The sequence below is a fragment of the Equus przewalskii genome, chromosome 2 (genome assembly GCF_037783145.1).
Source record: "Equus przewalskii isolate Varuska chromosome 2, EquPr2, whole genome shotgun sequence".
Taxonomy (NCBI): domain Eukaryota; kingdom Metazoa; phylum Chordata; class Mammalia; order Perissodactyla; family Equidae; genus Equus; species Equus przewalskii.
Genome location: NC_091832.1, coordinates 30229254 through 30361650, shown reverse-complemented (window position 1 = coordinate 30361650; position 132397 = coordinate 30229254). Strand labels below are relative to the sequence as shown.

The 132397-nt window shown below is 43.5% G+C and overlaps 2 protein-coding genes and 1 long non-coding RNA gene across 53 annotated transcripts in view; 2 read left to right on the top strand and 1 right to left on the bottom strand.

The window, feature by feature from the left end:
• The window catches only part of SRRM1 (serine and arginine repetitive matrix 1), a 30472-nt gene extending 7562 nt beyond the window's left edge, over positions 1–22910 (top strand). For 4 of the 50 annotated variants that reach the window (XM_008532781.2, XM_070610712.1, XM_070610714.1 and 1 more), the window contains 13 exons: positions 550–753; positions 1481–1675; positions 1950–2069; positions 3905–4179; positions 9479–9559; positions 10073–10159; positions 11849–11993; positions 12381–12422; positions 16550–16660; positions 18461–18922; positions 19486–19681; positions 21275–21478; positions 21871–22910. In XM_008532781.2, coding sequence (XP_008531003.1) covers positions 550–753; positions 1481–1675; positions 1950–2069; positions 3905–4179; positions 9479–9559; positions 10073–10159; positions 11849–11993; positions 12381–12422; positions 16550–16660; positions 18461–18922; positions 19486–19681; positions 21275–21478; positions 21871–21975 — 2227 coding nt within the window. In that variant the 3' untranslated portion in view covers positions 21976–22910. The remainder of the gene's footprint in view (positions 1–549; positions 754–1480; positions 1676–1949; positions 2070–3904; positions 4180–9478; positions 9560–10072; positions 10160–11848; positions 11994–12380; positions 12423–16549; positions 16661–18460; positions 18923–19485; positions 19682–21274; positions 21479–21870) is intronic. The other 46 variants (XM_008532784.2, XM_070610719.1, XM_070610718.1 and 43 more) reach the window with 29 other exon arrangements.
• A 16288-nt stretch (positions 22911–39198) lies between these two features.
• Positions 39199–42623, bottom strand: LOC139081975 (uncharacterized). Of its 2 annotated transcripts, XR_011537557.1 has the most exons (3): positions 42557–42623; positions 41807–42028; positions 39199–41715 (listed from the first exon to the last, which is right to left on the bottom strand). It is a non-coding gene; the product is annotated as an uncharacterized lncRNA (long non-coding RNA). The 2 variants fall into 2 exon arrangements; XR_011537556.1 differs by lacking the exon at positions 42557–42623 and having other exon boundaries at positions 41807–42043.
• A 24176-nt stretch (positions 42624–66799) lies between these two features.
• CLIC4 (chloride intracellular channel 4) lies at positions 66800–131586 on the top strand. The gene is made up of 6 exons (XM_070610685.1): positions 66800–67217; positions 101047–101156; positions 111176–111301; positions 118678–118784; positions 126221–126402; positions 127137–131586. The coding sequence occupies exons 1-6, from the start codon at positions 67146–67148 to the stop codon at positions 127299–127301; spliced, it is 762 nt and encodes a 253-aa protein (XP_070466786.1). The 5' UTR covers positions 66800–67145; the 3' UTR covers positions 127302–131586.
• Positions 131587–132397: the final 811 nt, after the last annotated feature.

The following is a 132397-nucleotide window of genomic DNA, read 5'->3' as shown; positions in this document are numbered from 1 at the left end:
TTCTTTCAAGTTAGAGAAACTCCTATTGAAAAGGAAAAGGGCTTCTCTCCCAAAAAAGCTATCTTAATGTGAGTGTGATATGTTTGTTTTATCTTCTGAAGAGCATATTGCTTTAACTACATTAGTCATTTTTCTGGAATGACTGAACTGTGGTGGGGTCTGTCTGCATCTATACTCTCTTTTGTTCGGTTTGACTTATTAGAGCATATCACTTTACTTTTATGTGTCCTCTTCCTCTGCAAAGTTGGTCTTTGGTCTCCTCTCTGGGATTGATTGAGAGAACCTGAATCAAGAGTCCTGGGTCAGTGCTTTCCTCTGTTCTAACTGGTACACCAGAGAATGTTGTTATCCTTCATTTGCTTGCCTTTCTCATTTTCTCTTGCCCTTTCCTTATTAAGTAAATCTGATAGGATATCTTATTTCTGTAGGAAAGTTCTCAGATAGAAACAATAATGGTGTAATTAAGATGATCAATCCTCGAATCTCCCTTTGACCTTCTCCCCCAATTCACATTTTTCAAAAACCTGAAAAGAATTGCTTTCATCCTAGACGCAAATCCAGATCTCCTTCCCCTAGAAGACGGTCTTCCCCTGTCAGGAGAGAGAGAAAGCGCAGTCATTCTCGATCTCCCCGCCACAGAACCAAGAGCCGGAGTCCTTCCCCTGCTCCAGAAAAGAAGGAGAAAACTCCAGAGCTCCCAGAACCATCAGTGAAAGTAAAAGAACCTTCAGTACAAGAGGCCACGTCTACTAGGCAAGCACATAAAAACTCATTTATAAGTATCGCAGGTTTAGGCTGTTATTAAGTGACTATAAATATGATAGCTCTGAGTTTAGAACATCAAACTACTTGATTATTTTCCTTTTAGATTTTGTAAATTATAAAGTTAGCTTGTTGAAAAGAAAATCAAATTGTATACGAGAGTATGACTAAAATGCCCCAAAGGTGACCACTGCTATCTGTTGGTTACATTATTTCAGATAGCTCAGATAACTGTAACTTGCTTTTTTATCAATATTGTGGACAACTCTACACTTTCAAAAAAAAAAAAAATGTATGTGTGGGGGCCAGCCCCATGGCCAAGTGGTTAAGTTTGCACGCTCTGCTGCGGTGGCCCAGTGTTTCGTTGGTTCAGATCCTGGGCACGGACATGGCACTGCTCATCAGGCCACGCTGAGGCGGCGTCCCACATGCCACAACTAGAAGGACGCACAACTAAGAATATACAACTATGTACTGGGGGCTTTGGGGAGAAAAAGGAAAAAATAAAATCTTAAAAAAAAATAAAAAAATGTGTGTGGTTAGAATTGTTAGTTGCTCATTGGATTGCGCTCAAGTGTGTATATCTCTTGGAGGTGGGGAGAAGGCTCCACGGATTTTGAAAACTTTCTAAAAAGAGAAATAAATCTATTCCATCATTGTAATATGACTTAGGAGTCTGAGTAGAAGAGGGGAAAAAATAAGTTTTTTGTTACCACAGTGACATCCTGAAAGTTCCCAAGCCTGAACCTGTACCAGAGCCTAAGGAACCTTCTCCGGAGAAAAATTCCAAAAAAGAGAAGGAAAAGGAAAAGACCCGACCAAGATCGCGGTCTCGTTCCAAATCAAGATCCCGGACACGTTCTCGCTCTCCTTCTCATACTCGACCTAGGCGGCGCCACAGGTCCCGATCACGGTGAGTTGTGGCTTTGCGATCTGCACAGATCTTGTTTTATGTGCTACTCTTCTAGGTGGAATTAGGTAAATGATTTCAAAGCAGTGGAAAACATGTAGTACAAATGTTATTTGGATTTACAGAGAGAATTTGAGGATACTTTCTGTGTACCGTAAAAATCTTTACCTTGATGTAAAATTCTCTCTCTTGAAATCCTTTTTTAACTGTAGCTGTGTCAAGGAATTCATTCCTTGCTCCTGATTTATTCAGGTCCTAATTCTGTTTGTTATGGCAGATCATACTCACCTAGAAGGCGGCCAAGCCCAAGAAGGCGGCCATCTCCTCGAAGAAGAACTCCACCAAGACGAATGCCTCCTCCACCAAGGCATAGGAGGAGCAGATCGCCAGTGAGACGGTGAGAGTTTTCTTTTTCTTTTAAATTTGGAAGTGTCAGGTGTATTAAAGTGCACCATATATTGTTTTAGGCTAGTGTTTGAATTAGTGTTCCTGGAAGAAAGAACTCGTGAGTTGTAGTAGATAATGTCTTGTAAAGAGCCTGTCTCCTTTGAGGTCTAACACTGTTATTTGTGCAATGAAAAGCAACGATAATCAGGTGTTGGAAGATAAAGAACAAAAAATTTACCATCTTATTGGTAACTTTTTGTTAACTTTTACCCTTTCAGACCCCACGAAGAAATTCTACTAAGTAAGGGAATTGCCCACTTTCCGTCTTCCTTTGGGTTTTCATTACCACTGGCTTTTGAAAAGTAGATGACTACAGAGCCAGTAAGCTGCTTTTACCAGTATTAGAATAATTCATTTGCACTATGCTTTTTCTTTAATATATTTTTTCTCATAGAAGTAATGAATGCATAGTATAAGCAATTCAAACAAATAATAAACTGAAAATTACCTGTAATCCTATTCCATAGATATAGCCATTGTTAGCAGTTGGGTATCTAGTTATCTTTTAGGAGACTAGGCTTAAAAGTAACCCTGTCAATACCAATATTTTTTAAAAATCATTTTTAAAATTAGCATGAGGTGAAATGTTTGGATCTAACACTTTGAACAAAAAGATTGTTGCTACATCTGCCCAGAGTCGAGTCCTGGTGCCCCTGGAGCACTTTCGTGCCTTCTCGACAGTGTGTTGCACCTGTGTTGAGGAGTAACCGTGATGATGGTGCTTCAGAGTCTGCTTAGGACAGAATTGTTTGTGTTCGAGTCTTTAAAGGTTTTTTTCAGGGAACTAAGTCAACTTGGGAATAAAGAGGGGGAACAATAAGCTCCATAATTCTTTTTGTTTGTTTCAGCAGTCTGAGGTTTTTCAGAGTCCTGTACTTTTTAAAAGATAATGTTTTCCTTTGGGGAGGGGTTCTCAAGGTATATTGAACCATTTTGATTACTACTGAAAATTATAAAATTGATGCTGCTGCTGATAAACAAGACTAATGATAGAAATGGTCAGTCAATTTGTCATCATACTTTTCTTAAATTGATTATTCCTCCTTAGGAGAAAAGTAATGCTGGTGCTTTCTAATACAAGATTAGTGGAAACAGCTATTTCTTATATTGGAGTTTTGCAAACAGTGTGTTTTAATTGTGCTTACTGAGCCATTTAGCAGTCAAAATATTTTGCAGATTTTGTAAAATTCCCTTTCAGCCAGTTTTTATCTCACACTTAAGGTAGGGTTTCTTTTTTTCAGGTTCTCAGGAATTCTTCTGCCAAAGGTGAATTCTGCAGGTACACATAATTGCAACAGAACTTACCACAAATTTTGCCGCAGAATTCGAGAGGCCCCTGCTTCTAAGTTTATGTAGCTAAATGAATTCCTAATCTTGCACATCTTTTTTTAAAAATGGCAACCTAAAGGTTGCTTGACATTGTGTTGTTAAATGGGATACTTTGCCACCCAACTTTTGTATGCAAACTCCAAACGTTGATAGCATTCCTGAGGAAGAAAGAGAGTGGTTAGTTTTTGTTATCATATCACTCAACTTGACATGTTTTCTAACTGGAAAGACAACCTAGACAAAGCATTTATCACAATAAGTTGTTTTTTGTATTTAGTCTCAGAACTAGCTGTTTCCTGTCCTAGGTTATGGTTTTGTTTCCCTTTTTTTTTTTTTAACTCATTTACGTGCTTAGCTACATAAACTCAAAAATTGGATAAAAATAGCTGTATTTTTCTGTAAATTGCACGTACTTTGAAGTATGCGGTTAATGAGGAGGAATACTTTATTCCACAGAAGGCGGCGCTCGTCAGCATCCTTGTCTGGGAGCAGCTCGTCATCCTCTTCGTCTCGTTCCCGGTCACCGCCAAAGAAGCCTCCTAAGAGGACATCCAGCCCCCCTCGAAAAACTCGCAGGTTATCTCCTTCAGCGAGCCCTCCGAGGCGAAGGCACAGGCCGTCACCTCCAGCGAGTCCACCGCCAAAAGCTCGTCACTCCCCAACACCCCAGCAGTCAAACCGTACAAGGAAAAGTCGAGTTTCTGTCTCTCCAGGGAGAACTTCAGGTAAAGGTAAAAATCAAACACACAAAACCAATATGTTGTCTCTCTCTTTTGGCTACAAAGTGCCTAATCAGTTGTTACTGCTGCCTCCCGCCCTTCTGAGTATGAAGTAGGTGGGTAATGTTTGTATGTGGTGGTCTTTGTAAATTTGCATAGAGGCTCAGCTTTTCTTTCTTGCTTTAAGTTCTTGAGGTTTGTTGAAATAGTTTACATGTAAAATGTTTTGTTTTTAGTAGTGCCCTCTGGCACTGCGTAGGTGGAGAAATATCGCTCGCTGTACGCTGTTGGAGGTGGGGTGGCTGTGTTTGATGTCTTATTTGAGAACTTCATATTCTGTTTTAGTTCTTTCTTGACTACATTGTGCTCTCTAGGGAAGGACATGGTGTCCTTAAAAGCTGATTTGTTTTTTTAATTTAGGCTTTAGGCAGGGTTCTTCTGAGTGTTTGCTTTATTCTGCAGATTGATTTCTGAGGAATTTATGATCTGATCCTGCCAGGCAAGTAGAATGCTGTGTTAGTCTGAGTGTAGGTTGTGGTCTGTTGAGATTTGTTTCTTTAGCATTAGATAGACATGGAGAAAAACTGTAGGATCTATTTGCATCGGGCCTCTGGTGCTTAGGGCTGGAATGATAAAGACAGCCTGAAAGGTGAGTAGTGTGGAGGGGGAGGTTCTTAAAAGCTGCTATAGTAATTGGATTTTAAGGAACAATCTATAAGTTAGTATATACTGGGCTTGCTCTCATCACATTTAAATATTTAGGTTAGAAACAAAGAAAATGGGGATAGGCAAAATTTTGGCTATATATTTTAATGAACTTGAAATCAGGATTTTTATTCAGCACTCTGCTGCTTTGTCTCTCGTCCACCTCTACAACCCTGCAATGTGGTGATGTCTAGAAAGGCAGATTTTGCTTTACTTTTTTTGAAGTCTGTTGCAGTGAGGTATGAGAAGCTATCAGAGTGAAAGGGAGGCTGACAGATGATAATAATGTGTGAAGAGTAAGATATAGATTATTTTCTGAATTTTAGCAGGTTGGTGATACATAATTAGAAATTGTGTGGTTATTTTTGCTGCGTTGGCTTTTTAGCCCTAGACAGGCAGCTGGATAAGAAGGGGAAACCTTTAGGTCGTTCAGGTTCAGACTTAATTTAAGCATGGAAGGGGGCCTTAGGATCGCTTGTTTTCATAACCTCATGTCCCCTATTACTTTTCATTCAAAATCGGGGAAGATTCACTTCAACCATAGTTTCCAGTCACCGTGTCCAAATCTGATGCCCTTTGTCCTGACGTATTTTTCCTTTTCCTGTGTCTGTACTTCCCACTATTTCTTTCCTTTGTCTGGAGCTGGAAAACTTTCTAGTGAAAAAATGTTGTAAGTGTTCCCACCTGTTGCTTTCCAAAAACACATCAAGTTAGGAGTTTTCTATTTACATCCTATGTCCGAAGGGTAATAAAAGCACCTGAACAGAAGGACTGAATCCTTGTTAAAAGAGGTTAGGTTGATAATTCAAAATTACTTGTTACCTTTTTAAGAGTCTGCACAGGTACCAACCTCTTGTGTTTTGATACATTGTCAGGGGAGGAGGCCTGCTTTTCGGGAAACAAGTCGCCGTGGATATGTACATAGGAGAGAAATAAATCATGGTTGAAGATAAAGGACTAGTTACGTTCTTATGGATTCTGGGGCAGGTCTTCCGTGTTTAACCAGAGACGCACTGAGGGCACTGTGGTTGGAGGCTGCCTCATGTCCACCAAAGCTGAACCGTTCTAACTACTTGGAAATAACTTCCTATGGTAACGTGGTCCCGGCCCTCTGTGATGAAATTTCAGAGCTAGGAAAGACTTCAGAGATTGTCTCGAAAAACAGATTCTCAGGTTAAGTGGTTTGGTCAAGGTCAGCCAGCCAGGACTTTAATCTGGGTTCTTATTCCCTGTTGAAAAATGTATACTTTGTCCAACTTTCCTATCCCCAAATGCCTCTTTTGATTGCTGGAAGAAAGAGATGGAGGGTGGGATGAAGTTCTTTAGTTTCTGTACCTGGTAGTATGATTTCAGAAATTCCTTTTTTGTAGTCTCCATGGCTAATAAGAGCAGTGACATCATTGGAAGGTCATAGATTTGACTTTTGCATTGCATGTGGTGGTCACCACTCAGGGCTTTCAGGTTCTGCTCTTGATAGTGGGCAAATGGAGTGGGAGGGAAGCAGGAAAAGTATTTTGGAGAATTTAGAGGTCAGTTATTTGTAGTACAGTGTATATTCTCATCTGAAAGGGTCTTTGGGAAACACTTTGTAATCGGTGCACATCAGTTAAATTGCCCTTAGTCCATAACATAGTGCTTTGAAATCATTAGGGTATTTAGTGAATTATCTTCGCAGCGGATCTACACCTGTGGTGGTGATTTTGAGTTTAGGTCAGCTTAGCCGTATACATTGTGCTCTGTAGACATTTAATGATTATTTTACTAATTCTGGTCACAGAGTGACTTATCTTTACAAGCAATCTTTTGGGCAAGTCTGGGAGATTAATAATTAATAGAATTGTTGAAGTACATTTAAAATTCTGGTTTTTCAGTTGACTTAGAAGATTTCTAGCTTTATGCTAGAATGATTTTGCCCTTTGAATACTAAAAATGACATTAACCTAACAAAGTAAACTGTATAAACTCTTATCTAGACAGACAAACCTGGGTGAAACGTTAACATTATTCATAATATTAATAATGCTGTGATCCATTCAGTCATGTTAAACCAGAGAAAGGCTATAAAATGGGTCCTTGTCTAATGGTATGAATACATTGGCAGTAAATACTATTTTAACTAAGCCGTTAATGACAGATTGAAACAGGATAAAACTCCAAATGTGTATTTCCATGGGGAAAAGTGTAAATAATGTTATAGTTTAATTGTATTATTTACTAAGAGGCATTTGCCAACTATCTGGCAAATAAACCACATTTTTAACGTTTCCTGGGGGAAAATACATGCTGACATCCGAACAGCCAGCTTCCAAACACATTTTGGAACCCAGTTCTCTAAGGTGGTAACTTGGACATATGGGTTTATAGATAACTGGATACCTATAGTATCTTTTCAAGAATTGAAGATTAACTGACACTTAAAAATGGAGAATACTGGGGCAGGCCCAGTGGCATAGTGGTTAAGTTCATGTGCTCTGCTTCGGTGGCCGAGGGTTCACAGTTTCGGATCCCAGTTGTGGACCTACCTACGCACTACTCATCGAGCCATGCTGTGGTGGCATCCCATATCCCATATACAAAATAGAAGAAGATTGGCACAGATATTAGCTCAGGGACAGTCTTCCTCATCAAAAAAAAAAAAAAAAAAGAATACTGATCAGAAAAATAGCCTCAAGTCCTTAAAGGCCTTTCTATTTCATTTCTTTGTATTTGTTAAAGTACAAGTTTTAAATACGCTTTTGCTACCATGTTTCATGATAACTAATTAGGTGTTAACCATTCTCTATCCAATCCAGTGATTTGTCCAAAAGGCTTTTTAGGTAGAATCATTAATAAAATGCTGGTTATTTTAAAAGTATAGTGGTGAATTCTTCAGTTTGACTACTTTAGCAAAGATGAGATTGCTGTTTTAGATGGCTAGCCCCTTAGAGTAAGCCTTTACAGAATTCTGAATGTGGACGTCTGCTAAATAAAATGTATCAGCATGCTGGGTCGGACATCCCCTGGTAAGTGCTTTAATCAGACAGAACAGGTGTAAGGCTCCTGAGGGGATCATATTGTTTAGTTCTTAGAGGGGTTTTCTCAAATGATGTTTCAGGTTAATCTATACTAAGATGAATCACTGTATCTGTAAATACTTCTGATTTTAGTTGAAGCAATGGGTAAAGTTATTAACTGTTGAAAATTAAGACCTGTGCCCTAGAAAAAGTGTCTTGGGTTCAGATCCTAGTTCACTTAAATTGTCTATGTGACTTTGGTTGAAGTTACTTCTTTTTAAGCCTCAGATATTTCCTCTTGTAAAATGGGGGATGGAGAGTGATGCTAGCGATGGTGCTTAATAATACCCCCAGCGCACAGAAGGGAGTTGCCATAATAATTTCCATGCAATTGGCAAAAAATAAGTTGGATAATTCATAAGGGACCCACAGTTCTCCTACCACCTTAGGTTTATCTCAGAGCTGCTGCTTTTTTTTCCTTTTTTAAAGCTTTGGAAGAATCATCCAGCCTTAGTATTTAATGATTTTGACCATTGTGAAGGTCATCCTTTTCTAGGCAGTGTAAACCCCTCCTGGCTGTCGTGAAGGTTCTGCTCCACATGACCAGCCTGCAGCTTCTTGGGGCCTCTTCTCCAGACCAGGCAGCTTTCTCTGTGGAAGTTTCATCAGATCTTATTTCTTAATCATTTATCATCTTGATTACTTTTCTGAACCCACCTATAGTGGGTGCTTGGAAGCTCTTATGCTGCTGAGGCCTCTGTGGTTGTGTGTGTTGTGGGGTAGCACACGGAGGTTTGCTTTATTGAGCTCATTGTTTACATAGCATAAATCCTGGTCTACTCAGAAACAGCAGCTCCCCAGTTTTTCGTAACTGTCGTTTCTCTTGGGAGAGTCTTAGGATTTGAAAATCAGATAGAGGGGCCAGCCCGGTGGCGCAGTGGTTAAGTGCGCATGTTCCGCTTCAGCAGCCTGGGATTCACTAGTTCGGATCCCAGGTGTGGACATGGCACCGCTTGGCACACCATGCTGTGGTAGGCGTCCCCCATAGAAAGTAGAGGAAGTTGGGCATGGATGTTAGCTCAGGGCCAGTCTTCCTCAGCAAAAAGAGGAGGATTGGTAGCAGATGTTAGCTCAGGGCTAATCTTCCTCAAAAAAAAAAAAAAGAAAAGAAAAGAAAATCAAATAGAGGTTTTTAAGGTTTTCACCAATTGTTTAAAAATTCTTGCTTATGCTTTCAGGTAATGTTCAGATAATGACAACAAAGTCTTATACGCATTTTTAAATTTTCAATAAATCCTTTATTTTTTTCTCTCTGAAGAGAGTCACATAGTTGTATCTCTCCCGGTACATAGTTGTTATCCTAGTTACAGGTCCTTCCAGTTCTTCTGTGTGGGACGCGGCAGCAGCATGGCTTAGTGAGCGATGCTGAGTCTGTGCCCAGGATCTGAACCAGTGAACCCTGGGCTGCCAAAGCGGAGCGTGTGGACGTAACTGCTATGCCACTGGGCCGGCCCCTCAGTAAATTCTTAATGCGAATAGTCACATCTATTTCTGTGCTCTTAAGAAAATGTCTCGTTGTGTAGCTTTGGTGGTTTTTTCCTTACTCTTTTTAGTGACGAAACATAAAGGTACTGAGAAAAGAGAGTCCCCTTCACCAGCACCCAAGCCTAGAAAAGTAGAATTATCTGAATCGGGTAAGTTGTTTTTGTTTTTTGTTTGTTTTTTAAGCTGCATTAGATTTGTTGCACATTTGGTCATCCCTTATTGGTTAAAGATTAATTATGGGACGTGGCTTAGTGGTTAAAAGCGAGGACTCTGAAGTCAGACCAACCTGTTTGAAACCCCAGCTTCACTACTTAACTGCTTTTTGTTTAATTACTTAATTTATGTGAGCCTTGTTTCTGTGATCTCTGAAATGTGGATAACAGTACCATTCTTTAGGTTTTTGAGGATGAAGTGCTTGGCATCTAGCCTGACCTATAGCAAATGCCTAAATCAGTTTATTTTGATGACATTGGATGAAGATAGTCTAAGTCAGCATTTAAATTGGCATTTTCAGCTCTTCCTTCTTTGTAAAAAGTGTACTAGTAGTTGTATTGCTTGACCCAACCAGATAAAGGTTTAAGAAACCATTTTTCAATTCAGATCTGTTACATTTTTTGTATGTGTAACTAAAGGAACACTTTCTAAATGCATCCGTCTTTCAGAAGAAGATAAAGGGGGCAAAATGGCTGCAGCCGACTCGGTGCAGCAGAGACGCCAGTACAGACGCCAGAACCAGCAGTCGTCGTCAGGTATGGGCGCTCAGGAACCTGTTTCTCTCTGCATTTCCTCATAAACAGTACTTAAGATAATAAATGTCCATCAGAGTAGTGAGTGCACTTAGGAGAAATATGTTTGTGCCTACACAGAAATCCGTTGAGGAGGGAGTGTTAACTTTTGGGTTTTGGTTTTAAGTCCTTTCTTAAAACTTCATTTTCTTTTAAATTGTTATAACAGTAATACATCTTTAGAGTACAACAGTAAAACAAAATGAGGTATAAATTGGAAAAGTATAGTTCTTTTCCCAACCCCAGTCTTAACTCCCCAAAGCGTTTATTCAGAAATTTTCTGTGCACGTGTAAGCATTTGATTTAAAAAGAAAAATAACAACCATGAGGACAAGCTCAAACTGTAGATGATGTTGCCTGCCTTCTAGCTTACTGTAGCTAGACATCTTCCCTGTTAATTCTTAGGAGAGGATCTACCTCATTTTTTTTACTAACTGCAGCTATTTTATTATAATAATACAGTAATTTATGGAGCCAGTCACCTACTTGAACATTTAGGTTGTTTCTAGTTTTTTTGTGTACTTGTGTAAGTGTATCTGTAAAATATTCATCAGAAGTGGAATTTCTGGATTAGAGTATGTGCGCAGAAACCTGGTTTTTAAACCAGATGTTGTGATGTTATTAGCTCACTTGATATTTGTGACTGATCTAGGCACTGCCTTTCCTTTTCATTGATAAGCTGGAAACCGCAGCATCGCGCAGTGGCATTAAGTCAATTAAAAGCTGTACAGCTTTGCAGCTCATTGAGGATGAAGTTAATCATGGAAAGTTTAAAAATGCATAAAGGTCTTGGGCATCTTTTGGTGCTTGGGAGTTTGTTTTAAATTTAAGTTTGGATATTTGGGAACAGTTAGTTATTTTAAGTTAAAGAAACCATGTTCAAACAATTGAAGTTTTTCTCTTTGCAGCCCTGGACATTGTTACCAGGCCTGTAGGAAATGTCGTTTGTTTGTTTGATAAATGTTAGTGATATAGGATTGAGTTACTCACACCCTAAGAAGACTTTCAGTAGCTTTAAAAGTGCTTAGAGTAGCAAGAATCAAGTAATTACTTGAGATGCTTTTTAAGCTTTACTTAGTTTTTTGGAAAATGACTAGATTCTTTTTTTTTTCTTTTTTAAGATTGGTACCTGGGCTAACAACTGTTGCCAATCTTTTTTTTGTGTTTGTTTTCCCCTGCTTTATCTCCCCAAACCCCCCCTGTACGTAGTTTTATATCTTAGTTGTGGGTCCTTCTAGTTGTGGGGGGACACAACCTCAACGTGGCCTGATGAGTGGTGCCATGTCCGCGCCCAGGATCCGAACCCTGGGCCGCTGCAGCGGAGCGTGCAAACTTAACCACTTGGCCACAGAGCCGGCCCCTGACTAGATTCTTAAGGGACACTTGTGTCTTGTTGGGATTGTGCCGTGGAAATGATTTAGAAAACGTAACCGTACAGTAATGATGATGTGTATTTATGCTTGGATTTCAGGTCACTGAGTATATATTGATATTGCCTTTGTTCAGAACTGATGGCTTGTTTGTGTGCTTGCTTATGTTAGTGAATTTGACTTGCTAATTTGGATACTGCATCTGCTTAGATTGAGAAAATATGGACAGACTTTTAAGATAAGCACAGACCTAATGTAACTTTTTGTAATTGTGTAATTACAGATTCTGGCTCCTCCTCCTCTTCGGAAGATGAGCGACCCAAGAGGTCCCATGTGAAGAACGGGGAGGTAGGCAGGCGGCGGAGACATTCCCCTTCCCGGAGTGCCTCTCCCTCACCTCGAAAGCGCCAGAAAGAGACTTCCCCTCGGTAATGTTTTCTCTTAAGTAGTCTTCTCTGATGTTCTGTAGTTGTGATGAAACTTCATAACTTAAAAAGGATGGGCAGTCAGCTCACTTTAGAATTTGGTTAACTCCGTTTCAAAAACGTGCAGAAGGGGAGGGTCAGATTTTGTTTTTGGGGGGTTTGCTTTGCTTTGTTTGGTGGTTATTACTACTTAATGAGAACTTAGTAAGTTTTGTACCACCATGTCTTATGTGTGTGTGACTAGAATAGACCAGTTAAATCATAGCATTAACTCCTGAACATCTTTGAACCTTTAAAAATAAGTATCTCCATCAGTGATACTTGACTCCAATGAAGTAAATAATTTGGTGAATGGAATTCTTGACATTTGTTTTTCTCCACTGCTCTCAGGATGCAGATGGGAAAGCGATGGCAATCGCCAATGACTAAAAGGTTGGTTAGACACTACTTTATAAATTAGGGTTATGTGTCAAAGTTTTAGCAACTTAATATACTGTTTAGGTAACCTTATCCCATTCCTAAATGTACAGTGGGTATGGCTGTGGAGAAGTTCCTCAGTTGTTTTGGTTTGATTATATTTATTTACACATCAAATTTATGATAGAATTGTGTACAGTGTTAATTTTAGAACTCATTTGAACTCAGTTTTTTTGTGTTGTTAAAGTATCTGGATATTTTCCAAGAGACGGGCTAATAATAGCTCCTTAGAATTAGTGGGGCGGGACTTTGTGGTGACTTTAGGGAAGGCAAGAAAAACTGGAGGGACTTGAAGAAGATTAGAAATGAATGTAAGGCTTTGGCCCTGTGGAGTGTTTCCTGTAGTAGGAGGGGAGGTTGCATATCTGTTGAACCTTTGTGATCATCAGTGTCTATGTGACCATAAAATGTAACATTTTAGAGCCAAATCATACATAGAAATCTCTAATTCTGGCCTGTCTCATAAGAGAGAGAAAACAGAGGCCCAAAAGTAGTAGAGTGAGTTTCTTAGGTTGTGAAGTGACAAAGCCAGGTCGTAGACATGTGCCATTGGCATTACACCATCTTTGCTCGTCTTCTGCTTTTTGAGGTCTTAGCTGCCACTGAATTTCTAAGTATTTATGTTTCCTGAAACTGTCGCGCTGTCCTCTTTCTAGCTCAGTCTTTGAAGTTGTGTTGTTGGAGGCAGTCTCGTTGATGAGTGTTGCCTTGGAAGGGCTTTCTGGGAGTGGTCAGCAGTGTTTGTGGGGGAGCAAAGCAGTGTACTTGCACTGTGGTAGTAACTGCTACTTGACAGTGAAAAATAAAAACTTAGAGTAAATTTAGATGCTAAAATATTCTGTTCACTGCTCTTAATTACCTGTCTTGTGTAAAACTCCTAGTACAGCAGCTAAAAAATTGCTTTACAAAATCAGCTTTGTGATAAGATTTCTTCTCTTTTTCCCCCCATTATGGAATGACTTTCTCTATTGGAAAGAGAGTCTCACAACAGTGAAATCGGCACTAATGTTCCTCACCCTGCTCAGGGTGTTTTTGTTTTGTTTCCCCTCATTAAAAAGGTACTTTAAGTTGTAGCCTCAACTTTAATGATGTTAAAAATTGCCATTGAGTATCTAGGGTTTAGAAATAAAGAAATAATTATTTAGAATCATGCTTCAGTGTGGTATTCTTTGTGGGTTTTTTTTGAGGAAGATTAGCCCTGAGCTAACATCTGTCGCCAATCCTTCTCTTTCTGCTGAGGAAGACTGGCCCTGAGCTCACATCCATGCCCATCTTCCTCTACTTTATATGTGGGACGCCTGCCACAGCATGGCTTGACAAGCAGTGCGTAGGTCCACACCCAGGATCTGAACTGGCGAACCCCGGGCCGCTGAAGCGGAACGTGCAAACTTAACCATTGCGCCACCGGGCCGGCCCCCAGTTCAGTATTTATTGTATTTCCTGGTTCAGTATTGTATTTGAAGAAGGGAAATACAGGCTGGTGTTGAATATTTTGTATGTAGAGTTTAAATATTGAAAAATGCAACGTTTTCCATGTTCATAAACATTTGTTTTTGGATCTTGAACACTCCTTAATTTAAAAGATACAAGGTATTTTGATCACACTTAGTGTAAAAAGATGGTCGTCACATCTGTGACTTCTTATCTTCACTCCCGGGTGGCTGGTGGAGTGAGGTTCTGAAGAGGCCCCTGCAGAGATGGGGGCTGGCTCCTCCGATAAGGCTTGTCTCCCGCACATACTGGAGGGGCGAGAGCTGCAGTGAGGCGTAGTGAGACTGGCTTTCACGCAGTGTAGGTGTAAAGCTTCCTGTTCAACAATTTCTACGCACTTTGGAAGGCTTGGCTTGGCATTGGCATTGGCATTTAGAGTAACTAGAAAACGCTGAGCTTTTTTTTAACTCCTGAAATGTGTGCCTTATGAGCTCAGGTAAGAAACTCTGTAGCCTTTAGGGCATAGTTTGGTTATGGTTTTATTTATTCTTAGTCTCTTTTTGGTTATTTTCTCACAGAGAAACACAGGACTTTGAGGGTCATCACTGAAAGGAGCCTTTTAGTCACTCTAAGCCTTTCATTTTACAGATGAAACTGAGGCACAAAAGATATATCTCAGGTCATTAGTGTATCATAATAGATTCTAATCTGAGTCCACTGTTTTAATGACAGTTTCTGATTAAGTTTTGCAAACTGAAATTGGGAGAACATTTTTAAAGAGAAGCCACATAATCAGCAGTAATATACTCTTATACTGTGATACCTACTGAAAACATATTGGGAGTTCGGTTTTTTTATCACCTCATCCTCAAAGGTTGCAAGTATAGATGTTTGCTTTTCTTCTTTTTAAGTCAAAACTCAAATATCTTTTCACATTTGAAATCTTTGTCAACCTGTTGAAACAACATTTTAGTCATCCTGTTTCTCCAGGTCCTGTACTTCTGCGATTAACTTTGCTAGTAAAGTGGCTTCTCTTTCACTGTCCTTTCTTGTAGTTGATAGTTCAATGTCTATATTTCATTCAAAGCTTTTCTTTTTCGTGGTTTTTTTTTTTTTTTTTTTTTTTTTGGTGAGGAAGATTGGCCCTGAGCTAACATCTGTGCCAGTCTTTCTCTATTTTCTATGTGGGAGACGACCACAACATGGTTTGATGAGCAGTGTGTAGGTCCACGCCCAAGATCTGAACCCACGAACCCCGGACCACCGAAGCAGAGCATGCAAACTTAACCACTACACCACCAGGCCAGCCCCAGAAGCTTAGCTTGATATACTGCCTCTAGTAGTTTATATTTTAAATCTGTTAAAGTGAAGTCTTATTCTCTACAAGGCATAAACAAATTTAAATTGAAAATTAAATAATGTTTCAGAATTTTCTGATCTGTGACAGAGCTCTCCTTAGTTTTAAAGGAGAACCAAGACCAGTAAACCTTAGAAAATATTTCCACATTCATAGGAAACATTAATCCTGTACTGGGCAAGAAATTAAGAACTAATTACATTATTTGACTACTTTGTATTTGCAAACTTACCCAAAAGGTAGCAAACTGGGTTGGTGTGTGTTTAACCTGTGTGCTAGGAGATTGCCGTGGGTTAGTGCAGTCGGTGTGCGGCCGTGTTCTGCATAACGAGCTTTTGGTCAGTGCTGGACCGCGCGCACGACGGGGGTCCTGTAGGATTAGTACCGAGGAGGCCTGTGTGTAGCAGGCTGTACCATTTAGGTTTGTGTAAGGACTCTCTGTGATGTTCACACAGCAGCAAAATGGCCTAAAGGTGTGTCCCCATGGTTAAGCAACACAGGACTGTAATCGTATTTTTCAGTTGTGCTTTTTGAGGTGGTTAAGTGTATTGCTGAGCTCAGAGGTTTATATGATTCTTAACTATATTTTAAACCACATTACTCCCAGTGATAGCATCAGTGCTCAGACAACTTTGGTCGTTTGTCTTTGGGATAGTGTTCTAGTTAATAGTTTGCAACTCTTTCACAGTGGAAATACATGAGAAAAATCAAGAATTTGGAGCACTGACACCCAGATTTTGGGCCTGAAGCCACTGGTGACTATTAACATTTACAATTTCTGTATTATAATATTGAAAGTTTGCCCAGGCTTTAAAGCAGTTGTTTCTAATAAGGAATCAGAATCACCTGGAGAGGCTTTTCAGCAGACACACGCTAGATCAGGGCCCTGACCTGGTGAGCACAGAGCTCAGAGAAGCTTCCCAGGTGATTCTGATATTCCAATTAAAAAGTGGTGCTCTGAGGCAGGATTTTCACCCTTTTTTCTTGTATCCTGTTACGAATGTTTTATATCGTGACCCAGACTACACATTTATATACTGAAACAGAAATTTCACCAAACCGTATTTACCTTTACTGCAAGTAAAACACTCTGATTTTATATTTTTGTTTAAATGCTGATTCTTAACATGGGGTTTTGACTAATAGTATTCAGCTATAGTTTGAAAAACACTGCTGTGAGGGATAGAGTAACAGTTGGTGCACTTTGGGTTAATAATTATTGAATCCATGTCTTCTGGATCACTTCATTATAAATGCTCCGGCTCAGAGCAACTGTCGTTTTCTTTTGGTGCAGCGGCAGACGGAGGAGGAGCCCCTCCCCACCACCCGCCAGAAGGCGACGCTCTCCTTCTCCTGCCCCTCCTCCTCGACGGCGCAGGTCTCCCACGCCACCACCGCGCCGAAGGTACTTCATCACGTACGCTCACTGGAGCAACATTGAGTCTGGGTGATTGAGATATTAGAGTGGCCTTGCTCAGCCCTTCACAAAATGCCACATGTTATGAGATTCCATTTACATGAAAAGTCCAGAACACAAATCTACAGAGACAGGAAGTTGGTTAGTTGTGCCGAGGGAGGGTGGGTAGGGTAGTGTTGCTCATCCGTGTGTAGACTGGAACCATGGTGATGCGCCCTTTACATGCGTAGACTCTATGGTGTGTGAGTCGCATGTCACTGCAGCGATTACAGAGGCGAAAATGTTAACTCTACGGTGAAGAATTCCTGGCAGACGCCTCCTTAACTGAGGAATCAGAGTTAACATCCCCGGTAATATATTGACATCACATAGTTCCTGGGTGCCTTTGTAGTATCCTTACCAGTTATGCAGAACCTCAGTCTCATTGTTAGGAAACATCAGACAAACCCACATCGAAGGTCATTCTCCAAAGTAGTTGACCAGTACTTTTCAGAAATGTCAATCATGAAAGACAGACTGAAGAGCAGTTACGAATAGGCAGAAACTTAAGGACACGTGATCCTAGTGTTTGGAAGCTGGAACGGAAAGAGGACCTTTGTGGAAAACTGGGGTGGTATTGGTATGTTAGTTGATACCAAGTTAGTACTGAGGTTAATTTCATAGTTTTGATAACTTTCCTATAGTTTTATAAGATGTTAAGTGACCAGTCACCTTTATTGCAGCTCTTCTGTAAATCTAAGGTGATTTCACAAGGAAAGTTAGGGAAACAGTTTGTAACGGCATTGCTCAGATACGTCACCGAGTGGCATGATGGCTGCTGCCGCTCGAGTGCCTATTATGTGCCAGGGCAAGTGCTGGGTGCTTTATGTGATTTCACCTCTAGTCCTCAAGATGGTCGTGCTTGGTAGGTGGTATCGTTCCCATTTTTCAGGTGAGGAAATAGAGGTTCAGAGTTACTAAATAATTGCCCGTCGGCAAAAATGGAAGTGCGCTCTACCCTGCTACCCAAAAGGTAGCCTGTGCCCAACTGCTTCTAGGCAGGGAAGTGGTTGGAGCTCAAGGTCTGAACGTTTCAGGAAGAGAAATTAGGCCGTTGGAACTGAAGGCTATCTGCAGCTCTAACTCCTAAGAGGTGATGAGGGTTGTGTAGGAATTAAACGTGAAGAGGAGGGCCAGGCTGGCTTTCCAGAGGGATGCAGTCTGCTCAGCAGTGGACTTCCACTGAAGCCGTCTTAGGAGACAGAAAATGCAGGTCTCTTTGAGGAGGGTAGAGGTGCTGTTGAAAGTCGGGCCGTGAACTCTGCTTACTAACAGAGTCCAGAGGACGGCGGAGAGAGGGCGCCGCAGGGAGAGCTCTTTGAGGCACAGACTTCCTGAGTAAGTTGACCTCAGTCAGTGTGAGTCCTACTGATGTAGTGACCTAGTTATTACATAATGACAGTGGATGTTCACAGTTTCCTCAGAGCAATGCCAGATTCTCTTCTCAAAAACCTTATATTGATTCAATGAGGATTGTGTTAAATGACTTGACAAATTGGAATTCATTCTGAAAACTGAAATTTCTCTGTTAACCAATAGTGTCCTATTTTGTAGTCATCCAGAATAAACGGGAATTCACTAAGTGGTTTTTTTTACTTTAAATAAGGATAAACACATAGTATTTCCACTTAGAAATATGCTCTCTACCCGGTGCTAACTACAGTGTGGCCATAACTGCTGGTTAGTTTTCTTTGCGTTCTGTTTCCTTATTCTGTTGGATCTTTCAACTTCGTGATGTGTTTTTCCTAGGACTCCTTCTCCTCCGCCACGTCGGCGCTCCCCTTCCCCGAGAAGATACTCTCCTCCCATACAGAGGAGATACTCTCCTTCTCCACCTCCAAAGAGAAGGACGGCCTCCCCTCCTCCCCCTCCTAAGCGAAGGGCGTCACCATCCCCGCCACCAAAGCGCCGGGTCTCCCACTCCCCGCCGCCCAAACAGAGAAGCCCCCCGGCCTCCAAGAGACGCTCGCCTTCGTTGTCATCAAAGCATAGGAAGGGGGCCTCCCCGAGCCGATCCACCCGGGAGGCCCGGTCACCACAGCCAAATAAACGACATTCGCCCTCACCGCGGCCTCGAGCTCCTCAGACCTCAAGTCCTCCACCTGTTCGAAGAGGAGCGTCATCATCACCCCAAAGAAGGCAGTCCCCATCTCCAAGTACGAGGCCCATTAGGAGAGTTTCCAGGACTCCGGAACCCAAAAAGACAAAAAAGTAAAAACATTCTCTGCTTTTTGGTTAGGAACACTAACTTGCATAGCTCTGTGTTTGGAAGCTTTTTCTTTCCTTTACCGAGAGATTACAGAAAATAAGCCATGAATACAAACTTGTAAGGCAAATTCTAGGTCCTATTCACAGATTCCTTTCTGTTTTCAGGATAATTCCTTATGGCATAAACTAAATGCCGTAAGATTTTACTTGGTTTTTAGGAGGATGGGGTTTTGGAGGGGTGTGCTTCCAAAGCTAAGTTCTGAACTGACATACAGCACGTCTCTTACGTGTCTATGTAAGACTGATAGAAGCAGTCTGAAAGAAAATAGGGGGAACGGGTGTTACTAATTTCATACAGAAAAATCATGGACAGAATGGTGGGGCTTGAACTACTCTCCAGGAGACTTGGATGATATAAATTTGATATGTGTTAGTAGAACCAACCAACAAACTAAATGCTGTAAAACATGTAAAGTTTGTGACCTGTTAATGGTGGTTGGTTATTTTCTCTTAGGAAAGATCTGTTCTTAGATACTAAATGTTTTGTTTTGTCCCTCTGTTTCTAGGGCTGCCTCTCCAAGCCCTCAGTCTGTAAGGAGGGTCTCATCCTCCAGATCTGTCTCAGGATCTCCTGAGCCAGCCACTAAAAAACCCCCCGCACCTCCATCCCCCGTCCAGTCTCAGTCGCCCTCTACCAACTGGTCACCAGCGGTACCCATCAAAAAGGCTAAAAGCCCAACGCCAAGCCCGTCACCGGCAAGGGTATGTGTCTCTTGTATTTGGGACATTTTTTTATAATTGCATGTGCTCACTTAGAAGCAGAGAAAATGTTTTTGACTTTTGTAGCTCAGAAGAGTATTATTTTCTATGTTTCAGAGACTTCAGGGAGGCACAAATTAAGTGGTAGTGGTTTCATTAGCAGTCCATGCTTAGTACTCTGGCCACCCACTAATTTGTGATAAATCTAATATTGTTAAATTCTAGAATCTTGGTGGTTGAGATTGGGCTGTATCGAAAATCTAGAGAAACGAAAAATTACCCATGATTCTATTATCTAGGGGAGAAATAGGTTAGTATTTCTGATGTTTTTCTCTATTGTTTGTTTGACACTTTTTGAGATAACCTAGTTAAGGCCACACAAATCAATAAAACTTACCATCTTAGATCCTGTCTTTTAGTATGATTTAAACTTTATAAAGGAAAAAACTATCACAAAATGTGGACAGTGGTTATGTGTTAGAAGAGAAACTATGAGTTATTTTAATTTTTTTTTTATATTTGTAATGCTCTTATTTTCCATATAATGGAAATATATCATTTCTATAACAAAGAAATGAACTTTGCAAGCTGTGAACTATTAGGTGGAATGGGAAGTATTTTCTTGGCCCATACAGTCTTATCTTCGGCAAGCTACGTAAGAACAGCACTCTTTTTTTTACATTGTTGAGTTTGAATATCACTGGGGTATCAAAATATCAAATATCAAAATATTGGAGTTTAAATTTTTTCCCCCTTTATGAGTCACTGATCTGATCTTGGACAGGTTTCTGTATTTTATAAAATCAGTGGTCAGATGTCCATCTTAATAGGTTTGACTGGATTATTGTGCAAATTAACCGAATGGTCTGAGGAATTTCAAGTAATTGCTTAGAAGTGTGAAATCTAAGAATTACAGACTGGATTCAGTTATAGCAGAGCCCGCCCTTTGCATAAGTTTGGTATATATGCAGTGAAGAACAAACTGTCTCCAGTTTAAAGATGGGGGGTCAGATGGTGAGTAGAGACATGGCATTCACTCAGGCATGTATTTAGAATAAGAGCTGTATTTTTTGACAGCCTGTTAGGCTAGTATTGTGGGTGACTTGCGATACACCCATTTAATCCTCACAGCAGCTTTGTCAGGGATTATTGTACCCAATTTAGGTCGACAGAAAGGGCTCAGAAAAAGTCGAGGTCAAGTAGTTACAGGTTCAGAAAACCAGAATTCAACTTAAGCCTAGTTGACTTCAGAGACTTCTGTTTCTTTGTCCCGTCTGCTTTTCCTTAGCTCTGGAGGCGGACCCTGACTTGCAGTTTGTGTTTGGGAAAGCTGGTTTAATGTGAAATTAGTTGGGGAAAGTTATAAAAATCAGTTACCTTCAAGGTCCGTTCTGACTCCTAAAATCTGAGAAGAATGTCTGCCTTCAGTGCAGTTCCCGTCTCTAGTGATTGGCCTGGGGCCTTTTTTTTTTTTTACCTGAAGCCTTGTGAATCCTGTGATTTGTCCATTTCATTATTTTCTTGAGGAAAAATGTTGGGTTGGACGGAATTTTACTCAGGTTGATTTTTATTGCTGTTATTTTTCTGGATTTCTAGAATTCGGACCAAGAAGGAGGTGGAAAGAAGAAGAAGAAAAAGAAGGACAAGAAACACAAAAAGGATAAGAAGCACAAGAAGCACAAAAAACACAAGAAGGAAAAGGCTGCGGCTGCGGCTGCTGCTGTAACGCCTGTGGCCGCCGCTGCCCCCACAACCACGTCAGCACAGGAGGAGCCGGAGGCGGAGCCCGAGCCCCGGAAGGTGAGGACGCGCGCTGTCTTGTGACTATGCGAGTAGCCAGATCGCTTGATTTTGAGAATTAGCTAAATAATTTTTTCTAATAATTGGCTACTTGGCTGTTAACTCTCTTCTGATCTCTTTCTTGATGACCTACCAAAAACAAGAATTTGCCAAGACTGAGGATAAGGATGCAAATGGCTGCCCAAAAGCTTAATGTATATTTTTTAAAATAACTTTTGTGAGATATGATTAACATACTGTGTATATAATTCACCCACTTAAAGTGTATGATTCGTTGGTTTTTAGTATATTGCTAGAGTTGTGCAGCCGTCACCACAGTTTGCTTCTGCTCTGTAGTTGACTTCTCCCATTAGTGTCTCAAGACTTAACGAGATGACCATTCTGGTTTTTAGGAGACTGAGAGTGAAGCCGAAGATAACCTTGATGACTTAGAAAAGCACCTGCGTGAAAAGGCCCTGAGGTCAATGCGGAAGGCTCAAGTGTCCCCACAGTCTTAGGTGGAAATGTTTGTTATGATGTAAATTTTATTTGGTTTGTACGCAATTCGATTTCAAAATTGCTAAAATGTGTTTGAGCTTTAGACTATAACATTTGTTGTAATAATTGCTAGGTTGAAGTTCACCATGTAAAAACAGGGCATGGATTTACATTGCAAAAGGTGTCCACAGTGTGTTAGTGACATTCTTTCATTGACAGCTGACATAAATTCATTTAGAGTGAAATATTTTAAGCCAAAAAAAAAAAAATCCCTTTTTTAAAAAAGGGGGTTTAAATATTGTTGGCATTCTATGGTTCCTTTAAATACCCCTGGCTATTCCCAGAGGTTTTTCTTTTTTTTTTTTTCCTTCTCTTTTTGTCTTTTGCGTCTTAGCACCCATTTAAGTTATGATGCTTCCAACCTTGTATGGTTTGCAAACTTGCCCAAAAATAAGACCACTGTTGAACTACCACAAAAGTATAAATGAATATTTTAATGCCACCATCTTTCCTGTTGCCTGTGGAGTCTCTGCTGAAGTGAATCAGGATTCGAGCTCAAGGAGGAGACAGAAGACAAAAGCATGCTGTTGCCAGGGAGGGCGCCGTGGGTTTCTCTTGATGGGTAACAAGTCGATTTGGAACACTGGAATTTCATTCTATTCTGTTGTGTTTTTCTTTCTTTTTTTTGTAAAGGCAATTAACTAGACCCAGGAAGGATCCTTCAGTTATATAAAATTTTGTTTTATGAAATGTCATGGCTCCATTCATAATTTTGTCTTGTTCTTCTAATTGGTATATACAACTTTCAGAGCTCTTGTATTTGGAAGGCTGGAAGGGCCCAGACTTTGAAATAGTGTCTTGTTTTCACTGTTTTTGTTTTTTTGTTTTGTTTTTTTTTAAACTAAAGCTATATAAAGCTTGTGGATTAAACAGAATAAATTTCTAAATTTAAAAATGTTGGCCATTCACTTTCACTTACCCGTCTCAATCAGTACTGTAGGAAGCCTAACTTGCTTAGAAATCTTAAAGTGCCTGTGTTTTTACCGCTGTGGCACCTCTGGCAGAGTGAGGATTGGGCGAGGGAAATAAAAGGTGATGAAATTAAAGTTTTGCCATCTTTGTTTTAACAGTTAACGTGGTAAGTGCTGGAAGGAAAGTGCACAGTGCATTCGGAACACGTGTAATGGGGCAGGGCAAGGCAGCCAGGCACAGCGAAGGGGAGAGTGTCAGGCAGGCAGACAGCATCTGCGCACTGAGGCCAGCAGCCTGGCACGTCCAGGAAGGAGTGAAGGCTGAGGCGCCACTGGAGCACCCTCCTGTTGTCAGTTGTGTGCGCTCGTATGTTTTTAATGTTTGGCTGTCCACAGTCAAGTCATTTTCACATTTAAGATTAGCAGAGCAAAATAATTTGAGGAAACTTGGAGTTGATAACGTTGTGTAAGGTAAAACAGCAACATTCATGTGAAAGAAGTAAAAGGGAATTTTTGGCACCTTGAATCTCAGCTGCTCAAGTTAACACATGGACAGTTCATTTGATTATAGTTTCTGGCAGTTGATGCAAAAAAGAGAAAGAAAATGCCTGCGAGTCTTAATTTTAGGAAAACTTACCTAGAATTTTTTTATCTAAAGGACATGGACATGGAGGGGCTGTTTTACAGGTGGGTTTTAAAAGTGACTTGACAAGACAAGCTTAATGCAGCTGCTTGTGTAGGGACTGAGCTAAGGTAGTCCGGAGTGGCTGTCGCAGTCGATGATAGAGTCTTCCATGTGCATGAGGGTCTGCCACACGACTGCCTTTTCGCTTTCTAATTCTGTGACGTAGGACAGGCAGGACACACCCAGTTTCTAAGATGGTTGTTGCTGATTGTCCTTCCACTATGAGCAAACCAGTGAACGTCACTGGGGTGCTTGCATCTATCCAGCCAGTCGTTCATTCACTCACTCCATTTATCCACCTGCCCCGTTCAGGGGGCCTTTGTTCCTCCACCTCACTCAACTGCCCTGGTTGGGCTGGGCAGTCATCTACATTTTGCCAAAGTGTGAATGTTCCGTTCTCGATCCTTACTTCACTCGCGCTCTCAGCAGGATTTGGCTCAGTCCTTGGAAACACTTCTTCACTTGGGTTCTAGGAGGCAACGCTGACTTTCCTCCTGCCTCGTTAGCTGTTCCTTTTCTCTCTCGTGCATCCTTTCAAACATGAAGTGATGGAGTTCGTCTGTCTCTGTCCTTAGTGGCCTTCCCTACGTTTAAACCCCAGTCCCTTGACTTCAAATGTCATCTTTTTGTTGATGTGTCGAATTTCTTTTCAGTCTAGACTTCCTCCTCAGCTAGACCCCTATCCAGCTACCTACGTGGTAACTCCATGTGGGCGCCTCAAAGGCATACCGAATTGAAGATGTCTAAAATAGAATTTTTTTAATACCATCCTCTGATCTTACACTCGTTTCGTTTTAGCACTTGTCACCCTCATTTACTCAAAATCAAGTCAGTACTGTCAGTGGCAGTGTTGTCTGCCCTCCACCCTCAAGCACGCAAAGGCCATTCCGTTCCCCACAGCCTAAGTCAGATCGTAGTACGGCTCAAAACTCGCAGAGGGCTTTCTGCCTCAGAGTAAAACCCAGATTTCTTACTCACATGCAAGACCCAATGGCGCTGGGTCAAATGTGTTTTAGCTCCTTGATGCCCCTCCATCTGCTGAAGCCGTGCCTGCCGCCTTGCTCTTCCTGGAACGCTTCAAAGTTGCTTTCTCTTTCACGGCCTTTGTTTCCACTGTTCCCTCATCCTGGATGGCACTGCCTCCCAGTCCTTCCGACTTGGTTTCCCTCAGACAGGCTTCCATGACTCCTCCTTTGTTTTCATGTATAGCAATTATTACTGCCTAAAATGATACATTTTGCTCCCTAGGAACTTTAGTCTTGTTCATAAGTGTCCCCAGTGCCTGGTACATAGTAGTAGCACAAATATTTGATGAGCAGATGAATAGGTAAGTTTAATTGACTATTACTGCCTCTGTATTTGCCAGGAGGTACTCGAGTTTGAGGTAAAGAAAATTATCTTCTTTTTTTAGATTGGCACCTGGGCTAACAACTGTTGCCAATGTTTTTTTTTTTTTCTGCTTTATTTCTGAAACGCCCCTGGTACATAGTTGTATATCTTAGTTGTAGGTCCTTCTAGTTGTGGGATGCGGGACGCCGCCTCACTGTGGACAAGCGGTGCCGCATCTGCTCCCAGGATCCGAACCCTGGGCCGCCACAGCGGAGCACGTGAACTTAACCACTCGGCCACGGAGCCGGCCCCAGACCATGGGTTTCTACCATAGCTTCCTACCATGTAACATTGGTCAAGTTACTCGACCTCTAAATGCTACCCTTTCCTCGTCTATATGATGGAAATGTTAGTGGAATCTACCTCAGAGTTGTTTTTGAAGACTTAAATTTGTCAGTTAATACATACAAACCAATGATAACACAAAGAGAGGTTTCCATTTTCTTTATATGACATTCTAGTAATTATGGCAAATTTGAGTTTAGATGTCTAAAAAGGATTTTAGATCATAGCCCTATTCAATGCAATTTTATTCTTTTTCTCTTTTAGATATAATTTGCGTAGCATAAAACTCACCATTTTAAAATGTGCAATTCACTGGTATTCAGTATATTCACAAGGTTATCCAGCCATCACTTCATCAAAAAGAAACTCCATCAGCAGTCACTTCCCATTCTCCTGACAGCCACCCCAGTCCCAGACCTTGGCACTTACTTTCTATAGATTTGGCCTCTTCCGGACATTTCATTGGAATCATACAATATGTGGCCTTTTGTGTCGCTTCTTTCATTTAGCATAATGTGTTCAAGGTACAGCCACGGCACTCCATCTCTCTTTATTGCTGAACAGTATTCCCTTGTATGAATATAGCACATTTTGTTGATCCATTCATCTGTTGGCCATTTGGGCTGTTTCTGCTTTCCCGCTCTGAGGAATAAAGCTGCTGTGAACATCTGCATACAAGTTTTTGTGTGGACATGTGTTCTCTTAGGTATATATACCTGGGAGTGGAATTGCTCGTCATACGGTAACTCAACTTTTTAAGAAACTGCTAGACCATTTTCCAAAGCAGTCACACCATCTTAAATTCCCACCAGCAGTATATGAGGGTTCCAATCTCTCCACATCCTTGCCAACACTCGTAACCAGTCATTTTGATGATAACTGTCTAGTGGGTGTGACATACCTCATTGTGGTTGGATTTGCATTTCCCTGCTGACTAATGGTGTTGAGCATCTCCTCATGTGCTGATAGACCACAATGCCGTTTTAAGCTGATTTGTCTCTGCTTGAAAATATTTCTGAAACTGTGGCTGCAGGTCTCTTGGGGTCTGTAGGATAGAGCTGATAATGCGTTTGTAAAGTACTTTGTAGCGCTCTCATACCCATTGTGGAGGTTGGGGCTGGGGGCCTAGGGCCAAACAAAAATTTGTTCCCGTTTTGTAAAGAGGATCCAGGAGGCTCAGAGAGTGAGTGACTTCAGGTAATGGGTGGACGCAGGTCTAGTTAACACTGTCCCTCCCACCATCTCATAACCCTATTTTTCTCACTAGACCTGTCTAGTAGTATAACAATCACATAAGATGATGAAGGTAGAAACACTGCCCAAATATGTGTGGTTATTAGAAGAGCATTGGGATTTAGGATGCAGCTTATTACCCTGAGAAATCCAAGTTTAGAACTGGAAAATTGCATGGCATCAATATTCTGAGGACCCAACTCTGCTCAGGCCCTGAAATACCAGCTCCAGGAATCTGCAAGAGCTTTTTGCCCTTCGGAAGCTTATTTGCAGTATTTTTCGTTTGAAAGACCCATCTTAGCTCATCCCAAACTGCCTTTTGACTCTTAGGAACTCAATTATTGCTGTCTTCCTAATTGGTCTTCCGTGTAAATCTGTTTTCAAAGGAAAGATGAATTGATAGGATCCGAAATACAAGTTTTCCTAAAGCTCTTTGCAAAACCCTTACACCTCGTCCGTATGCAGTAAGTTGGCAGGTTCTCATAAGGGGTTTACCAAGAGGCCCTTTTATTTCAGGTGTGTCAGGGGGAGGAGTGGACACCCTGATTCCCAAGAGTGGCTTCATGTTTGCAGAGAGCTGTGGATGCCTGTCACTGATGGTGCAGTCATAAACTCTTCAGCTGAAAACTACCTTAAGGAAGTGTTTTGCAGAATGCAGGCTGAGACCCAGCAGTGAACTGTAAAATTTAGCGGATCACAACCAGCATTAAAAGAAAAAAATGAAACTAAATTTCAGTGTGAATTGCATATGTACATTAAGTATTGTTTCATGAAGAGTGTGTGTCTGTGCAGGCGTGCATGTGTGTGTGTGTGTACTGGGTTGCAGTGTACTCTGTGTTCTGATGTGACTCATAGCCAACAAAATAGAAAGCCACTACCTTACAGATCATCACTGGCTCTTGTTTTTTTTTTTTGGCTGAGGAAGGTTTGCCCTGAGCTAACATCCACTGCCAATCTTTCTCTTTTTGTATGTGAGCTGCCGCCACAGCATGGCCACTGACAGACAAGTGGTGTAGGTCTGCACCCAGGAATGGAACCTGGGCTGCTGAAGTGGAGCGTGCCAAACTTAAGCACCAGGCCCCTGGGTCTGGCCCACGTCCCTCAGTTTTTAAACTGCCCTCCAGAGCCCTATGTAGGGGGAGTTATGGTTTGGCTTTTCTCCGTAGATGGGGCTACGAGTAGTATCCATCGTTGTTGAAGGACTGAGAGATGATACTGGTAAGCCTTGCAGACGCCTCGCTCTGCTTCGATTTTTTTTTTCACTTTGACCTTCCAAGTGGAATTCTGTTTGAATAAAGGGATCTACAACCAAAAACCACATAAAAAGAACAGACCTAGGCCTCGCCCTGGTCTTCTACAGATCAAGTCTAAAGAGGGGATCTGGCCGCCCTAAGGTGCTGCACACCTCTTAAAGCCATGGCTCCCAGGTCCTTTCCCGCTCCATGCTGCCTCAGCCAGGAGGCTCAGTCACCCAACTTTAGTTCTGTTGTAGGGGAAGGAAACAGAGCGCGAGTCACCGGTGCCTCTGAAGCAGGGGTAGGTTTCAGTGGATGTCAGCGATGTGGAAGGAAGGACCCCATCCAGGAAAAGGACATGGAAGAATGACCCGTGTGAACCCGAAGTCCAACATGTGCTATTTCAAGAACCTCCCTGGGGCTGACCCCGTGGCCAAGTGGTTGGGTTCGTGTACTCTGCTTCGGTGGCCCAGGGTTTCGCCGGTTTGGATCCTGGGTGTGGACCTAGCCCGGCTCATCAAGCCACGCTGAGGCAGTGTCCCACATTGCAGAGCCAGAAGGACCTACAACCAGACTACACAACTATGTACTGGGTGGCTTTGGGGAGAAGAAGAAGAAAAAGTTTAGCAACAGATGTTAGCTCAGGTGCCAATCTTTAAGAAAAAATACCAAAACATTCTAATTACCATTTTAAACAAAAGAACCTCCCTGGGACAAGCAGCCAGGGACCCTTCGGGCATTTTAAACAGGGAGGCTTCGGCTCACACAGCCCGCGTGACCAGTGGGAGGTGGTAAGCCTGAGCGGCCTCAGCCCCGCCTGGAGGGAGAAGCCCACCCCGACCAGCGGGACCCAGCCAAGCAGCCAGGATTGCCAAGCGGCTGCCAGGCGCTCCAGGCCTGTGATTTCCCACTTCCGTTCCTTGGCACTTTCTCTTGCTGCTCTCTGCCTGGAATGTCCTTTCTTGTCTCCTAATGTCCAAATCCGTTTTGGACTTATAAATGTTTTTAAGATAATGTTTTCTAATTATAAAAGAAAATACATGCTCACTTTTAGAGAATTTGGAAAACAAAAATATAGAGGAAAAGAAACGGCAAACCCATCATCCAAATATAACCAGGGACACCTGTCTGAGGCCAAGTGCTCTTCCTGACTACACCCAGCCCACGCGGAGCTCCGCTGCCCGAACACAGGGAACGAATCAGGCTTTTCCCTATATAGTTATAAGGACATATGTGGCCACAAATATCAGAATCATGCCACGTATGCATAACATTTAATGTTCTTTTTTTTTTGAGGAAGATCAGCCCTGGCTAACATCTGCTGCCAATCCTCCTCTTTTCGCTGAGGAAGACTGGCCCTGAGCTAACATCCATGCCCATCTTCCTCTACTTTACATGTGGGACGCCTACCACAGCATGGCTTGCCAAGCAGTGCCATGTCCGCACCCGGGATCTGAACTGGCAAACCCAGAGCTGCCAAAGCAGAACGTGCGAACTTAACCACTGCGCCACGTGGCTGGCCTCTTAATGTTCTTTTTTCCGTTGGGCGTGTCATGAACTAAAGTTGCAGACTACATTTTAAATGTTTTCTGTAACCAGGAGATTTGGAAAATAATTTTTAAAAAGTAAATTACCCCATGCCAACATCAAAACACAGCTACAGTTCTCCCTTTTGTATATTTCCTACCTAGTTATTTAAAAAAAATTTTAGATGCCTCTATTTATGTAGATACCTCTAGGTAAAATGGTCATAATGGCACTCTCCTCATAGGCTTTTGGGGAGGAGTAAATGCGATGACCAAAATGCCTCAGCGGAGCTCATGGTGTATGGCAGGGGAGGGGGGTGGGAGCCGAGGGGCAGGTGGGTAGTGACGAAACCCTACGATTGGGGACATAAGAGAGGGGAGCAGTGCGGTGTGGCAATGGGCAAGAACAAGGCTCCGCAGCCAGCTTCTCAGCTACAGACGTTCTGTGAGACCCGGCCGTGGCTTCCCCTCCCTCAGCCTCAGTTTCCTCTTCTGTAAAATGGGCATGGATTCAATAAGGTAATGCATGCAGAGGGCTCAGCCTGTGTCCGGCACATCATGAGGGCTCCATCGATGGGAGTTATGACAATGTTTTATCAAATCTTGGATGCCGGCAACTGGAGAACGCGCTGCCATCTATTAAACTTGTCATCTGTTCATTGTAAAGATACTTTGTGATTTCAGAGAGGTCGAGATGTAGGGGGGGAAGGTGTCTTAGATGTCATTATATACAGTGTTATTATGCGCTGAAGGATCTGGAACACTGAGGAAGAGGTCCTGACCGAGCCCAGAGACGCACTCATGTGTCACTCGATTTCTCAGTCCCTCTCTGAGCTTCTAGCTCCATTTTGTGTCTCTGCCCGCGGTCAGCGGTTGTCTCGGATTCCTCCACCAGGGGGCGCGCGGGCCCGGCGCCTGGCGCGGCGCTCACGGCCTGGAAGAGCATCCTCCCTCCCCTCCCGCCCTCTCCGTCTGCCGCTTTCCCCTTCCCTCCATCCAGAGGCCCTGATTCCGGGCTCAGAGGCTCCCTGGAGGTGCCAGCGCTGGAGGAACAGCCACGGGGCCTCGCGGTGCCCTGGCCCCACTGCATCCCAAGTTGGAATTCCTCCCGGAGGCCCTCAGCTCTCCCCAGCTCTCACACACCTTTGGTTACAGGAAACTCACTACTTTATGAGGATCCTGTTGTGGAAGGAAGTCATGTCGTGGTCGCGCACTTGGGCTCTGAAGACAAACCCAGCTGGGTTCGGACGGCCCAGCCTTGCCCCTCGCTCGGCCGGTGCCTCAGACCCCGTCTGCTCTGTTTATGGGCGAATCCCCGGGCCGGCGCGGAACAGACACTCATTTGCTGAGTAAATGAACAAACCCAGTCGTTCTGCGCACCTGCGCACCGCTCTCCTCCCCCGTGGAACGGGCTTCAGAATAGTACTTACCTCGTCAGGTTGTGAGGATTAACCCAGGCAGGACCTGGAAACAGGCGCAGTCCCATGCCTGCACGTAGTAAGTCTTCAATAAACATTTCTTTCATTTTCCTTTCTTTTTTTTTTTTAAGGTTGGCACCTGAGGGGCCGGCCCCGTGGCTGAGTGGTTGAGTTCACACACTCCACTTCAGTGGCCCAGGGTTTCACTGGTTCGGATCCTGGGCGCGGACATGGCACCACTCATCAGGCCATGCTGAGGCGGCATGTCATATGCCACAACTGGAAGGACCCACAACTAAAATATACAACTACGTACCAGGGGGCTCTGGGGAGAAAAAGCAGAAAAAAAAAAAAAAAAAGATGGGCAACAGTTGTTAGCTCAGGTGCCAATCTTTTTTTTTTAAACAATTTTATTTTTCCTTATTTCCTTTATTTTCCCTTCATGGCCTTTGGTCCTTCACCTACAATGAAGAATATGCCATGATTCCATGACCAGTGGTGGAGATGGCTGTGGGAAAACCACACTGTTCTGTTGACTCATGACCCATCATGTTCATCTTTCCACTGGCTGCTCCTGTTAAGACATGACTTTTCCATCCTGGACTTGCCCTTAAAAATTTGGCAAAAATTGCCAGGGCTCTCTGAGTCAGTGCACTTTGTGGGGAGGGGGACAGAGGAGTCACATGGCCAAGTGGAAGGGTTCTGATCAGCCTCCACACTGCCGTGCTGTTTGACCTTGAGCGAGTCCCTTCTCCTCTCTGGGCCTCTGTGTCCTCCCTTATGAAAGCAGAAGTTTGGACTAACACGTCTGTGGATGCTTTAGGATTTTCTTAGCTCCCTTCTGTCCAGAGGAGACATGAAACTTAAGGAATAGCTTTACTTCAGACAAGCCGGGTCTTGTGCGATCATTCATATCTTAGCAGAGATAAGAGCATACGCTTCATACCCTTTGCCTCTGCCATCTCATTGGATCCTCCCAGCAGCCTATGAGGAGACAGGACAAGGCAGAGCTACAGGACAGACAAGGTCTCACCTCCAGGACCTGTCACAAAACAGCCACTGTCGTTTCCTGAGTGATGTCTGCTCCCTGTTGGCCAAGTTCTTTGTGCGTAATCATCTTGTTTCATTCTCCTGTCAACCCCAATGAGTGGTTGCTATTATTACCCTCTTTCACAGATAAGGTAACTGAAACCCATGGGCTGAAGTAACTGGTCCGTGGAAAATGCAGCCAGAGTAACAGTGGCGCTGAGATTCCAAGCCAGCCTGACTGTCTCAGAGCCTGTCCATGTTTTCCATCACACAACACGCCCTCGTGGTATTAACAGGAGCGCGAGGGAGGAAGGCCGGGCGGGGAAAAGCTAGGATGCCCGAGACTTCGGTTCTTGAACCAACTTGGCACATTTGCTTCTTCTGTAGCCAGGGTGAATCATGGGTCTCTCTGAGCCTCAGTTTCTTTCTCTGTAAAATGGGGATAAGGACTCTCCCCTGAATTGTGAGGACTGGGGAAAAACATTTTCAGCGAGGGCACGAATGTGAGCCTTCCTTGTGTCCTGCAAAGAGCTGTCTAAACATAAGAGCTGGTTGTTTTCCTTAATCCCAGAGCAGGAGTGGGGCGGGAAGGGGCAGTCTGACGGGGGGCCAAGTGCCCTGGAGTGGCTGTTTCTACCCTTGGCACAGATGAAGTCCCCAGGAAAGGAGGGGGCAGGGTGGGAGGAAAGGCCAAAACCCTGAGTTCTTATCTAGAACTTTCCCTCCACTCCTGAGCCCCCCAGGAGAAGAGAAACTTCTGGACTGTCACCACTGAGTTCCAAGCATTCCAGAGGGCTCAGTGGGGAGACAGTCTGTCATCGCCTGACACAGCATCAACCATAGAGAGGCCCGGATGGGCTGGCTGTATTCCTCCCCTCTCAGCCCCTGGCCCTGCCCTGCCCTGGTCCAACTGTTGAGAGCCCGGCCGGCCGCCCAGCCCCCGTGGCCTGTCCTACTAAGGGGAGTGCCCGGCTCCAGCAGTGATGACCAACGGCCCAAGCCCACGGAGGGGCAGCTTTGGAGGGCAGCTGGAATTTGAAGTCAGAGGCCTGGGCTGTGGTCCTGGGTTACTCCCTTCCCCTCTCTGGGCCTCAGTGTCTCCACTGTGAAATAGGAACATTCGCTCGGGGGTACTGGCGCCCCGCGGTTCTGGTGCTTGAGTCTGGTCCTCAGTTTAAGCAACGGCCGCCTGCTACACCTGTCACGAGGGCTGCTCCTCGATCCTGCCCCTGGGCTGCTGGAAGGACAGCTTCCTCTGCATGCGCCACCCTCAACAGGACTCCAGCCCAGGGATTTCACACCCCAGCCATCTTCATACTTTCGTGTCTCTTATTCTTCCTTAATTCCAGGTCTTTCTTGCTCCCAAGTAGACTGAGAGACTGAGGACGAGAGACTGGGCCTGCTTACCCCTGTGCTCCCCTCAGAGCCCAGAACAGCACCGAGCACAGACCAGAACCTCACACCCGTGGCTGACTGTGCTGTCCGGCCGTCCTTGAGGCCCTTGATGAACAATTGCTGGATCCTTGTGCCTTTGGGATAGAGCTCTGGCCACACGGGGAGGAAACCCGGCTTCTGCCCGGCTCCATCCCAGTGAGACCGTACGACCTCAGGCAGGGTCCTTCCCCTCTCTCAGAAGCACCTGCGGTTTTCAAGATGCGCTCAGTGGAGATCAAGTGGACACTGCGGCTCTGAGTGGAGCCTGCGGCAGCTACTCCTCGGGAGCGGGAGAGGCCAAGGGCAAGAGCTGGCCCACCAATCCTTACCCCACCGCCCAGCACTGCTCCATCCTTCACCTTCAACTTTTCCACATGGGGCTTTCACATGAGATGTTTTATTTTCTTCTGTTTTTACTGAGGAAAACCAATACACTATTAACTGACATATTTAAAGTGTATGATGTGATAAGTTCTGACATATAGATATAGTCGTGAAACCACCAAGACTGTGAACATATCCCTCACCCTCGAGATTCCTTGTGTCCCTTTTTAACCCCCCGCCCCATTACCCAGAGATCACTGAGCTGCTTTCTGTCACTGCACACCACTCGGCATCTTCCAGAATTTTATGTAAATGGATCATACAGTATGGACTCTTTTTTGTCTGGCTTTTTTCACTCAGCAGAATTATTTTGAGATTCACCCATGTTGGCACGTGTACCAATAGTTTGTTCCTTTTTAATGGTGAGTGGTAATCTGTTGTATGGAGACAACACAGTTTGTTTGTCCATTGACCTGTTGGTGGGCATTGGGGTCATTTCCAGTCCTTAGCCATACAAACGGGCTGCCATGAAGGTTCCTTCCACAAGATTTGAATGGAAGAAGTTGCACTATGAAAAAAAAAGGTAGGCGGGATGGTCCCCAAAGTCACAGGCTTTCAAGGACCTGGAAGCTGTGATGGGCCACGCCGGGGAGTCCAGGACCAAGGGAGCTGACTTTCTGAGCTCCTCCTGGTGCCGAGCTCCTGGCCGCATTGGCTTGTTTACTCACAGTGTGTCTGTGAAACAAGTGCCATTGCTATTCCCAGTTTACAGACAAAACGGCTGAGACACAGAGATGAGGACGTGGCTGTCCCATGACACACGTCAGGGTGTGGCAGCACGGTGACTCAGACCCCAGGTCTGGCTGCCTCTGAGCCCAGGCTGGTAGCCACCGCAGGCCTGAAGAGAACCAGCTCTGGTGCCTGGCCTCCTGCGCATCACTGTGGGGTTGGGGTTGATATCTGCGATGGATCTCACCGTGCGGGGCCCACTGGAGACACCGGGTCAAGCCTGGGATGGTGGGAGGCCCGGTGGGGAGCTGGGGCAGGAGCGGAGGCAGGAAGTGAGTCGGCCACGTTACCGAGGGGCCCCCGGTCCTGGCCCTTGTTGTGCAGAGGCCACTGGACTTCCCATCTCTGTCCTCCCCTATGATGTTCAGACTCTCTGTGAGGTAGGATCTACCGTCTCCATTTCACAGATGAGAAAACTGAGGCTCAGGAGAATGCATCAGTTAGGATTCTGTCAGCTTCAAGCAACAGAAAAGCCAGCTGAGAGTGGCTTAAACAATTGAGACGCCTATCTGATCAAAAACTTAAAGTTCTAGGTTCGGCAAGCTCCAGCTGGGTAACCCAGGGCCTCCCAGGCCTTCCGGACCCAGGCCCTTCCACTAGTCTCTGGCTCCAGCCTCTCCTCCTGCTCATCCCTCCCTCACGGCCCCAAAATGGCTGCAATGTTTCCGAGGCCACAAGCCACAGAGGCCCCAGAGGCAAACAGAGAACTCTCTCCTCCCTTGTCACCCCTTCGAAGAGGGAGGCGACCCTCCCAGCAGCTCCCAGCAGACTTCCCCACACTTCTCATTGGCCAGAATTGCCTAAAGCAATCACGGGGTAGGGGAATGACACCTTCTGTCAGGAGTCCCCTCCCAGCAGGAGGCCAGGGGCGCTGAGATGGGGGCCAACAGCATCGGGGTTTTGCTTGTGCGGAGAAGCGGCCTGCCTCAGAGAAGAGACTTGCTCAAGGTCGCACAGCTGGTCAGAGGCGGAGCAGAGCCCTGAAGCACCCAGAGGTGTAGGGCCCTGCCTGTTATCCTCTGACATCTTTACTGTCCTCATTCCATAGAGGGGAAAATGGAGGCTCCTATTGGTGGAACCCACGAGCCTCCTTCGGCCGCCCCGTGGCTCCATTAGGACCCTCTGCGTAATAATAACATTAATACTTTATGTGTCAACCATATATTATCTTGTCATCTACAAGGTAAGATGCTATCATTTTTCTCATTTTACAGAGGGAGACACAGAGCCACAGAGAGAATAAGAAACTTGCCTGAGGTCACAAAGCCAGAAAGTGCTATTTGAACCCTGTCTGGTATTTCAGGAGCCCACATACCAAAAGGTTAAGGGTAGACCCTGGGGGAGGCCCAAGGCAGTGAGTCGGGGGGGAGGGGGGGTGAGGCAGCCCCCAGGCCAAATAGAGAGAGCCAAGCGGTAACTAACAGGTGAAAGCCAGCTACTTGGGAAGCCCTGTGGCTGAGGAATGGGGCCGGGACCAGGCCAGCTGGCAGGCCCAGCCGAGCCTGCAACACGATCCCAGGAGCAGTCAGCCCCGACCCGCCTCCCCTCTCCGGTTCCAGGTCTCCCACCCAGGCCCCTGCAGGAGCCTGAAGGAGAGATTCCGGTTTGATGGGCAACAAGTGCTCACAGGACAACCCAGCAAACCACAGACGCCCGACAGCCCAGAAGAAGCTCACGGAGGTTTTGGTTCAGTGCCCCATTTTCCAGACAGGGAAACGCCGGCCAGTCTCGCATAAAGGGCTTCGTTTGTTTTTGTCTGTTTAATTCACTGCCTCATCCCTGTTGCCTAGAACAATGCTTGGCACATAGTAGGCATTCAATAAACATTGGTAGGATGAATGACTGACTCATCAAATGAACGTAGGTTTTCCGAGGCACTTAGCATTGCAACAGAAAGCTGGCTGTCAGAACAGAGCCTCTCCTCCAACCCCTCACGGCCTCATGGCTGGGAAGACGGGGGGTCAGACTTGAGGGTACGGGCTCTCACACACACACAGGCTCCCAGGGGCACAACATTTGATGCATTTCCCCCAACACCAGACACACAGCCTCTCTTTAGTTACAAGGACAGAACTCACTCTGCCCGCTGAGGCGTAAATCAGAAGCAGGGATCCTGGCAGGTCACGGTGCCACGCAAGGGCAGGAAAGGCAGCTGGAGCTCCGAGCCAGAAACAAACCAGAAAATAAAAAATGACGTTACTCGCCACCACCTTGCCCCTCTGGTCTGCCCACCCGCTTTTTTCTTCCCTCCCCTGATCATCAGCTCTCGCCGGGCTCCTGGCTGCCTCAGGCTGGGCTTTCTGGGTCCTCTCAGTTCAAAGAACCAGCAGAGACTGGGCATCAAGGTCTCCATCTCAAATTCTAGGAGCCTGAACTTGACTGGCCAGCTGTGGCTGGGAGCCGCCTGGGTCCCGGGGCCACAGGCCACAACCCGAGAGGAGCAGCCCCTGAGGAGGAGGATGTGGGCGGCCTCTTTAAAAGGAATGTGGAGGGTGGAAGAAGGATGCCTTCCCATCCAGCCAGCTGGAATCCCTTCCCAGCCCCCATCCTTCAGACACGAAGCCTTGACCATCTCCCGTGATGGAGCTCTTCCTACCCACACAGCACAATGTCACCCATTGTCCCTTATTACTCATTATTGGTTGAGGGCGCTTAAGTCATCCTTTCTTTCGAGCTAGCCATTGATCATTTGCTCACGTCTGTGGGGAAGTATTTGCGCAAGATTAAGTCAAGGCCACCCGACTGTTGCCTCATTCTGCTTCCTCGGTTGCTATAAACAATTTTTACACCTTGCAAGTCCAAACCCCATATAAGAGAGGATCTGATTGGTTCTTCCACTTGCCAACTTGTCATGGCCGCCCCTATTGGCCAGAGCATTCACACTAGCCCCCTCCCCCGTGGGTGGCCGGCCAAGCCTAGAATGGCTGCCTGACGACAGCGGCCCGCCCCTCCCGGGTCACTGGTGGTTGGGGTCATTCTTAGCTTTGGTTTCTGCAAACGTTTTCTCTGCGGATCCTGATTTTCCTGTGAGCGCTTCCCTGCGCTGCTACCCCCGCCCCAATTCTTTGTTCATTGTTTACAGATTCTTATTCTTCGCCTTCCGGGCGTTTCCCCACCGTTTTCCTGCTGATTGCACATTAGGACACAGCTCTGCTGCGTACATCCTTTGGGCAAGTCCCTTCCCCTCTTTGACCCTCAGTTTCCCCATGTGGATATTGGGGTTGGTAATTCCCACCTCACAGGGTTGTTGAGAGGGTGAAAGGAGTCCGTGTATGTGGGAGCTCCTGCCATGGAGCTGAACACCCAGCAAACTCTGTGTCTGTCCTTCCTTTTGGCTTCAGCCCTCACTTAAAGCTGTCAAAGACCCAGGGAGTCAGAGCTGGACTAGGAGAGAGAAGAGGCCTGAGTTCAAACCTCCGCTGGGCATCTAACTTGCTGTGAAAGTCCCTTGCCCTCTCTGGGATCAGTTTCTTCATCTGTCCAGTAAGGATTGGACCACAGGAGCATTTCCCAAACTGCGAAACAGGGGTTAACAGCACACCATCAGCAAAGAGAGAGAGAGAGATTGAATCTTTGAGCGAACATGTTGGGGAAAGCCACTTAACACCTATTAGAATAATGAAGGCTCTGAGGCTGTGCTATCCAATGTGGTGGCCACCAGCCACATGTGGTTATGGAAACTGAAATTTGAAATTCAGTTCCTCAGTCTCAGCAGTCACATTTCAAGTGCCCAGGAGACCCGATGGCCAGCGGCACCGTATTGCCCAGAAGGGACCAGAGCATTCCCTTGATGGCAGAAGGTGCTGTTTGGTGCTGCAGGTGGAGGGGCCTGCTTCTCTTTAATCCAGAACTTCCCACGCACATTTGACCGCACAACCTCTGTGGAGCATCTATGGCGGACCATAAGAACTAAGGCTGTTCCCAGGAACATGGTCTGGAAGATGTTGGGTTAAAGGATTGCTCAGGGCCCTTCCAACGCCAAGAGTGGAGGAGGGGAAATGTTCTGGCAACCGAATTCCTCTTAGGGGAGGGAGCTGCCTGTGCTCAGCAGTCCTCTTGGCTCAGAAGACATTGTAACTGTGGGGAGAGAGCCCTTGATGCGCTGGGACACGCTGGGGAGGAGGGGAGGCAGAGAACTTAACTGGTCAGGGTGATAAAGGAAGTGGAATTTGGAGGGGAGATGAGAGAGCACATGAGAGTGGTTGGAAGGTGGGAGAGGTTCTGGCAACCTGGTGGGAAGATGGAGCCAAGGCAGGAGAGGGGCCAGGGTGGCTGAAGGCTCTGAGAAGAGAGAGCACTGATGCTCCATTTTAAATCATCTGTACAAGCTGCATTGCAATGCCAGTGCCCTCGGCCCTCACCCGTGAGTCAGCAAATGTCTCCCGTGACTTCACACATGACCCTGGGGAAAGTTAAGAAAAAAGGGCTGCGTTCTACCAGAGGGCTGCCAGGGTTGTAGAAAGGGCCTTCAAGGGAGTTGAGAGCTGGAGGAGACGGAGAATTCAGCAGAAGCAGGTGCCAGGGAAGGAGGACTAGAAGAGGTTGACTAGCAGAAATGAAGCCCCTCCCTAGGAGGCCCCAGGCACACTGGGAGGTGAAGTGGTTCTAAAAACATGGCCCCCAAATTCTTTGACACTCCTCCCATTGAGAGGTGGCGTTCTGGGTGCCCCCCCCCCTTGAATATGAGCTTTGTGACTGCTCAACCAATGGAATATGGTGGAAGTGACTCAAATCTTAAGAGTCTGGTAGGTTCCACTTTCTATTTCTGGGGCTAGTTATTCTTGAAATCCAGCTGCCATGCTGTGCCCAGGGTACATGAAGAGGCCGTGCGTGGATGTTCTGGCCAACAGTCCCAGCTGCCATCCCGGTTGACAACCAGTGTCAACTGCCAGACACGGGGGTGAGGAAGCCTGTGGTCACTCCAATGCCATTCACCTTTTATTTGCGACCACATGAGCAAGAACCCCTCTTTGAGCCCAGTCGGCCCCTAGAACTCTGAGAAAGAATAACAACATGGCATTGTTTTACACTACGAAGTTTTGGTTGATTCATTTTGCAGTGATAGTTTAACTGGAACAGGAGACAAGCCATAAATCTCATCACAGGGGGACAGCCCATGAGAGCCAATTTTTCCTGAAATCTTAAAGCATAGGGGAGCCCTCCACAAGCTGTTATACCTGGAAGATGACAGGGGTGACAGCTGGACGAACTTGCTGTGAGACAGTTTCTGCTGTGACCTTGAGGAGACTGTCCAGGGGAGAGAGGGAAGGGTGTCAAAAATGACTCCAAGTTTCTGTCTGGGGCACCCGTCCTCAGTGACAGCACGAGCTGCCACCGGGAGGAGGGGAAGAGGATGCCAGGTTTGGAGACAGATGATGAGGCCAGTTTTGTTGTTGCATTTGCGAAGTGTTTTCTGTAAATACCAGAAGCTGCTGACAGATGAGTGAAAAACAGGAATCCTTGCCGGAAGCTTCAGACCCTCTTCCCAAAGCAAAGAGACGAGGAATCCCAAACCTCATTCATAAATACCCACACGAGCTTCTTCCTTCGCTCATGCGTAAGCAAAGCATCCAGACAGGAGCATCCAGACAGGAACATCCAGACAGGAGCACTCAGACAGGAGCATCCAGACAGGAGCACTCATACAGGAGCACTCAGACAGGAGCATCCAGACAGGAACATCCAGACAGGAGCACTCAGACAGGAGCATCCAGACAGGAGCACTCATACAGGAGCACTCAGACAGGAGCATCTAGACAGGAGCACTGAGACAGGAGCATCCAGACAGGAGCACTCAAACAGGAGCACTCAGACAGGAGCACTCTGTGTGACAGCACAGACCTGGAGCCGGCCTGCGGGAGGTGGAAGCCAGCCCTGCTCTTACGAGCCGCCTGGCCTTGGGCAGGTGACATAATCCCTCTGTCTCTCAGTTGCCTTATCTCTAAATGGGGACGACAGTACCTGTATTATTGTCAGGATGAAGCGTGCGTGCATGGAAAACTCTCAGAACAGGGCTTGCTGCACAAGTCCGTATTGCGTGTCAGCTATTCATCCTCAACAGACAATTTTCGAGCGTCTGCTGTGTGCCGGAGCCCGCGTTGCACGGAGGACGCAGCAGTGCACGGACAGACTCAGGCCCCGCCCTGTGGAGCACATGTTCTAGCCCTTCTTCGGCCCCTGGCCCTCTGTGTCCTCAGGTTTTCTTTCAGCTCTATTGTCCCAGGGGGTCCTCAGAAAGGCCCCATGAGGTTGGCACAATGACCTTATCCCCATCTGACAGATGCAGACACTGAGGCCGGGAGAGAACTGATGTTCTCTTTGCACAGAGCCTCGATCTGCTGTCACAAATCTGTGTGTTCCTTCAACAAAGGCACTGTGACACACGTGGTCCAGAGGCCCGTGTCTCCTGAGGGCCAGCTGTGTTTCCTCTGCCTGGAAGCCCTCCAGCAAATGAAATCTCAACTGGGACCAACCTCTCGCCCCAGAGCAGGGACTCTCTGCAGCCCCTCACGGCAGATGTTCTGGAGCCCCAGGTGGGGGCGCTGTGCCCGCGCTGCCCGTCTTCCTGCGTGGGTTCCTGGGGGAGGGGGGTGTTTTTCCACTTGATGTCACCTGATATCTTCTTCACAGCAGCCTGAAGTGCCATCATTTATGATTCATTCCCTCAGGTGAAGTGGTTGCTGCCAGGAACATCTTTTAATTTCTCAAATTCCCCTGGGATGGGCTGCGAACACCTTAGTGAGCTGAGGACTGGTCTTAGAGATGATCACTGTCTTCGAGAGATGACAAAACTCTGGTCCGGGAGGAAGAGTGACTTGCCCAAGGACACATAACCAGTCAGTGGCAAAGCCAGGACGAGAAGCTGGCGTGCTCCCCCTGCGTCCCTGCCCTGGATGGGAGGGACAGACGGACACACGATGCTCCCGTGCGTCTCGGGCTGCTTGGCAGCCTGCACGGAGCTTCCCCATCAGAGCTCACTCGATTCAGGCGCCCCGGTGGGCCCGCCTCCTCACTGATGTGGGACGTGGACAGGAGCTGTCTGGGGCTGCCGCAGCCATGCTCTCTTCTTCCGACAACAGGGCCTGGGTTATTATTTAGGGAACTAGCCTTAGATGTGGTTCACGGGTCCCTGCTCCCGGATCCCTGGAGTGGCCCCGGGTTCTGGCCTTTCTGAGGCCTAGTTTAGCGCCTCCTCCCATTCTGTGGGCAGCCCCAGATCCTCCCGATGCAGCCCCTTTTTTCTTGTTTCGCTTCACTAAGCCAAAGCAGGTCTCTGTCACTTGCTTTTAAAGAGCTTTAATTGACACACCCGCTCCCGGATGAGGAGACGAGGTGAGGCCAGGAGAGGTGAGTAAGATGGAGGGCTGGGACCGCAGCCCCGTCTCCTGCCTCCCAGCCCTGCCTCTGCCTTGCACCACACTGCTGACCTGAGAGGCTGGGTCCTGAGGAAACAGGAAGGTAGAGAGGGTGAGTGAACAGGCCTGAACAGAGAGAGCAAAGCGGTTAACTGAGAGGTTTTGGAGTCAGACAGACCTGAGTTTGAATCCCAGCTGTGTCACTTCCTAGTTGTGGGGTCTTGGACAAGCCATTTCATCTCCTCAGAGCCCACCTTCCCTCAGCTGTACCTTTTTATAGACACAGATCTACAGGAATACAGCTGGTGAGCAGAGCAGCAGGTAGATTTTAGCCTTCACATGCCTCTCTTGGTTGGGTCCCTTGTGCAGTGAACAACCTGGACAGCTGTACCAGAAAGCCCTACAGATAGATAATACTTACCTTATATGGATGCTGTGAGAACTAAATGAGATAATGGATGTAAAATTTTTGGCACTGTGCCCAACACTTACTAAGTGCTCAATAAATAGTAACTAAGTATTGTGACTCAGTCTGGCAGGTCTCTGGTAGTCTGTGACATAACTGCAAGTCCTCAGCTCCTCCCTTTCTCACCACCCACCCCCAAACCTGCTAACCTTTCCTGAATGGCCTCAGTGACCTGCCTCTCCCTCCAGGGCTCTGCAGGTTTGGCCGGCCCACCAGGGAACAGGGTTCTGGCCGGGTTTAGGACACCGTGGCTTTCAGTTTGGCGAGGGCCCCAGATATGCCAGGGCCCAGCTGGCAAGTCCTTCCTGCTCCAAGGTTCTGAAGGTCCCAGCGGCCGGCCCTGCCCTCCAGTCTCCTCCCTCGGACCCGAGGCAGATGGAAATCAGAATGCAGTGGATCTTCAGGGTCCAGCCGCAGCAGGCCCAGAAGCCCCCATGATAGCCCAGGCCCCTCTGACCTCACCCCTTCTCTCTGGGCAGGTCCCAGCAGCAGAGACAGGAATCGCCGGACCCCGGGGCCTCCGGGAGCCACGTGTGCCAGCGCAGCGCCTGCCAGCTCCCAGGCTGACCTCACAATGGCTCCTTTCACCAGGAGAGGAGCTGGCCCGGCCCGGAGCCTGCGGGGGGATGTCCCAGGCCCCAGGGCGTGGGGTGGGAGGTTGGAAACTGGGGAATGGGCTGCTGAGGCTGGGAGAGCTGAAGGATCTCAGCGCCGCATCCACCACCCGATGTCAAGGTGACCGCCCCACAACCGGGGCCACAGGAGATCAGATTCCCTGGGACCCCAGGGCGGGAGGGGTGCAAGTCAGTGTGGGAACAGATGGAGGGAAAGAGTTAGTCATGGGGCTCTGGGGGGAGGGGAGGCTGGGCCCTCAGCCCACGCTCTCACTGGCATCTGCAGGCCCATAGCAAGAGGGTGACGTGGTCTTGGTCCTTGGAACAGCCGTTCCAGTAACAACAGGGGCATCCCAGCCAGGCTTCTTCTGCATCTTCCCCTCCTCTCCGTGCCATCTGCCTCAGGCCTCCAGGATCTCTTAAAGGGTCTTGCACCTTCCTACAAGTATCTCTGCCCCCATCCGCTCCCCCTTCTCGACTCCTAAAGCCCAAATCTGATCTAGGCTGCTCAGTCCCCAAATTAAAGCCTTCACTGGCTCCCCACTGTCCAAAGGACCAGGAGCTCAAGGTCCAGACGGTCATCTTTGCTCACCCAGCACCTGTTCCTTTTCCTTCTGATCTCTAAATGCCTTTATTCCTGGGAAGCCATCCCTGCCCCACTCTCAGTCCATGTGGTTTGGGTGGGGCTCATGTCTCAGGCATGTGACCCCAACCTAGTCAATCAGAGTCTTCTACTCCACCTCCGCACAGGGACTGCTTCAGGCGTAGTCTTATGACCCAAACCAGTCCAGGGAGTTCCATTTCCAGATCCTGTGTTTAAACATTTGGAGAAATGAATGTTTCCTCCTACTGGGCTTGGAACTGGGAGAGTGTCAGCCTGGAGCTGCCCGAATTTGGAAAGGGCCTGCTCCAGAGTGAAGCCAACACAGGGAAAAGCAGAGAGATGGAGGACCAAATCCTGATGGCATCATTTGAAATCCTAGATCCAGCTGTACCTGAAGCAGATAAACTAAATTTTGCAGTTTCTTGAGTCAATCAATTTGCTTTTCATTTAAGCCTCTCGAGATTGTGTTTTCTGTCTCTTGAACCCAGGAGTTCTGACCACTACAGAGGTCCTCCCTCCTCTGGCCTCAAACCACCTCTGCGGTCCCACCTGCCTTGCTCTGCCTTGCCACTCCCCCAAACGCCTGTCCTCAGCCTGAAACGTCTGTCTCCCTTCGCTCTAAAACCCCACCCATCCGTCCGGGAGCTCACGGCCCTTCACATGGGACAAGAGGCCGCTTCGGAGTTGGACAGACTCGAGTGCAAGTCCTGGCTGTTCCGTGCGGCACTTGAGTCACGTGCAGCAGGTCACAGAACTTCCTTGAGCCTCAGTTTCCTTAAAATGGCAAACGCACGGTGCTTACTATGTGCTAGGTATTGTTCTAAGTGCTTTACGAGTCCCGGCAGTCTAGTTCTTTCATCTCCCCCGGGGGACGGAGGCCCTGCTGTTACCCTCATTCCAGCAAGGGGGAAACTGAGGCCTGGAGAGGAGGCGCTGGGGTGGGACTCAGACGCCGGCTCCAGTGTCAGGGCTCTCAACACCCGACGGTCTTGCCCCTCGCAAAATGGGGGTGATACTAGGACCTTCTTCGTAAGGTGGTTGTGAAGTTCCACCTTCACCTGATGTGCGTGGAGGGTCTGGCAGAGCTTGAGCACTGCTGTGACCCCTGGGGTGTCCTCAGCCTGAGTCACCCAGTCTTCCCAGAGAATCCTGGATCTCGGGGTCAGGCTGGAGGGAGGGGCTGCGGCTGATCCAGGACGGTGTCCCCTTGGCTCTGGCTGCTTCACGGGGCTCTCTCTGCTTGGCAGAAGGACTCCGCTCACAATGCTCGTTTGTTCAGACTGGTTCGCTGGCTTCTGCATTCTCTGCATGCACTCTCCTGGGCCCAGAAGTGACGGAGGGGGACGGCACAGGCTCCAGCCAGGCCAGGGTCGGGGGTGGCAGGATAATCTAGTTTCTGGAAAGCCCAGCTCGGCCGCTGTGAGAACTTTCCCTGGGCCTCCCATCCCCTCACCTGTGAAATGGGGACGGTGATGGTACCTGCTTTGTCTGGTGGCGTGAGGATGAAAGAAAATGATGTACTTTGCAGTACGTGTTGTGGGTGCCCAATAGAGGACGCTTATTAGTTAATTGTGTCATTCTGCTTTTTGCTCTGCCAGGCTGCCTGGGGTTCAGTCCCGGCTCTACCGTTTCCTGGCAGTGTGACCTTGAGCAAGGTACTTAACCTCTCTGTGCTCAGTTCCTCACTTGTAAATCGGGGACTTGACTGTAGGTGTCCCTTGCCAACAGACTCCCAGGCTCCGCGCCCCTCTCCTGATCAGGCCCCCTGGCAGGGAGGCCACATGGCCTTTCTTTAAGGCCAGCCGCTGTGTCCTTGTTCGTTTTCACTGCTGTGTCCGCAGAACCTGGCTTGGACCTGGCACACGGTGGGCCCTCACTAAATGTGTACTGAATTTGTGTTTTTCGTGAAACAGACCCTGACTGGGTGCCTCTTGTGTGCCGGGCGCTCTTCTGAGTGCTTTACAGATGTGAAGACGTTTGCCCCTCACAGCCTCGGAGGAGGGACTATTATTACCCACATTTGTTAACAAATGAGGCAAAGAGTTAAAGTAAGGTGCTCGGAGATTCAAACCCAGGCCTCCAGCTGCAGGTTCATCCTCTGAGCTTCTCCGGCCCCGCCCCCTCTGTTCAGGGGTTGGGGTGCACTGGGTACCCACCCATCCACGGGCATCCATTCCTCATCTCTTGGGATGGGATTCTCCCATCCCCGGGGTGAGAAGCGGGGGCTGGCTGTGGGATGTGGGGAGCTGAGCAACGGGCCCAGCCTCCAAGGGACAGCCTGCCAACAGCTGCCACGCCGCCAAGGCCAAGAAAGGCCTGGGCGCAGCTCACATCCTGCTGTTCTTCCAGAGCCCGAGAGAAGAACAGGAAAGGCAGAGAGGACTGGCGACAGCGCTGACTCACCGGGAGGTGGGGCGGGCAGCCGGATCCGGAAGGGCAAGGAGTGCGGCCAATTCATCCTTCTTTCCTTGGACATTCACTGGAATAAGGCTGGGCCCTGAGTCAGAGGCCTGAATCCACCCAGCCCAGAGCCTTGAGAGGCTCACAGGCCAGTGAGGCAGGAAAACGTGTTCAACTGAAACCTGGTCCCCGCGTTCCTCTAGGAAGATGAGGGTCTTTGCACGGCCAAGTGCATCGATGGCCAGCTTGGGTATGGAAGCCACAGCCCCTCCCTGCCATGGCCTGGAGGCCTGGAGGGCGGCTGGGAGGCCTTGGGTAAGGAAATAAGAGGAGACTTGAGACCTGCCAGCAAGAGGAGTGGATGAGAGCAGAGAAATGGAACCAGAGGAAAGAAGCAAACTGTCTAGATTCCAGAACTTCCTGGGGTGGAAAGTTTGCTGGACACGTAAGAAGAAGGATATTTCAGACTCAGATTTCTGTCGCTCAGTGGTGGCTTCCCTCCACTGTCAACACCAGCCTTCCAGACCACGCGCCACGCCCCAGCCTGGTCAACGCTGAGGGTGGGAAGGGTGGGGTGGTGTTCCAGGAGTGTGAGGGGGTGTGGACAGCACACATGGGAGACTCCAGGCATCTGGAGAATTTGGTGGATGCAGCTCTGGAATGAGACGGCTGCCTGTGAGCTGTGCTTCTCGCCAGGCTGGCACTGGGGGTTTGAGTCCTGTGGCGAAGACCGCAGACTTTACAGCCAGATTATGTGGGTCTGACACACTTATTAATACGTGTGTAATCGTAGGTCCTGTGTAGACTCTCTGAGCTTTGTTTCATTTCCCTATTGTAAAATGGGCCTAATAACATAAAGAATAATGTGTGTTTTCAGCACCTACAATTTGCTAGGCACTGATATAAGTACCTTCTGTGGATTATCCTACCTAAATCCTTACTAGGATTAAAACCCTAGGAAATAGGTGCAATTTTCAGATGAGGGAACTGAGGCATAGGAGGGTTAAGTGGCTGGTCAAGTTTATGCAGTAGTAGAGTTGGGGAAGCCCAGCAGGTCTCTCTCATCCAGAAAATGTGGTTAACCATGACCCAGATCACATCTACCTCTGAAGGTAGCTGCGAGTGTTAAATGAATTTATGCATGTAAAGCTCTCAGAATAGCATCATGGCGCGTAGTAAGTGCTCAGTAAATTAAATGTGAGCTCTTGTGCTGTGATCAGTGAAGATGTGAACACCCGACTCAATTGGCTTAAATGTTAAGGGAATTTATTTCACCAACAGGAAATTCTGAGGCCTTCCTGGCCTCAGGATTGATTGAGTCAGTGGTTCAATGATGGCATAAGGACCCAAGAGCTTTCTGTTTCCTGCTCTTCTTGTTGGCTTCAGTCCAAGGGTAGCTGCCCTCTTGGTGGCAAGATGGCTGCCAGCAACACCTGGAGCATCATACATCCTTACTCTTCCCCAGCAAGAGAAAGAAGCCTTCCCTTCCGTCTGATTGGGCGAGCTGTGTCACATGGGTCATCCCTGGCACCAAGACAATGCCAGGAGCGGATTGCCTTCACTTTCTTTGGCTCTACCCCTGGGGCTGAGATGGGGGCGAGCTCTCCCAGACTAGGGGTCTGTCCCGAGGAGGGCTCTGTTGGGAAGGTGCAAGGGGTTTGTGGATGCAACTTTAAAGAACTGGTGACCCTTGTCTCTTGGGGGTTTGGGGGGACCCCTGGGTTACACAAATAATTTCAGCATAGTGTGCTCATCCAGTGTCTGGTGGTGCCCGCGCACAGGAGGAAGAGGTTTGTTTGGATAGAGGGTGGAGGCGTGTCCGTGGGAGGATCCCTGGAGGCTTCCCTCTGAATCCTGAAATATGAGAAAGACTTCCTCAGCTGGGAAGGCTGGGAAAAGGGTCAGAGGTCGAGGCATGAGCAAAGACTGTGGGCTTTGGGGAAGCTGGGGCTGGAGGGCAGAGGAGCCTGGGAGGCGGGGAAGGTGGGGCCAGGGCCCTGGAACACAGAACTCCCTCCTCCCTGCCTCACTCTGGGCCGAGAGGATCAGAAGAATAACGGCTCACATCACTGAGCGCCGACTGTGTGCTTGCACTTCATGGGCACTGAATCCTCACGACAGCTCCACGAGGAAGTCCTGCCACTGTCCCATTTTACAGAGGGGGAAAGTCAGACGCAGAGAGATTAAGTAACTTGCCTAAGGTCACACAGCTGGTAAGGGCGAAGCTGGGCTACAAATCCAGACAGTTGGACCCCAAAGCCAGGACTTTCAGCACGCTCTGTACCTCCCTCTCCAAGCCCCCATCCCAGGAGGGGGAGAGCAGCAGGGAGGAGGGAGAGAAGCCCCATCAGGTCAGCTCCTCATTCTATGAGTCCCTGCAGCGGGTGGCGGCTGCAGCAGGGGGACCTGCAGCGGCAGACAAAGGCGGGAAGCCGGGTTTTGTCTCTTGTGGGCAGCGGGGTGGCGCCCCTCCCGAGGCCTGAGAGATGGCGCAGGGGGGCGGGATGGGGGCGAGGAGCACGGGGACTGATGGGCCTAAGCTGGGAGACCTCGCGTCAGAGGACTTGAGCTCTCCAAGTCTCCGTTCCCTCGTCTGAAGTAATGGTAATTCTCATTATTTCAAATATCTCGCCATTAGGAGGGGGCAGATGAAACGGGGCAAAGAATGCAAAGCTGCTTTTTGCCATGTCATTCAAAGGTTATTTGTTTTTCTTGTTAAAGCACAAACCCTGGGTTGAAAACGTTAGCAGTGATTGCCTTTGCAGCCTAGCTTTTTGTTCTGCTTTTCAGCTCCGCCCCCCCCCCCCCCCCCAATATTCTCTACAATGAACATATTCTACTTTTTAATGCATTCCCCCCGGAAAAGAGAAGAATATTAAAATTCATTATTAAACTTCTTCCATGGGATATAGCTACATAAACCTATGCATATATGCATAGAACGTCTTTTGAAGGCAACCCAGGAAAATGATCCAGCGCGCAGCCTGGGAGAGGGACGATGAGAGCCCGGGGTGGGGGAGGGGGTGCCTCATGCGGCCGGCTCCATGGCTCTTCTAGAATTATTGTTTGTTTATCTTGCCATATGCTTGCACAACCTCGCAAAAACAGTTTCTTTCTTTCTTTCTTTTTAAGTCAAGAAGAACAAGCAGACTCAAGCCCCAAATCCCCACTGGTCCACGGTTGCCATCCTTGGGACCCATCTCTGGGCTCCCTGCTCCCGTTCTCTGTTCTGGCTCTTTAAGAGACATCCTTTTGGGGAGCCCCCGGCCTGACTGGAAGGCTGACTTCCCCAGGGAGTCTCCTGGCCAAGTGGCTGTTCCCACCAACGTGGGCACCCGGCAGCTCAGGGAGCCAAACTGCGAAGATGCCCCTCTGTGCACCTTTGCACTCCATCCCCGCAAAGCATTCACATTAGTGAGGTTTCTTCCCACTCAACCTGGAGGACCCAGGCCGGAGGTGGGCAGCTGCTCCTCACCGGCGCCTCACTGTGCCTCCGGGCCCCAGAGAAAGGCCACGTCTCTCAGGCGGCACAAAGCCCTCCCTGCTGGCCCGGCCCTGCAGTCCAGCTGCCTCCTCATCACTCTCCAATCTCGGAATAATGGCTGGGCACCAAAAAGGCCTGCTTTCTCTCACTTCAGGCCCATGCACAAGCTATTGCCTCTGCCTGAACAGTCCTTCTCCCGCCTCTGCCCAGCTAATATCTACTTATCACCCAAACCTCATCTTAGATGGGCCCTCCTCCAGGAAGCCCTCCTTGACCAGTCCTGGCAGGAGCCCTCCTCTAGGCTCCCATAACACACTAGGATTCCCTAGTGCAGAATTCTAGCCGTGTCACTTTTACACCGACTGTGTAACTCTGGGCTAATTACCTAATCTCTCTGTACCTCAGTTTCCTCATTTGTAAAACAGTGCTTAGCTCAGAGTTGTTGTAAAGGTTACATGACTTAATTCAGATAAAATGCTCAAGACAGTGCCTGGTACCTAGTAAACGTTTGATAACTCTTGGTTCTTATCACACATTTGGAATTGCCTGTATATCTGTCTCCCCACCAGACTGCTATGAGCTTCTTAAATACCGCGGCTGGGTCGTGTCATCCTGATGTTCACCCAGGGCCTGGTACGTATTTAAAACTTCTCAAAAAAATTCTTCTTAAATAAATGAAATAATCCATTCAAATCAGTGAACATTTCTTGAGCTCTGGCAAAGCGTATGAAGTATCTAACACCCCGTGTCAGACACTGGGCTGCGGAGTACTTTCTACACGGTATTTCCTGTCATCCTTGTGATGAGGGTTTGAGCTAGGGACTTGCGGCCTCCCCATTTCACAGATGGGCTCAATTTCCATCCCCTTAGCCTGTTTTACTTTTTCATCATGGCACATCACCTCCTGACATATTACGCATTTATTTGTCTGACTCTCCACTGGAATGGAAGTCCTGTGAGAGCAGACACTCTGTTTTGTGTTCTATCTATGGTGTTCATGGGGTCCAGAGCCGTGTCTGGCACTGTCTATATCTGTGTTAGACACCCTCGCCTCTCCTCCACCCCAGGCTGAGATGCCCCCAGTGTGCTTTCATAGCACCTGGGAATGATACGTACTTCCCCTAATCCAACAGCCAACAGGCTTTGTTGATATTGCTTCTTAAATTTTCTTGGCCAGTCGGCACACTCTGGGAGGGCAGGGTCTGTGGTTAATAATGAGAATAACAATGAACAGTTGTTGCCTGTTAACATGGGCCAGCTCTTTACTGGAGGTTTCCCATTCAGTAGTTCCCAGGAGCCTGGGAGGTAGCATGTTGTCCCCACTTCATGGAGGAGGAAAATGAGGCATGTGGAGGTGAAGAGGCTTGCTCCAGGTAAGGTGACTAGCAAGTCACTTGCTGGCAGTGCCTGACCCAGGCAGTATGAATTTAGCATTGGGGTCCTTAACCACGGCACATGCTGCCTCTTCAGAAAAGACAAGGGTCGACTGGCCCCACCCAACAGCAAGCCCTCGGGCAACTTGTGGGTCTTCATAGACTGGGTGCCTGGATCCTCTGTAGTCAGGCAAGTGGGTCCGCATCTGTGGGGCAGGGCATGTGCAAGGAGCAGGTAGAGTGTGTGGGGCATTGGTGGAGGGTGACAGGCCTCTGTAGTGGAGTGACTGGGTCTGCTTTAGGTGATTGGCATATGCACACAGGGCAGGACTGTGTTGATGGTGTGTGTGGCCCTGTGGGAAGTGGGACTTGTCAGTTGCAGAAGACTTGTGCTTCTCAAACAGCCACTTAGGGGATTGGCCCTGCCTTTCAAAGCTTGAAACAATTGGGTGCTCCTGTGCCTGGGGCCAGCCCCACTCAGCTGCAATCCTGAGAGAGCTGACAACAGCCTTGCAGACTGGAGGCCTATAGCAATTGTAAGCCCCTGAGCCTAGCAACCAGCTAAGCTGGGGGCTACTCACTTAACAGAAAAACTGCAACAGGAATGTGCTATTAGACCTTGCTGCCAACTGTGCTGGGGCTCCCCATGCCCAATAAAGTGACTGAAGGGTCCATAGCAGCCACTCACAGCTGAGCATTACAATCAGCTGGCCAGAGGGACAGCCTAGTCTCCCTGGGCACCTGCAGCAAGAGCAGCCCTGCCACAATAAAAGGACACACATAGCCCACACAGGGGTCACTCCTGGAACATTTGGAACTGATGATGAGAGGAAAGCACACTCCTGGGCCTCATAAGGCATCTCTTACATAAGGCCACTTCTCCAAGATCAGAAGACATAGCTGACCCACCTAATACATAGATATGAGCACAGAGAAAGAGGCAAAATGAGGAGGCACAGGAACACATTCTGAGCAAGGGAACAGGACAAAACCCCAGAAAAAGAACTAAATTAAACAGAAGTAAACAATCTACCTGACAGAAAGTTCAAACAAAAAGTCATAAGGATGCTCACTGATCTTGGGTGGAGAATGGATGAACTCAGTGAGAACATCAACAAAGAATTGGAAAATATAGAAAAGAACCAATCAGAAATGAAGACTACAATAGAGTAAATGCAAAATTCACTAGAGGGATTCAATAGTAGAGTAGATGACATAGAAGAACGGATCAGCGAGCTGGACAAAAGACTAGGAGAAGTCACCCAAGCTGACCAGATAAAAGAAAAAAGATTAAAAAGGATGAGGACAGTCTAAGGGACCTCTGGGACCATATCAAGTGCACTAACATTCATATTATGGGTGTCCCAGAAGGAGAAGAGAGAGACAAAGGGGCAGAGAATCTATTTGAAGAAATAATAGCTGAAAACTTTCTTAACCTAAGGAAGGAAACAGACATCCAGGTACAGGAAGCACAGAGAGCACCAAATAAGATAAACTCAAAGAGGCCCACACTAAGACACATTATAAATAAAAAATGTCAAAAACAAAAGATGGAGAGAGAGTCCTAAAAGCTGCTAGAGAAGGGCAACAAGTTACATAAAAGGAAACCCCATAAGGCTATCAGCTGACTTCTCAGCAGAAACCTCACAGGCTAGAAGGGAATGGCATGATATATTTAAAGTCCTGAAAGGAAAAAACCTACAGACAAAAATACTCTACTTGGCAAGGTTATCATTCAGCATGAAAGGAGAGATAAAGAGTTTCCCAGACAAGCAAAAATCAAAGGAGTTTATCACCAAGAAACTAGTTTTACAAGAAATGTTAAAGGGACTTATTTAAGTGGGAATGAGAAGACCACAAATAGGAATAAGAAAAGTATTTTTTTTTTTTTAAAAAAGGCAATAAAATCACTGGTAAAGGCAAAAAATACAGTAAAGGTAGCAGATCAACCACCTATGAAGATAATATGAAAGTCAAAATAAAAAGTATTAAAATTACCTATTCTGATGATAAGAGGGTAATGGATACACATACAAACACAAAAGGGGTTAGATATGATATCAAAAACATAAAATATGGGACAAGCAGAGTAAAAGAATAGAACTTTTAGAAAGAGGTCAAACTAAAGAGATTATCAACTTAATATAGATTGCTATATACGTAGGTTACTATATATGAGCCTCATCATAATCACAAATCAGAAACCTATAATAAATACACAAAAAAATTAAGAGAAGGGAACTCAAACATAATACTAAAGAAAGCCATCAAACTACAAGGGAAGAGAGCATGAGAAGAAGATAGGAACAGAGAACTACTAAAACACCCAGAAAAAAAGGAACAAAATGGCAATAAGTACATACTTATCAATAGCTACTTCACGTGTCAATGGACCAAATGTTCTAATCAAAAGTCACAGGGTGGCCCATTGGATAAAATAACAAGACCCATTAAAATACTACATACAAGAGACATACTTCAGACCTAAAGACACTCACAATCTGAAAGTGAAGGGATGGAAAAAGATACCCCATGGAAATGGCAATGAAAAGAAAGCTGGGGTAGCAATACTTATATCAGGCAGAATAGACTTTGAAACAAAAACTGTAACAAGAGACAAAGAAGGGCACCACACAATGATAAAGGAAACAATCCAACAAGAGGATATACGTATCCTTGTAAATATCTATGCACCCAACATAGGGGCACCTAAATATATAAAGCAGTTATTAACAGACATAAAGGAGAAATTGACAGTAACACAATAACAGTAGGAGACTTCAACACTCCATTTACACCAATGGATAGATCATCCAAACAGAAGATCAAAAAGGAAACATTGGCCTTAAATGACACATTAGACTAGATGGACTTAGGAGATACATACAGAACGTTTGATCTAAAAACCACAGAATACACATTCTTTTCAAAAGCACTTGGAACATTCTCCAGGATAGATCACATATTAGGCCACAAAACAAGTCTCAATGAATTTAAGAAGCTTGAAATAATACCAAGCATCTTTTCTGACCACAAAGGTATGAAACTAGAAATCAACGACAGGAAGAAAATCAGAAAAGCCACAAATATATGGAGATTACACAAAATGCTACCAGACAATGATTGGGTCAATGAAGAAATCAAAGAAGAAATCAAAAAATACCTGGAGACAAATGAAAATGAAAATACAACACGTCAAAATTTATGAGATACAGCAAAAGTTGTTCTAAGACGGAAGTTTATGGATATCCAGGCCTACCTCAACAAACAAGAAAAACCTCAAATAAACAACCTAACAGTGCACCTAAAGGAACTGAAAAAGAAGACCAAATAAAATCCAAAATCAGTAGAAGGAAGAAAATAATAAAAACCAGAGCAGAAATAAATTAAATAGAGACTGAAAAAACAGTAGAAAAAAAATCAGTGAAACCAAGAGCTGGTTCTTTGAAAAGATAAACAAAATTGACAAACCTTCAGCTAGACTCACCAAGAAAAAAAGAGAGAAGGCGTTTGTGTTTCTGTACACTAACGATGAAGTAGCAGAAAGAGAAATTACAAATACAATCTCATTTACAATCGCAGCAAAAAGAATAAAATACCTAGGAATAAACTTAACCAAAGAGGTGAAAGATCTGTACACTGAAAACTAAAAAACATTGTTAAAAGAAACAGAAGAAGACACAAATAAATGGAGAGATATTCTGTGCTCTTGGATTGGAAGAATTAACATAGTTAAAATGTCCATACTTCCTAAAGCAATCTACAGATTCAATGCAATCCCTATCAAAGTTCCAATGACATTTTTCATAGAAACAGAACAAAGAATCCTAAAATTTGTATGGAACAACAAAAGACCCTGAATAGCCAAAGGAACCCTGAGAAAAAAGAACAACACTGGAGGTATCACACTCCCTGATTTCAAAATATACTACAAAGCTATAGTAACTGAAACGGCATGGTACTGGCACAAAAACAGACACACAGATCAATGGAACAGAATTGAGAGCCCAGAAATAAACCCACACACCTATGGACAGTTAATTTTCGACAAAGGAGCCAAGAACATACAATGGAGAAAGCAACATCTCTTCAATAAATAGTGTTGGGGAAACTGGACAGCCACATGCAAAAGAATGAAAGTAGACCATTATCTTACACCATACACAAAAATTAACTCAAAATGTATTAAAGACTTGAATGTAAGACCTGAAACCATGAACCTTCTAGAAGAAAACATAGGCAGTACACTCTTCGACATCAGTCTTAGCAGCATATTTTCAAGTACCGTGTCTGACTAGGCAAGGGAAACGATAGAAAAAATAAGCAAATGGGCTTATAGCAAAGTATCAAATAAAATATTTGATTAAAATTATATCAAAATGAAAGTCTTCTGCACAGCAAAGGAAACCATCAACAAAATGAAAAGACAACCTAACACTTGAGAGAAGATATTCGCAAACCCTATATCTGATAAGGGGTTAATATACAAAATATATAAAGAACTCATACATCTCAACAACAAAAAAACTAACAACCCAATTAAGATCCGAACAGACATTACTCCAGAGAAGATATACAGATGGCCAACAGGCACACAAAAGGATGTTCAACGTCATTAACTATCAGGGAAATGCAAATCAAAACTACAATGAGGTACCACCTCACTCTGGTCAGAATGGCTATAATTAACAAGACAGGAAACAAGTGTCAGAGAGGATGTGGAGAGAAGGGAACTCTCATACACTGCCAATGGGAATGTAAACTGGTGCAGCCACTACCGAAAACAGTACGGAGATTCCTCAAAAATTAAGAATAGAACTACCATATGACCCAGCTATTCCACTGCTGGGTATTTATCCAAAGAACTTGAAAACAAAAATGCATAAAGATGCATGCAGCTCTATGTTCATTGCAGCATTATTCACAACAGCTAAGACTCGTAACCTAGGTGTCCATCAAGGAACGAATGGATAAAGAAGATGTGCCATATATATATACACAGTGGAATACCACTCAGCCATACGAAACGATGAGATCTTGCCATTTGTGACAACATGGATGGACCTTGAGGGTATTACGCTAAGTGAAGTAAGTCAGAGGGAGAAAGTCAAATACAGTATGATCTCACTCATAAGTAGAAGGTAAAAACAACAACAGACAATAACACAGAGACAGAGATTGGACTGGTGGTTACCAGAGGGGAAGCGGGTATGGGGGAGGGCAAAAGGGATGATTAGGCCCATGTGTGTGGTGACGGAATGTAATTAGTCTTTGGGTCATGAACATGATGTAATCTACACAGGAATTGAAATATAAGGATGAATATCTGAAATTTATATAATGGTATAAACCAACGTTACCACAATAAAAATAAATAAATTTAAAAAAGAAAATAAAAGACAACAGTCATTTTCACCACAATCTGAGTGAGGTGCACTTGACAAGTGTCTTCTGAACGCCCTCTGACAAGCAAGAAACAAAAAAGGTGGTTTCCGGTTCCAGTGATTGCCAGAGACAACAGGGGTGGACCAAAGTCTCTGTGGAGGGAGGAATCACGTGGGGCTTTTTGGGAAGAGCATAAGAGCACTTCTTCCCCTTGACTCTCCAACATGGGTCCCAGCGGCTCAGAGTCCCTTGCCTTGCCACTTTGGAAAGACCACTGGGTGAACCAGTACCGGCCATGTTTCTGAGCTGACGCACCTGGGAGGCCCAGCCCCGATGGCCACCCTCGCAGCCCCAGTGATGATCATCTAAGATGGCTGGAGTGTCTTCCTGGCTATTAGCAAACTGGAAACCAACCAACCCACAAAAAAGTCCTTCAAAAGAGAAAAGTCATAGAAGGAGTTGTGCCAACCCCGGTCACTCAATGAGGAGGGAAAAAAATTCCCTGGGTGTCGCTTGGATCCAGCTTTTCCTCCCTCTGGACTGCTATGATGTTTATTTTCATTTAAAATAATTTCAAACTAACAGAAAAGTTGCATGAATGATATAAAGAGCTCTTAAATGCCGTTTACTTAGAGTCACCAATTTTTTGTATTTTGCCCGATTTATTTTCTCTCTCAGATAGGTAGATAGATGAATAGATAGATAGATACACACAGATAATTATGGGATATATATTATGGTTTCTGGACCATTTGAGAGAAGATCAGCAGACCCTTTACCCCTCCACACTTTAGTGTGTATTTCTGAAGAACAAGGATATCATTTTCCATAATCACATGTACAGCTGTGAAATTCAGGGAATTTAACATTGATCCAATACCTTAATCTACTATCCATATTCCAGCGCTGTCAGTTGACCCAGTGAGTTTCTTTATATTATTCTTTCCCCTCTAGTACTAGATTCAATCCAAGATCATTCATTGCATTTAACTGTCTTCTCTCTTTACTCTCCTCTAACCTGGAACAGCCAACTGCCTTTCATGACATTGACATTTTGAAGAATAGAGACCAATTACTTTATAGAATGTTGCTTGATTTGGGTGTGTCTGATGTCGCCTCGTGATTAGATTCAGGTCATGCATTCTCAGCCGGAATATTAGAAAACTGATATTGTGTGCTTCTCGGGGGATCGCTTGCCGAAGCCCCTGATGTCCGTCTGCCCAGAGAGGGTGACCTTCATCTTCAGCACCCAGTTAAGAGATGGTCTGGTTTCTCCTGTGTACAAGTTACAATTTTCTCCCTTGCAAGTAATAAGCAATCTGTGGGGACACTTTAAGGTCATGTAAATATCCTGTTCCTGCTGATTCTTGTAGAGTTTATTTCTGGTCAGCAGGAAGAGGTGCCGGCCCCCTTTCACCTTCTTTGTTCTTGTCATCCTCCCCCTGCCCCCGGGGCCGGGGATGGGGCCCCTCTTAGAGTGCTATGTCAGCATTATGTGGGGCTTGGACATGCTCGTCTCCCTTGGGAGCCCTGCTGAGTGAATGCAGGGAATCTGGTCCTTGCCTCGGCAGGGTGTGTCCAACAGCTGAAGGGTATGGGCAAGTTCAGGGGAAGAAAGGACTCCCTTCCAGAGCCTCACCAGAAAACTAAGAGGCGGACCAGATGGGAAAAGAAAGTAAGTGTTGAGCTCAACCCTCAGGACCCTGGCCATGTCTGTGATCAGCTCAGGCAAGGCTGTTTTCCTTCTGTTAGGGACTGTTCGCCATGTTCACACAGCGTCCACACAAAGACTGGCGGTCCTGGTCCAAATATGGACATTGCAGTAAGAAGCGTAGCTCTCATTGTGAGCAGATTAACAAGTGTTTCATACAGGAAACAAACAGACAAACAAACCACGCCTGTGCCGCCAAGCATCTCCAAGCCACCAACAAGTGAGGGAGGGGGACGGCCAGGGCGTGGGATGCAGCTGGGAAAACATCGGCCCGCTGCTTTTTCCTTTCCCCTGCTTGCGGGGTCTCCTCTGGCCGCTGAGACTTGGCAAGCTCAGAGCTGGGGAACTCAATTATTCTTTTGAAGCCTGAAGGACACTTCTCAGCTTTGAAAAAATACAATTGCTTGCTTGAATTTCAAATAGTTTAACGCCCCCTCCGCTACCTAGCTGTGATCTAAAGGACTGATTGTTCAGACCTCAAAGTACCAAATAAATGAACTGTGAAAGCCAAAGGATGAAGAAATGTCTTTATTCAAATCAAACTTTATGGTTGGGAAGGATTGGGGATCTTTGCTCCCGTGTTGCAAGGAAGCAGCTGGGCAGTGGACAACCCACCCCTGGGATTCTCCTGGGGCAACAGCTGGCTGTCCCTGCACCTTTAGGCAGTAGGAGATGGGGACCTCATCTGGATTAGGGCCACCAGCTCTGGTGGGGACCCTCTATGTTGAAGGTCATATCCATAGTCTTAGATCAAAGGGCAAAGGGCAGAGCTGCCATCTGGGGGAAGACTGCTGAACGCAGGGCACTGCCCACAGGCTGGTTATGGGTGATGGGAGGGGAGCGGGACGTGTAGTAAAGTGCACCCTCTGAAGTCACAATAGACTTGGGTTCAAATCCCAGCTCCACCACTTGCTTACCGGCTCTTTGACTTGGGCGAGTGATTTAGTCTCTCTAAGCCTCAGTTTCCTCCCCTGCAAAATGGTGTACAATAACAATACTCAGCTTGGGCTGTAGATATTAAATGAGATTGTGTGTGCAATGTACTCAGTCAGGCACATATTAAGTGCTCAATACAGCTCTAATAACAGTGTGAGCAATAACAATAATAAGAGCGATGATGATGATGGTCATTATTATAATTTCTGAGCCTCCAGGCTGCTCTTTTAGGTTTGGCTAGAAAGTTGGAGCTGAGATGGGGGTAGAAGTAGGGATGTGGGCCAAGGGAACAGTGAGTGGCACTGAGCTGCGGCCATGAGGCACAGAATGCCCTCATCCTGGTGAGCAAGTCCACTAGTTCCTACTCCCATCAGTAGCTCCATTCTCAGAAAACTTTAACATCATTTTGAATAACTGTGTAATATTCCATTATATAGATGACCTACGTTTTAGTTAAGTAAACTATCATTTCTAACAGCTGCAGAAGATTCCAATGACTGGATAGATCGTGTTTGGACAGAGAAGCAAAGTGGAGTATTAGAATCAGAACAGGCTTTGAAGATAGAGCTCTTCAGTCATTTAGTCAATATTTTTTGAGCATCAACTTTCGGCCAGGCCCTGTGCCATGTGCTGGTAACACAAGGGTAAAGAAGACAGAAGTGGACCTGCCCCGCGATGCTTATGGTCCAGAGGGGAGACAGGCACGTAGCTGGACCTGGGTTTAAACCTCCGGCGGTGTGATCTTAAACAAGTCACCTATCTTCCCCGAGCCATAGTTTCCTCATGTATGGAAGCTCGACAGGGACTGTTGCAAGCACAGTGTTCAGCCAACCAACACTGGTTCTCCCTTCTAATGATTACTACTTTTAAATCTATATATTTTTGTTCTTTTTCCTTAATGGATAATATAGACATGGAAATCCTCCTAAATGTCACCTTTGTCTTTGGGGAATGGGTTATTTTCTATCATCATGGAATGATTTCTGTTATCCAGCTAAGAAGTTTTTCTAAACCCTCTGCTACTCTTCAGTGTTCACTGGCAGAGAAGCGGACAAGAGCCACTGAATTGGTGGCAGGAGGTCTCAGCAAACACGTCACCAGAACTTTGTCTGGATCTTTGCTTTCTGATCTGCCTCTACTGCTCCTCCAACATACCAATGCTGCCTCAGTGCCTTTGCACTTGCTGCTCTCTCTGCCTAGAGCACTGTTTGCCCAGGTATCGTTCTCACTTCCTTCAGGTCTTTACTCAAATGTCATCTTATTAAAGAGGCTGTTCCTACTCCCTGCGCCCAACACCCTTCTCCTTCCCCTTACTCTGCTTTATTCTACTTCTTCGTAGCTCTTATTACTTCCTGACATAGGCATATTGGCCTGGGTGTTGGTTTATTGTCTGTCTTCCCAAATAGAATGTAATCTTTGTGAAAGCCAAGATGCTGTTTGTCCTGGGCTTGGAACAGTGCCTAGCACATAGTAGGCCCTCAATAAAAATTTGTGGCATGAGGGAACAACGAGATCAAATGAGACTGCTCACAATACTTAAGGGTATTTGCTAGTGTCAGGAACAGTAAAAAACTGTTCAAATGGAAGGCAGAATAATAATAGTTGGAAACTTAACACAGTGCCTTATTTGGGTGGCAGGCCTTTGAAGACGTTGGCTGGAGTGTCTGTGCGTGGGGACTGGGGTGGTGGAGGAAGCATTTCCTCCCTGCCAAGCTGCAGCAAGAAGCTAATGGCCTTCACTGGGGATCCAATCCAATTATGTCCCTGGCTCCAAGTCAACTCGGGTTCCCATCGCGGCTGCAGCAGCTTCCAAGTGACAAAATGAAACCTGTAACTTTCCCAAGACAAGACAGTCTCCAGGCGAGCAGGGCAGAAAGGGGCTGCGGGCAGGGTTTCTGCTCCCAGGGGAACAGATCTGCATAGCGCCCAAATGGTTTTAATACAGTGTGTGTGCGCGTGTGCGCATGTGTGTGTGTGTGTGCGCGTGCGTGAAAGAGAGAGCCAGAGAGAAGCCAGCCAGAGGCCAGGTCACCATTGTCAAGACCAGTCCTTGCAAGGAGATAGCTGGGTGCAGCGGAAAGGAGTCAGACGCAAAGGCAGAAGACATGAATTCTTAGTTCTGCTCCCACCCAGCTGTGTGATGGGGCAGGAAACTAAGAGGGCAGGGAGAGTGAGCCCTGCTAGGAGGCACGTGGCTCCCCACTGCAGAAACGGAAAGGCAGCTGTCCACAAGTTTAGGCTTAATTGCGCTCAAAATGCTCTTTCAAGGGTTTTTTCTTTTTTAAGCCAACTTTTGGATAGGTAATACATACCCACAGGATAACATTTTAAAGTTACAAAAGAAACAGTATATGGTAAACAAATGCACACTTTTGTCCCCAGTGACCCAGGTCCCCTCCCTGGGGGTAAACACTGTTCCCAGTTTCTTGTCTTTCCTTTCAAAGAGAAATGCACATGTGATATACAGCTATGAAAAGATGCTTACAGGCATGCAAATACGGTACACAGGCATGCAAAGATGATATACGAGTATCACATTAAATTTTAGACTAATACAGAAACACCTAATATCAGTGATTTTGAGTCTCCCTGTCTAAGAACTCCATTTATCCAAGCATTTTCAAAGTTTTTTTGTGACTATATATAGGCTCTCACATATATGTGTTTCTGAGAAGCATTGACATTTTTTCAAATGGAACTTGCACATACGATTAAGATGGTTTCCTATTTCTCAGATATTTTTATATTTTTGGTTGCTTCTAGCAAGTGAGATATTTTCTTCTATTACAATTTCCAGCTGCTGGGGCTTTGAATATAGGAAGGCACTGCTTTCCAAAAAAATATTGACTTTGTATCTAGTCATTTTCACGAGGTTTCTTATCTTTGGTAATAGATTTCCAGTTGTTTTTCTTTTGGAACTAAAACTGAAGACAGCCAATCCAGTAGATCCTGTGCCCATGGATGCTTTGTTAATAAACTCTTTTCGACGGGAATAATGACCTCTCACATCTGTGTAAACTTTCTCTTTTCTCCCTCTCTCAACGTAAGCCTCTGATACAGACGTTATTCCCACACTTGACAGAAGAAGAAACTGAGGCTCAGTAAAGGGAAACGATTTGTCTAAACTAGTGAGCGGCAGAGTTGGAATTTGAACCAAGGCCTGTTATGCAAAATCTTTTGACCTCAGGGCCCTGAGGCAAAGGGAGGGGTTTGTGCAGAAGCAGCAGAAGGTGACATTTTTTGAATACCTACACTGTGCCAAAAATTTTATGTACCATCTTTTTTTAACCCTTATAAGAACTCTTCAAGGCCAGCATTATGAGCCGATAGCTGGCCAGGGCATGGGCAACAGGGACAAAGAGAGCTGAGTTTGATTATTGGTTCTGCCACTTACCAGCTGTGTGACCCTAGGCAAACAGCTTAAGTTCTCTGAGTCTCAGTTTTCTCCGCCGTATCCTTGTTACAAATGGTACCTGGAAGTTCCTCCTCTCAATGAAGGCCCATCTGCTGGGGCTTGTGGTCAGGGAGAACATCTCAGTCCCTGAACCCACACAGTAGTAGAACTCTAGGGCAGAGAAAAGCTGAATTGAAGTGTGTCTCCAGCTCCTGTGTTTGTTGAGTGGCTTTGCTTCCTCCAGGGGAGCTGGATCTACAGGGAGGCTGGAAAAGTCGGTGCTCGTGCAGACACAGCATTCAGGTTAAAGTTTAGCCAAAGGCTAAGTCACAATTAGTAGGATTTTTTTTTTTTTTGAGGAAGATTAGCCCTGAGCTAACCTCTGCTGCCAATCCTCCTCTTTTCGCTGAGGAAGACTGGCCCTGAGCTAACATCCGTGCCCATCTTCCTCAACTTTATATGTGGGATGCAGACCACAGCATGGTTGCTGAGCAGTGCCATGTCCGCACCCAGGATCCGAACCAGCGAACCCTGGGCCACCAAAGCGGAACGTGTGTGCTTAACCACTGCACCACCAGACTGGCCCAAATTAGTAGGATTTTATAGGACCTAATGCAAAGCTGTGTTGGGATTTTCTGTAGCTGGGTTGACTGATGTCATCAAAGATTAAGTGAGCCCCTATTATATGTGCAGTGAGAGAAATGATGATACGAAACTTAGGAGATGGGAGGTTAAAAGGCAGTGTTTGAGATTTATTTATTCTTTCTCTCAATCTTTATTGACTGAATTATTGAATTATTATATCTTATATGTGCCAGACACTGAGTCAGGCACAGGAGAGCAGAAATAATAAGTAACGTTTATTGAGCATTCACTGTATGCAGGGCAGTGTAAGCGCTTTCTATTTATTAACCTGTTTAATTCCATAATGACCCTATGAGGCAGGTATTGTAATGAACACCTTTTACACGAGGAAACCAAGGTAGAGAGAGGGTGCCTTGCTCAAAATCACACAGCTGGGAAGTGAAATATTTTGCTCAAGTAAAGATGGATGTGACAAGTTTCCATGAGCTCTAAGAACTGCACAGTCTACTGAGGAAGAAGACACTGAAATGGACAGGAATGATAGCTAACATCCATTAAATGCTTTCCATGGATTATCCCGGTTAATCTTCAGAGGGACTGTATGAGTTAGGTTCTGTTATATTCTCTTGTAGCAATGAGGAAACTTCTGGAGTTCAGTAACTTTCCCACCTGGGATGTGAAATCAGGCAGTTGCTAGGGAGGCCCACACCGGTAACTGTGGTACCACCCGGACCTCCCTGATGGGTGACGTGGAATCCAGACCAATGCACCGGCACAGGGAAGCTCCTTGGAGCAGGAGGATGTTTGTACTGGGCCTTGAAGGATGGGTAGGAGCCTACCTTTTCCCACACCCGCTTAGTACACAGTGTAGTGAAGAGACAGCAGTGGGTTCCAATCCACCACCTTCCCAGCTGAATGACTGGTGTTTATTTTCTCTGACCTTCACCTTTCCTTAATTGTTAAATGGGGACAATGAAAACTATTCCTCTGAAACGCCAGAGGAATCAATGTGACTGGATGTGAAAACACCCAGCTAGGTGTCTGGCACGCAGTGTGGGCGCGCAGTGGTTGAGATTATGGACACATGGGTGGAAGCCGAGCAGCTGGGCCTCGCAGAGCACTTACCGCCCGCCGGGCACCACTCCAAGCACTTAACATAGATTTCCTCATCGACGATCCTATTAAATAGGGACTATTTTTAGAGCCATTTTACGGAGGAGAAATGCAGCACAGAGAGGTTAAATAAGTGATCCTGAGCTAGCAAATGAGAGAGGCCGGACTGGAACCCAGGCAGCCGGCCCCACAGCCCATGTACATAGCATTTCACCGCGCTGCCTAAATTGCAGAAAGCGGGTGCGAGACCCTCAGCCGGCAGCCCCAGAGGGTCGGGAGCCGGAGGAGGGAAGCGCGTCATCAGCGGAGGCTTTCGGAGGCGCCATCATATCCTTTGGAAATCCGGGCTTCTTGTGAAGTGGCAATCATGCGACAAACGCACACCACCTGACTTCTCAGACTGGGTGAGCAGGACCCTCCAAAGGGCATGTCAGGGGTCCAGGAAACCATGGGGGTAAACATGGCCCTTCCCTCATTCCGTAAGCTTTTACTGTGCACCATGAGTTGCGCTATGAGCTGGGAATATTAGCCATAAACAAAATCAAACAAAATGCTTGCTCTCCTGGAGTTTAAGTTCTAGTGGGGGGGGGGGGAGGGACAGACAATGTGCAAATAAATAGTAAAACATACGTCAGAGGGTGATAAGTGTTATCACTTATAATAAAGCGGAGGGTGGAATGAGACAGAGCAGCTTGCAAGGTTGACTGCGATGGTATTTGGGGTGATCTCTCTGAGAAGGTGGCGTTTGAGCAGTACAACTGAAGGAGGCAAGGGAGTGGGAGTTGCAGGAATTCTGGGGGAAGAATGTTCCACAGACGGAGAAGAGCAAGTGCAAAGGTCCCAAGGCAAGAGTGTGTTTGGCGCGTACAAGGAATACCAAGGAGGCCGCAGGGGAGAGTAGTAAGAGATGGTCAGAAGGGTGTTGGGTTGGGGGGAGAAGAACACATCTCCTCCTATCTTCAAGATTTGTGTGTGTGTTATGGAAACAAACATGAGTATAGAATGCAAAATATGCATGCATTTCAAAGCTGGAAGAGGAGACTTGAATGCAACGTGCTGATGGGGCTTCCCTTGCATAAACATCCTGATACTCTCCCTCTCTCCTCCTCCCAAGACCGGCTCCGCCCATCCTGGTGAGCCACATGGGGGTTGAAATTGGAAAAACAAGTGTGAGTGGCTGTGACCAGGTTTCCAGCACAGGCTCTGGGTCTGAGCCTTCGGATCATCACTACTCAGAGCTCTGTGGACGAGAATGCCACCCGCGTCCTCCCAGCCAAGATCTGAGTTTAGTTCGTGGGGCCTAAAGATCCCTGGTCTGCTCCTCTTTCCAACCTTGGCCATCACCACATCCTGGTGTGCTGAGGCTGGTATGGGGCCTGCAACAGACACCCCCCACAGGGAATATTTGTTGATTCAAACGGAATTTGATAAACCCTCAGGCACACCTCAGAAAACAGGACTGCCTTGAAACATTCCTTTGCCTCAGGGCCATTCTGGGGCTTTCTCTGAGGTTCCATTGGATCATTTTAGGCTTGCATCTGCTCTGAACAGGTTCACCATTTTGGTTCCTTTTTAGGTAGGGTGGAGGGGGGAGCTGGAAGGGAACTTTGGTACAGTTTGTGACTCTGTGAAAAACTAACACTGAGTTCAGTTCAGAGTCCAGCCAGGCACTTCCGTTTATTTTTGGTTCAAGTCCCCATCTAGGCAGCAGCCTCCTGGCCTTTATTTCTTTTCAACAAACAAAGTGGTCACGAAGGGAGTGGATTATGACGCCATCCTAGCCTGCAGGGGTGAAGAGGAACAGTACAAGGCCCAATTACAGCCATCAGTGACTGAGCAGGACCCTGGTAAGGCAAGGGCCAGTAATAGCGCCCCCCTCCCCAGCTTCTAAATGATGGAACTAGGCTTAGGGGTTTTGGGACCTGGCAGGTTCAGAACTCAAAGCGTGTGCTCCTAACCTCTGGGGTGCACTGCCTTTGTAACAGAGGCCCCACAAGAATATTTGAGCAACTTGCTATGTTCTGGGAGAGGCAGAAGCTGCAGGTTTTATTGTATTCTCATGCATGCTTTAAATTTGTTCAAACATTCGGATTAGTGCTATGCACTAAGGATGTGGGGACAAACCTCCAATTTTGGCCTTCTTAGGACTCACCATTCAACCTGACCTGGGAAGTGGGCAGGCGTAATGGTGTCAAGTGTTACGGAAAGTCAGTAGAGGGAACATGTATCTGTTTCCAGAGGAGGTGACATTTGCCCAGCCCTTCCACAGTGGCAAACCTGGACCAGGTGCTCACCAGGTGCCTGGCTCAGAGTATTACAGCTTCTGACCTCAGGGACTGAAAACCCAGGGCAGTTTTTCTGGTTCGATGACCACCTACATCAAAATTGTCCTGGTGCTCGTTACAATGTGAATTTCTCCCTTCCCCGAAGGACAATCAGAGAATTGGATGAAGCAGGTCCAGCTGTAGCACCCAGGTGTGATTCTGATGCGCACTCGTTCGCCAGGTGAACGGGGGAAAAATTGGTCCAGGCAGGAGGAACAGCACCGACAATGGCTTGGGAGTCCTCCGTAGCCTTCAAGCACTGGGGTTGCAGTTCAGAAACTGTTGGCTCTGGGAGGAGAGGGCTCCTGTCCATACAGTTTATCACCCGGAGCCTGGAACACAGCAGGGCCTCATAAATACTTGTTAATACGCTGGCTCCCCAAATAGAAGTGAGTAGAAAGTCAAAGGGAAAAACGAAAGATTCAGAGGAGGGAAAAAAAAAGGTGTTTCTAAGGGGATGAAAACTTTCCAAAAAGTTGTTCTGGAATAGGCAGCTCTGCCCAATAGAGGAATTGGGGAGGTGGCCGCTCCGGGAAAGGGCGATGAGTCCCGGGAGAGGGCACGAGGCGCCTTCCCGCCTCCCAGGCCGGCCGAAGGCATGAGGTCACCAGGCGCTCAGCCAGCGACAGCTGCGAGGACGCGCCCGCGCGGCGGCGGGAGGCGGTGTCAGGCTCTGGCCCCCGGGGAATTTCCCTCCCGCCCCCTCGGGAGGCGTGGCCCGGAGCCCCGCCCACCGCCCGCCGGAGCCCGAGCCTCCTGCCGCCCCGTGAAGGCCACGCCCCAGGCACGGGCACGCCCCCTGGGCCGCCCGAGCGGGCCTTCCTCCGCCCCCGCCCGAGGCCACGCCCCCTGGGCTCCGGCTGTCCTATTTGCTCGGGAGAGGCAGAGACGCCCCGCCCCCAGCGAGGCCCCGCCCCCGGGCCCCCGCCCCTGTCCCGCCCCACGGCTAGAAGCGGCGGGCGCTGCGGCCGCCTGGGAGTCGCGCGGGGCGTGGGTCGGCGCTGAGCATCCGCGGGGAGGCGAGCTCGACGCCGGGACGGTCCAGGGAGGCGCCGCGCGGCGGAACCCGCAGCCAGAGCAGCCCGCAGCAACCGCCGCCGCCGTCCGCGGAGCCCCGCCGAGCCGGCCATGGCGTTGTCGATGCCGCTGAACGGGCTGAAGGAGGAGGACAAAGAGCCCATCATCGAGCTCTTCGTCAAGGTGAGCGCTCGCCCGCCGCGCCCCGGCCCATTGTCCCGGCCCCCGCGCCTTCCCGCCCAGGGCGCGTCGAGGGAGCCGGGTGCACCGGGACCCCGGAAAGCCAGTCCCCGGGGCGGCGGGCGCGGGCGCCAGGCGGTCGTCCCCGTGCGGGTGGGAGCAGGGCGGGCGGGTCTTGTCACCGCCCCCCACCCCCCGGCGCTCAGACCCCCGAGCCCACCTCTCCCGGAGCCCCAGCCTGGGGCCCGTCGGGAGACGGCGAACTCGACTTCTTGGAACGCCTTCTAGAAGAACGGTTTAACCCCCCGCTGCTCTGAAACGGTAACTTTAATTTTCGATGCAATCTTAAGAAAAAGGTTGAGAAAAGAGCAGACATTCCTGGGCCTCCGGGAACGACGGAGATTCCCAGCTCGGGCTTTCCTGCCTTCGTGTTCTCTCACCATCTGGGTTCTGGCTTCTCGGACTCCGAGGGTTTGCATGATGCAACGTCCTGGCTGCTCCTTGGCGGGGCGGCCTCGGGACATGGTGCCTTTTTTTTTTTTTTGACAGGAAAACGGGCGAGGGACAGAATTCGAAACTTGCCTGGGCTTTAACGAGGCTCTCTTTACTTTTTATATCCTGGCTCTGCCTTATTTGCTTACAAAAGCTACCCCTATCCCCTTCTCTTTTCCTTTGATGTTTTTTATTTTAGCAAAGGAGAGAGAGTGGAAGTTATGAACATCTGGATCCAGCTGCCTCCCTCAAAACTTCTTTAAAATCCTTGAGATTCTATTCGTCACTTGCTTAAGCAAGCTCGTTCAGAACTAGGCTCTGAATTGGAAAGTTAACAGAAATCTAGAACAATTTTGTTCTGCTTCTCTTGAGTTTTTATTTTAAAGAAGGGAAGACATTGAAGGGTGTGTTTGAGAGATGGAGAAAAGAAACCATCTGCAAGTGATCGAAACATTGCCTGTTTGAGGAGTTTCTTTCAGTTATCAGTTTTGGAAGTGTTTCGGTCCAGGGAATGGAAACAGCAGACAATTACAGAACTCTCAGAATATCTTCTGAGAGTCCCAGCTACTCAGGGGGCAGATACCGTCCTTTAAGGTGCAGGCAAGGTAGGAAGGAACCTGAAGTAAGAGAAGGGAAGAGGAGTGGAAGGGAGAAGGGTGGGTCACAGATCATCTTCAAAAAATTTTATTGAGCTAGGAATAGGAAGGAATTTCCATAAATTCAAAAACACTGTATCTACTAAAAATCTAAAAAAGCATGATACTTAATGGTAAAACTTTAGAAGTAGCATTAAATGTAGAATGAGATAAGGATACTATTAGTAATGATTTCTTTTCAGCTTTATACTGGAGCTCCTAGCCTATACAACAAGACAAGAAAAGGAAATGAAGTATATAAACTAGAGAGGAAGAGCTCAATGCTTAATACCCTCTTCAGTTAGAAGGAGAGGGGTGTGGTGCATTCTTTCCCAAATTTGAGTCACTAGTGTACCCCTTCCCAGTTCTCCATATTTGTTTTGGATCGGTGTTTACTAAATACAGTTTGCTTTTTTAAAAACGTAGTTTGGGGGCCAGCCCGGTGGCACAGCGGTTAAGTTTGCATGCTCTGCTTTGGCGGCCCAGGGTTCGCCGGTTCCGATCCCGGGTGCGGACATGGCGCTGCTTGGCAAGCCATGCTGTGGTAGGCGTCCCACATAGAAAGTAGAGGAAGACGGGCAGGGATGTTAGCTGAGGGCCAGTCTTCCTCAGCAAAAAGAGGAGGATTGGCAGCACATGTTAGCTCAGGGCTAATCATCCTCACAAAAAACCAAACGTAGCTTAGCCCTAAGCAATAACACCAGTGCAGCTATCGGTTAGTTGTGGTGAAATATTTGTTATGTGCATAACTATTAAAATAAAAATGTTTGTACCACCTAAAAGCGTCCTGCTTACTACTAGTTGTAAGCCGTTCTCAGGGGGCTTGGTGGCAGAGAACCAGGGTCAAGTCACACAGTTCTTTACTCACTGGCTGGGTTACCTTGGGCAAGTTGTTTTCCCTCTCTGAGACTTATTTTCATCGTTTGTGAAATAAAAGGTGAAATGTTTTCTGCTGCCCCATGATTCGGCATAGGCAAAACTTTGTACTGAGGTCATGAGAACAGTTGTTTGAAAGGGGAAAAAAGGGTCAGGTAAATTGTGGTAAAGAATATTCTTGATTTCTTCTCAAAAACCTATGGGTGGAAAATGCAAATGGGGGAAATTACCCTTTGTAAATATAGTTATTTTGAAAGTGGTGAGGGGGCAGAGGCCGCGGTTGTCCACTGCGGTGTGTTAAACTGTTCATTTTGTGCCGGGAGGTGTCTGTTAGGAGCAGAAAACTATTCCGTACACGGAAAGCACCTGAGCGTGAAGGGGTATCGAGCCCACCTGTTTCAGGAGCTTTAGCTTTCGGAGACATAGCCCAGGACCTTCCCGACTAGTCTGTCTGGACCTGCAGCTACATTTCCTTCCTTGGGGGTATTGTTTTCCGACTCCCCATCACCTGTATAAAGCACTTCTCCATTTTTGCTTGTTTACCACCTCTCAGAGGATAGGACGCCCTCTCAATAGTAAGAGGCTCGCGGAGACAGCCATCGTCAACCGTGGGGAGGCCTTCTTCCCCCATGCCGGGGGACCTGATCCGTGTATATATTTTGATTCAGCGGCCCCAGTTGGGAACCACTGACAAGTAGGGTGAAGTTCACACCCTTTCGCAAGGGCATAAGGTCTCTTATCTGACTGCTCGCTGCCTGCGTTTCTAATCCAATTTGTCCACTTACTAATTGTGCGTCCTGAGACACATTGCTTAAACCTCTCTGTGCCTCATCTGCACGGTTGGGATATTAACAGGCCAACCTCATGGGATTAAATGAATAATATATGTAGCATGTAATAAGCTTAGAACAGTGTGTAGTACCCAGTAAACAAATAAATGCTAGTTGTGTGTCATTTTGTATGTTCATGTTTATATGCAGATCCCCCTGCTGGATAGATAATAAGGTCCTTGAGGGTGAAGTCTGTGTATTGTTTTAAGTGCCTGGAACACAAGAGAGTAGCAAATGGTTGGAATTAGATTGTTTCCTTCTTGCTGAGCATTTTGCTGTCAATAGATGTGTCTGCCATGCTTTGCAGTTGGGAATTATTTAGATCCTGATGGTCTGAGTCTTAAACCTTGGTCCTTCGTTCAGCTTTGCCTACCCTCCAGCCTCCAAAATCCCATGTAGTTTTATCTACTCACTTTTTTTTCTATTATAACCTCCCTCTGTTATTTAGTACTTCTAATCTTTTCATGTATCTACCTTATTTTCCACCAGTATTTCTTCTTGGTTTTGTTTAGAATTTGGAAACTGAGATTGCTGTATTGGGTAAAAGTAAATATTAACTGTTGAACCACAAAATGAGAGAGGTTGAGAAGAGCCTGGATTTTTGGAGTTTTCTTTTGCTAGGATAAACCCAGCTCTTATGACGCTGCTGCCTTCTCCACCCCCCCATTAGGACCTTTGGGATGAGGACGTGGTATTTCTGATCTCGGGTTTTAGGAAGCGTCTCTTGGCAGAGTTTAGTTTTATTGGCTAGAATTTAAAGTGGTTGGTGTGCCATTTTGAATTGGGATGATCACTGTTGGCAATAGCCACTGAGCTGCTGGGGATAGGGGTGGTGGTTGTGAAAAATTAATCTGGTGCGGGGTGGCTCAGCACATAAGCATAACTGTTTCTTTTGAGATACTTGGCAGGGTTTCTCATGTGCCCTGGAGCCAGACTGCTTGGCTTGGATTTGTCTTCTAATAGTGTGTCAGGCAAGTTTCTTAAGTTCTCAGTACCTTGGTTTCCTGACCTCTAATATCAGGATAATAATAATAGCAATTTTATAGGGCTGCTGAGGGGATTAACTGGTAATCTCTGGGTATTAATTAGGGTAGCCTAAGCTGCCATGATAAATAATATGCCCCAAACAATGGTTCACATAAGCTGGAAGTTTATTTCCTTCCTCCACTAGCAGTCCATGGCGGCTGTTCTGGATGTCGAGGTGGCTTTCCTCCTGAGAGTCATTAATGGACCAAGGCTCTTTCCAGCTTGTTTTTCCACCAACCCCTAGAGCTTTGTCCTCCTCTGAGTAGTCAGAGCTGGTGGCTGAGAAGTCCTGGTTGCAGCCAGTGGGAGGTGGAGAATATGGAGGAGGCGCTTCTCTCTTAAGGGCCCCAGCCTGGAAGTCCTACCTGTCTTCCTTTCATATGCCACTTGGGGGAACTTAATCACGTGGCTTCCTCTAACTGCAAGGAATGCTGGGAGATGTGATCTGGCTATGTACTGCTCTATGCAAAGCATTAGGAACAGTGCTTGGCACACAGCCAACGCCTGTTTTTGTTGTTGATGATGCTGTATTATTCTTAAATGTGGGCTTCATTAATAGGATTCAAGGGGCTCTGTAAATTCTTGAAATTACTTAAATATTCTATGTGAGTCCTTTTTTTCTGGGAATTCCTAACTGAAGGGTTAAGAACCATTGTTCTAAAAGAGTAAAGGGTGGCTTCTGATTGTAAAGCATAATTCTTATTAGCAAGGTGTAGAAGAAAGGTTTGGGCTAGATGGTCGTTAAAGTCACTTGCATCTGATTATCTGTGACTTAAAGCGTTTCCTGGCTTGATCTAAGTGCCTAATACTGAGTTAGGTGCTGTGGGAGATAGAAGAAATATTAATAAACGTTTTCTGCCTTTACGTTTATAAGTTTTATTGGAAAGAAAACAATCCAAGGTGGTACATGCTTAAGGAGTCAAGTGTGGTTTACATCAAATTGGGCTAGAAGATATGGGGAAAGTTGGAAGTAGGCTTACACTCGACCCTGAAGAAGTGGAAGGAACAGGTGGATTGGGAATAGCCAAGACAGGGAATGTTAGTTTTGACATCATTTGTCAGCTCCTTATGCAGGAAACAATAGATAGATGGAGACTTTTGAAAGAAGAAGGAACTAGGAATGATTCCATTCCATAGTGCCAGGGAGACAAATTCTTTAAAAGTTGAGGATGAAACTTTTGAAACCTAATATAGGTTTTTGCTAATACTATATACAATTTTCCTAGCCTTGTTGGTTCTCCCAACACTTTCCTATTTTTTGGATTGCTGTCTATTCAACAACAAATGCCCAGTGGCATTTGGCAAGGTGCAAATGGAGCCTGCCATCCTTAGTGGCAAACTCAGCTGTTTTGCCAGTATAAAGAGGGAGTTCCTTATGTTTTGTTTCAAGGGCAGGCTTTAAGCTCTTTTTCTTTTTTTAAAGATTGGCACCTGAGCTAACACATCTGTTGCCACTCTTTTTTTTTCTTCTTCTTCTTCTCCCCAGAGTCCCGCAGTACATAGTTGTATATTCTAGTTGTGGGTCCTTCTAGTTGTGCTGTGTGGGATGCCGCCTCAGCATGGCCTGACCAGTGGTGCCATGTCCATGCCCAGGATTGGAACCAGAGAAACCCTGGGCCGCCAAAGCGGAGCACGAGAACTTAACCACTCGGCCATGGGGCTGGCCCCCCTCAACCTCTTTTTAAAAGACCAGAAAACAAAAAACCCCACAGACAAATGAAATAAGTTTCTATAGGAAATGATGCTGAGAACTTCATTTTAATAATTGAACAAAAGCTAACTCAACATCAAGCTGATGTTACCTTGGATGTAAGGGCTTTGCCATTCGTTTGAGATTTCCAGAGGGGAAAATTCAGGAGATAGAAATGAATGTAAAAATGTGAAGTTCCTGGGAACTCGGTTCTTGCTGTGTTTTGTCTGAGCTGTTGCTGAAGACCTAACAATGCTATTCTCGGCAAAGACCAAGGTGATCATTTTGGTTAAATGTAAAATTCTGAGAGGAAAGGACCTCAAATGGGGAAGAAACAGGAGAGTTCTGAGCGAAGGCAACTGAATGCTTGAGAAGCCAACAGCCTGTGAACAATGATAGGAAAGAGGCAGTGCGGAGGACCTGGCTGTCTCACAGTGTGGAAGGATGCTTACAGAGGTGCCTAGAAGCCAGTCACAGGAGGATGAGCAAGACTTTCCCACGTCCTGCTTCCTTAGTGCTGTGGAGCTTCCGTGTTCTGGTGTCTCCTCGGTAGGGAATTAGTGAGTCCATAAAAGGGAAATGTGTCAGGCAGGATGGGAAGGTGATTAAGGCCTGGATTAAGATTTTGATCCACTAAGGGAGTAAGTTAGGATGGGTTTGCCCGTTGGAGAGTCTCTTGTATGGAAAGGGAGTTTCTAAAGGAAAAGTAACATTTAGGTCATGACTACCCACCATCCAAGTATGATTTAACAGACATCTAAGTTTAGTTCAGGGCATCGGTTTGTGAATTCTCTTGGAACTTTTGCTCCTGTTGTCTTTTTTGAGACTTGGCTCTTATCCCGCAACGCTCAGTACCAAGTACTGGTACAGGGAATAGCAATTAGCCTTATTTGGTTTCTATTTTCCTTTATTTAAAATATAAAACCAGGAGACTCTATTATTCTAAATTTATGAAACTAACTTAATGTAGATAAATAAGACTTTATTTCAAAGTTATGCCAACGATGGACAAGGAGTGTCTTAAATTTTAGCATTAATATGTTGAAGAAGCAACACTATTTGAACCGGGGCCAGGTATCGACTGTGGAGTTCATCATGCATATATTTGTTTCATAGGTTTTTTTTTTTTCTTTCTTGAAGCTGAAATCCAGTGTGGCTCTAAGCAAGCAGTATAGCAGGTTTCTTTGCTTATAAAATTATTACTTCCAACTTTACATGTGAAATAATTCATTCTTATGAAAAGGATTTAGTTTTTGTTATAATAGTTGTAAAAATGTCAATCATCTGTAATAATTTAAGTATTGAATTGTACCAGCGCGCAGCATAGCTATTTATTTGTATGTGTGAGAGAAGAAAAGAAGAGAACTGAACAAACGTTGGAAAATACGAAACTGAACAACTAGATGAAAGCTGAAGTAATTAAGAGCTTTTAAGGATATGTGAGTTGCAGGCACGTCTTCTCGAATAGCCGGCGCCTTTATTTTGGAGGTGGAGAGAAGGTGGTGGTTACTAGAGTGAAAGTTCATTAGAAGCTAAAGACAACCAGATTAGGCTGTGTGCTACTTAGCAAAATGGCAGCGTGGCAGCCTTGAGACCAGACTACGTAGACTAATTGAGAAAAAAGGTGATTAGACTTAAGAAATGACATTTTGGCCTTGAACATACGTGTGCCCAAGACTGAACTGAAAATTCTCCAGAGACGTAAACTTATGAAGAGTGTGAAGTTTTATATTACTTGATGTTCTGGGTTACAGCATATTTTAGTTAATACAGGAGTCTAAATTTTGATTTAAAAATGTTTAGGATAGTGGATTCTTCATCAAATCATGTAAAAACTATAGCTAGTCATCAATAACATAGACTTTATTTACACTTTGTAGTTGTCAGCAGGACCCCGATTGCAAATATACTTTCAAAAAAAATGACTTAGCATAAGTATTGTCTAACCTTAGTCTGTTTTAGTTTAAATATTGGCCCTAAGTTTGAAAAGGAATGTCATTTCCTTTCTGCTTCCTAGTATATTCATTTGTATGTATTATACTCTTTTAAAAATATGTCCTTTTCCAATTATAAAAGCTGTATGTGTTTACTGTAGACAACTTAGAAAACACAGAAAAGCACAAATGAAATCAAAATTACTCACAACCCGTCCTTCTAGAAATGGCTGCTGTTGGTATTTTGTTATATGTTCTAGTCTTTTTCATAAACTTGCATGAATTATTGATGAGAGTGTATGTATAATGTTGTAGTGTTCTTCATGACAGCAGAACACTTGAATGAATGGAAAATGAAGCCCAGTTGAATGTGTAACATGTAGTAAGTGAGTTGGTTTAAAGAAAATTTACTGTATTTAGATTTTATCAAAGAAACTCAGATTGTATCTGGATTTATCTTACTAATGGCACTAAAAGAGCATTTACCCTGTTTGATCTTTCTGGAAGAAAGCAAGCTTTTATGTTGTGAAATCTGCTAACACCTTGAATTGCTCAAAGTATGGATATTGACTAAATGATTTGAAGGAAGCCCCTTGCTTTGTGCTCTTTTGGAGAAACTGTTTCTGAAAATCCAAATTATTTTTTAGCATTGATTTTCCCATTCCCTATCTGTGCGATAGGTAAGGTATGCCCATTTTATAGTTGGACGATATATAAGATGCAATCTTTGCCTAGGCGCACTCGAGCACAGTACAGGGATCATAACAGAAGCAAACGCTCTTTGAATAGTTTCCATGCACGAAGTGCTGGGGAGGTAAAGGAGTAAGAACAGGTGCCTTGTCTTCAAGGAGCTCACGGTACAGCCTAACAGACTGTCAGACGGTCGGTAAATGAGTCATGGTGTGTGCTGGCTTTTTCTTATATAATACAATGACTTTTTGTTTCATGTGCTTTTTAACATTCAGTTGAATTAAGACCTTAAGAAATGGTTTATGTAGCAACGTAAATGAGATTATTGACTCGGAGATGAGTGAGGTGTTAGGTTGTGTGCTAACGGATGAAGGGTGGGGAGTATCACTGAATCTGCGAAGTGTGCTGTAGCGTCAGTTGTGTAAAGAAACTTTTTTCCCTCGGCGATTAGTTGTGTGGTATATTCTGTAGTTTTAATCTACCTAAAATAAAACCAATACTTTTTGTCTCAAACCGTAAATGGATCCGACTGTCTCTAGTTTATTAAGTTGGACGCAAACTCCTTGATCTGGGTTTTGGAGTCTCAGGTCGTGATCCCAATTTGAGTCCCCGTCTTATCCCTCCCTCCAGCTGCAGATTGACGTCCTGTTCTAGCTAGATTGGTCCTGAACCTCCCGCACTTCTCTGCCTTCCTGAAGGATTTTTGCTGGTGTTTCCTTCATTTGAAATATCTTTGGCTTCTCCAGCCTCTCTCCCCCACCTCCGACTTCTGCCTGCTGGAGCAGTGTTTGTTCTTCTCTCATGGAATCATTTAACAATATCGAGGCACTGTCTAGTGGCTTGGCTGCGTCAGTGAACGTTATGGTGTTCGTATGCAGTTGGGGGAGGCAAACAATAAATGTATGTCTACTAGTGAAAAGTGCTGTGAAGAAAAATGAAGTAGGGTAAGGAGTATGGAGAGTGATAGGGGATGCTGCCTCTGTTTAACAGGACGTGCTGGTGGCCTTGTGGAGGGTGGCCTGTAGGGAGGCAAGAGCAGAAGCAGGGAGACTAATTAGGAGGCTGTTTGGTAATCCAGGCGAGAGATGATGTTGGCTTGGACATGAGAACTAGTCTGATTCTGGATGTATTTCTAAGATGGAGATGGCAGGATTTCCTGCTGAGTGGATGTGGAATGTGAGAGAAAGAGGAGTCAAAGATGATTCCGAGCGTTTTGTTCTAAACAACTGGAATGATGGAGTTGCCGTTAACTGAGATGGGGGAGGCTGTGGGAGGAGCTAGTTCTGGTGGGGAGGAGATCAGAAGTTTAGTTTTGACATGTTAATTTGAATATGTTAAGACCTCCTGGAACCTATGTCTAGTGGGAGAGGTTTATGTTAAAGAAATACACAAATAAAGACAGTAAGTGATAACATTAAGGACAAGAACAAGGTGCCTTGAGAAAGAGTGGCTGGAAACCCAATTTAGATGGAAGCTCAGTGGGGGCTTCTCTGAGAAATGACTTGTAGGATGAATAATAATTAGGAGAAGAATGAGGGGAAGAGCATTCCAAGCTAGAGGACTGGGCGTATCTAAAGGCTGGAAATAGTCAACAAATCGAGAGTGTGACTGGAATAGAGAGAGCAAAAGTGAGATGTAGGTGAGAACAGATAGGCTCCATCATGGAGGTCCTTGTATGTCATGTGAATTTTATCCTTAGTGAGAAGAGCAGTTCTCAAAGGGCTTGAAGCAAGGATGTGTCAGGATTCGATTTGCATTTTAAGATGAGTAGTTTGGCCGCTCTGTGGAAAATGAATTGAAGAGAGGCAAGAGTGGAAACAAGGAAAACTATTTGAAGGCCATTGCAGTCAAGGAACATGATGGTGGCTTGGATTAGGGTGGTGATGGAGAGAAGAGAATGGATTTGAATTAAGTTTTGGAAGTGGAGTCAATAGAAGATATTGAAGGAGGAGTTGCATGAGAAAGAGAAGTGTAAGAAGTGACTTGAATGTCTAATTAGAATCACTGGTTGATAGAGATGCCCTTTACTGAGATGGAGGAGAGGCAGACGCTGTTCAGTTTTGACTTGAGTTTGAGATGACTGAGATGGCAAGTGGAGATGTCTACTAGAAAGTTGGATATTCACATCTGATGCTCAGAAAGAAGTCCAGCAGGACAGAAAATCTGGGACTTGATCTGTCTATTTATGTAGTATTTAAACTGTGTGAGATCATTCTGTGGATGAGTGAAGAGTAAAGAAGATGCCCAGGGCCATGTTCTGAGGAATTCTCATCACATAGTGGGTACGTAACACAGAAGATGGTGGAAAAGGAGAACAAGGGGGAGTTGCAATAGAGCTTTAATGAGAAGAGGAAAACCATGAGAGCTAGGTACCAAAGAAGCTAGGAGAGGGATTTTTATTTATTTTTTTTGCTGGGAAAGATTTGCCCTGAGCTAACATCTGTTGCCAATATTCCTCTTTTTTTTTTTTCTTTTTCTCCCCAAAGCCCCAGTACATAGTGTATATTTTAGTTATGAGTCCTAGTTTTTCTATGTGAGCCACCGCCACAGCATGGCTACTGACAGATGAGTGATGTGGTTCTGTCCCTGGGAACTGAACCCTGGCTGCTAAACTGTAACTGCTAGGCCACCAGGGCTGGCTCTCGGGGAGGTTTTTAAGGAAGGAGTCACCAGTTGTGTCAAGTAAGATAAGGATCTATTTGGTTTATCAGCCTGGGAGTCGTTGGTAACCTTCCTAGTAGCGGCTTTGGTGGGGTGGTGATGGGGAAGCCATAACCGAGTGGGTGGAAGAGTGAATAGGAAGTCGGAGAGTGGAGTCAGTGTGCAGAGCCAGCTCGATGGCTGTGCAGAAGAGACGGGTTGGTAGCTGGAAAGGGGTGCATGTTAAGGGAAGGCGTTTTTAAGAAGTATGAGCCTTCAGAGCTATAATGTAGGAAGGAGCACTACACCATCATCTTAGAAGGGAAAATATTTCCCCTGAGACTCATAATTCACTGACTGGCAGGCCTTTTTCACTGCTAGGAAGATTTGGTTTGTCTATCTGTAGAATGCCTGGTGGCGTAATGGTTAAGTTTGCTTCAGATCCCCAGGGGCGGACCTATGCACTGCTCATCAAGCCGTGCTGTGGCGACATCCCACACGCAAAATACAGCAAGATCAGCACAGATGTTAGCTCAGCAACAATCTTCCTCACCGAAAAAAAAAAAAACCAGAAAAGAAAAAAGAATGGATGCTTACTCCCACTAACTTACTTTTCTGTTTCATTTCCCAAATGCATAAGAGAAGAAAATATAAAGAAGAATATTTCATATTTAATTGAACTAATGTAAACATTTATGGGGCATTTTCTTTCTTTTTTTTTTTTTTGGTACCTGAGCTAACTATTGTTGCCAATCTTTTTTTTTTCTTTTCCTGCTTTTTCTCCCCAAATCCCCTCAGTACCTAGTTGTATGTTTTAGTTGTGGGTCATTCTAGTTGTGGCATTTGGGATGCTGCCTCAGCATGGCCTGATGAGCAGTGCCATGTCTGCTCCCAGGATCTGAACCGGCAAAACCCTGGGCCACCGAAGTAGAACGTGCGATCTTAACCACTCAGGCACGGGGCCGGCTTATGGGGCATTTTCTCTGTGCCAGGCACTGTGTTAATGGCATTAGTTGTGTGAACTCATTTCTTCTTCAATAAAAGTTCGGTGAAGGAATATACAGGAGTTTTTTTTTTCCTTGCACAGGGTTGATTCCACTGGAAGCTGGTGTGAAAAGAAGAAATAAAAGATCATATGATTGGGGAAAAGCAAATGCCTGTTAAATTCATGTCAATCTTTGTATAAGAAACCGGAGAAATAGGCTGAGAGGATGATGCAAATCTTTGGGCTCAGTTCATATTTGCTGTTTTGATTTAGTGCCTCAGAATGACCCTTATGTTAGATAGAAATGAACAGATTTACTTTCTCTTCCTTGCTAAATCAGGAAGATTGGAGGGACGGTCTATGACTGTTCTGGCCCTGAGGCTGTGGTTTGACAGCCGCTGAGATGAAGAGTTGCAGTCGTTATCCTCATGTCTCTGCAGGGCCCCCTGTGCTGGATTCTGGTGTTGTCTTGGTATTGCTTATAAAAGTTCTCTCTTGTAATATTTGAGATCAGAGATCCCAAAGTCAGAGCCAGAGGATGATTGTTGACTTGAAATATCATTCGTATTCCCTGTGTGGGCACTGAAATAGTCTATTTCAGAGTTGAAGATTGTTGGAATTAATATTTCAAGTAGGCAATTAAGTTATCATTTGGAAGACTGGATCTTTGTGTTACGTGGTTGTGGCAGTGTGGTTGAGAGTGTGAACTCTGAAGCCGTGTATACTGTGTTTCAGTTTTCAGTCCTGGTTCTACCTTTTACCAGCTGCCTTAGTGTCCCCAGTGGGGTAATAGTATCTACATCTTGGGCTTTTGTAAACAGTAAAAGAGTTACTGTAAGAAAAAAAGCACTTCGACAGGTAGACACGTCAGACACTAGTAGGCTGGGTTTGCTTATTATTCTTCCGTAGGTCTTCGGGAATGCCGAGTTAAGATTGCATTGACCCATGGTTAGTTTATATATTCAGTAAATGTTGTTTCAGTCTCCAAGATGTTCCTTAGAGGAGCATGTGCCAGGCTGCCACTACAAATAGGCGGAGGACTTCCCATTCTTTATCAGAAGATCAGGTTTAGTACAAAAAAGTCTAAGATTAGACTGGAATTTATTCCTGAATTAACTTCAGTGAACCATGATCCTGTTGACGCTTATTAGGTAACTGAAGGACAGTGAGACTGGACTCTGCCGTCTGAGACCACCTGCCTCAGCGGCTTTTTCTGGACTCGCAGCCAAAGCCGAGAGTCCATTATTAGTAAGAGTGGTTTTCTATTCTTTGTGTCTTTTTTTTTTCTTAGAGCACAAAAGAAGTAAAGAGGAATAATCTAGATGTAGGATCTCGTGGTTCTACAGAAGTACTTTTGACTTAGGGATTTTGGCTTATGCATATTTCGCTTAGCACCCTGGGTGACTGCATTTCACTATTCTTTGATTTTTACGCTATCACTTAGAAAGTTGAACTGGTCGTATATTAGCTGGCATTTATCTAATGCTTTCTTTCGGGGAAATGCAGACATGTTTAGGAGAGATTAAGTTCTTTCTATTTAATTGGTAGTAGAAGAAATGGAGCTACTGTAGGTTTATAGGTGTTATGCTTAGTAATTGTTAAGGAGTAAGCGGTGGAAAGAGTTGAAGTCTCCTAATTCCTAATTTATTTCTAGAGCCTAAGATTGTTGTTTTTTTAAAAAAAGTTTTCACCTTATCCCGTAATGGGATGATGGCAGAACTTTAGCTTGGCTGTAATTGATAGACGATGTAAGGATCATAAAGTGACTTTAAGATCCTTCATTTTGTAATAATGTTATAAGCTTCTTGAGACTCAATTTTTTCCTATGTAAGCTAGAGTACGCTGGTGCATCAAAATGAACAGTAGGTGCTTGTTTTCCTGTTCAAGTTAGAACAGTAGTCATGAGATAGATGGCGTGCAGTACTTACTGTGGTCGAGGCGCGGTGCGCCAAGCCCTCTGCATACGTTATCTCGTGTAATCCTCGTATAAACTCTGAAATCGGTCTCGTCAATACTGTTTTACATGTGAGGTTTAGAGAGGCTGTTGCGTGTGTGTGGTCGCAGGACCAGTCAGTGGAAGAACTCAGATTTGTACCGAGGTCTCTGCCTGACTCTTAACCGCTAAGAGCTTTTTTCTTTGTTTATATTCTTTTCCTCTATTTGAAACTTGAATTTTTACCTACCAGAGTTTCGTTTTCACTATTTGTTGTTTTCAGTCACCCTGAAAAACAAAAAAAAAATTCTGAGCGTCTTTAAGGATAATTCTAGAACGTACTAACGACCAGTGAGCCCAGATGGTTCGTTGTCTGAGGTGGTTGCTTTCAGTTCTCTTGGTTAAATTTGAAAGGAAACTGTAAAATTTCCATTACCTCACCTCTGTGCATTTTGGGGGCCTGGTTAATTAGTATTTTGTAAAATACTTGAAAGGATTTATTTGTAAACTTGTTAAGGAACTTGACTGGAACATCACATATTTGATTTTAGGATTGTTTTCCAGTTAAGAAGCGTCAGAGCAGCCCAAGTTTAACAAAAATCACACACTGAATTGTTAATATTTTTCTCTGTGTTCTTTTTTCCTTTTTTTTTTTTTTTTTTAACTTCTCCCTTCAGAGGAGCCTACACTAATCTTTGCATTGTTGATAGAAAAAAAGCAAGGAAGTTTCTTTTTGTGGAGAGAGGAAATGGCTGTTAGTTCAGGACTTTATCCATATTAGGTAGAAACTAAATATAGACGTGTGATCCAGGAGTGAAGTCACATATAAACTTTCTTAGCAGAGCTGAGGGATCAGCCAGTGCTTTTCGATCTGGGTTTTTTTTTGTTTCATTTTGTTTTTTTAAAAATTTTTTTAATTTTTGGCTCACTTAAAAGGTTACCAAACTGATTAGTCCTATGATCTGCCTTCCTTTGTCCCTTAAAAAAAACAAACACCAGCAAACCATTAACAAGAAATCTTTCTTTAAAACAAGCAGAAGTAAAAATGACTCTGCTTTATGTATAAAGAATAGTTGCGTTTGCGTCTCTTTGAGGGAAGGTTGTAAATATGTTAGTTTCTTCAGGTTCTTGACCCTGTTGTTATTTTCCTATCACCGATTTTTTTTTTAAGTTGGTTTTATCCGTAAGTCTTTTTTTCTCACGTTTTTACTGTGAGGCTAGACTCGTGTTGGTCTTGTGTAAGAAACATCTGTTTTTATTTCGTATTTTCTTGGTTTATTTGTTTTTTAACTATTAAATCAGGTCTCAGTGTGGCCAAGTGGTAAGAGGATTCTTCTGATTGGGTGCTTATAGATGTTGTAGTGGAACAGACTGGAGGAGTAAATCTCCTGTTTCTGGCCAAAGCACATGTTGTTCTCGAATAAGGACTTTTAAAAGCTCCCCAAAAGCCTTCTTACTGACAATAACTGTTTTCAGCTTTTGTGCTCCTTTTCTGAGCCCTTTGCAAGCCTGCCAGGACATTCAGGCACTTTTGAATGTGCTGTGCTTCTGAAGAGAATAATACACCTTTATGGCATATCTTCTTAGAAATATTTTGGAATACAACTAACTCTGTAAAAAGTTTAGCTTAACATGTCGTTTCAAGGGTTTCAGTTCATGAAACCAAATGCCCTCGCAGGTTGAGTGCAGACGTCTTCTGCATCCGTCTCTGACCTCGTTGCTGCTCCCTCACAGAGGTCACCCTCCCACTGGAGCATTTGGTTCATTTGCATATTCTGCCGCTCATTGGAATCACTTTCCATCATACCTTTGTTCCAGGCTGCGGTGTGAATTCCAGATCAGGCATCAGGGACTGTTTTCTTCATCTTTTATATCTCCCACCTAACACAAATCCTGTTTTATAGAAGACAGCTCATTAAATCAGTAAATATGGTGTTGTATTCTATATTACCTCATAGTAAAATGCCGAAGATAAAAATAGTAATTCAATTACGGAACTTGAGACATGTAATTTGGGTTTTATGACTAGCTGCTCACTAGATAGATAGCCATTGATCTCAACTTAATAACAGATGGTTTTAGAAGTCTAGAATCTTCAAATTCTGTAACTGGAAGACCAGGTTTGAGTTGTTCTCATTTGTAAAGTGGGTGTTTCTCAGGAGGGGCGTCCAGTCTAGTTCAGATTTATTTTCTGTACCAAAGTAGTCTTTGTGTTGGGTGTTGAGGCACAGACAGAAAGCTGAGACCTGAGATTTCAAAATCAGATCCAGATAACTAAATTCTCATAATTAGAAGCAGTTTATTAGAAAACAAATATAAATGGAGCCAATAAAAATTCTCAGTGTTGATGGAGGCAGTTTGCCACAGAAATGAAAAATATTTCAAGTGAATTCTTTGACCAGAAAGAATATATTGTGTTTCCTGAAAAATAAAGGGAAGATTTTGTTTGTTGTGTCTAAAATAAAACAGATACAGAACTATTCTAAGTTAGAATTTTCCTTTATCATATTTAAGGCATCTGTGCCTTGAAATGGTAAGTAAAAAATTTCAACAATAAACATGCTCTCTTGTTCTATTTAGATATTTGAAATTTGTTTTAGGTGAGCCAAGAAGATAGACAAGAATTCTTGGGGCCGGCCCTGTGGCCGAGTGGGTAAGTTTGCACGCTCTGCTTCGGCGGCGCAGGGTTTCGCTGGTTCGAATCCTGGGTGCAGGCATGGCTCCACTCATCAAGCCATGCTGAGGCGGCGTCCCACATGCCACAATTAGAAGGACCCACAACTAAAAATAGACAACTATGTACCAGGAGGCTTTGGGGAGAAAAAAGAAAAATAAAATCTTAAAAAAAAAAAAAAAAGTAGTCAAGAATTCTGAATGTTAACTTTCCACAGATGCAATCCATTGTTGAGTATATAGTTTTAAAATAAACTTATTTTGTAATATACTTTAATGAAAATTTTAAACATCGATAATCCAAAATGAAACACCAGAGACAGATTCACTCATTCATATGTTTATGGAGTGCTGATATTTTATATTAAAATATTCTGTAGTATTTTTGATTGCAGTTTTTCATTGATCATTGTCATCATTAAGCCACTTTTCTTAGTCATTTAGAGGTCCAAAATTTAGCTATTAAACAATGCTGTGATGTATGTCTTTATAGCTAATGTTTTGTGTGTAACCGTATCATGTAATTCTGCTTTTAAGGTTCCTCACATATCTCATTTGTCCTCTGAATTCCTTATTTTCCTTTTGTTTACCTAAAGTGTAATCTCTTAAAAAAGAACTTTCTGGAGAATTTAGATTTTTTACAAAGGAGAAAATTGGATTTGTGACTCTACTGCTGAAGTCTTGATAGAATTTCTAGTTAAAATTGGTCTGGGAGCTTGATAAAGAGAAACAGCTCTCACCCACTGAAGTTAGGTAGCTGCCATAAGTCCAGATGGGGAGGAAGAGTAGTTTTTGCACATTTAATTGCTTTGTTCTCTCCCAGGACTCTTTACGACACGTGTATTTCGACACGTGTATCTTTAAACTGCCCTTAGGGAAAGTGCTGGAGTTTGACTTATGTAAGAATTTCACCCATCCCCCTGATGTATTTATCTTCAGCTGATAAACAAGGGGATACTGCCAGTTAGTGAATTTATCTTTGGTTAGAAGATGTTAAAAGAATGAGCCCTAGACAATGAAAAAGTTTGAGGTACATATTTTAGATATGACCAAAGTGAGGATAACTAATTGTAAAGGCACATGTTTATTTTTTTAATAATATAGTCATGCCTTAATATAATAAATACAAATTAGTTCTCTATATTCCTGAAATTAACTCATTTATTTAAATGTCAAACATTCAAATTCTGCATAGTTTTATCTGAAAATCTCTTGATTTCACTTCCATTCTTTAAAGATATTTTTGCTGGATGTAAGATTTTAGAGCCGGGGCCCGCCCTGTGACTGAGTGGTTAAGTTCTTGTGCTCTGCTTCGGCAGCCCAGGGTTTAACTGGTTCGAATCCTGGGTGCGGACATGGCACCCCTCATCAAGCCGTGCTGAGGTGGCATCCCACATGCCACAACTAGAAGGACCCACAACTAAAAATACATGACTATGTACCGGGGGGCTTTGGAGAGAAAAAGGAGAAATAAAATCTTTAAAAAAAAGGAATAGAAATGATACTGTTAAAAAAAAAGATTTTAGAGTGATTTTTGTTGTTTATATTTCAGCACTTTAAAAATGTTGTTCCGTGTTTTCTGGCCTCCCTTATTTCTGTTGAGAATTCAACTGTCATTGAAATTGTTATTCCTCTGTATGCAGTGTGTTTGGCTTTTTTCCTAACTACTTTAAAAATTTTCTCCTTTGCTTTTTTTTTTGCTGGGGAAGATTCGTCCTGAGATAGCATCTGTGCCAGTCTTGCTCTACTTTGTATGTGCGTCACCTCCACAGCATGGCTGACAAGTGGTATAGGCCTGCACCCAGGATCTGAATCTGTGGACCCTGGACTGCTGAAGTGGAGTGTGTCAAACTTAACCACTATGCCACAGGGCTGGCCCCTTTTCTTTGCCTTTTAACATTTTAATTATGATATACATAGGTGTGACTTTCTTTTTATTAATCCTGCTTGATGTTCATGAGACTTCTTGAATCTGTAAATTTGTCTTTATTTGGGAAAAGTTTGGCCATTATTTCTTGAAAATTTTTTTGCCTCATTCTATTTTTCCTCTCCTTCTGAGACTCTAATTAAAAATATAGACCTTTTCCTATTTTCCCATAAGTCTTTGAGGCTCTGTTGATTTTTTTCACTTATTTGTTTTTTTCTCTTCTTTAGATTGAGTAATTTTTGGATCTGTCTTCACATTCATAGACTCTTTTCTCACTTTTCTTTATTCTACTGTTAAGCCCTTCTAGTGATTTTTAAGACATTTTCAGATATTGTATTTTTTAATTCTAGAATTTACATTTTGGGTTTTTTTGGTGATCTCTCTCTCTACTTAGGTGTCCTAGCTTCCTTTATTGTGAGCATATTTTCCTTTATGTCCTTGAGCATAGTTAGAATGACTATTTTAAAGTCTTTGTAGCAATTTGTAGCATGTGGGTCATTTTGGGGTGTGTCTCCTTGATCATTTTTTCTCTTGAGAGTGGGTGATTTTTTCCTTTTTCTTCTTATGGGGAATAATTTTGGATTGTATTTTGTTTTTTTTTTGAGGATGAATAGCTCTGAACTAACATCTGCTGCCAATCCTCCTCTTTTTGCTGAGGAAGACTGGCCCTGAGCTAACATCCATGCCCATCTTTCTCTACTTTCTATGTGGGACGCCTACCACTGCATGGCTTGACAAGTGGTGCCATGTCTGCACCCGGGATCCGAAGCGGTGAACCCTTGGCGCTGAAGCAGAACATGCGCACTTAACCCCTGTGCCACCGGGCCAGACCCTGGATTGTATTGTGGATATTGTGAATGACAAGTCATAGAAACTCTGGATTTTGTTATGTTCCTCTGAAGAGTATTGCTTTTCTTTCTTTTCTTTTTTAAAGCAGGTAGTTAACTTGGCTGAACTCAAGCTGCAGACCCCGGTTTCCCGTGGTGGGTGGCAGCTCAGTTTCAGTTAGGTTCTTTTAGCCGGCCTGCTTGGGTCTGTCCTGTGCATGTGCGTGTCAGGGATCAGCCAGAGATTTGATGGCGTTTTATACGGATTTTAGGGCTCCCCCTCTCTGACTCTCTCTTTGGTGGTGTTCTACCTTATTTCCAGCTGTGATGGTTGCCCTGAACTTTGTCCTCTCGCTCTTCAAGCCAGCAGAGCTCTGAATTTTCCATTGGAGTTTCAGCTGCCCTGCATGGCACAAGGGTACAAAATAAAAATTGGGGATGCTTGTCCAGCGTATTTCCCTTCTTCCAAGTGTCAGCTCCCCTCCACCAGCTGCCTGCTTTGTTCCCTCTCCAGTGCCTTTGGGTGGCTGCTTTTGTCTAGAAGTTATCCTTATGGGAGCAGAGGTTTGATCCTATCCAAAGTACTTGGCCATGCCAGAAGCCTCAAATTGATTTTTTTAAAATAAACTTTAGAACTTAAGAAAAATTTTAGATTCATAGAAGAATTGCAAAAATAGTACAGAGAGTACTCAAATTGATTTTAAAGGAAAATATTTCTAAAATATATTAATGCTTCCTTGACGTCTTAAAATCCTTAAATGCCAATTAATGTCAGCATTCTGAATACGCCTTCAGTAATGCAGCAGTGGCCTCGGGAAGTATTGAGGTTGTAAGACTATTTTTTTTGCCTTTCTGCTAAATGGCCTCAGCTGTTATTCTTTTCAAACCTAGCTCTCCTTTGTGTGTGTGCACGCATGGGTGCGTGTGTGTTTTCTGTTTCTTCCTTTGCCAACTTGGCTCTCTTGATGCAGCCCTGTTTCCCTGAATTTTCTGTTGTAATCTGTTGTGGTTTGGGAAGCCAGAGAAACAAACTTGTTAAAATTTGTTTGAAAATACGAATAAATTTCTGAGAGCTTGAATGTGGAGTTGGTGAGGCAGGTACATGACCTTGGTACCTCCTCTTGGTGACCTTGGTGTTGGTTCAGAGGCTTCTCTCTGGACCTGTGCTGTCCATTATGCTAGCCACTAGCCATATATGGCTACTGAGCGCTTGCAACGTGTCTAGTTTGAATTGAGATGTACTCTCAATATAAAATATACGTCAGATCTCAAAGATTCAGTACAAAGAATGTAATAACTTTTTATGTTGATTTCATGTTGAAATGATAATATTTTTAGATATATTGGATTAAGTAAAAATATTATGTATATGAATTTCACCTGTTTCTTTTTTCTTTTTTTTACAATGGCTACAAGAAAATTGACAATAACATTTGTGGATCGTATTGTATCGATTGTCGTTCAGGTGACTTATCTTATATTGATAGTAATGTCCATATGAGTGGTTGTACCCTAAGCATCATGACACTGAGCAGGTGAGATTCCAGAATCCTTTCTCACCTTGATGTTAGAAACTGTAGACGTGGTTGATGGCGTGGACCTCAGAGTTCAGACTTGACCTCTGCGTCTCCTTGGCTGCGTGACCTGTGGCAAGTCACTTAGTTTCTCTAGATCTCAATTTCCTTATCTGAAAACAGAGGAAAACAGTCCCTAACTTCGTATGGTTATTGTGAGGATGAATATATGTCCAACACTTTCGTACAGTGCGTGTGGAGTGCGAAATCAACTGCTCAATTCAGTGGTTGCTTGTTTCCAGGCAGTTTTGGTGGCATTTTCCTTCATTGTAGTTGATTCTTACAAGGAGTAGGATCAAGGTGGATCCAGACAGGAAACAGGATCTTGGCCATCTTTTTTTTTTTTCCCCTTGTCATTCAGTAGTTTTAATTATATGGCTTATAATTTGTTCTGAAGGGATAATAGATTTTGATGAGTGAATGTAAACATTCCAGCGAACTTGCTGTTTTCATTATGGTCCTTGCGCTTGGATGGAAAGTCTGGTTATTGTATATGTGACACTTTGTTTTAACAAATGATCCTGGCTGAGACATTTCAGATGTGATTTTAGTGCAGTTTAGAGCCTTTGTTTTCATGTTCAGCATATCCTTCAAATGTGTGACAGACAACAGAGGCGCTCAGGAGGATCTTTCTCAACTGTCCTTGATTCCCTGCGTTCTTTCAGCTAGCGGCTTTTGAGTGGCTGCTTTGCATTCAGCAGTTTTTCAAACAATATGAAGAATTCAAAAGAAGTTCTCTCGTATTAAAGCAGTTTAATATTTTGGCAGTGATGAGGGACAGTAATAAGATTATCATGTGTAAACATTTGGAACATTTTCTTTTTAATTTTCTTAAATCTAAAAAGAAAGAAAAGCAAAACAGTGCAGAGGAGTATAAAGTTAATACCCCTGTCTGGACTTCTCCCCAAGTCTGCCCTGAGGTGAATAATGTTCTTTTTGGTTTTTCGCCTTCCCAGTCTGAGAAGTGTCTTCAACCCGAGGTTACAGCTCTGTGGTTGGTATCTCTTGAAGGGGTTTCCCTTTCTGTCCTCCAGCAAAGTATAGGCACATCCTCACCCCCATCTTAACTTTCCCTCTACCCAGTTGCTCAAACCAGAAATCTAGGAGTTATTCGATTTTTTTCTTTCCCTGACTTCCTGCGTCCAAACCATCCACAAGTCTTTAGGATCGTACCTTCCTAATTCAATTTAATCCATGCCTTTCTTTCCATCTTCATTGCCTCTGCCCAGTCCAAGCCACATACATGTCAGTGGGACCAGAGGTAGGTCTCCCAGCTTCCATTATTCATCAGCTCCTTTACCCCCACCCAACCTGCTTTCCGTTATTTCCGTTATTTGTTGTTTTAAAATAGAAATTGGATTTTGGCCTTATTGGCCCTACCCACCAAAACCTTTCAGTGGTATCCCACTACCCCATTCCCTGGTACTATCCGCCCCTCCGTCCCCCCGCAAGCTCCGTCCCCCCCAAGCTCCGTGAAGTCAGGAATGTGTTCTCTACTTTGCACGTACCTTGTTAGTGAGTATTTACCAGGCACTGGGCAATATTTTAAGAGATTTTCATATATTAATTCATTTAATCTCATGATAACTCTGAGGTAGGTATTATTCCCCATTTCACATGTAAGGAAACTGAGTTCCAAAGAAGTTAAGTAACGTGCCCAGTGTCGCACACGTGGTTAAGCAGAAGAACGCACATAGCAAACCAGGCGTTCTTCTCCCAGAGTCCTTGCTGCTCATCGCTGTGTTAAATGATCTCATTCTACACAGTAGACCCTTGGTAAACATTTGTTAAATGAATGAATAAATTGTTCCCTCTTTAAGCATAAGATTCAAACTCCTTAATTTGGTCTAGAAATTGATCTGGCCCTGCCACCACCACTTTCTCTTGTGCTCAAGCAGTCTAGTCCCCCTGGCCCTTTGCACGGCTGGCTCCTTCTCCTTCTTTAGGGCTAAGAGATCTTTTACAACCATCTTTTCTAAAGGAGGTGCTTCTTGTCCTCTCTCTCAGTACTTTGTTTCCCTTTAGGCACTTAGTGCAGTTTACAATTTTTAACTTGGTATATTTATTATCTGTTCCTTCCACAAAAGTCTGAGTTTCATGAGGTCAGGCTTATCTGTCCTGTTCACAGTTGTTTCCCTGGTGCCAGCTCCCCGTGCTTGGGAGATAGTAGGTCCTCAGTACATATGGGTTGCATGTTGAATACATGTGTCTGGGTCCCAGGCAAGGAGGTGTCCTGTAAGATGTTCTGTGAGGAAAGAGAGCCCATAGCTTGAACTTCAGTGGCAAATGCTCCTCAGATCACTGAATCCTAGAGCGAAAGTCTGAGTGGCAGCCTGTGGAAAACAGAATTAATTGTGAACAAACCAGAGGCCTGCATGGCGATCATGTCTCCGTTAACTTACATTGAGAGTTTCCTTTTTTTTTCATTTCTCACCCCACTTAAAGATTTTCAGTTTTCCTGCTGGTCTTAGTTGGAGGTAAATCGTGTTATTGGTTTGGATGCTTATGACTGTGAAGAACAGAAAACTCTCGCTCAGGTCGTCTGGGGAAACGGGTTTAGCGAGGACCGTAGTGGGAGGACTGCCCCGTGTGTCGAGGCAGGCTCTGGCGCCCTTCCCTGTGATTCTCTTGGCTCTGTCCTCTTTCAGTGTTGATTGCAGCCTCAGGCTGCTGTCAGGTTGTCTTCAGCAGGCACAGTCTCACATCCAGGGGTTTCCTCTTCTGGTGGCTCTGTCTTAAGAGCAAGAAACTTTTCTCAGGAGACTCTGCCTTGTCGACTGGAACTGGGTCACACACTTAGGCCTACGTCAGTCACTGGCAAGAGGAATGGAACTATCAGGAGCGGCTTAGACTCAGTCAGGATTTACTCCTGGAATTGGAAATTGGGTCGTGTCTCCTGTGTCCCTTGCGAGAGGGAGGAATGGATGCCTGATCAGAAATAGGCGTTCTGTCAGCAAGAAACAAGTGAGAGAATGACGTTGGGCAGGCAGTTACCAGAGTTTGCTGGAGCGGCTTCTCTGGTTTGTTAGCTCTGTCTCAAGGTGATTTGGAGACTGAATTTAAGTCTTTGGGAAAAATGATTAATCAGGAAGATTTAACCTGATAAGTTTTTTTTCTATACTGATAACCTGAAACACATTCTTTGTAACTCAAAGGCTGTCATTGTTAGCAATCAATAGAAAGCTAATAAATAGTAAGGCACCTGCAGCAGACGAAATCTTAAGGAAAGATGCAAAAGAGGATGACATCCCAATGAGTTTACAGTCTAGCTCGGGAGATAGGCTGCAGAGATATGGATGGTAAAGTGATGATGCACGGTAGCAATTTAAGAGATCGCAAGGCAAGTCATGAGTAATTGTTAAATGACGGGCATAGGCTTGCTATTCCCTGGGAGTTTGTAAGAGATGCAGACTCTTGGGCCCCACCCCAGATCAACTGGATCAGAATCAGCATTTTAACAAGATCCTCTGATGATCTTTGTTGACGTCAAAGTTTGAGAAGGCAGGATAGCAGTTGAGAGGAGAAGGTAATTGGTTTGGGCCAGAGGGATCTAGAAAGGTTTCTTACAGGTGAGGCTTGAGCTTGACTTGAAGGACAAGTATGGCCATAGGCATTTCAGGTGGAGGATAATGTGATTTTAGTTACGAAAGTATCCAGATTCCTGTGGCCTTACTGTGCAGGATGAATGGAGGGCATCGTGGAATAGTGGTGTGGGTCCTCAAAAACATTGGTGGGGACGTCATCCTAGGAAAGGAGGAGAGAGAACTTTTGCAAGACCTGATTTTTAAAGACTATTGTACATATTTACAGGCTTTTAAAAAAAATTAGATTACTAGCTACATTAGATAATTGAATCATAATTTGGTTATTTACTAAAAGGAAACAGACAACCTTTGAAACTACTGGCAGATGAGTTCTCTCTCCCATTCAACAAGTTTAACTATGAATAGTTGTGGGTGGAAGAAGGTGCTTAAAAAAGAGAGCTGTTTCACTAAACCATGACATTTAGCTAAAATGACTGGTGAAATTGTGTATTTTAGCTATTTCCTCCAACAGTATCCAAGTAGCTTTGAATCTTGATGATTTTAGTAATAACTTCAGATTTTAGTAGATTATTTCACGTAGATAAACATGATAAATTTTCGCTATGCTTTTAGTTGCTTCCTCCTTTTTAAAATTTAAAAATAAAGTGAAAAGACGCATTTCTGTGTAGTTTTGAATGATTCCTCAATTCACAGTGATTTAGGCTAATGCAGGAGAACATTAAGTTTCCTGTTAGAAGCTGATTCACCAGCTCAGAGGAGGAGCCCATGAACCGGCAACTCACAAAATCATGACATTGGAGGATGTCGATGACACTTTTGAGAAAATGTTAAACAGGCGTTATTTCAATTGTGATAAGGTTGGGGGGGGGATATGTTTTGAGTTTCAGTGTATCCCATATTGAAATTTTCACTTTTAGTGTGTTCTCAAATTCTTAAATTATTCCGATTAAACTTTGTAGACCATATAAAGATAATATAAAGGCAGGAACCATGTCTTCACTTATTCATCACTGGATCTCCAGTGCTTAGTGTAGGTCCTCACATGGTTGACGAATGATTAAAAAACGTTTTTTTAATTTAAAGAGGTTGATTTTTATCTGCCCTTGGAGATAATACATAAATAGTACAATAAAATTGTGCTGTAATATAGTTAGAAACTATTAGGATGGAAGTGAAACTAGATTAATAATTTACAAAACCTTTTTTTGGACAAGTTGCAAGAATAAGAACAGTACAAAGAACACCCTTTACCAAGGTTTACCTGTTGTTAACGTTTTGCCCCATTTCCACTATTATTTGCTCTTTCTCTAGTACGTTGCGTGCAGTGTAGCTGTTGACCCCTGAGGACTTCAGTGTGTGTTCCCCAAGAGGAGGATACATCTTGTCTGACAGATCACGGTTGTCAACGTCTGTAAATGCGTCTCACCCCTATCCCCAAACCCTCCCCTTCCTGGACGAGAAAACTGGGACGCGGAAAGGTTAAGTGACTTGCCCATGGTTATATTGCTTCTAAGTGGAAGATCCAGCCTATTTTGCTAGTGGTCCATGTTCCTGACATCACAGCAGAATCATTTCTTCTTTTTGTCTCCAGACAAGTCACACCATTTAGTAGTATAGTATAGTAATTAAAATTTGTAATTGTTCTTCTAAACCAGATATAACCATCCCACAGCATGAAAGACTTGATCTATAAAGGACTCTGGGTCACTGTAATTGTCCTTGACATTATGTCTGGTTTTAAGACAAGCTCTTAGAAACGTGAATGATGGACTGTTTTGCACTGAAACGTACTTGCCTCTGCTTCTTAGTTTGAGTGGAATAAGAATGCTCTTGAATTCGAGTGTCTAGGTTTCGTGCGGCTTTAGGCTGGCTTGGCTTAAGTTTTGATAGGCCAAGTTTGAGGCAAAATAGTGTGACATTCCTTTAAAGCGTGGGAGGGGGCTGTTATTTATTAAATCTGACCCTAACAAACGGTGACCATGTTGCTGGCCTGTGAGGAGCAGTGTCCAGAAAGCATGATGAGGAATTCGAAGTTGAACCGTGCAGTAAACTTCTTCTTTCCAGTCTTTATTTTGTTTTTTTGGCATGTTCTCTTCTGTGTCAGTGTTTGCCAAAATCTGGTCCGCCCACCAAATGCATCAGAATTGGAACTGCTTTTTAAAAGCTGCGGACTCCTGGACGCCACCACAGACATGCTGGATCCGAGTGTCTGGAGGTGAGGCCGGGTGATCTGTGTTTTCAACCTCCTTCCTTGTGGATTGTACGTCCCCTGAGACTTGACACACCTGCGCCTTATAGACGTCCTTCATCTTCAGAGCTTTTCTACCTTCATTATATAACTAGTGTTTTACTTCGTTTTCATGTGTTTGTGGTAGGAAGATTTTTGATTGCTTGCCTTTTTTTTTTTTTAAATGAAAGATTCATGTGTGTACTACAAATATCCAAAAGTGTGAAAGGGTATACGATGGACAACTCCCTCCCTGTCCCCCGATTTTGAAGCATCATGGTGTTCTAAGCCCTTTCATGTATTACCTCTCAGTTGCCCCCAACAATCCAGTGAGGTAGGTCATGTTATTATGGAAGTGGAAGACAGGCCCAGAGGGGTTTAGTCACTTTTCCAAAGTCACACAGATAGGAAACGGTGGCGTTGTCTGGGAGTCAGGCTCTTACCCACCATCTTCTGCTGAATGAGAGGACATAAGGATTACTGGATTAATAGATGTGAAGAGCTTATTTGGGGAGAGAAGAGAGTTCATCTTCAATCAGGTGAACGTTTCCTGTGAGCTCTTACAGCCTCGCCCGGACTTTCATCTCCCCCTGGTAGTTGGGTGCACTCATGTAATTTCAGACCAGTCAGTTCCTCTCTAAATTGCACAGGCTCTTATCTGGAGCGTAGACCTCATGAATTGGTGATGCTGAACAAGAAAATGGTAGCAAGTGAGGTCTTTACAGTGTCCTGCCATTGGCTCTGTTTTATTGACATAGGCAGAGCTTCAAACGTAGTAACTGTTCCCTGATACATCCTTTGACGTTCTTCCTTCATACGGTTATGGCCAGGAGACAATGACAGATTCTTTGCATGGCCAGAGGTTTTTGACATCTTCTTAAATAAAGGATATCTTTGCTTCACTCCATCTAGTGGACTGTATTTAAACTTTATCTGGAGTATTTTTCTTAAAGCATCGGGCCATAATATATGGCGCATGGAAGGTACTTAAATTCTTTCTCTTCTCTCACTTCTGAAAGAGTAAAGTAATCTAGAGATTCTAATGACTCAGAGCTTGAAGTGAAGGACCTGCTTTTTAGGCCTTGAGCTCTGTGCATGAAGTTTCTTTAAAGTCAGGTAACATTTACTAAACTCTTACCACATGCCCGGAATTGTGTGTGTCCTGATTCGATGCCCTTAATAACGAGGTGTAGGAAGTCGTTTCACAGAGGTAAGTAGTTTACTGAAGGTTACACAGCCGCTAAGTAGTGAAGTCAGGATTCAAATTCAGCTGTGTCTGGTTCTGCACCTTCTTTCCCGCGCGCTCTGCAGACCCTGCGGCAGGATGACAGCCTGTGGAACCTTTAGACTCTAACCCTGGCTTCCAGCGTGTGTCTGGCTAAAACTCTGAAGAAATGGATAATAGAAGCCAGGTGACTTTGCCCGTTTGTCATGTCTTGTGACTTTTAAGTTAATCTAAATCAGGAGCAAACCGTTCTGTGTATTCAGACAGCTAATTTAGATAGAATCCACACGAAAGGTAAGTGAGGGCTCAGAGTTTTTCAGTTCGTTCTTTCGGCAGCACGCTGTTCTCTACATTCCCGTGAGAACGTGTCAAGGGAAGTAACTCAGTGGCGAGGAGCCCATTCCTGCTTTCAGGTCCCAGCTCCTCTCTCTCTTCCTTCAGTCATCATCACCCCTCCCCCAGCCCCCCAAACACAAAGAAGTAGGGAGGCATGAAGTTAAAGCTCTCCATCTTGGGTCTTTTAAAAATCTGACTATTCTAAAAACTGATTAAACTAGGTTTTCTAAGTGAGCAGTTCCTTAACCTTGAATTAGTAAAACATTAAAATATTTATGGCATCTGCCACTGACCCCCGTTCTGCAGTGTAGAAGTCAATCCAGCAGTTTCTGATTAAATACTGGTGTTAGGCAATTCGAGAATTACAACAGTGGCCCAGAGGGAGGAGGCGAGGAAGGGTGAGTGTGTGAGGGGAACTCCAGAAAGCAAAGTTAAACAAAACTACCTCTCCCTTTTTTTAAAAGTATGCTTTGTTTTCGTTTGGTCAGAAAGATTGGCCCTGAGCTGACATCTGTTACTAATCTTCTTTTTTTTCCCCCCAAAGCCCCGTATCATTGTATATCCTAGTTGTAGGTCATTCTAGTTCTTCTATGTGGGACACCGCCACAGCATGGCCTGATGAGCCATGTGTGTGTCCACACCAGGATCCAAACTGGTGAACCCCGGGCTGCTGAAGCGGAGCATGTGAGCTTTACCCCTCAGCCACAGGGCCAGCCCCAAAACTACCCCTTTTATAAGAACAAAACCTAAATGAATGCTAAGACTCATCCTTTATCTCAAGATTCGTAGTTATTTCTATCAGTGGGATAATTCAGGTTTTTGTTTTGATTAGTTAGGCTTTCTGATTTTTAAGAAAACCCTATAAACATGTATGCTTTTTGTAATATGAAATCATAATTTTTAAAAACTGTATATTCCAAATTAAAATCTTGTCCAGTATATTTATATTTAAACTCGTAATCTGTGTCTACATATTTTTTAAACAGCTTTATTGAAATAGAATTTGTATACCATACAATGCACCCAGTTAAAGTGTGCAATTCGCTGGTTTTTAGTATGTTCACAAAGTTGTGCAACCATCATCAGTCTAATTTTAGAATGCTTTTGTCATTCTCCCCCCGCCCCCCTCAGCAACCACTAATTTACTTTCTGTCTCTACGGATTTGCCTATTTTGGACACTTCATATAAATGGAATCATATACTATGTGATCTTTTGTGACTAGCCCTGGAAAGGAAAAGTGTGATTTGTCAGAGTTCATCCAAGTTATAGCATATATCAGTACTTCATGGCTTTTTATTGCCAAATAATATTCCATTCTATGGATATGCCACTTTTTACGTGGTTCTTATTTTGCTTTTTGAGTTTAATACTTCTGAGAGACTTCTGCTTCTGGGAAGGTGGAGTAGATGGTGGTGAGTTTCTTGGTTTTTTGCTTCATCCGTCTGAAGATTTGGAGCTATTGAAGCTGGCAGTCTGGAAACACCAACAGGCATGGACATAAAAAGCTCCAAGAGAAGTCTGCTGTCTCTGGCCAGAGAACCAGCAAAGGGGCGGCTTGAGCGAGACAGAAAACTTTAGACAACAGCTGCTGTGCTCCAAACGCCACAGGAAAGGCTGGCCCACCCCCTGCCTTGCGTGCGAAGGCCCAGTGTTTAGCCCAGACGCCCGCCCTCTGGAGGTGGTCTAGAACCAGCAAGTCCTTCCCTCGTAGGCTGTGGGTGGTCTCCAGTGTTCTGCTTTCACAAACAAGGCGTCACTGTTTCTCCCTCTTGTATCTTTGGACATCTGTATAAATGTTTCTAAAGAATAAATTTCTCGATGTGAAATTGTTGGGTTGGTAGCATACAACAAAGCCTTCAAAAATGACCATTAGGTGGATGACCTCAAAATATGGGAATTGATAAGCAGTATCACGTTTTCAGTCTCGTGCTCTCTGTTGTTCAGATTGGGTCATTTCTGTCCTCCTTTCCTCCAGTCCAGTGATTCTCCTCCTGGTCCCCTTGGTTTGGCTGTCGAGCCCATTCTCTGAGCTTTTTATTTCAGTTACTGTATTTGTCAGCTCTAAAATTTCCATCTGGTTCTTCTTTACATTTTCTGTTTCTTTGCTCAGGCTTTCTACTTTTTCATTTGTTTCAAGCGGTTCATAATTGCTTATGGAAGCATTCTTATCACGGCTGCTTTAAAGTCTTTGTTGGATAATTCTGACATCTCTCGATTGCCTGTTTCATTCAGTTTGGTTTTGTTCTTGATATGACAAGTGATTTTTGGTTGAAACCATTTTCAAATTATGAGACTCTGGATCTTGTTTAAAAACTTCCCTGACACTCAAATAAGACTTCCCTGACGCTGTTCTGGAGGGAATTGGGAGGGGAGAAGGGCGGCGACACTGCCTCATTGCGGCCACGTGGGGAGAGAAGTCCAGGTGCCAGCCTGGCCTCCATTGGGCGAGGGTATGAGCTCCAGCTCCCCGTGGGGTCTCCGCTGACACTGGTCGAGGTGGTCCCATTACCTCTGGTTGATGGTGAAAGTCCTGCCTGCTCTCTACTAGGCCCCCTCTCACCCCCACCCCAGCAGGGAGTCGGGGGCTTGTCGGCGCTGGCTGGCAGGGTTGAAAGACCTGGCTTCCTCCTTGGTCGTCTCTGACTGACACCATTCTAGTGCAGGGATTACAGCCTCCAGGGGGTTGATTACATTAAATTGGGAATAAAATATGTAAATTGTAAAAAAAGTTATATATAGTGTGGTCACATTTTTAAAAGAAAAAAATAGTATGTACCTAGAAAATAAAAATCTAGAAGACTAAGTGACAAGCTAGTGAATGGTTCAGGGGTGGGGGAACTCGGGCTTTCTGTAGCGTTTTAGTTTTTATTTATTTTTAAAATAAAGAGTTTATATTGGAAGCAGTAAAAGGAAGTTTTTTTAAAGGCATACTTTATTCTTAGATGCTATTGTTAGGTATACTTGTGTGTTAATTTTTATTATTGTCACTAATGAAAAACTGGGTATAGAATAAAGGTGTTTGATTTCTAGTGTATAATGCTTTCCGCTATACCATAATTTCCTCCTCAGTCAGTTGTACCAATGGATTGTACTCAGTGTAGCTCAGACCGAAGAGAATAATTTTGATCCTTTAACTTGTATGAAATTGTGTTGAAATGGAATTTTATTAATACATCGTGGGCTAAAGGAGGAAGTTTTTGACTTGTGACTTCTGGAAATCCAAATTTTTCTGGAGTTTCACCATACTTTATGAAAACATCCTCTGACTAGTAGCTCCCAGTTTTCTAATGCTGTTAAAACTTTGGGAAAATGTGTCCATGGCGATATTTCTTATTTGAATTGTCATGCGTTTTGGGAGTAGTTAATAAAAAGCAGTTTTTCAGCTCTATCTTGAAGAGTGTGCGTGCTTTTATTTGTGTGTGCACAAGGGAAAGTAGTTTCATAAGGAGTGTGAGATGTGTAATAAGCTTCTGATATACCTGAAAGAGAGGGAAATTGGTAAAGTTTGCTAGAAAATTACAGACAAAGGAGGTGACAGCAGAGGGGCCTTTGCATCCTGACGAGGTCTTCGTGAGGCAGGCGGTGGACCGAGGTTCTTCTGTCCAGACGACGACATGCTCTGCAGACGGGAGGGAAATTGTGGGGCGAGCTCTCTGACCTGTAGCCAGTCTCGGTTTGTCTCGCGCTTGCCCTTAGTTGAATGTGTTTTCAGGTGCCCACGGGCGATGTCTTTATTACATCTTCTTTACCCATTTAATTATTTTAACGCTGCTGTGAGAGGCAGCTTGGGAAATTGTAGTTAATTTTGTAGATTCAATAAATGGAATAGGAAGAAAATCTTGAGTCAGACTTGTTCTCTGTCTACCAAACTTGAGTGCTTTTCGGTAAGTACCAAATTTGGTGTGCTTTTTTGTGTATTTATGCTTCTGCTGCTAAGCTTGAGAAAACCAGGAGGGGGGGAAAAATAAAACTGATGATGATAAAATTTGCATATCTACAGCCACACCTTGTGTGAAAATATTAATCGACCTGTATAGAAAGGTAATGTATTAACTTTTTGTCATTTGTAATACAGTCACTTGTATGTTATCCGTGTTTCGTATGTGTTTGGATGGTCAGCATCTTCAGAAAGCAACTTTGGGTACCAGTTTGTTACGTTATGTGGTGGGATGACCTAGTGTTATAAACCGACTTGTGCTGTGAGGAAGGACCATTGTCCTGACCTTCCCACGCCGGGTGTGTCAGTGTGTCGAGCGGGTGCCTTGCTTGTGATCTCCTTGGGTGCCTCTAACAAGGTGAGGACTCCTGGGGCCTCCCCCAGGAATTCTTCTGCGTCAGGATGTCTGAATGTTAAGGCCCAGAAATCTGCATTTTAAATGTTTTTCCTTAGGTTGTTCTTAATCACACTAAAGTTTAAGAGCTACACCTTCTTTAGGAAGTAAAATTTTGAACAAGATGCAGTATTAGAAATTAATATGATTTACTCTGACTACAATTCTGTGTATGTTTTATTACTGATAAAGAATGATCAATTTTCTTTCTTTTTTTTTTTTTTTTTTTTTAACCAAGCTCAGTTGTAACTATCCCGTGCTGTCTGATTAGGGTAGCATTCTGGGATCTTCCTTATATGCCCATGTTTTTTGTTGGTTGTATTATGTTTAATCAGGTAACTACTTTTTTTTAAACCCCCCCTCCCCCCCAATTTCCCCATTAGTTTAGAAATTAATGATTTTACTATATGGCATTTTACTGAAATGGCTTCTGAATTTTTCGAGTTACTTTTGGATAATAAACAGTACTTTCGGCAACATCTCTGAGTAACTTGTTGAAAGTTATTTCTGGCTCTCTGCACAGACTTTATGGTGAGCCAGGGCTGTGTTGATTCCTCGCAAGTGTCAGAATGTTCTCTTCGAGCGTGCTGGCTCTCCCTCTTCCCCGTCCTGTGCTCTGCTTCCCCCTCCCTCCTTTTTAAACTTGGGGCATAGGTGCTGGAATTAAAGATTTGTCCCCCTCTGATTTCAGGGAGCTTCTGCCTCATCCTTGAGCTCAGGGAAGTCAACTGCTCCAGTCATTGAGTAGGATTACAAATAACTTATTATAAAGATATCTTTTGTTATTTTATTGCTCCCGGAAGGAATGTGGAAAACAAAATACAGGATTTCTATAATGAGTATTTTTTAAAATGAGGGGAAGTTGGCGATTATTTAACTCTGGGGACAGGCACACCTACTAGTTTCCCTTCTTTGGTTACCTTCCAGGACCGTCTCACAGAACAAGAAATGACTTAGATTTCATAAAACCCGCAGTAGACTTTGTCTTTGCCCTGAGACGAGGATCTGTACCCCCCAGGGACTGAGTAGAGCTGTGCTGTCCTCTATGGTGGCCATTGGCCACATGTGGCTGTTTAAATTTAAATTAGTTAAAAGTAAACAAAATGAAAAATTCAGTTCAGTTGAACTAGCCACGTTTTAAGTTTTCATTACCCGTATGTCACACTTTACTACTGTGTTAGACAGTGGTAATATAGATAATTTCTGTCACTGCAGAAAGTTCTCTTGGACAGTGCTGTACTAGACTGGCCGTTTTTAAGAAGAGAAAGAGGCGAAAGAAAGAGCAAAATAATAAAGACCTGAATTGCCACCCTTCTTTCCACAATGCAGCTTTTCCTGTCTTCTGGTATCCTTGATTAAAATTCAGAGAAAGCTCTGTCGTTTTGAGTATCATCACTTTGACCCTGTTTCTTCATGTTTCTTTCTGACTCCCAGGCTGGCAGTGATGGAGAAAGCATAGGAAACTGCCCCTTTTCCCAGAGGCTCTTCATGATTCTTTGGCTCAAAGGCGTTGTATTTAGTGTCACAACCGTTGACCTGAAAAGGTAAGCCTTGCTTGTGGTTTGGGATGACTCGGGGATCTTCTTCACCGTTCTCAGTTTGAGTTTTCACCCCATCCTCACTCTCTTTCATATGTTCTCTAGAGGAAATATGTTGTCTTAACGTTAGCTGATTTAGGGGCAAATTTAACTTGTGTAAACATTACGGATAACTCACAGTGTCAGTCAGTTGTGTGTGGCCACTCAGTCTTTCAGGAACTTATTGCATGTTTACCTTAAATTTCAAGAGCAGCACCGGGAGGTAAGTTTCAGTGTGCACGCAGTGAAATCTTTGACTTTCCAGTGTAAACATGGAGCCTTGAAGAACTTTCTAAGCAGACAACTTCTTGGTCTCAAAGGTGCTAAACACGTGGCCTTATTATCTGGATCCTTACAGACAAGAGTGGGATTTTAGGAGGCTGAATAACTGCTTTGGTCTATTTCATTTAATCTACCTCTCAGGGAATAAGAGGAATTTTCTATAATATGATTTTAAATACAGTTGTATAATAATAATCGTGATTGTAATTATATTAAATTATTTAAACATAATGGTAAAAGAAGAGCAATTATTCATGGCCCTGTGCTTGTTCTTGCTGGTGGAAGAGTCGCTTCTAACTTGCTCTCCGTTGGCCAGCATGGGAGGGCCGGGAAGAGCCCTGATGTGTAGTCAGCTCTTCCTACTCAGGACCGTGTCTTCCTCCTTAGCAAACGGGTCTGAGGTAAAGACCATTTATACTTAAAAAAAGAAAAGTTTTAAAATCAAGGTTTAGAACGGTTATACCAACAGAAAATCTAGGGTTTGGCAGTGGAAATGTATTCCTCTTGACACAAATGCCACAACACAGTTTGCTGCTTGTTTTTTACGCATATCAGTCGTGAGCAGTGTCTGAGAAAAAGTACTGACAGGCTGTCAGTTGACGGGGAGCAGAATTCGTGTACGTTATCCCTCTGGACATCTCACAGTGAGCCTTATCTGAGAGCTGTAACCCCATTCGCACTTCTACTCCAGGGTGTCTGTCAGTTCCTTAAAATTTATTCTTTACTTGCTGTGAGTGCGGTTACTTGAGATTTTGCAGACTCAAAGTTTATTTATTGAAAAAAACCATGAGGTTTTCCAGGAACCCCTTTAGTTATGTATATGAATGGAGAGAGGAGCCTTGGGGATAGTAAGAGTTAAAACCACAGGCTCTTTTGAAGACATACCTAGCTCATATTGGACAGACCTATTTTAAGAATGAAATAATTCATATGGTTACCCTTCTATTACTGTTTTTTTCCTACATGCATTCACAAAGGAAGTTTCCCAATATAACTCCTAAAAATAGACCATGCCGCCAGGCACACACCCTTACTGTGTCTTAAAATACATGGGTTTCTCCTATTCCATTTTTGGCTTGGAGCAAGTAAGCTGACTGCCATACTTTGAAAAAAGCCTTCTTTGAACAGCTCAATACACTGCTTGATTGTGGTGTGTATCAGTCATAGTGCCACAAACCATGGGAATCTGGTTCGGAAAAGGAAGTGGATGCATAATGGCTATTTCAAAGTCATCTGTTTCACTTTTCATTTCCAAACTTTTCAGTCATTATTCCTATAAGTTCACTGCTATTGGAAGATTTGTATTTGTTTAAGAGTAATATATCCTACATGTAAAAAGCGACACATGGGAAGTAGGATGAAAGATTTAGGGCCTCTCGATTAGAAAATACTACCACTCAAAGAAGATGTATGTTCATTTCTTAGGGCTTTGCATAAAGTCAACAGTAGAGAGCACTTAAAATTGGAGCCTGTATTTTTTTGATTTTCTTTAGACATCTTAGGTCTATGGTACATCTGAAAAATGCTTTTTAACGGCAATTAAAAGTATGTGAGTAGTACATGATAATGAGTCTCCTCCACCCCCAGTCCCTGGTCGTCACTTCCTCTTCACAGATATCATAACATTTAGGTTTGGTCTCTATCTTTCCAGACCTTTCCTATGAGTTTACACACTTACAGTCTTGAGTAAGATTTCAAAGAGAAGGTACCCCAAGAGAGTGAACATTGGCTCAAAAAACAAAAAACAGTGTAAAATAAAGTTATCATGGAGGAATAAAACATCCTATAGTAAAAAGTACCTTTCATAATATGTTCTTAACTTTAAACCTAAATATGACTGTTTTTAGAAAGCTGTGGGGGAGAAAATGCCTGTAGTGCTTATTTTCCCGATAATTGCCTAATTCCTCGTGGAAAGTACTGATCCCGCAACGAACCAGTGAAGAGCAATAGAACGCTCCTGAGAGCTGTCTAGAAGCCCGCTCTGTGCTCTGAAAACATTATTGTTACTTGACATTTCGTCCATAAGAACAAGCCAGTTTCTGGTTCTGGCGCTGTGTGACACAGGCTTTTTGAGTCTCAGTTGGCGTTAATGACTGTGTTGGTGGTGTTCATGTGCCCCTGTAAGGCCTGGAACAATCTCCCGTCGCTTGCCTGCCAGTGCTCCCTTATGCTTCAGTGGGAGTCATTTCTAAACCTAATTTTCTCCTCATGCTGCAATTGTATTACAGAACTTTTAGATAAAAAACATGCCCAGGCTTCAGAAGAATTTAGGGTTACGTCAACTGCCATTGGAGCAAAAGCTTCAGGTACATCTTAGTGAAAATACTCAAATTGAGGGCATATTTAAAGATGTGTCACATGTCATCAAATGGGGAGCAGCCATGGCATAGTGGAAGCTGCTAGGGGCAGACACCTGCTTCCGTGTGGAGAGAACCCTGACACCAGCTTCCCGGGACCTTGGGTGAGCCACCTCATCTTCTTGGAGGTCAGTTACCTCATTTTTAATTCAGGAAAAAATAAACTGACATTTCTTCAGTGTCTGCTATGTCCTAAACATTTCTCAGGGTACTTTCTGCTATTCTTACTACCCATTTTCAAACCTGTTATTGAGTGGAATTCTTTGTTTTATCGCACTGGTATGATACGACCTTTCGGGCTGACAGGTTCGTGGCAGGGATCAAAATCTATATGTGAAGACTTCCACTATCTTCGTTATGCCCAGAAGTTCAGCATCCTTAGAGCACAGATAAGCCTGAGAGGTAGGCGGGGGAGGACGACGAGGAGAACAGTAGCACCCCAGGGCAGGACAGACAGGCACACGTGCACACACGCCGAGACGCTGACTTGGACATAACTGAGTGTGGCCATGTTTTGTCACATACTGGTTGGGATCTCCTTCTCTGGTTTTTAGAAATGAGAGTAGAAATGATAACTTCAAGAAATTAGCTTCTTATTGTAAAAGCAGTGATATCAGCTATATTACCAGTGAATACACTCTCTCCTTCAGGGTATTCTCTGAGAAATTAAATAAATTGGAGAAGACCACTTTTAAAAAGTCTGGAAAATGTTTGCTTCCATTTTCCCATTCTCACCTTAAACGCTGAAACTCTCTCATCCTTTGTGTTGGCACTGCTGCTCCTTCTGCTTCAGGTGTGGGCGCACCATTTGTAATGTGTTGTGCGACTCAGAGCCACGGGGAAGCTGCCATAATTATGGTTGAAGCTCTGGAAGATTATTATGATAGTTTAAACTTTACAATTTGTGTAATAGTTTAAAAGGTTACAGTGGAGCTATAAAACAGACATCTCTGCGTATCTTAAAAGGCAGAGAGACACTCAGAACAGAATAGATTCTTGAGATAGTTTGCTTTCATTATCATGTTTCTGTGGCTCCACCCTTCGGAAAACAGCCTTCAGCACGTTGACAGATCAGCTTGATTTCTGGACGGCTCCTCCGTCACAGCCGTGTGAATGCTATAGAGAGACTAATGGAGTGGGATGGCAAGGCTTTTAGAGAAATCATCCATTTCCTGCTGCTGGCCCGTCAGGACAGTGTAGACTCCATTCTTACCCTTTGTAAAGTTGCCTGAGCTGCATGAATCCCTTGTTCGAACAGTCTTAGGATTCAAGATATGTGTCTCATGAATGCCTTCTGGATCATGCGTGTATCCGTGTGTGAGACAGACAGACAGACAGACATGGACAGTCAGAGAGTAAACTCGCTGCCACATGGCTTTTTGTTCTTTTTCAAGATGATTTCAAAGATGGTGAGTCCTGTTGAGGCCACAAAGAGCTGAATTAGAAAAATGGATTGTTAGTATTTTTCTAAACCTAGCATATAAACTCTGCTCCTCTACTGTGTTAATAAAATCTGTTAAGAATTATAGAAGCTGTATTTGAAACCTTTTCATGGGTGCTATTTTGGTTTAAAATGATTGCTCCACAAATTGACGTTCAAGTGGACAAAGATTAGCAGTATACCACATTTAATCAAAATAAATAAAATCCTTTAACTGGTTGAATTGGGACAGATAGACATGTGGTTACTTAGTAACTGTGTGTCTTGGTGAGTCCATGATTCATTCATTCAATTAGTGACTTTAGTATTAGTCAGAATATAGCAAATCTAGTGAAGAATAATTAATACGAGGAAGTGTTCTGAAACAAAGGATTTCTGGTGTTAACTTTTTTTTTTTTGCATATTTGCTATATCGTATCCAATATTTTCTTGATTTGTGTGAATTAATTATATGCCTTGGAAATGAACACCTTCAGAAGGGAACTCAATTTAAAAGATAAGTTCTACATACTTAGTATTTTTTATCTCCATTTGGTGGGTCACGTAGTTACAGGTGGCGCGTCTTTAAGAAGCAGCTCCAGTGTCTTAGGACTGTGCTGTACTCATTTTATACCCAGCATCTGGAACTGACTCACCAGCTGGACATCCTCCAATTGTTGCAAGTCTACGGAATTAAATTTTAATTGAAGTTAAGCCACTTAAGTTGCTTAAAGTATTAACTCCTATCAGGTTCCTCCTTCTCATTCCTTTCTTTCCCTCTCTTTCTAGGTTTAGTTTGTTTCTCTTTATTTCCTTTTCTTCATCTAGAAACAAAATGGGAGAGAACATAAGAATGTTTTTTTCATTTAAATGACTACTATGGAAAAAAAGGGGCTACTTTGATAAGTAATGCTAAAAATAAAACAACACCCCAAACACTGAAGAATATTTATGCTCTTATCTCAAGGCATGAATTCTATGCATTTTGCTTTTTTCTAAATATCACTTAAAGGAAAACATTTGAGTGAGTTTGAATGAATTGTTGAATATTTATTGAAGGCCTTTTATGAAATAAACCAAAGATGTCCTGAAATTTTTAACCATTGCCTGTTGGTTCAGTTTCATTGATCTCACACTGCAGTTCCTGAAATGTTAAGTTTCTCTGAAGCATCTGTAAGATGAGCCTTTGTGGGTCAAACAAAACACCTGAGGCCTTAGAGTGCCAGGTGAGGACCAGACGTTGACTCTTAGATTCTGTGTGGTCGATACAGCTTCTCCATGTCACCTCAGTGCTTAACACCTTGTCCCTGTATTTGAAGTCTACAACTCTTTTTAGAGGCATTAAAGTTTCTTCTCAGAGCTACTTTCCTTGGAGTAAGGACCTAACATGGTTGTCCTTCATCTCAATAGCTCATCCCTTAAATAGTTTTATCACCTTTGTTTTTTAAAAACCTATTTGGCCTTTCAGCAGAAACAAGATGGACTACTCACTAGTCACTAGTGTTAGTGGAAAATTGGTGATCATATGCCTGGTTTCACTTTACTTACCTGCCTCTATGTTAATCAGATTTCTTCTTACCAATTAGTTAATGCTAGGTAACCAGTTTGGAACCATCAGACTCAAATAGAGTTTAAAACTGCCAATTCCATCTCCTGCATAATGCTCTGTTAATTTGAAAGCAAGAAGGATGTTCATTTGCATCCTTTGGTTTAGTTCACTTTCATGTGCATTATTTGATTTGATATGATAGGCAAAGCAGGTTTTATATCCATAGTGCAGATGAGAAAATCCAGACCCAAAGAGGTTGCGATTTACTTAGTCACGTGGCTGGGGAATGGAAGAACCCAGTTTGGGACTTTAACCAGGTCCTTTTTATTCAGTCTCTGGTTCTTTCTTCTCTATCTACTATGCTAACTTTATTCCTCTTCTAATAAATATTTTTGTTTGGAGAGCTTAAAAGCTGTCATAATTAATATAGAAGTAATAGCTTGTTTATTTTGCTGCCCCCTCCACATGGGTTACTTTTAAAGCATTAGTCCCTTTCTTCCACTTCACCTGACTCTACCCTAGTCCTGAAAAACTTATTTGTAAAAAACACAGACATATGTTATTACTTTACTCTTAGGTATTTAATATACTGTTTGTTAGTCATAAAAATGTTGATGGATATGTTTTATAACTTTAGAATGAGAAAAATGTTTTCCAGGTGATCACAATTTGTATATAACAAGATTAAAGAACGTTCTTACCCATCGCTGCCATCATTTATGGCAGATGTGTGTGTTCTCTTTCTCTCGTGTATTTTCTGCAGATTTTATTAGCCCTGCTTGCTTTGATGAGATACTCTTCTTTCTTACCTGTGCTGCCTTTTTTTTTTTAACTTTAAAATGTTAAGATTTGAAAATAAATACATAAACCCTAAACTGTTGGTGTTTCTGTATTCTTGATTATGTTCAAGGTCTTCTTGAGTTGAGGAGGAAGTAAGTTATAAGTCGGAACAATTGTGAGTTTGTGAGTGAGAATGTGAGTGGGCGACTTGAAGACGAAAGATGACTCTGGTCTTGGACATGCTGGACTCTTCAGTGATCAAAGAACAGGTGGTCAGGATGCTGAGTAAGAAGGAGGGACCAAAGAACCAATGAAATGAACAATGGGAAAGGATTCGTTCTAATTTAGAGTCGAGTACTTATCAAATTACTGGAATCTTATAGGCACACCTCACTATTTAAAAAAATGTGGAGCCGGAAGACTTACTCAGGTGTCATATATTCCGATTGTTTTGTGCTCGGCTTTACCTTGTCAGACCAAAGAATGCTTAGTACAAGAATCAGAGTTGAAAATCAAATCAGATATTGACTTTTAAAAGCCCTCTTTTGGAGCCTAGGTTCTTATGAAAGTTGACAGAAAACGTGTCTTAATTTTTCTTTGAGTTGGGGGGGAGATGGGCTCTAGAACTTGGGTAGAGGGAAGGCTCTGAGTTAGAAAACGTGGACTAATCGGATGGTTAAGTAAGAAGCCTTTGTCTCTTTGACTGGAATGTAGTCATAGAAAGATGAGGTACTCTCTAAATCTAAACTGAGAGAGGGGGAGAGGGAGAAAGGGGAAGAGAGAATGAATACGAGTGAGACCGGGGAAATGGATAAGCTGGACCGAGAGTAGATTTTAGGGTGCGCTCTATTTTTAAAGTTCTTTTCAATGAGAAAGTGTTTCACCTTGATACACTTGAGGATATCCTTTATTTTACTCAGATTCTGTGCATTTGTGGTAAGAAGGGAAGGAAGGAAGGAAAGAGTAAAATAGGAGGGGGAACAGTTCTTTGAAGCAATACATTATCGTGCTGCATTTTTTAAGTTTTATCCTTTTAATTATGAAAGTTTTCAAACATACGCAAGAATAGAATTGACTTCCTCATAACCTCAATTCAATTATCAAGATTTTGCTATTTGCTCTGTCCCTTTTTCTTCTTCTTTTTATTTATTTATTTTTTTCTGAAATGTTTTAAAACAAGTCCTGGGAATCATGTCATTTCACCCCTGCTTCCTTCAGTGTGTGTCTCCAAACACTGTGGACGTTTTCTTACCTACCCACAGTGCCATTAGCACATCTGGTTCCCAGTGTATAATTGGATTTCCCCATCTGGCTCCACAGTATCTTTTTATCTTTGGCTGGTTTGGTCAAATCAGGACCACACAAATTCTTCTTGTTGTATTTGGTTATGTCTTTTAAATTTTTCTTCATCTACAACAGTCCCTTCCAACCCCCATTTGTGACTTTTTCCCCCCGGGGCCATTGGCTGGTAGAAGTCAAATCAGTTGAACTGTAGATTTTCCCACATTCTGGATTTGACTGATTGTTTCCTTGTGCTATCGTTTAAGTTTGTCCTCTAACCCCTCCTGTTTCCTGTAAATGAACTTTTTCTTACTCTTAAATTATTGAGGATCTCAAAGAGCTTTCAGTTATGTGGGTTATGTCTATTGATTTTACTGTGCTAGAAATTAAAGCTAAGAAATTAAAAAAATATTCATTTATTAATCCAGTCATTCATTCATTCATTTATTTTTTGCTGAGGAAGATTCGCCCTGAGCTAACGTCTGTGCCAATCTTTCTCTATTTTGTATGTGGCTCGCCACCACAGCGTGGCCATCAAAGGGTGGTGTAGGTCCGTGTCCGGGAACTGAACCTGAGCTGCTGAACGGAGCGTGTTGAACTTACCCACTAGGCCGCGGGGCCGGCCTCACTACTTCATTTAATATAATAATCATGAACCCATTATTTGTTATCATCAAAAACATTTAATGAAAGACAACTATATTTTCCAAAACAAAATTAGTGAGAAGAGTGTTGTTGTGTTACATTTTTGCATATCTCTAGTGTCTACCTTATAGAAGACAGATTCTTAGTCTACTTCTGTATACATTACCTTGTGACATCGTACGCCAAGTAGCCTGTGGAAACCTCCACTGCACAGGCATGAGAGAGTGAGAAAGGCAGATGATGTCTTAGTGTTCTGAGAATGATGTTGACCTCTGGGTCCCTAGATCCCACTTTGAGAGACAGCTGCCCGAAGAAGCTTGATTCTAGATTTGGGTTCAACTTTTTTGCTGAGAATACTTTGTGGAGGCGTATGCTCCACATCTCATCATTAGGATACACACCGCGTCTGGTCGTAGTGTTGATTCTAGGATTCATCGGTGGGCTTCGGTGAGCCAGTTTGATACAGTTTTTGATATAGTAGTGCCCACACCTTGCTATTCGTAGTTGTAAGCATACCAGTTTTGGCATCTTTATTAGTGTTCTGTGTGTTTTCAGTTTTTCCTAATTAATAGGAGAAAAATGTCTTCATTGTTTAGTTTGAATTTCTTTGATAATTTTTTTTGACATTTTTTTCCCTGTGTTCACTTATTTTATCTATTGTTTATCAATTTCTTTTGACCCATTCCTATTTGATTTTTTGATGACTTTTTAAATGAATTTGGACAAAATTGTTATCTAATAAGATCTGTGTAATAAAATCTATATATTTGATATCCATATATATCTATAGCTATATATGTATATCTGTATACAGCCTTTCTTATTCGCTATAATATTTTGTCCGTTCTGTGTTGCCTTTTACCTTTGATAGTGCTATCTTTTGTATATTGAAGTAATTTTGATCTTAGATAGTCGAATCTGGTGATCTTTTCCTTTGTTGAGTCTAGACTTCTGGGAAATGGAACAGAGGTAGCGTCTGAATTTGGAGTCTTAGAGTTGAAAAGGACTGTAGGAGTCAGCTCCTTTGGTTTAGAAACACACACACACACACACACACACACACACACACAGGAAGGCCTAGATAAGTTATGGTTTACCCATCTTTCTACGATGAGTTGGTGCCAGAGTTGAAACTAGAGACTGACTTTCTAAGCCGTTTTTCCCCCTCATTCTACCACCGTTTCTAATAAGCACCTTAGTTGAATTTGGAATGAGAATGAAGGACTTTGTCTTTTGGTTAAAATCAAAGACTCCTAATTTTCTTACCATAAATTATGTGCTTTGTGGAGGCTTGCTGCTTATTAGAGTGCTATTGCAGCTTTTATACTTAGTGGAAAAAAAATACTATTTCTTATTCATTTTTTTATATGTTAAAATTTATTTTATTTTATTTTTTGGTGAGGAAGATTGGCCCTGAGCTAACATCCGTGCCATTCCTCCTCCAGTCTGTATGTGGGACGCCAGCACAGCACGGCTTGACAAATGTGTAGGTCTGTGCCCAGGATCCAAACCAGCTGATCCTGGGCTGCCAAAGCGAAATGCATGAACTCAACTACTACGCCACTGGGGTGGCCCCATATGTTAAGATTTAGAACCACTCTGAGAATTTAAAGTATTGTTTCTCAGTGAGAATAAAAAATGATCCAATTTTGACGACTGTTTTGCCTAACAGGAAGCCTGCAGACCTGCAGAACTTGGCTCCCGGGACTCACCCACCATTTATAACTTTCAACAATGAAGTCAAAACGGATGTAAATAAGATTGAAGAATTTCTCGAAGAAGTCTTATGCCCTCCCAAGTGAGTATCAAAGAAAATGTGCGCGGAAGTCTTGCCATCTCTTTAAAGCTTTGTCTTACTGGCCCTTAGGGATCTTTCTCCTGATGGTGCTTGAGTGAAATTCTCACAGTATTAAGTTGGACTGACTAGGGCTTCTTTTCATCCATTATAATAATGCCTCACAGATGTTGGAATTGGCTTCTGGCTGGGCTAATAAGCCATGCGAAGAAAGGCAGGAATCTGATTAAGCTGTGGAGTACATGGTAAAAGTAGGTTTGGGACAGGAAGACTGGTTATTTCAGGGATGTGGGTCCCAAACTGAGAGAGAAGATTCGGGAAAAGAGATGGGCGAAGAAAGAGTCAAACTGAACCCAGCCAGAACGTCTAAGCAGGAGTGCGCTGCATGTGGCTGGGGGGTTTCCCGTCAGGCCATCTTAAAGGTCCTTTCTGAAGCTACCAAGGGAGTTGACATTGTAAACTGTGTCCTGGGATTCAGTCTTTATTGCTGTATTTCTCTGAGGTGTTTTAGAGTCCCAGGGTCTGCGGATTAGCCCACATAGTTAACGACTTGAAAGTGTTCAACTATTTCCTATAACGTGCGGTACCGGTGAGGAACGGATCTACTGTAACGGCAGTTACCTAAGTTGCCGATATGCAGTTTTGCATCATGCTATTAATTTTGGAATAGGTTCAAAGTATGATTGGTTTCTTTTAGGCTTTTCCAGTTTCACTGTCCTGAAGTATGTCTTTTCTTCTGGCCCAAGCCAGAAGTTAACTTACTAGTTACAGAAGTTTCTTACTAGTTAACTTGACTTTTACCCTCCATATCCAGATAAGTTTCCCGAGAATGGGGTTTTTGGGTCAGAGGATTCTAAAATAATTACTCAGTATTCATTCATTCATTCATTCATTCATTCTGCAAACAGATACTGTGCAACAAAGCCCCGTGGATGCAGTGTTGACTAAGAGAGTTCCTGCCCTCCAGAGGCGCAGTGGCGTGTGTGGAGCTGTGGCAGTGGTGTGGGAAAGGGAGTGGGGTCAGGAGAGGCTTTAGAGAAGAGCTAACACTTGAGTTAAGCTTCCATTAAAAAAGAAGAGTGACGCTCAGCAGTGAAGGAAGGCGTGGCAGGGATTCCAGGCAGAAGGCTGATTTTGAATAAATGATGTTTCTTTTGGGGACCTGAAGGGTGGCTGGAGCTCGGCCTGCGGGAGCGGGGTCTGCAGAGGGAGGGCTGCTGGGAGCATGAGGAACAGGGCCTCTGTCTTTAACCAGCCTGTCTTTTATTGCCTTTTCTTTAGCAATCTTGTGCTAAGCCTAAAATTTCATTTTCTTAGTCCTGTATTCTAAAAATTTATCCTCTGCCTTCCTTCCTGTTCTGAGAGCCTCAAACTTCTTTTCTCTCTCCCTCCAGGAGTCCAGACCTTCCTCCTATCCCCAGCAAAGCTTCTCCAGACCAACATTAATAAACTATATCTTGGCTTTTCCTCCAGACCATGTTTATAATTGATTACCAATAAACCAAAACTGGGATCTTTCCTTTTTTTTTTTTTTTTTTTTTTTTTGAGGCAGGTTAGCCCTGAGTTAACATCTGCTGCCAATCCTCCTCTTTTTGCTGAGGAAGACTGCCCCGTGGGCTGACATCCATGCCCATCTTCCTCTGCTTTCTATTTGGGACACCTACCACAGCATGGCTTGCCGAGCGGTGCCATGTCCTCACCCGGGATCCGAACCAGCAAACCCTGGGCCCCCGAAGCGGAACGTGTGCACTTAACCACCGTGCCACCGGGCTGGCCCCAAAACTGGGATCTTTGTAAAATATAAATTGAAGCTTTATACACATCAATAAGGAAGCATTAGGAACATGCATTCAACTTAGTGGAAATAGCTTTTGAAAGATTGCTGCACCATAGCACCCGCCGGATCCCTTTGTGTTCTTAAAGGTCTGTCAGCTGCAAGGGAGGTTCCATATTTGCCAACTTGTCCTCAGACACTGATGAAAGTGATCGTCCTCGCACGCCACTGTAGAGCGTTGTGTCAATATTAGCTTATGAATAGAGAAACAGTTTGAATGACTTATTCATTCTCTATGAAGAAAACCCTTTTTTGTTTTAAAGCTTTGTCTGAAGTATTGTGAAAACCCTTCCAAGGATAGTTAAGTTTTTGAAATCAGTGTGCTGATAACATACTTGCCATTTTAGTCTAACGGACATTTTTTGTACTCTCTTCTAGCTGCCTTCTACAATGACAAGCAGGAACATCGACAAAAATAAAGAATTTTCATTGTTCCTTGTTATTTTTTTCAGAGGAATAGAGTTTTTTTCAGAGGGAAGAGAGAAAGTAGAGCTAATATAAAAATATTCTGGTTTCTTGGCATCTAATGCTCTGTAACACGTAGCTTTTGAATTGCACCTTGAAAAGAAACATTTTCACTTTGCTTTTTTTCATAGAGAAATTTCAGCCCCATTTTGTTTGGGCGTATTCACAGAGATAGTCTAATCAGAGATAGTTTTTTCTTTCAGTTTAAATAATTTACTTTAAACCTGGAGATCTTTCTGTTATAAAGGGTTTACAGTGTGCTAAATTCTCTCTAGGCGTATTTTCCTTGTTTTTGAAATTTATATTTTGAAAGAGTTTCTAAATAAAGTTCTAGAGTTTCCCTTTACACAGAAGGGAGTGTGTTTGATGTTGCTAACGCCGCTGCTGTTATTAGCTCACGGTCAAGGGCTAATTAGGTGCCACGCACGGCGCACTGTGCATTGTTTGATGGATTACCTCACTTAATCCTCTCAAAGACTTTATGAAGAAACTGAAGATGAGTAATCTCAGTAATTGTCCAGGGTTTCACAGTTAAGGGTGGCAGAGCTGGCACACTTACTTTCAAAGCCAGGTCTGTATGGCTGAAGAAGCCTGTCCCCTCTGTTCTCTTCTGTCCCTCATTTCCTTGCTTTTGGATTTTATGAAAGAAGTAAACTATAAGGCTTTCATTGGGACTGTGCTTCAATGAGAACAAAATTGAAGGGTGGAGAGAAGTCAAAGATAGTTCACTTGCCTGTGATGAGCAGCTGGGCCTAAGGTGCTTGTCAACCTTAGTTCAAGGAATCCTTTCTAAAAAGTAGGTGGGGTTTAACTTCGGGTGAATTTTCATCTGTGTGTCTTGGAACAGCGTGTTTGCGTGGGGACTGCCTTCCCCTTAGTGGCTCTGCAGCCCTGATGTGAGATGCTGGTCACGCAGCACGGTCTCTGTCGTGCAGAGTCGTTCCTGGAGGATGGGTGCGAGGAGGAGGTGTTTCTGGGACCACCAGCTGCGGTCCTCTTCCTTTCCTCCTTTGTTTAGGGCATTTGGGACCATGCTGGCCCACAACCTTGTCCCTCTAGGACACGAAAGCCTTCAAGTCCTTAGCTTGACACTGGTTGCAGCCTTCTCGTTTCCAGACAGGATGAGGAGAAAAGTCAGACCATTGTCCAAGCTGTAGCCTAGAATCTAGCATCTCTAATAACATGTGTTTGGCATTTGATTATACTGAGAACAGAGTGTTTTTATGTGGCACTTCCTGATTTGATCATGACAAATAGTAACACAGGCAGCTGCGCCCTGCAGTTGTGGAGTTAGAGACTAAGGAAAAGCTTATATCCAGGAACTGCTGGTCTGTGTAACTCTAGGTTTTAAAGAAGAAACTTTCTCTTTCTTCTCCTGTGGGGAAAGTATCTATGGATTTTTTTAAGTTCCCCTTGCTTGAATGAGGGAATTACTTTGCCAGTAAATAAATAAGTAAATAAATAAAAAGCTTTTTTCAAAAGAGCTTTGAATTTGGGTTTTTAGCTGAAGCAGGCCTGTATACTTGGCTAACTTTACTGATACAAGGATAGAAGGATGCTGGGTAATGTGGAAGAGAGATCGATAAAGTGTCATTAAGCCTTTTTTTAAAAATGAGAAATAGACAAAACTGCATTTACAAAGATAATTTAATAGGCTCTGTAACCAGCCTTTATACCTATATTCACACAAGAAGCGAGAAAATGTCTGAGATTTTCCAAAAAGGATGGAAATAGTCTTAGCTAGTCTACCATTAATAGTCTGTGATGTAATGCAGAATAAGGGGCTGATCTGGAAGTCTAAATACCCTAGATGCTCATGTCCGTTCTGTTGTTGACACAGAGCCTTTTATTAACTATTTGCCTTTTGTTAAGTGTTAAAAATGAACGCTCAACAATAGTTAAAAATTATTGCTTTATCAAGCTGTTTGCTAAAACTAGTAATGATGAATTATTAAAATCCAGTGTTTGGGGGGGAATGCAGAAAAAGCTGGCAACTGATTTTGGACCTACTGGTTTCCAATTTGATTACTTTTAGAGAGAACCTGGTCTATAATAGAGCAAAAATAAAAACAACGCTGGGTCTGGGGAGAGAAATCTGAGTTTTAGTTTGATGATACTTTTAACTAGTTCAGTGACTTGGGGCCAAGTCTGTCAGCTTTCTGTAATATAATTTCCTTTTAGACAAAATGAGAGATTGAGGTGAACATCTCTTGTAGCTATAGTATTGTATGCATTAAATTAATGGTACGAATTTAATGGTTTGTTTTGGAGGGGAATAGGGCGTGTTTAATCTGCTTTGGAGAACAGTGTTTTTTAAGAATTCTCACAGCATCTATTTCCACATGAGTAAGGATATGCTGATTGCAAATCTTTCTTCATCCTTACCTGTCCATTAAAATAAGTCACCAGTAAGTATGCTTCTGTGTGCTCATCATTGTATCCCCAGCACCTAGTACAATGCCTGACACATAGTAGACACTTTATAATTAGAATAAATGAATATATGCGTGACTAATGAACATATAAATGATCTGTAGTTCAAGCCTACCTTCCTGTAAGTTATTTTGAGAATTACAAAGTTTACTTCATTAGACAAAGTTGGTACAGCTAAATACTGGTTGGGGAAAGAAGAGATAATTTTGGAAGCTTGGCTAGAGGAAGACACAGATGTAGATTGAAGAGGCACTTGTGTTCCTTGCACTATTTTTTGTTTGGAGTGAGTCAGTGAAGGTACTGTATTACAGGCGGTGAAAACTTTAAACTGGAGGCTGGTTGTTTTTCTAGTCAAGGGATATCCAGGGATGTGGAACCTCAGATTAACTGTTTCAGTTCAGGCAGAAAGAGAGAGAGAGAGACAGAGAGGGTAAAGTTTTCTATAGTTAAGAGGAAAAAATATATACATATACATTATATTTATAAACTCAAGTGAAATTCATTTACTATAATTGTTCACTGAAAAACTTATGTAAATAATTTCATTTATAAGAGAAATCTTTAAGCTTAAAAATTGAGAGATATTAAAAAGAGATAACTTGAGCATACAGGTGTGCAATCGATGTTCTATATTCTCCTTAGCAATATAGTACTGTGTCCAATTTAGAAAATAGATCTCTTGAATTTGAAATAATGTAAAAAATATGAATATAAAAACTAACCTGAAACTACAGCTTGCAACTGAACTGTTTCTTTCTAAAAATACCTCTTTCATTTTTAAGATTTTATTTTTTTTCTTTTTTCTCCCCAAAGCCCCCCGGTACATAGTTGTATAGTCTTCATTGTGGGTCCTTCTAATTGTGGCATGTGGGACGCTGCCTCAGCGTGGCTTGATGAGGAGTGCTGTGTCCGCGCCCAGGATTCGAACCAACAAAACACTGGGCTGCCTGCAGCGGAGCGCGCAAACTTAACCACTCAGCCACGGGGCCAGCCCCTCCTCTTTCATTTTTAATTTAAAGAAAAATGGCAGGACAGCATCATAAAATGTATGAATAAATCTAAATAACTAGTTCAGTGTAAGGTTTTTCCCAAAGTCTTAAGGTCCCCGAGTCCACTGTCCGCTGACATTTTGCAGGGCCTTTAAGCTGAGGCTTCTTCCTTCAATGGTGCTGAGAGTCTGAACTCCCAGGCCTGGCCCCCTGGAGTGGATGCAGGCTCTGCTGAGGGAGGAGTAAAGAGTTGAGCTTTTTCACATGTATTTTCCAGTTTGAGAAGAAATACACACTGAGTGTGTGTATTTGAAATTTAAATATATAAAACGCATATTTGTGTGGTTTCTTTTTTTTAAAAGCTGTTGTGTCATGAATGTCTCTTCTCAAAGTAGAAAAACTGTAACAACACAACAAAGCACTTTTTAGCCCAATTTGTGGCATTTTGTTTTTCCGTTGCTCAGTCCCACCCTTAATATTTAAGGGAGGGGGGCCTGGCCCCGTGGCACAGCAGTTAAGTTCGCACGTTCCGTATCTCCGTGGCCTGGGGTTCGCCGGTTCAGATCCCGGGTGTGGACATGGCACCGCTTGGCACGCCATGCTGTGGCAGGCGTCCCACATTTAAAGTGGAGGGGGATGGGCACGGATGTTAGCTCAGGGCCAGGCTTCCTCAGCAAAAAGAGGAGGACTGGCAGTAGTTATAGTTAGCTCAGGGCTAATCTTCCTTGAAAACAAAGAGAATAGTTAAGGGAGGTGTTGAAAATCCTGTGTGTCGGATTGAAGTGAGTGACCTGCCTCCTGCTGTCTTTGTCCTGCACCTACCGTGGACGACCAGCCTGGCCTCCTTTCCTCCTGTCAGGGCTGCTTCAGTGCATGGCATACCAGGGGTCTGGTTGGCATTCCTGTTTGAAAAAGCTCTGCAGTTGAAATGTGACTGGTGCAAGTGAGGAAGTGAATTTTGACTTTATTTCATTGTGATTAAATTCGTATTCAAATAGCCACATGTCACTCGTGGCAACCGTTTTGGGCAGTTCAGATACAGAATATTTCCACCATCACAGAAGGTTCTCTCGGACAGCGCTGCCCTAGGCCTCTCTTTCTAAGACGCCCATTGGTTTGGCACAAGTCTGCGAACAAGTAGGCCGTTTCCCCACATTCTAATCTATAAAATGGCGGTGGAGTGCGGATGCCTTCGGTTGCCAAGAATATGAATATGTGAACAAAAGCACAGCAGAGCTTTGTTTCCTAAGGAAAAAACACATCTTAAAAATATCCTAGAGGGGCTGGCCCCGTGGCCGAGTGGTTAAGTTCGCGCACTCCGCAGCAGGCGGCCCAGTGTTTCGTTAGTTCGAATCCTGGGCGCGGACATGGCACTGCTCATCAGACCACGCTGAGGCAGCGTCCCACATGCCACAACTAGAAGAACCCACAACGAAGAATACACAACTATGTACCGGGGGGCTTTGGGGAGAAAAAGGAAAAAATAAAATCTTTAAAAAAAAAAAAAAATATCCTAGAAAACAGATGATGGCATTGCTTAGAGTAATAACTGTTAAAAGATGTCTAGTAACTGCTAGCACAATGGTTTCTTGATTGAGAGAACTTATGCTAATGTATTTCTGGAGGATACGTAATCCATTATCACTTTTTCCATTTAGGTACTTAAAACTTTCACCAAAACACCCAGAATCAAATACTGCTGGAATGGACATCTTTGCCAAATTCTCTGCATATATCAAGAATTCAAGGCCAGAGGCTAATGAAGGTAAAAAAAACAAACGTTTAAATTACCTTTGCAAAGAACAAATGAACAGAAAACAAAACCAAAAAACCCTATTAGGACAGTGATTTATAAATGAAGATTTTGGAGTCCGTAAGTATTAAAAACTGGCTTTCGCAGTTGATCAGAGATTTGATGATCAGTCAGGGTTAGTCCTTAATTTGCCATTTTTCCGTGTTTCTAGCTCGTGGAACAGTGCCTAGCATATATAGGGTGTGTGATAAAATGTTTATCAAATGAATTTGTTCTTGTTTTCTTAGAAGTTACTGCGAAGGGAGCTAGGCAAAGAATTAACGGCGCATCAAAAACAGTGGATTGGCTGGTCGTGGTGGTTTGGAGTAGACTGCTGTAGCTTAATTTAACCTATCAGGAAGTCTTTTGTTTATTGTTGGGTGCCAGCAGCCTAAAATCAGCCCGGGTGGATTGTGTGCTGCTTATCCTTAAAGAGCAATCTTTGGAGTTGCTCTTGGAGCGCCGTTAGACACCTCCAAATCTCTCTGTATCCTAAAACTAGGATTTTAGTTACAAGTCACATTTTCATGGTGAAAATAGTTTAGGAAGTACAGACGCAGTTTCCTTCTTTTATTTATTAAAGGGCACTGTCTTGTTACTTCATTTACCAAACTCAGGTACAGTGAAGGGAAGCCTCTTCGAAAGAGATCCTATTTAAGGAAGCTTGTCTTAGCTGCGCCGTTCAGTAATTTCCGTTTTTCTTGTCTTTGGGATGTTAAGCTTTGTTCTCTCTGGGGAAAACTGTATAGTGAAAGCATTAACGTTTCATTAAAAATCACAGTAACCAAAAAGCCAGCTCCCAAAGACGCTTTCCTCCATCACGGTTTTAGACCGTTTGGTAGCTCGGGTGGGGTTCCTTTGGGTAGAAGTTTATTGGCAGCAAATGAACAAGAATACCAAAGGGAAAAAATGTCAGTGCTGGTTAAGCAAGAATAAACATCTTTTAAAAAGTGGAAATACTTGCTGATTTCCTTATGTTATTTCAGCAGGCAGATTTCCAAGCTACTCAAGCTATTATATTTTGATTATTAAATTTTAAAATTGCAGCATTTGATAATTTAGTATTGAATTTCAATGGTTTCTGGAATAATATTCACTGCATGAAATGTTTTTCTACAGGGAAGGGCAAAAAGGAGAAAACCGTAGTGCCCAGGCCTGGCTTACATCTATTAAATGTGTTCCAGTAGCTGCCTTGGTTTGGGAGCAATTTTCCTTAGTAATTGGCTGTTTTTCTGACTAACGTTTCTCCTAAGCTTTTTATACACTAAGTAAATGGTCCCATTGGAGCTCCTCCTATCCACAGACAGTATCCTTTCTGTTCTGCCCTTCCGTCACGCAGGTGACTGTTCTTTTCATAAACCTATCTTTTTGTACCCACGTCTCTTGCTGCATAGTTCTTTGAACTCTCTTAGTTAGAGTCATAATGTTTTTATTTCTCCCTGTGGCTTTTGGAAGCTGACGAGTGGTTGAATTTCTTTTGACACGTGGTGGGGAGGAGAGGGGAATAACATGTGTTTGCTTTAAGAAAAATCACTTGCTTTGGGGGATGGGGTAGCGAGGAGGGAATGGGGGGGGGAGAAAGTGACTCATTTAAGTATAACTTTGTATTCTATTTTTTCCTATCAATTTGTCACTGTCTTAAGTAGCCACCTACACTTACTGTCCTTAGAATGCCTAACCAACAAGAGCAAACAACATAATGGATTACCCAGTGCGTAACTTAGAAGGCTTTATATTAAATTACCTATTGGTAAATAAGAATTCCAGTTGCCAGGCAACTTCTCTCCCACCTGGGCCGTCCCTGCCGTGAGACTAGAAAACAATACAGTCCTGCGCTTAACATTCTTTAGGTCCACACAGACCCACATAGGTGTGTAGCAGGCTGTACCGTCTAGGTTTGTGTAAGGGCACTGTGATGTTCACACAATGACAGAATCATTTCTGAGAATGTACACCTGTCCTGAAGCGACTCCTGACTGTGTTCCATGTCAGTGTGGAGCTTACTGGGTCCCCTTATGTACATTGGTTGCAGGTGTCTTTGTCTGTCTAGTGCAATGGAATGCCTTAAATAAGCCTAGGAAATTAGAGATCCACCTCATTCCCCCAAACGATAAACAATTTCCCTGGAGATGGATTTGTCATTTTACGTGACAAATCAGAGTGGGCACGTCTTTGATTATTTTTACCACCCTATTAAATATTTTGCAAAATCCAATATGTTTGGACAAGTTTAAGACCTAATTCTAAGTAAGGGAGTAGATGCCTACATTATATGGTATTGTTAGTGAAAGCCAAACAGAAGGGCCAATGCTTAGATTGGGGTACAAAGTAAACAGACAAGATGTAAATAATAAAATAAAGGGAAACACTGATGAGAGAGAGAGAGATGGATAGATAAAATATATCATTCTTTTTGTAACATGTCCCAGTTGATTGGGAGTAATAGTTTGTGTCATCTTGTGAAGCGTTAAAGGAGAAATTAACGGGTAATTCCTTTTCTGGAGGTGGGTCAGGTACGACCTGTCACAGATCTCCTGTTTTTTTTCAATTCTGTGATTTCACTAGTTTACATAATTTATTAAGCTCCCAAATGTAATAATAGATAATTTATTAGTCCACTGGTATTTATAATATTCTTAAGAGATCCATCATGAGTTTAGCAGTGATGAAATCTGCCATCATATGCCCTGAGGCGTATTCCGTAATGTCTAAATTCTTATTTTTAAATGGAGGCAAGACACCTATAGGTTCTGATTAGCTCCTTTTTATTCGAGATCCATTCTCCCTCCCTACTTGTCTCCCACTGTCCCTCCCTCCGTCTCTTTCTCTGGAAAAGTATTTGGGATTAGAGGATGGTTGTTCATCATTGTTCATCATTGCAGCAAACTGAATTGCGTATTTAATCATCTTTAAATGCTCATTATCTCCCCTTGTTTTCCCGTGATGCGTTATTGGCCTTTAAAAACATTACCCTTTATTAAAACTAGCAGTAGCTTTAAAATGTAGTTTTATCCATGTAAGTGCTTATAATTTTTGTTTTCTTCATTGTGAGTTGTATGGTTTTTCTACAGCAGATACGTACTTGTTACATTGAATGCTTTCTGCCTTGTGTTTACTCATTCCGATTATACAAGTAATGACTAATGCATGCTTATTGAAAAAGTTAAAATAGTATCGAAATAAATATAATGCAATTTCAGTGCCCCTTCTTAAGCACATCCTATAACCTCTTCCCCAACAGTTAATACATATCCTTCTTTTCTCTACGTAATTTTGCAAACATTGTACATAAATGTGCCTTTATGTATATATTTACATTCAGCACTTGTCTTTTTCGTCTATTCTGTGGTAGAAATCCTTCTATATCAAAATTCAGATCTACCTTATTTTTTAGAAATGCTACCTAGTAGTCCATAATATGGATTTTTTGTTTAACTATTTCACTGTAGACTTCTAGATTGTCTCAAGTTTTTTTTATTATGACAAATGGTGCTGCCAGTGCCTGTCCTTGTGCTAGATGCCAAATAGGTCAGAAGGTTCTGTTCTGCAAAAGTCTACACCAGTTTATATTCCCACTAATGTGAACGCATTCATTTCCCCACACTTCTGACCCCAGTGTGTGTGTATGTGTGTTAATCATTTTAATTTTGCTATATTCTCATAGGTGAGAGTGTTTTGATTTTCATAATTAATTTAAAACTGATTGTATGGCCTCTATTGGACTTACTAATTTTTTTAGAGCTTTTGGAATACCCCCTTAGAGATACCAGTGTTACTACAGCAGGGGTATTGGAGAATAATAGCGCGGTTTGTTAATTGCAAAAGACAAGAAGCTGCTTTCTGATGGCCTGCTACTGCCTTCTGGTGGTTCATCTTAACATTTTCTTTGTTTTAAGCAACTTCAAATTCCTTTGTGATGGTTTGTCTTCAAAACTTAATTCTGTCTATTGAATGATTCTCTTTAGTACCTCTTGGTACTTCTGTTTTTCTTTGTTTTCTTGGTTATTCCTTACTACGCTGATCCATAAAAATTGTATCAAACCAATGCAGTATTCCTTGTTTTAATTAATATACTCTTTATTCTGACATTCTTAACAATGAAAAATCACTACCATTCTAGTTAGGTACAGCAATTCAGCTTCGTTGAAGGTGCTTTGCTTAGTCCAAAATTATAGAAAGAACAGTACTTGTAATGTTTTTCTGTTTTTTTAATTTTAGTCCACGCCTTATATCTAGGATTATAGGCATTGTGTGTTATAAACCTTGTAAATTTAGGATATTTTATTTTTCTATTGGATACATTTGAGAATTAATTCAGGAAAAGGATTAATTTAGAGCAAGTTGAAGATCATAAACTTGCTCAAACTTGCCATGCCACTCCAGTGCCGTTTGAGATATTCTGTCAGTGTTTGAATTTGGGCCATATTATCTTCTTTACAGGCCGTGATTCTGTTCATTGTAATCTGATCAAGGTACAAGTCCTCACATCAAATATGTGTTTATTCCATATTCACTGCCTTTGATGGGAAGCCTATTGAATCTTTAAGTTTGTTCTTTTACAGTACTGAGATTCTACTCCCTCCTTTTTTTTTGCTTTTTTCCTTTATTTTTTTAAAGATTTTATTTTTTTCCTTTTTCTCCCCAAAGCACCCCGGTACATAGTTGTATATTCTTCGTTGTGGCTCCTTCTAGTTGTGGCATGTGGGACGCTGCCTCAGCGTGGTTTGATGAGCAGTGCCATGTCCGCACCCAGGATTCGAACCAACGAAACAGTGGGCCACCTGCTGCGGAGCGCGCGAACTTAACCACTCAGCCACGGGACCGGCCCCTCTTCTTTCCTTTTAAGTACAACCATGAAAAGTTTTTCATCATACGCTGGACTGCTTACTAACCTAGCTATTCTCACATTGCATCTTCTTGTTAATTTATAAACTTACATTTCCGCTGACTATATGTATCACCAGTAGCTTGTATGTAATTAATAAAAGGTTATATTTATTGCCTTTATATTTTTTATTTTTAAATGGCCTGATTCCGTGTCACTTCTCCAGTTGCAACTGAGCTCTCCTACCTCCTCAGCTTTGTTTTACTGGGTCCCAGTGCCTGCTGCTTTACTGTTTTCTCTAAGAAATAAACCGGGTTGATCCTGGCTATGGCTAGAGTGACTTTTTGTTAATCAAATAGGTAGTTCTTTGATCATGTCATCTATCACTTGACATAACACTTTGCAGTTTGTTTGATATTTGCCTAAGTAAAAAATATTACCAGTTCTTCTTGACATTTTTAAATGGCTATTGTGTTCTATAGCAAAATGCAGTGCCCGCCTCATTCTCGGCTTCCCACAAAGGTAGAACTTCCAAGTACAAATATCTTCACTCATCTGACTTTGAAAGTGTCTGTTCTACAGTCTCACGTAATTTCCTTTTGAATCTTTTCCATACATTTAAGAAACTCAAAGCTTTTATACTTAATTCTTGGCCTCAGTCTGGGCCCGGTGTTGACCAAGTGTCCAATATGGGCTTAAGTCAAGTGCCGTGAATTTTAGGGGATATACAGAAGAAGCACAAGACACAGACTTCACCTTCAAAGAACACGTGGTATGGTTGGGGAAGCAAGATTAATGCGTTAATTTAATAACAAGAGTTAGAAGGAAGAAATTTCAGATTTAGTAGGCCATTAGTTTAATATAAACCAGCCCTGAATTAAAAAATTTAACAGCTTTAAAAACCTAATAGTAATAGAAGGTGCCCAAATCAAGGACTGACCATAACTCATACATTTTTAAAAGCATGTTAAAAACTACAAGTAGGTTTAAAGGGGGAAGCATTGGTAGAGGTGAGGAAGCGTGTGTCATGCACCAGCATTCACGCTGGCGATCGTGCGTGTGTGACCAGCTTTTCTGTACCACTGCCGCTCCTCAAAATGTCCACTCAGAGCCTTTTATATTTTATTCACTAGTGAATTTAACGATGCTTGGAACAAGACTTGGTCCGTAGTAGGGGCTCAATTTATCTTTTGTTAGATCTGTCCTCCTTTTTCCGTATTCGCTCGGTTTCTGAGCTCTCTTGGGTCTTGTCTCCTAAGCACGTCTGAAGTCCCTTCAGCCCTGTGATGCCTGCAGCCTCTTCCCTGGCTGAGACTCCCATCTGTTGTCTGGACTGCAGTGAAGGGACCAAGGGATGAGTGGGTGGGAGGACTTGGGAAGAGGTATTGGGTTAGGATATATTATGTTGCGGGTGAAATATCTAATAGGCAGCATGTAAAACTGCCTTTTTCTGTAAATCCAACTTTATTCAAACTTGCAAATATATGGATTGTGTCACCTCATGCTATTTGCCCTTCTTTTGTGGCCAAGTACTGTAATCATCAGCGGGGCTCATCTCTCCTGAGAGTGGGAGGGGAAGGTCGAGTCGGAAGGTGAAGGATAAGAGATAATAGATCTCTCTATTGTTATTCCATATTCCTTTCTAATGACCACTGGCCCTCTGCTGAGGGTCACTACCCTTGACTTTCCAGATAAACGGGTGGCTTTGTCCCACTTCTTCTGAATCATAATAATTATAGCATCTTAATCCATTTGGCTAAAGAGGCGGCCAGTTTAGTGTTGTAAATGACACTCTGATCTGACCTCTGTGTTTCTCATGTTACTATAAGACGGTACTGTTCTTGACTTCGTGTGTATTCTGAGATGGTGCAGCAGCTCCAGGTTTTCTGCTTGGATTGTTTGTGTTGCAGTTTAACACCTTTCGTGGTGATAAATCCACATATGTCTAGGGGAGCAGGATTTAAAATTGAGAGCAAGAATCTCTGACTCAGCAAGACTTTCTTCTCTAGATTTGAAATAATAGGTTTGCCTTTTTTTTTTTTTTGAGGCAGATTAGCCTTGAGCTAACATCTGCCGCCAATGCTCCTCTTTTTGCTGAGGAAGACTGGCCCTGAGCTAACATCCGTGCCCATCTTCCTCTACTTTATATGTGGGACGCCTACCACAGCATGGCTTCCCAAGCAGTGCCATGTCGGCATCCGGGATCCAAACCAGTGAACCCCGGGCCGCTGAAGCAGAACGTGCGCACTTAACCGCTGCGCCACTGGGCCGGCCCCTAGGTTTGCCTTTTCTCACTCATTTTTCCAGTTTAAACACAAACTGTATTGGCCCATAAAGTGTTCGTCTGTGGGGCATTTAGTTATTAACAGGTTTTAACAGATAGCACTCTTTGAAACTATCACGCTTGTTTTTATGTTTATCTGAACAAGTTTGTCTGTCTCGTCCCTGGCCCCTTGGAGAGTGAGAACCTTGTCTGTCTTGTTCTCCGGGCTTGGAGTCACACAGGGATTGACTGGCAGAGCAATGCCTCTGCTCTGGGGCTTGGGTGATTTGCCTTCTTATAGAATTCCCGTCTTTCTTTCAGCGTTGGAGAGGGGTCTCTTGAAAACCCTGCAGAAACTGGATGAGTATCTGAATTCTCCACTTCCTGATGAAATTGATGAGAACAGTATGGAGGACATTAAGTTTTCCACACGTAAATTTCTGGATGGCAATGAAATGACCTTGGCGGACTGCAACCTGCTCCCCAAACTGCACATTGTCAAGGTGGGCCTGTGTGCACGGCGCTCCCGGTGGGCTGGTGGCCTGTTTACTGAGACGGCGTTTCCTCTGTGCACAGAGTTTGGCTCGTCTTCTGACAGATGACCGGGAACCCCCCAAATAGAGTAACTTAATGCTGTTTAGGCAACAGTTGAAACACCCTACAGTTAGTTAAATGGAAAATTATGTCTTAAAATTGAGGCGTATGAGAAAGAGGAACGTCATTTATCTTTCTCTGCGACTGCAGACAAATTCAAAGATGGAACAGGTGGCTTTGAACTGGAGTTTGCTACACCAACTTATATCGTCAAATTCTGTTCTGTGATCACCTGGCTTTTTGTATTCAAGGCAAAAAATATTTATTGAGCGTTGATGGTTTGAGGCACTGTGCTAAATAGAATAGTAGTGAATGCTAGTTGTGCAATCAAGATCAAGATCAAGAAAAATAGATCTGAAATAGTGTGTATGTTTTAAAGTGTTTATCCAGTGATTGCACTCGGCCGTCTCTCTGGATGACCAAGGCAGGCTGTCCCAGCCACTGTCACTCTTCTGAATCTCTGGTGTAGTTTATAGTCCTTATCATTATTTAAAACTCTAGTTAGAATGAAGGTGACAGATTTCTTTTCAAATAGAAGTGGTTCTCAGAGAGTCACAGAATTAGTTTGCTCTAAAATCAGAGATGTGTCTGGTTTGCAAGACACGGAAAATAAATGCTCACTTTTGTTCTCTTTGTATTTCAGGTGGTGGCCAAAAAATACCGCAACTTTGATATTCCGAAAGGCATGACCGGCATCTGGAGATACTTAACTAATGCTTACAGTCGGGACGAGTTCACCAACACCTGTCCCAGCGATAAGGAGGTGGAAATAGCCTACAGTGATGTGGCCAAAAGACTCACCAAGTAAAATATCACCTACAAGACAGATAACTTCACGTCTTCCCCTGACTAAGAATACATGCTTTTCCTAACAGACTGCTCCTCTTCCTGTCTGGTAGAAATGTTACTTTGCATGAACATGCTGTTATTCCAGGTTAGGATAAGGGATAGACAGGTATAGTAGCTATCTTTAAATATACGCTCCTAAGCAGTATTATTTTAAAATTCTTTTACCCCGCCTACCTCCCCTGCCCCACGTTCTCCTCTCCTCTAATTTGGAGACACTCCATCACAAACTTCTCACTTGAGAGGTAGTTTGCCATCTCTCCAGAGCCCCCACCATTGTGTTCATCCACTGCGTGAAGATGGCAGAACTTTCAAGGTGCAATGTTTAACTGCTAAAATAGTAACCAGGACTTCATCAGTCAGCCCCAAACTCGAGTGCATAATGCATGGTACAAGGAATATTTATGTATTTTTGGAACTTTATAATACTTAGTAAGAGTGTATGAAAGGATTGCTACTGTATCAATATGCTGTGTATCAATTTCGTCTATCCTGGATTTGAGCTAAAGGGTGTCACCACCCCAGAAGGGAGCCTTCTACAGAAAGTCACTACAGATTTTGCTATTTCACTTTGTATGTGGATTTTTACTTTTGCCTAAAAGCATTTATCCTTCATACCAGTTATAACATCTCATACTATGTAGAAGCTGAAAGTTTGGAGGGAAGTCTGATAGTCTCAAGCGTTTTACCACGTAAGAGAAACCAGTGGGCCCCTGGTACTCTGCCTACAGTGTTGTCTCTTCTCTGTATTTTGCCCAGTGCCATTTATTTGGAACATTATTGCTTTCTTCCTTTATTTTCAAAAGCTCCTTTTTAGGTAAGCATAGACCTTGCTATTTGTTGATCTTTCAAGCAACACTACATAAACTGATATTTAATTTAGCGATAGCAGTGCAATGATTAGTAGTGTAAAAATTAGCACAGAGATTAACCTAAGGAATGTAGGGTGGGTTTGTCAAAATATCAAGTAGAATTTTGTTTCTAAAGCCTGTTTAATGTTGATAATCTAAAGAACGCATTATCCTTCCTATATTAAAACCAAGATAAAACGCACAGATTACCAGTTGTCCCTTTTCACCCCCATTTACAGTTAGATTTTGGGTACAGGATGGTTCACTCTTTTTGGACTAAATTATAGTTGTTATGGTGAGTACATATTTGCCACAGTTTTGCCTAATCTCCATCATTGCACTTCCTTCAATTAACCTTTTCTGCAGCCACACTGAGGAGCACACTCTGCATGTCTGTCTCTTTTGTCAGTTGAAGCCCCAACCCAGGAGTTATTTGTGCTCTTAACAAGGGAGGAGGAACTTGGTGAGAACAAAGCAAAGGTTTGCCATGTATTTATTCATTTTTTAAAAAATGGGACTTTCTAAGTACTGCTCCAAAGACTGCAGTTGTGACTATAATAAGTTTTGGTAATTTTTTTATGCCTAACTTGTTTAAGAAGTGCTATTTCTCATAGGCTGTTTTTGAAAATTTTAAGTGTATTGCTTTAAAACAGCCACGTTTTCCCCCTTCGATACGCTAACATTAGTAAGCACTGGCTTTATGGAAGCAGCCTGGTTTTTATAAGCGTGCTGCATTTTTTTTTTAACCTATCAGTAATTAGCTTGGTATAGAAAGACTTAAAAAAGCTTCGAATTGTATCCATTTGGCTCAGGGAGATTGTTTTTTGCTTTACCTTTCTTTGAACTCCTTATTGCTGATCTAAAGTTTGAGCACCCACCCTTTTGTGATTAAATATTGGATGATGATTTATCTGGTTCCAGGAAGAAGCAGCATCAGGTTATCTGTTGAGAAATCCCGTTAGCAGTAGCGTCAGTGGGGTCAGCGGGGGAGAATGTCACGTCTGCCCCAGCAGGCAGGCAGCCATCCTCACTTCGCACCTACTTTTTAAATAGTGTAACTTGGCACTGAGATGATGTTGAACTTGCTTCATAGCATAGAGTATGAAAAAGATTCCAGAGAAGGGACGTCTGATCCTTGAGGTGAACGGTGGCCTAAGTGCTGCAGAGAAGAGGCCTAAGGAGGAGAGGGCTACATTCCTCAAAATCGGCGGAAACATTCTGGACCTCAGTTGTGAGGTATTTTCACTTTAGTAATGGAGAAATTAGCACAGAGATTAACCTAAGGCATGTAGGGTGGGTTTGTGAAAATATCACATAGAATTTTGTTTCTAAAGCATATTTAATGTGGATAATCTAAAGAATGCATTTACATTTATTCTCTTTATTGCCTTTTTAACTTAGCCCATTGATTATACTTGGCTGTGTCTCTGGATGTCCACGGAAGGCAAATCTGTCTGTTATGATTTTGATGATGAAGGGAGAATTATTTTTCTCTGTAGAAAGACAGATCTTATTACTTTATCAGAGAAGTTAGTCAAATGAAATTGAGATTGGGTAATGGACGGAAAGCTAGTGGGAAGGATGGGCCTAGAACCTCTTTATTTTACCCCATCTTATACTTGTGGAAAGCTCATAGCTTAAAATCTTGGGAGATTTGGGACATAAAAGTTTTCATGGCGATTCATGTAGTGTATGGGTTGACATCATGGAAATCATCTGACATCATTTCTACAACTACTGAGTCATTTCCCCCTTCACTTAAACAAACCCCTTCTGTTCCACTTCAACAAGGAGATTCGAGTCTGAATGGAAGCCGTCACTGTTTTCCAGGGGGTTCTGAGAAATTTTTGTGTTCAACAGTTGGAAAGCTCTCTACTATTCCAGTTGATATAACTTCCTTTTTTTTTTTTTCAATGTAGATGAAGATTTTCTATACAGTTCTGTTAGCATCTTTTACTAAGATTGTTGACTTTTGTGATAAAGTTCACATCAGATCTTATTTCTTGGTAACTTTGGCTTACACAACGTATCTTTAAACTCTTGAGAAATCTGTATACAATTAAGAGATTTCTAACATTTATTCTTACACTAAGTTAAACAACTTGATAGAATTTAGACATTTCTACTTCTGTTGAGTTTTGAATCTTTCCAGAGTTGCCTGTAGATAGCTTTTATTTCTGTGCATTTAAAATATCCTTTAGAAAATATCTATAAGGTAAAAATGAGAAGAAATAGAATGTATTTTTTCATGAACATTTGATACGCATTTCATCAAGTTTATTGATTAACCAATTTCTTACACTGGTTATAATCAGTATTTGATTCAAAGAGAGGGAAGCATTCATTATTGACATACTCTGTGGGCTTTTTTATTCCATCCTTTAGAACCTGTCAAGGTTGGGGCTGTCAAAATTATATTTTTATCATGGGAAAAGATTTCAACTCCCCAAGTCATAATGTTGAACAGAATTGGAGCGTTTTCTTTAGAATTACTTGAAAAGGCAAATGAAAGCTTATTATAGAATGCTTGTATTTTCTTTTCTCTCTCTGGAACCAGTATATTGCTGGCAGCTATTGTATTAAAAAAAATAAAGTATATTTTCACTATCATAAAAGGTTCTTTTTTCCCCCCTTCATGAAAATAAATAACAACTTGGGGTAAAAATGTTTTATTTGAGACTACTTTTTTTCCACGAGTGGGTGAGTCAGCATATTTAGTAGATTAAAGGAGAAAAGCTATATGATCACTTCAACAGGTACATAAAATAGTTTATAAAAATCTTAATGATACTCATTCTTAGCAAAACAAGACCAGAGGTAAAATTTTTTTAACCTGATAAAGACATCTGCCAGGAACGTACAGCAAATTTCATGTATAAATAGGAAACAGAAGCCTCTCATTAAAGTCAGGAGTAAGACAAGAATGCCCTCCATCACAGGTATTATCTGGCTACTTTGCACAGCTACTTTATTAGCAGCATCCTAGCCAAAGCAGTAAAATCAGTAAAAAAAAAAAAAAAAAGAAAAAGAAAAAAAAGAGAGAGTGGAAAAGAAGTGACCAAATGGTTGCTCTTTGCAGATGATGCATATACATAGAAGAAACCCAAAATAACCTACTAGAAATAAAAAGAAAATTCAGCCAGATTACTAGATACAAGATTGAGGAACAAAAATCAATATAATTACTATGCACTAGTGTTAACCATGTTAAAAATTAATCGATAAACTAGTATTGTTTTCTTCGGGAGGAAAATGGGTAGGAAATTGTCAATGTATACTTGAGCTTTTAGAAATTTGTAACATATATTACCTGTTCTAAAAAATAAAGTGTGCTTTCAAAGATAAACTGTAAGTTACTGAGGATCAAATCTAATAAAGAAAAAGTACAAAGTGTTATCTAAGGACTTAATGGAAATCTGCTCAATGAATAGGTATACCATGTTCATGGATGGAGAGATTAAAAACATAAGAATTTCAATTCTGTCTCAAGTAACTTATAAATTCAATTTTCTAACAAAATCCTAGTAGGTTTTTTTGGGAACTAGATAAGTGGATTTTAGACAGTCATATGGAACAATTGTGACCCCCAAGTATATCGAGTGGGGGAGGGAAAGAAAAGAAACTTGCCCAACAAGATATAAAGACTTAAAAGCTTACAGTAATTGATGGGTGAGGAATAGCTGCACAACACTCCTGCTGCAACTACCAGAAAAAACTGGTTTAAAACACCAAAATAACATTTTTAAACATCTGAAAACTGTGGAAGCAGTATGGACCAAATGAATTGAATTTCAGAGGAAGGCGGCTTTCTGAGGTGGACTGGCCATTTCCCTCCCTAGGGGCATTTGCTGGTTCTGGGATGGAACTGAGGGTTGGGTTTGACCCTTGCAGAGGGGACTCTACTGGAGAAAAGAAAGTCCCATTGATTTAGGGCACCCTGGAAACCCAAGACCCCAAACACGTGGCTGGTTTTCTCACAGGACATTTGCTGAACTCCCGAGCTGCACATGGCATGCTCAGAGCTGAGCCCGGGCTTCCAAAAGGCAGGTGAAATCTCCCGCAGTCTCAGTACTTAGAGACAAACTAGATGGAGGGGCTTCCCCAAACAGCAGCTTCCTGGTTGCCTGGCACTGGGGGTGGGAGGGAGAATTGACTGCAAACAGGCATTAGGGATCTTCTTGGGACAATGGAACTAAATACCGATATT

Coding starts and splice junctions, on each gene's coding strand:
- CLIC4 (XM_070610685.1), top strand. CDS start 67,146: ATGGCGTTGTCGATGCCGCTGAACGGGCTGAAGGAGGAGGACAAAGAG. Junction 118,785..126,220: donor AAGGCCAGAGGCTAATGAAG/GTAAAAAAAACA, acceptor TCTTTCTTTCAG/CGTTGGAGAGGGGTCTCTTG. Junction 126,403..127,136: donor CCAAACTGCACATTGTCAAG/GTGGGCCTGTGT, acceptor TTTGTATTTCAG/GTGGTGGCCAAAAAATACCG.